We start from the raw sequence: 129,123 nt of genomic DNA on the forward strand, positions 1-129,123 counted from the left end.
CTACAAGTGTTTTCATTTTTTACTATGAGATACATTCTCTAAATTTCTATAAGGAATATAGAATATTGTAGTTCTGTTGGATGATAGGTGCAGAAGTGGTTGAAGTGCATTGTTCTCTTTTGTTAAATGTACAAATTCTTTGATATCTTTATGTGGAAATAATCCACATATTTGCCCTGTTTTTTGTCTGCTTAACAAGTAGCATCCCAGGTGTGGTATTCTGTGTATAATGTATGGTCCTGTATACAACAACTGCCATTTTTTGTTAAACTTTTTGTGTTTGGTAGAGTGTGGATGTCTGTGCAATAGCACCTCGTGTTCAATGTGAAGAGTAGTTGCAGACCTATTCTTTTAGCATACCATTTTTCCCTAGCTTGTGCCTTTGCTTCCAACATTATTAAGGCTTGTCTGATCTTTTCTTCTAACGATACCTCTTTTTCAGAAAATTTAGCAGGGGTTTAACCAAGTTATGTATTTTATACTTCTTGTACACTAATTCGATTGGTGTAAATTCTCTGGATGCACATAATGTATTCGATCCACTGAGTGTGCCTCTGTAGTGTATATGTTCTGATAAACCTGTTAAACTCACAAAAGACTCCTTCTATTCAGCTGGTTTCAGAATGAAGTTTGGTTACATAAATATGTTTCATGTTATGTGACTTGTCAAATTCTTTGCTCTTCGCATTTGTGAAGTTAGTTGCATTATCAGTCAGAACAACTTTTTGTTTACCACTTCTCAGAAAATACTCTGTCACTATTCGCCTGATTATACGCCCTGGAGTTAGAGTTTTAATGGCATACATTTGCAGATATTTAGAAAATATGTCATACAAGGCTATTACATATTTCACTTCTCCTTTTGCTGTCGGAAGAGGTCCTGTGGCATCGACTGATATGAGGTCAAGGGACTTTACTGGTATAACAGGATGTAATGCACTGAAGTGTGATCTGCTTAAGTGTTTGGTCTTTTGACTGATTACACACTTCTTGATCAGCTTTTGTATTCTACATATAATGTTAGGGAACTAGCAGTCTGACATTATTTTATGAGCACACTTGGTTACACCATAGTGATCTCATAACTTATAATAATATGTAATAAAATTTTCTACATGTGCTTCTTGTAAGGAAACGCACCAGTTAACAGACTGAGGCATTTGATGATGAAACAAAACTCAATTATGTAACTTATAATGTGCTCTCAAGTCTGAACTGTCACTTCTTGTTAGCTGTTGCCTTACTTTGTGCCATCAAGTATCTTCCTCTCAAAGCTGGCTCACATTTTCACATATTAGGACCTATATCGACCATCATACACGAGAAGAATCCTATGATTTGTCCATTACATTGTTCATTCACGTAAAGGTTACTGGATATATCAGATGGATACTCACTTTATCTGCTTACTGATTAATCACTCAAGAATTTATTTTCATTAAATCAGCTGAAATTACGTTATTGCCTCAGTAAAGATAACATTTGCCATTGCTTAAGTCAATTTTCACTCGATATTGCCTAATAAAATCCATTCTTAGGAAACAGGTGACTACTAGTTTTTCTATCAGTAGGACAGAACAAGTGATTGTGGTTCCAATGAAATTCATCAGAATATAGGTTTGTTACTTGATTTCTTCTGACTTATTTCCTATAGCTGTTAAAATATGTCAATTCTGCACAGGTAAAGTAGGTAGGTTTAGTTTCCTTTTTTATTTTATTGAACAAGGTGTACGAAACTAGATTCGTAGCTGCTTCTGTGTCTAGCATCATGTGTACATCTATTGTTAATATTTTGGCATTATCCATCACCTATACTTCATCATTTATTCCTTTTACGTCATTTGTGTGACCTCTACATAGGTTATTTCACAAATAGATTTCTTTGTCATACCTTAAGGAATAACATATTAACGTCATACCCCCACTCCCGTTTTCGGTCGGTCATTGGAGGGGGGAGGGTCTAGCCTGACAGAACGCTGTTTACTGTCTAGGGAGAAGGTTTCTGTCGCTCCCATCAGTCACTTCTACATTGTTTATAGCGTGATCTGAATTTTGCCATCTTCTATTCTGCACATAATTGAGGATAGCTTTTAGTTGATTTTGGTTTATACTGCCCCCATCATTCAGCAAATTTTTGCACGCATACTTCATTTCAGATTTGTGTGTTTGAACTGTTGTTAATACTTGAGCTTTCATGTGTGTTTTGTAAACTATCATGTGCCATTGCAAGTTCCTAAACTTGCTGTATTCTTTGAACTTGATCTTCACTCATACTAGAAAGTTTTTTGTCTAGTTTATTGTACATACTAGTAAATGTTGTATCTAATTTATTGGTTGCATCTGTCAACTGTGCGTTCAAGTTAGTATGCGAATTTTCGAAATCATTTAAAAGTGTCGTGCCTTTTTAATCTAGGGTACTGAGATTTTGATCTAAACTACACATTTGTGATTTTTGTACTCAACAGGATGTATACGACCTGGGACAACCGGGAGATCCGGAAAAAAACCGGGAATTTTTTCATACATGAGATAACCGGGAAAAATCCTGGAATTTTTCATTGTTTTAGTTTTCAGTTAATTTTTTGTGATTTTGACTGGTAAGAACCGATACTCTAACAAAGGATATTACTGTATCCCGCTATTGCACAATAATACTGCAGCAATAAAACCTGAACTAGGGAAAAAAACGAAAATAAAACTTAAATTGCGAAGGAAATGCGCCATATACAACAACAAAACACAGTGCCCATTCAAGCGTCTGCCAACAGCAAAATGTGTCAAAGGCTTTAGGGAGGCTATACACTGCTTCATAACAACAAATTACCTCCAATGAGAGTGACGTCACAACTGTTTACAATTAGGTTTGTTATAGCTGTTCGTTATAGCTGGACTCATGCACATGCGCAGTTGAGTCGCGGATGAGTAGTACCTTTTCCCGCTTCTGGCTACAGAAATGTGACTGTTGGCCATGTAAGCAGTCGCAGCATGATCTAGTTGCAACCGGGAAAAATTTTACTCCCGCGACCAACCTGCAAGATTCACGCATGCGCATCAGATCAGGCCTAGATCTATGGGGGAGAGAGGGGGGGGTGGCAATTCATATTCTCGAGGAAAAAGATCTTGAGTAATGGTCCCATTAAATCCGTCGCTGCCATATACCTAGCTTATAATGAATAATTGTGCATATAGGAGCCTGGTTTCCTACAGTTATGGATTTCACCTTTTGGCAGTTTTTACAGATGGCTAGTACTTTCAGTATGAGTTTCTCCAAGTTTTTAAAGTAGCAGACACTCCTCATTTCCACAAAACATTTTCGTTGACCGAAATGTGCGTAACTTAGGTGTGTGTACGATATAAGCTTATTTATTAACTCTTTGGTATGCACACCACCCACAGCGAATCATTAACGTTTGCCCTATAAAACAGAATCCCTTTTCTCAAAAGGCGGTGCTTTCTTATGCGGACCTGCATCCAATCCTTCCATTTTTATTTTATTTTGACTAAATTTGGATCCTTGTCCTGCTCATTCTGGATATTCCGCATCGTTCCAGTAACGAAGTTTTCAAATGCCACACCTTTGAGGTAGAACAATGTAAAGTGCTCTTGCTCTAATGCTTCAGCCGTCTCTTCTGTTATGCCAATAGGTGACCGGGACAGGATGCCAGCGATGACGTTTGTCGGACCAGGTACATAGACAGTTGAAAACTGGTATTCCTGAAGCACAGCTACGCATCTCGTTAGTCTTCCATGCGGAAGATTGCCGGAGAAGCTCTAGGGCCCTATGATCCGTATAGACTTTTGTTTTTCTACCGAACAGAAATTACCTGAACTTTTTAAATCCTCATACTATCGCGAGGGCCTCAAGTTCGGTAACGGAGTAATTCCTTTCACATTTTGATAGTGCCCTGCTACCAAAGGCGATTATTCTGTGTACTAATCTGCCATCTTGTTCAAGCTCCTGAAACACCATAACTCCCAGACCGGTCTTCGCGCTATCAGTGGCCATACAAAAATCTTGTGGTAAGTTAGGATGTGATAAAATAGGAGCATTGACGAGTGCCGCCTTCAGATTATTGAATTCGGGGTCTGCACACTCATCCCATACCCAGGGTGTTCCTTTCCCTGTTAATTGGCAGAGCCAGGGACTTGTTAATGTTTCCACATAGATAAACTTCTTATAGAAATTTATTATTCCTAGAAACCCTCTCAATTATTTTCTGGTTGTAGGAGTGGTAAACTTCGAAATTGCTGCCATCTTCTCTGGGTTGGGAGTAGTCCCTTCTCCTGTTATCACGTGTCCAAGAAAGCTGACCCTACTGCTCCCAAATCAAGACTTCCCAATGTTTGCGGTCACCCCATATCCTTTCAAACTGCTTAACACTTCCTCTAAGAGTTTGTTATGTCTCTTCCAGGTCTTTTTTGCTATCAGTATATCGTCTACACAACACGTGAGCTTCTCTTTCAACTCTTCACTCAGTATTTTGCTAAAACACCTGATAAATGCAGCTGAAGATATATTCAATCCAAAATGGAGCCTTTTGAATTGAAAACACCTACCGAAGGCAATAAAAGCCGTGTATTTTCGGCATTCACGATCGAGCTCTGTCTGCCAAAAGCTCGATCGCAAATGAAGTGAGGAAAACACCGAAAGCCAGTGAAATCTTTGAAACAGCTCCTCAAGCCTTTAGGGGCGATCCGTCTTTGGCACAATAATTGTATTTATTTGGCGTAAGTCTAACACCTGTCGAATACCACCATCATTTTTGTCTACAATGTGTAGTGGGCAATTATACTCAGATATCGCGGCCTCAATTACACCTTCGTCCTCCATTCTTCGTAGTTCACTTAGAACCCTTCCTCAGTATGACCATGGGATGGCATAAGGGGGTACCCGAAATGGTCTATGTTTCTTTACTTAAACTTTATATCGCTACCCCTTGATGCATCCAGTTTTGGGTACGAAGATATCTGCGTTATTTTTGAGTGCAAGCTCCAGCCCTTTTCTATCCTTATTATCTATGATATCCAGATTCTCGAGCTTTGCATCAACCCTACTGTTAATTTCATTAATATTTTCACGTTCTGACTTGAACTCTGCTCAATTCCCATTACTTTTTTTACACTCTTTCCTCTGAAGTGCATGTTGGCCCGTGAATTGTAGTTTTAAACAGCTCGCTGGAATTTGAGCTTTTATTGCCTTGTCATCAAATCTGATTTTTATTTTATTCTCTTTCCTTAACGTTAACTCCCCTCTTCCAAGATTGGTAATAGCTTTCTGCGCTGAAGGCAAATCTACACCGATTGTTATATCAGCTGTTAGTTTCGGTCTTATGAACAGATTTGCAGTCATATGGTGTCCTTGGCAATCAAAGACTAGACGCGTTAGTTGCGATATTCCCATACCCTTTCCAACTAACGCACCTCGTACCTTTGTTTTTTGTACTGTGAGCATAGGTGTATTAAATGAATCCTAGCGTTTAGCGAACAGCCTATCTGAAGTAGCTGAGTGTTCGCTTCCACTATTATAGCAGTACCCATAATTTCTCCACTTTTTACTTTAACCACCAGATAGATCTCCTGTTTGGGTAACGTTTCCTTTTAATCAAGTAAGATCTCCCTCATGTCCTCATATTCTGTAATATTTATATTATTACTTCCGAGACGGGTTACGGGCGCATTTTCTCTAGTGCCCGTCGTCTGGCCTAGTCATTGTTCATTTTCTATGTTATTTTGGATACTCTCGCAGGGTTAGGTGGTCTAATTTCAACTGACTGTTCCCGATTCCTGTTGCTATTCATTCCACCCCATCCTTGATCAGACTGTAGACGATTTTCTCTGTTGTCGCCCCATGTTGCTCCATTATTTTGTAGCTCAAATCTCCAGTCATTTTGTTGCCTATATTCTCTGCCATAGTTCCTCCATTGTCCATTATTCCCGCTACGATCTCTCTGGTCCATATATTTTCTCTATTGTCACCCCATGTTGCACCATTATTTTGTAGCTCAAATCTCCAGTCGTTTTGTTGCCTATATTCTCTGCCATAGTTCCTCCATTGTCCATTATTCCCGCTACGAACTCTCTGGTCCATATTTGGTGAGGCGGACGACTTAAATTGTTTTGTCAGTTGTGGCGTCTATTATTCCCTCCGTTGTTCTCCCTTCTTTCACCTTGCACGTCTCTCTGCCTACGTTTTTCTTGCACCTGCTGCTCGTTGAGAGCGAACTCTAACTCTCTTAGGATACCCTTAAATCCTTCTACATCACTTCCACATTGGCCGACGAGCGTTTGCTGTTAGGAAATTGGCAACTTCTTGCAACACAATCTTATGATCTCAGCCGACGTGCACGGGTCGTCCAAATACTGATTCTTCTTGGTCAATTTTTCGAAAAACTTAACCGGACTACAGAACCCTGAACTCTTTAAGTCTCTACTCATCACTATTTCCTGTTCGATCTTGTCCTGTGTCTCCTTGGACCAGTATTTGTTTAAAAATGCGTCACGAAACTCTTCGTATGACGTGCATGTTTTGGCAATGTTGCGCATGCATTCGGCCGTGCCGGCCGGAGTGGCCGTGCGGTTGGAGGCGCTACAACCTGGAACCGAGCGTGTGATGTCCTTAGGGTAGTTAGGTTTAATTAGTTCTAAGTTCCAGGTGACTGATGACCTCAGAAGTTAAGTCGCATAGTGCTCAGAGCCATTTGAACCATTTTGAACCATTCGGCCATTGTTCCCTCAATATGTGAACCTACGAAGTCCGGTTTGTACATCAGAGGCCAGTGAGGAGGTAATGATAAATGAAATTGTCCAATGAAAGTTTTCGGGTTTAAAACATTACCCTCGTCTTTGTAGTGCTGAAATTTTCGTGTAGAGAGAAAATGCTTGAAATCGCAAATTTCGTTACAGTTTCTTCCTGCTCGGCCTACCACATTCTCACTTGGCGCTAACGTTTCCGGTCTACCCTTACTTTGGGCATCCTCTCTTCAATTCCCTGTTATGTTTTCGTCAGTGGAAAATTTTTTCTTGTTGCCCATTATCAGGCCCTGTGTAGACGCAGGGGCCATATCTCTAGCGGTATTTCGTTGCTCTGCAGATACGCTTTCAGTCTGTAGTTGACGAGCAACTCTTACATTCGAGCACATTCTAACATCGTCTGGACTTGGACATGATCGTGAAGTGTTTGAAGTGGCTCTTTCGGTACCTGTTGTTTCCGAATCGCCTACTATTTCTTTTCTGAGAGGTGATTTTTGCCTTGGTTGCGACCTGACTTCTGAGATAATTGGTTAATTTCGCTTTCTATGTTCTGTTTAAATTGGGATAGCTCATCGGTCAATGTCGTATTTGGTGCAATTTCCGTCTTTTGCAGCTGCGTTATTTCTACCTGTTTCTCGTGACTCTGCAACTTTGTTAATGCACATCTACCTATCTTTGTCGCATTTTCCGTTTTCTCTATGTTTCAATAGCAAACGCTTCGCGCCCCTCGCTAGTAATCGCGCCACGCTCGCGGTTCTTCTGACCTCCGCAATTTCTCCTTCTGGTTTTGTTCGGAGCGTCACTACCTCATTTTTCACTTCCCTCGTCTCATGTTTCATTGACTAAATTTCGACAATAACGTTCTGAATTTTATTTCCCATTTATGAGCTGACCTTCTGCATTTCAGCACTATCGTTTTGAATTTTACTTCCCATTTCACTTACCATTGCTTTTCGGTATGTAAGGATGTCCAACACACCTGTGTTATCTAAATCTTCTCTCCTGTGGTGACTTCCCATTCCTCTACTCTTAGGCGATCTTCTCCCCTTTTCCTTCTCCATTTCTTGGTATTCAAAAAAGTCATCACCGCGAGCCCCTGATATGCTGCGTCGCGACGATGCCGCCGACGGCGATATACCACAATTCTTAGTTGCTCTGCATTCACTTGGACTCCCTACATCATAATCCCGTATCTTTACGAAAGCCTCAGTGTTTCTCTGCTCCTCATCTTCGCTATCAGATTGCGCATCATGGCCTTGACTGTGTCTCTCATCCTAACAAAATTCCTTTGGATCGGTATTCCCTTCACCAATGCCTTGTGCTGCCAACATAACTAACTCTTTCTCATCCCACAGGCTCTCTTGACTACCCCGTGTATCTTCCATTTCTATACTGTTACAAATCGTGCTCTGTTGTGCTACTAAGCGCTCTTTCGCCCTAGTTAACATGGACTGGTCCCTGATAGCAACTCATCTTAAGATACACTCAATTTACAAAACACCCACATTTATTGTCAACTGACATAGGTGGGAGAGGGAAAAAGGGGTTACTGTTCAGTCTGCGCTCCCGAGTAGCACAGAGCAGATGGCAGAAGAACAATTCACAGTGAAGGCATTTGACTGTTTTCTTCTATCTGAGCCAAGACTGGTACAGGCATTTACTAGAAATGCAGGTGGTGAGACTCAGTAGGGAACTCGTTGTGGAGACTCTTGGACGAACAGTGTTTTGAAATAGTTGTTTATTCCACACAGGACTAACTAATACACTGGAGGCTAGTTCTAGCGATAGAAAAGACATGAATAACACTGTCACAATAGAAGCCAGTGCAGAAGTCCCAGGAGTGCATGCTAACCAGAGTAGCAAACACTAGCAGCATCTTAAGTCAACAACTTAGTTGCAAAACAAAACATACTGAATGTGACATTGTTCACTGAGGCACTCCAAGAGAAAGAGAGAGAGAGAGAGAGAGAGAGAGAGAGAGAGAGAGAGAGCAGACTTACGCGGAGCTAGACCGAGGCTGGAGTCGACGGTCGCGGATTTGGCGTCCAGATCGTCTGACTGAGAAATTCGCCAAAATGCGAAATCTAGGGGTTTTAAAGAGTCGCGTGGGGGCACTGTTTTCCCACTTAAAGCCCCCCAACCAATCCCCTAGGTCTCTTGCAGGTGCCTACCAATCACGGTTTAGTTAGGTCCCCTCTAATGCTCCTAAGGCGGGGATGTTAATGCAGATGCATTAAGTCCGTATTTGGTATCAATATTGTTCACCTGAAAGCCAAACGTAACTGCTCTCCCAAATAAGGCTTGCAACATTATTGTTATACGTCATTTAGCCCCGCCCTCGGGCTCCCCGGAGTAGGGATTGCTAGGTCAACAGTTTTTGGCGTTTTCGCTCTCTTTCTAACCCTTGTGAGTCTACTGACGTTGCTGTTCTCAGGGCTGGTATCAAGCTGGCTTTACACGCTAGTATGTGCTTGTTGGTTGCAAAGTTCTGCGGTGACTACCTACTACAGCGTCTAGACGACACATGAAGTTACATGTTAATTCCTTGAAGAGTAACTAACGTCCTCGGACCGCGTCTGGGGGTGTCTGCATTTTCGCAAGGCTCTCCCGTTGCGGTTTACTTCATGTAACAATATCTATCCTAGTTTCGTCTGCCATCAACATCGTCTCTGTTTCCGCGCCTTGGAACGCCTGTCCTCCTTTCTCACAGCTTCAAGATAACGCTACGGTAGCAAGGAAAAATATATTACATTATTATGTAACGACACTTAAGATAAATATCTACAACAAAGAAGCTAAACTAATGGCAAACGTCGTGAACGAGCAGTGTCCTTACAATAGAAGCAAAATACACTGACCCATTACATAAAATAAATCAATAAATTGCACCCAGTGGGTTGAAGCGAAACGACTCTGAAAAGAAATATATTAAAATACACAAATATCATTTTTAATGTTATCTCGTGACTTTACCACTGCAAAATATACACTATCAATAACACCTACATTAAATGGTAATTTTTTTTGAAAATTTCCGGGGTTTCAAACCACTTTATGACTACTATCAGAAGACTCTAAGTAGGGTACTGGCAGGGTAAGCCATATCCATAATGCTACCGCCAGGCGGGTGTAAAATGAATGTGCGCAACGGAAAATAATAAACGCTAAAATGAAGATTTGGCTCTGTCTGACTACCACTGAAGCAGATCTTAGGATCTCTTAATTCTATAAATTACAACCTAAACATAAATGAATGATTAAGGCCACTAATACTACCAAATGATAAACATTGTTCCTGCTTATGTATTTATTGTAGATTAAAAAAAACCTTTATATTACAAAGCTTACACTTCCTAAGTAAAATTGCTAATCAATTGCCCAGCTCTGCCCCTTTTTATGACTGCGCAATCTAATATTAAGAACGCGAAATGATTGACATCATCTTTGTACCAAACACTAGAATACACTTCTTTCAGAGATGAACTCGGTGGTATGGAACCTCAGTGGAAATAAACTAACGTGATCATAGCTGTTTAGCTTTTATAGCCCTAATAAGTCGAAACAATTTGCGGTATCACCGTATGTACTGCGTCCGGTGTGTAGAAGTGATGGTTCTGGTACTCGTCTGTGATGATGGAAGAACTCCAGACACAAATAAACTCTTTCAAACTCTAGGATGGCAAGTGGCGGTGTTCTGACTAATTACTCTAATACTGTCTTCTCCTTTCTGTGTTATACAGACGAGAAACGTGAACTCCCAGCCGCAAGGACGAAGTTCAGATAACGTCTCAACGTAAGTATAGGCAGAGGAAGTTCTCTCAATTACTGAACACTGCTTACTCAACGACTTCCAACCCGAAGGTAAGGTCCAGAATCGTATAGGTTCGCAACAGAACACAGCCTAACTGTTCTAACTATAAAATCTCCTGAGAGCAAAGACAGCAAGTCTGTCTGCACCAAGAAAGCTGATATCGAGCGAGCGTCACACACGGGCGCTCACAACGGAAGGCCTCATCTCTCCACCGCTGGCCTCCCAGCGAGGCTCAGCTCCCCACCATCGTAATTCCGAAAAGGAATCATATTCCCTAAACCAAGGAATATTCTCCCTCTCTACAGATTCTTCCGAACGCCGACCAACCATATTTTAGTCTTTTGTCGTCAACGCGGAAAGTGTGCGAGGAAATACCTATGCTCACACAGTGGTACTCTTCTGAGTAAAAATCCTTGGAAATAACCCAGCCTGCGTGGTTTCTGAGGTGCCGCTTCTTCGTTCCTCTCACCTGCGTCCAAGATTTGCAAAGTTCGGAAGTATTATCCGGTTATCCTTCCGGCCCTACTACAACAGCGGCTGATAGTGGCTGGACCCCCTTTGTTGTGTCTTCGCGCTCAGGCGTCCAGACTGTCCGTCTCGGCACTTCCTGTGTGGAGTTGAACCACCACACCTGTGTGCGCCTTCCACTCAGGGCTTGAGTTCCTCCTGCCATTTCATTTCCACTGTCGTTCCAACTTCTGCTAGTATAGGCAATCATTCATTACACCATTCTGATGATAAAGACACTCCAGTACCTTTCATGCAATAAGCGTTAACAATTATTTACAAAGTGTACATGACAATGTCAGTCTCCTTCATATATTTATAAATACGATGTACAACCTATCATACGATACCTAATTGTGTTTGTAGATGATGGCAAAGTATGTGGATGGGTTCTTGTAAAGTGCGAAATTATATAACAATATGTGTTTTGGTGAAGAAGGAGTTTAATGGTGATATTAGCTGTAATCATGCAGCTGAGGACTGTGTCCATAGCCACCTGCACGATGTTTAGAAAGCAAGGATATTTGGTGAATGTATCAGGAAGATGAATGTGCTTCGTCAAATAATGAAGATGCAGCAGGATTGGCCAAAATTACTCTTCACAACTCATGCTGATAAACGCGTGTGCTCTAACTGTAGATCATTCGATAAAAGTCCAGTCAGTCTTCGAAGCGAAAGCGACAAGATGTTCACCCACTCCGGCACGAGTATACCAGTGCAGAATTGAAGAAATGCTGGTGATGACCAGGGATGAATTTAGTAAGTGTACTGCATGCTAGCACACAGCTGATGATGGTATCCATAACCTCCTACACAACGAGCAGAAAGAAAAAATAATGGATGAGTGTGTGCTGAATACTTTTCGACAAATAATGGCAATGCACTGCGATGGCGTGAAGCTACATTTCAGTACTCATGCAGCTAGAATCTTGTGCTGGAACTGCCTACCATTTTTGAAATTGCCTAACACCCCATATCAATTTCACCCTATTCCACAATGAAACATAGGTGTTCACCTTGAGGTTTGGAGACCAACTGGCCTAGTTCACAACACCATTCTCCTCCCATGATGTAATCCAAGCTGGCTGTCATAAAAAAAGGGCGGGAACCAATATGAACCCTGAATCATGTCATGTGATAGGCTTTGGTCAATAGGATGGCAGTATCTGGTGATGTCATTGGAGGGGATATAGGGCAGGCTCAGTGGCTCTGTGACCTCAGTCTCACTCAGTCAGCCAGCAGCAGTAGAAGAAGAAGAAGAAGAACCATGAAGCATCAGCAGCAGTCAAGATACAGCACAGCCCTGCAGAACACAAAGAAATGGAAAAGTAAGTATCCCATACCACATCATTCTCTGCAGTTAGCATTATTATTATTATTATTATTATTATTATTATTAGTTATTTATTTACATTGTTTGACACATGTAGGATCACAAAAGGCAAATTATGACCTGTTGCTGTTATGTTTCTTGTTCTTCCAGACTTCTTTCATCATCTCGCCATGCTTAGCTCGACATTCATCTGTCCACTGTCTTCCAGGTACTTTCTTCTAGGTACCCTGAGTTTGTCTTCTGATGAAATTTCCCAGCTGTAGATCTTATGTTTGAAGAGGTCTCGATGTCCGATGTCTGTTGGTGAGATTTTGGCATTTTCAGATCACTTTGGACCTGTTTTAACGTCAACTTTCATTGTTAATCTGTTGTCATTTAGTCTCACGATGTGTCCATAGAATTTCAGTTGTCGTTTGCGGAAATAGGTTTCAACGCTGGAATATTTTGTGTGTCTGTGTGTGATTGTAGACGGTATCCTTCGTCTGTGAGTTTTGGCCCAAGGATTTTTCAATTTACTTTTCTTGCAGCATTTTTAATATTTTCGAGATCTACTTTGTAATTGAGGTTTAGAGTCTCCCTGACGTAGAGTGTTTCAGGTATGATTAACAGTAGTGTAGTGTCGAAATTTTATGTCGATGTTTATGTATTTTTATTGTAGATGCGAGGAACTTTCCCATAAGCTTTCCACATTTTGAGGACCTATGTTTTTTGTGCTAATCTGTCTGTACTTGTAGGCTTAATAAATTCTCCTACATACTTGAAGTTTGTTAACCTTGTTTACTATGCCATATTTTGTGATTCAGTTTTTGGTTTTGATGTATTTTGTAGCCATGAATTCGGTTTTAGAAGAAATTTGCGGTCCAACTTTCTCGGCGCATTCTTTGAGGACTTTAGTCAGATGGATCGCTGTTTGTTCATCACCATAAAGGATAGTGAGGTCATCAGCGAAGGCTAGGCTTCTGACGTCGATGTTATCCTTTTCTTTTTCTAACCTGATGTGTCTCCAGATGTTTCGATTTTTCAGGTCTTGTTCCCATTATTTGAAGAATTTGTCTTAAATGATGCTCAAAACTAGTGGGGAGAGGCCATCGCCCTGCCAGACAGTCTTGTGGAAAAAGGCTGTGAGATTTCTCCATCGAAATTAACTTTGAAAGTTATCTCTGTTAGGGTTTGTTAGATGAGCCGTTGTGTTTTTGGATCCAGATTATTTTTTCATTTTTTTTAGTATATTAAACAGGGATTGTCGGTTGATGGAGCCATAAGCTTTCTTGAAGTCGACAAATGTGGAGATGATTGGGAGATTTCGTGTAGCTCGAATTTTCAGTCTAGACTTCAGGCTGAAAATTTATTCATTGCCTGATCTATGTGGTATAAACCCTGCTTGATATTCACCTGTTAGGGTTTCGAGCTGTTCTTGTGTGCATTGTAAGAAGCAAGTAGAGCGGAATTTGTTAGGAATGGAAAGGAGGGAAATTCCTCTGTAGTTAATCACATCAGATTTGTCTGCTTCTTTATGAAGTGGATGGAGGAGTGCATATTCCCAGTCGTCTGGGAATTCTTCACTTCGCCATATGTCCTGAATGATCGAGGTGGTTTCCTGTAATGGTCGTGTTTCGAGATAATTCAGTAATTCTACGGTCATTCCATCTACTCCTGATGTCTTTCTATTTTTCAGTTCTATTTATGATGTGGTGTCGGATATCTTCTTGTGTCGGTGGCTCGGCGTCGGGTTTCGTGTGACTTGGAAATGTGTGTGGGACGCGTTCGGATGATTCGGGGCAATTAAGATGTCCCAAAAGTAGTGTGCCTGTTCTTTGCAGTTTTCTTGGTGAGTGCGAGTTTCCCATTTCTTTTCTTGAAGGTCAAATTTTGTGGTGAGTAACCTTTAATTATGTTAACGAAAGCTCTATAGAAATTTGTGCTGTTGGCCTCAATTGATTTGAGCTGTTCGGTGATGTACTTACGTTTGGTTTTTCTGATGATTCTGTTTGTCTCTTTGCAGATACAAAGAAAGTGTCATAGGGTTTCTGGCGATTTGTTGCTGTTGTATTTTTGAAAGGCGATTCAGCAATTGATAATGGCTTGGTCGCAGTTGGAATCCCACCTTGGGTGGTTTGCTTTTTTCTGAAGTGAGATTAATTCTTTGGCTTTTCTGATTATTTTGCTACAGAACTCAGTCCAGTTGTTTGTCAGTTCTTGTTCCCATTCTTCTGTGATCTTTGTATCTTGAATTCTAGATGTGTCGAACCTTTGGATATGCGGTTTTTTATGTTTTACTCTCTTCAGAGACAATTTTACTTTAACTCGAGTGAGGTAGTGGTGTGAGTCTATGTTCACACCTCTTTGGATTTGAATGTTGTGGATAATTCTGTAGTGGTAGATCTGATATTCAGCAAGATGTTGGGTTGGGGATCGCCATGTATCCTTTTTGTGGGTGTTTTCTGAAGTGGGTGGACATAACTTTGAGGTTGAGATGTCAATCAGACATGTGCCAGCAGTATTTGTGTTTTACTGTGCAGAATTTTTGCCGATTATTTTTCGATAAGTTTTTTCTTTCCCTAGTTGGACGTTGAAGTCTCCCATTAGGATTTTCACTTCTTGTTGTTGAATTTTGCTCGCCATTTTTCGAGCTTGTTCCAAAATGTTGCGACGGTTTCGGGATTTTTCTTGTTTGAGATAGTGGTGGGCGCATGCCCGTTAATGGTCGTGTATATTTTATTGACATTCTGAATGCGCATGGTTATGAGTCGATTGTTGATGGATGTGATTTCTTTAACAGAGTTGATGATGGATTTGTGAAGAAGAAAGGCCAAAGATTGGTGCACCTTTCGCGACCTTCTGTTGTGTTTTGCTCTTGAAAATGCGGTAGTTTCCGTAGTCCATGGTTTCATGGCCGGTCAGTCGTGTTCTTGAAAAGTAAGTTTGAGAATTTTTTGTCGTTCGATTTCTTAAGTGATATTACGTAATTTTCCTGTCTGCATCAGTGTATTGATGTTTAGTGTTCCAATGAAAGTTTTCTGTTTGTGGGGAAGCTTAACAGATTTTATCTGCTGTTCAAAAAATGGTTCAAATGGCTCTGAGCACTATGGGACTCAACTGCTGTGGTCATCAGTCCCCTAGAACTTAGAACTACTTAAACCTAACTAACCTAAGGATTCGAACCTGCCACTGTAGCAGTCGCACGGTTCCGGACTGCGCGCCTAGAACCGCGAGACCACCGCGGCCGGCCTTATCTGCTGTTCTTGCCTGGACTCCCCAGACTCTGAAAGTCCAGTTTCTGTCTGTCGACAGGTGGATTGAGTACCACCTGGGGTAAACATGAATTTGCTTGCACAGTTCATGATTACTTGCTGATTTGGCGTGGTCAATACCAGGGCCAGATAGGACCAAAGTTTGTTAAGCCCTTTGGAACATAATAATAATTGTAATTATTATTATTATAATTATGTTCCAACCAATAATAATAATAATATTATTATTGATTGCTTTCCGTCTTGGTCCATATGTAACGCTTCCTCCTCCTCTTTGTTCAGAAATAGCCTTCGACAAGTCGAACCCTGCAGGGGCGAGCGCCAACACGTCGACCTCTGCCATATCCGCACCTGCAGCAAACTCAGCTGTCATCTTGTTGAAACCTGCACCGACGTCTGAACTTGCAGCAGCAACAACCTCCAGCATGTCAAAACTTGTAGCAACAAGGTGGGATCCTGTAGCGCATTTAGTCCACTTCTGGAGCAGGACAAGAAGCTCTTATTGTCTATCCCGCCCATCAATTTTGGCAATGTGGGCACCTGATCTGTTCCAAGCGTTTCAAACGCTGCTGGTGGTGCTACACAACAGTTAGACGGAGGATAGTACAGGTCACTGACATGTGATACATCCCAGCAGAACATAGCTGTGGTAGTGCAGGGACAGTGCAGATGCTGTGGATAAGAAGGTATCAAGTTTGCCCATCCTTTTCAGCTCTACTTACAATTTATCTCCCAGTGGAACCAAACATTTAAATGTTTGTAGAGAATGACATCATGACTCGGACTTGCATGAGAGAAAAGAAATTGAAAATGCATCAAAGGCTGTTAAAGTACCTATTTCTGAATTCAACTGTGATGAAATATGTTGTGCAGAGTGCTACATCAATCAGCCACCGACTACAGAGCATTATCCAGCCCTTACCCCCGCCCCAGACATTCAACATACTGGTGTGACACTATCTATTACAACGGTGCATGACGACTCTGCATTACACGTGAAATTGGGTGACAAGGGAGTTTATCCATTGCATTCCTAAGTTATGAACTTATGTTGTTGTTGTTGTTGTTGTTGTGGTCTTCAGTCCTGGGACTGGTTTGATGCAGCTCTCCATGCTACACTATCCTGTGGAAGCTTCTTCATCTCCCACTAGTGCATCCTACACCCTTCTGAATCTGTTTAGTGTATTCATCTCTTGGTCGCCCTCTACACCTTTTACCCTCCACGGTGCCCTTGAATGCTAAATTTATGAACCCTTGATGCCTCAGAACATATCCTACCAACCGGTCCCTTCTTCTTGTCAAGTTGTGCCACAAACTCCTCTTCTCCCCAATTCTATGCAATACCTCCTCATTAGTTATGTGATCTACCCATCTAATCTTCAGCATTCTTCTATAGCACCACATTTCGAAAGCTTCTATTCTCTTTTTGTCCAAACTATTTATCGTCCGCATTTCACTTCCATACATGGCTATACTCCATATAAATACTTTCAGAAACGACGTCCTGACACTTAAATCTATACTCGATATTAACAAATTTCTCTTCTTCAGAAACGCTTTCCTTGCCATTGCCAGTCTACATTTTATATCCTCTCTACTTCGACTATCATCAGTTATTTTGCTCCTCAAATAGCAAAACGCTTTTACTACTTTAAGTGTCTCATTTCCTAATCTAATTCCCTCAGCATCACCCAACTTAATTTGACTACATTCCATTATCCTCGTTTTGCTTTTGTTGATGTTCATCTTATATCCTCCTTTCAAGACACTGTCCATTCCGTTCAACTACTCTTTCAAGTCCTTTGCTGTCTCTTGACAGAATTACGATGTCATCGGCGAACCTCAAAGTTTTTATTTCTTCTCCATGGATTTTAATACCTACTCCGAATTTTTCTTTTGTTTCCTTTACTGCTTGCTCAATATACAGATTGAATAACATCAGGGAGAGGCTTCAACCCTGTCTCACTCCCTTCCCAACCGCTGCTTCCCTTTCATGCCCCTCGACTCTTACAACTGCCATCTGGTTTACGAACAAATTGTAAATGGCCATTCACTCCCAGTATTTTACCCCTGCCACCTTCAGAATTTGAAAGAGAGTATTCCAGTCTACAAATGCTAGAAACGTAGGTTGGCCTTTCCTTAACCTATCTGCTAAGATCAGTCATAGGATCAGTATTGCCTCACGTGTTCCAACATTTCTACGGAATCCAAACTGATCTTCCCCGAGGTCAGCTTCTACTAGTTTTTCCATTCGTCTGTTAAGAATTCGAGTTAGTATTTTGCAGCTGTAGCTTATTAAACTGATAGTTCGGTAATTTTCACATCTGTCAACACCTGCTTTCTTTGGGATTGGAATTATTATATTCTTCTTGAAGTCTGAGGGTATTTCATCTGTCTCATACATCTTGCTCACCAGATGGTAGAGTTTTGTCAGGACTGGCTCTCCCTAGGCCGTCAGTAGATCCAATGGAATGTTGTCTACTCCCGGGACTTTGTTTCGACTCAGGTCTTTCAGTGCTCTGTCAAACTCTTCACGCAGTATCGTATCTCCCATTTCATCTTCATCTACATCCTCTTCCATTTCCATAATATTGCCCTCAAATACATCGCCCTTGTATAGACCCTCTATATACTCCTTCCACCTTTCTGCTTTCCCTTCTTTGCTAAGAACTGGGTTTCCATCTGAGCTCTTGATATTCATACAAGTGGTTCTCTTTTCTCCAAAGGTCTCTCTAATTTTCCTGTAGGCAGTATCTACCTTACCCCTAGTGAGATAAGCCTCTACATCCTTACATTTGTCCTCTAGCCATGCCTGCTTAGCTATTTTGCACTTCCTGTCGATCTCATTTTTGGGATGTTTGTATTCCTTTTTGCCTGCTTCATTTACTGCATTTTTGTATTTTCTCCTTTCATCAATTAAATTCAATATTTCTTCTGTTACCAAAGGATTTCTACTAGCCCTCGTCTTTTTACCTACTTGATCCTCTGCTGCCTTCACTACTTCATCTCTCAGAGCTACCCATTCTTATTCTACTGTATTTCTTTCCCCCATTCCTGTGAATTGTTCCCTTATGCTCTCCCTGAAACTCCCTACAACCTCTGGTTTAGTCAGTTTATCCAGGTCCCATCTCCTTAAATTCCCACCTTTTTGCAGTTTCTTCAGTTTTAATCTATAGTTTATGAACTTATACACTGAGGATATTGCACCACACATTGCATTGGAGAGATTGAGCTGTTGGCTGCCGAGAATAGACTCCACATACAATGATGTAAACTTTCTACACATGCATAATGGTTATGTTAATGATTTGGAGCAGAACCTTTGTTTCTGCATGAATGCAGAGCCAAACAGGAAATAGATTAAATGTGTAAGTGAAAAAACCAGAGTGTTGTGAGGTAGCTAATGGTCTGAAGGAGATATGCAAGGAATTTATTGCCTATCAAAAAGCTTTATTTGAGAAAGACTGTACAGGTGCAAAAAAGAAGACAAGGAAAGAGTTAGATAATGTTTTTGAAATGCTGCATCCAATGTACAATATTTAAATAAATGATGTGGTTATGTAATCTCAACCTGTGTTTGTGTTTTATTTCATACCTCTGCCATTATAGCCCAAGTATTACACTCATTATATCATTATTTTCGATGCTGCATCTATAATCATGTAACAGCAGACAATTGGCTCAAACACCTTCTCACCAGTCATTGTCAAAATAAATTAGTAAATATATAGCTGAAATCTCTGTGTAGCCAACATACAAGGTGCATTCAAGTTCTAAGCCCTCCGATTTTTTTCTCCGGACTGGAAAGAGATAGAAACGTTGTTGTTTTAAAATGAGGCCGCGTTCATTGTCAATACGTCACAGAGATGGCAGCACCGTACGGCAGATGGAATTTTGGCCGCCGCGGCGAGAATGAGAACTATTTTAAATACTTAAAATGGCGACGTTTTCCTTATTTGAACAGCGAGCAATCATTCGGTTTTGAATTTGTGTGGTGTGAAACCAATTGAAATTCATCGATAGTTGAAGGAGACATGTGGTGATGAAGTTATGGATGTGTCGAAAGTTCGTTCGTGGGTGCGACAGTTTAATGAAGGCAGAACATCGTGTGACAACAAACCAAAACAACCTCGGGTTCGCACAAGCTGGTCTGACGACATGATCGAGAAAGTGGAGAGAATTGTTTTGGGGGGGGTCGCCGAATGACTGTTGAACAGATCGTCTCCAGAGTTGGCATTTTTGTGGGTTCTGTGCACACAATCCTGCATGACGACCTGAAAATGCGAAAAGTGCCATCCAGGCGGGTGCCACAAATGTGACGGACGACCACATGGCTGCCCGTGTGGCATGTTGCCAAACAATGTTGATGCGCAGCGACAGCATGAATGGGACTTTCTTTTCGTCGGTTGTGACAATGGATGAGATGTGGATGCCATTTTTCAATACAGAAACAAAGCGTCAGTTAGCTCAATGGAAGCACACAGATTCACGGCCAGTGCTGAAAAAATGATGGTGTCCATGTTCTGGGACAGCGAGGGCGTAATCCTTACCCATTGCGTTCCAAAGGGTACAACGGTAACAGGTACATCCTACGAAAATGTTTTGAAGAACAAATTCCTTCCTGCACTGCAACAAATACGTCCATGAAGGGCTGCGCGTGTGCTATTTCACCAAGACAACGCACCCACACATCGAGCTAATGTTACGCAACAGTTTCTTCGTGAAAACAACTTTGAAATGATTCGTCATGCTCCCTATTCACCTGACCTGGCTTCTAGTGACTTTTCGCTTTTTCCAACAATGAAAGACACTTTCCATAGCCGCACATTGACCAGCCATGCTGCTATTGCCTCAGCGATTTTCCAGTGGTCAAAACAGACTCCTAAAGAAGCCTTCGCCGCTGCCATGGAATCATGGTGTCAGCATTGTTAAAAATGTGTACGTCTGCAGGGCGATTACGTCGAGAAGTAACGCCAGTTTCTTCGATTTCGGGTGAGTAGTTAATTAGAAAAAAAATTGGAGGCCTTAGAACTTGAATGCACCTCATAGATCATTTGGTTAAGTGATGGAGCTGTAGTAGCTGCACATGCTATTACCATCCTTACAAATGTACCTTTCTGTATATACCGACTACTTGTCAGTATCTGACATCGTCAATATCATCGTGGGGTGGATGAAACATGCTCGCCACGAGGACTTCCTTGTTAGTGTCTGGTCCCGTGAAGATTCAAAAGAAGACCTGAAGAAGAAGAATGGAATACTCCTGCCTGCTGGAAGGTTTCCTGGGTGATTGCCACCCATTCTTGATCGAGTACTGCACTGAGGAGAGGCATCGATTTCAGTCGGTGAGGCCTGGCACGAAGTTGGCATTCCAAAACATCCCAAAGGTGTTCTATACGAATCTGTGCAGGCCAACTCATTACAGGGATGTTATAGTCATGTAACCACTGTGCCACAGGCCATGCGTTATGAACAGGTGCTCAGTTGTCTTGAAAGATGAAATCGCCATTTCCCAATTGCTCTTCAACAATGGGAAGCAATAAGGTGTTTAAAATATCAATGTAGGCCTGTGCTGTGATAGTGTCACGCAAAACAACAAGGGATGCAAAACATCTCCATGAAAAACATGACCACACCATAACACCAGCGCTTCCAAATTTTACTGTTGGCGCTACACTTACTGGCAGATGACATTCACCAGGCATTCGCCATACCCACACCCTGCCATCGGATCGCCACATTGTGCACCCTGATTCGTCACTTCACACAAAGTTTTTCCACTGTTCGATTGTCCAATGTTTACACTCCTGACACCATGTGATGCGTCGTTTGGCATTTACTGGTGTGATGTATTGCTTATGAACAGCAATTCGACCATGAAATCCAAGTTTTCTCACCTCCCGCCTAACAGTCATAGTACTTGCAATGGATCCTGATGCAGTTTGGAATTCCTGTGTGATGGTCTGGATAGATGTCTGCCTATTACGTATTACAGCTCTCTTCAACTGTCGGCAGTCTCTGTCAGTCAACAGACAAAATAAGTCTGTACGCTTTTGTGTTGTATGTGTCCCTCCACTTTTCCACTTCACTATCACACCGGAAACTGTGGACCTATGGATGTTTAGGAATGTGGAAGTCTCACGTACTGACATATGATACAAGTGACACCCAAAAACCTGACCACGTTCGAAGTCCTTGAGTTCCAGAGAGCACCTCATTCTGCTCTCTCACCATGTCTAATGACTACTGATGTGGAGTACATGGTAGTAGGTGGAAGAACAATGCACTTAATATGAAAAACATGTTTTTGGGGGTGTCCGGATACTTTTGATCACCTAGTGTATATATATATATATATATATATATATATATATATATATATATATATATATATATATATATATATATATATATTTTGTCTTTTCTTCACACATGTATGTGCGCACGTGTGTGTGTGTGTGTGTGTGTGTGTGTGTGTGTGTGTGTGTGTGTGTGTGTGTGTGTGTGTGTATACATGTGTGCATAGTACAGGTAAGTGAATAAAAATTTACATCACACATGCACATACTCACACACAAAATTACTTACACTGTGAAAAAGGGTCATACTGCTACATTGCAGACTCTCTCTCTCTCTCTCTCTCTCTCCCTTTCACTCAGAGCCCCCACCCCTTCTCTCTTTAGAAGTGGGTAGTGTGAGCACGGGAAAGTTTCAGTTCTGTCATCACAAATGACCCTCTTATCGTCATCAGGCGACAGGCCGATTTTAGAATGCAGCAGAGTGTATACCTCGCATCCTCTCTATGGAATACTAGTTTTCATACGATATGCTGCAACTGCGGTGCAGCACTGTGAACACTACTGTACAGGCACTGCAAATAGCCTTCGATAGAAAGGGCTCTCTATGTCATATGATGCACACCCTTAGCCCACCTCCGTGTGGCAACTTCCATTGTGAGAGACATATACATTTTTGACTGAAGACCTGCAAACCCCACAATCGGCAATCCATTCACCTCGTCTTTCATAACGTCGATAACCTTCTCGTTCTACGGAACAATACCATAAGGATTATCAGCCATGTATGAGGACCTGTCGATTTAATTACGGTGGTACTTCATTACTTCATATGGATCATAGTTCTCTACCCAGAAGATGAAGCTGTCTGTAACCATATAAAGTAATATAGGATCTGTGAAATGAGTTTTTGGAAACTCATAATTAAAGCAGTACATCTGAAGTTTCGATAGGTCTAGTATCCACATCCACACGTAAATAGGTTTCGTAAGCTCTCCAGCAGTCTCCGCCATCTCCACACCAACTAAGCTCTCATTTAATATGGTGACCTGCTTACAATTTTGTCTGGCAATGCATTTTCTTATGCCATAAAGTACATCCCATTCGGTTCTAATAAAATTTCCTGTTGTTCCCTCAGATTTCCTTTTTTTATATAAAATTGAAGTATACATTAATTTATAAAAATCTGTCTTAAAGTCACATGTCACAGAAGCTCTCTGTACCATATTCAAAAAAATATACTCCTTCAATCATGGAGACTTATTCTAACCAGCTCCATCACCAAGCTGAGGCACTGTTGGAAATTATGATAATGAATAATGTATCTTCGCTTATTCCCTAGCATTGTCGTCGTTTTGTGATGGAGCCTCCTTGAGGAACTAGCGCAAAATAGGCGTCTGCATCATGCGATCTAATAGGGTATGTGAGTTATGCCTCCACCATACATCCTACATCAGAATCAGCTGCTATACCCCCATTGTTTTTCCACCTAATCCCTTGCATTGGTCTTTGGGCACCCATCGAAACTCAACAATCGGCAGTGATTGCTGCATGGTGTGCCCATATAAGTTATTTACATCCAGGTACATTATGTCACTCGAATCAAGGGATGCGTTGAGCCTGTCACCCATCCATGGGTTATTTGGCTTGGCATGCCTATGGACACATTGGCAAAGTCCCTCACGAAGCCCTCATTCAAAGAAAAGAAGCTTGCCAGCATCGGTCAATAACGCTGCTGCTTACAGTATGTGTTTATAGAAGAGGGTGTGTGAGATCGTGGGGTCACCTTCACAGTGGGTCACAGGAGTGAGGAGGCATTCAGAGTTGGTGTACACTACAAATGGGCATGGGTCCTGATGGAGAGCATTTTTAAACTTTATGAATTTGTCTTCCTCAGTGGACATAATAAGACATACCAAGTCCTTGGAAGCACAATCTACTAGATGCTCTGCTGATAACATGACTGAGTAAAAGCTATTGAGGCACCTTGTGCAAATATGCTGTTCACCCTTAAATTTACTCATCTGGGAGGCGAGAAGATGGGACATGTTTTTGATCCAAACATAGTGATAATTATCACCTTCAGAGAAGAGTCGCATGTTTACATGCATCTCATGCTCATTGGCAAATTTTGAGAAATGGAGGGGGCCAACAACAATATGCTTGTCCTGCTCATCTGACTTGCTATTCTTCTCTGGGCCATAAACATGAACCAATACTCCAGTATTCTGCGCCTCAAATTTAGATAGGTCCTGGATCTTGATGGGGAACTTGATACCATCAATATTATAACACCCACACATATTATCACTTGCATGCTATATATTGGAATGCTCAGGATGATCTCTGTTATTGTAATTTCTCCCGTAAGCCAGGATCGACTATACACAACAAGCCTGATCCATTCTATTTTCGACGTTCATGCATCCCCTCTTATTACCTATAACCTTAGAGAGTTTGATATAGTTAGACCCTCCATTTACCAGATCATAGATGTAAGTATCGATTAAATTTCCTTCACTTCAAGTCTATGGTTACAATTTTTTGCCATCAGACTACCGGTTTTAGTCTGTAATAATCATCTTCAGATCTGTTTTATAGAATCAATTCTGAAACTGATAGTCTGATGAGAAAAATTTGTGACCATAGATGTGAAGTAAAGAAATTTATTCTATATTCGCGACCATGTCGCAGCTTGTGACGTATATGGATGTCTAGGTGTAGGTTCAGCTGTGCTTTAGCTGACCCTCTCACTTCCATCTCAGAAAACTGGGCCAATATAGCACTCAAGGTGAATTTACGAAACCAATTGGTGATTGACATTCTCCTCCTTTCCCCACCAGAAACAATGAAGACTTGTCTCTTCAATGCCAGTGGCTACTTTGGGGAGGGGGTGGGGGGGGGGGGTGAGTGCAATAGTTCGACGCAGAGTACCACACTGCCATTTAACGACAGGACACAGCAAAGATCATGGACTACTTTGAGGAGCTCAATTCCCATCAAAGGAAGGCACACCCTTAGAAACCCCATAGGGTCGCAGTACTCTCCTGTCGGTTTTTCGATTCTTGTGAACGAGATTCCGTCCTCAAAGGCGTCTGCAATCACCGAGTATTCTAACTGCAGAATGGTGTCACTGACCCGATGTCCTTCAATAAAAGGACGAGAGAGGAAATTGCTGTTACTCACAGGATCTTCTCTATAACTGATAATACTACTACTAGAGGGTGATGAAGTTCATCCTGTTGATGATGGAGTCGGCGATATGCACAGGGGTATGCGCCCAGGCACACATAACTTTCCTTGCAGGAGATGATCTGACAAGGCTGAGAGGGATGATGAGGAGGGTGCTACCACATCAGGCTAATGGGAACAGCTTGGCCGAAAAGACGGTTCCTGATGCTGCTGCTGCTGTTGTAGGGCTGACTGAGTAGCCTGAGGCGTGGTAGCTCCTTGCATGACCCAGAGACGCAGTGCTGGGGTGGCTACGGCGGCTGCGGCGGTGGCTGCGGTGGCGGTGGCTGCAGTTCCTCGCTCGGTGACTAGCGGCGCACTTGCTGGTGTATTGCGTGAATTCTACAGCAGATGCGGCCGCTGTAGAAGAGAGAAAGAAAAATGAACACAATTAAGTACAAGCTTCTAGACACTGTTTGCTGCTGCTGCTACAAGGAAAGAAGGAACACTGATTATTTTTAAGGAGAGCGAGTAATTACCTTTCACACTCTGCTTCCAAGGCGTGAGCATTTTATCGACATTGTCATGTATCTCTACCACCCCTTCAGGGAACTCATGGTCTAAAAGGGGCAGGTCACACTGCCTTTGCAGCTGTTCATTTGTGGCCATTTTCCTGACTCATTCAGATACTCATCTCGTCAGGATCGATATGGCGCCTCTGGTCCATTTCGTCTACAACAATACACACACACACACACAAACACACAGATTTGTTAGAGAAGAAGAAGGAAAAGAAGAAAAACTTTCTATACTACAGACACAAACAAACAAAATTAGAATCAGTTTTTGCTTTTTTTCCACTTACAGGACTGCTCTGCTGTCTTACTGGGTGCTGGAGACTGCTGATGCAGTTGGCGGATAGCCTCCAGCTCCCTGTCTAGGAGGTCTAGCCTCACTACAGTTGTTGCTGTAACAAGACAAAACAATTTTTTTTTTATTTGCCTTACATAGCTACTGTTACATACACATTTCTTTTTTTCTATTCTTAGGCGGCATTTGATGCTGTGTATTCACTACTGGAGTATGTTCCAAAGTGTGTTGCTGCTGCATTTTTCAGCCTCCAGCTAGTACTACACTTTCACCATGCAAGCTATAACAGGTACAAAAAATAAACCAACGATACAAAAAACAAATAACGCTATCACTACCATGAATTTTTTTTTTTAATACTCACATGGCAGCTCTAGTAGAAGACTTCCCGCAAGAGACTGAACCTCGACAGGGATAGTTAGCTGTGACCCAGTCTCCTCCTCCTCTTCCTCCCATCTACACTTCCAATCCAGGATAATATCCTGGAGTTGTACTGTAAAAGAAGGAAAAAGAATTGAATTACCGACGAGAATTTGTTAACACACTGAATGTTTTTCCGGATTTCAACACCATAACCACATATTTACAAAAACAAATTATTTACTTACGTGGCATTTCGTTTTCTTCTTCTTCTACAAGTCTACGTCGTTTGCCACTAATGTTGATGGTGTTCGATGTCACCGAATGCTTCATCTTCGCAACAAACAGACACACACATACAACTAAAAGAACTACCACTCTGGGGAACTGACGCTGGCAGAATGAGACCAGGAGTGGAGGGGACAGGATGTACATAGACATACTGATCTGGCAGGAACCAGTCAGGTAGAGCGGTTGATGGAAAGTCCTGAACAGCATTTTGAGGAACCAATAGGAGTGCAGTATTCCATCCCACCTACCAATGAATGCAGGTCTGAGCACACAGGAGAAGTTGGTGCTGGTCTGCCTGAGCACAGTTTTCGCTCACTCGTGGATCCGGCATGAAAACCCCACTTCTGGTTGGCACTTCACTCTTTGGTGACCTGCGGCCACTGATGGACATGATTCCATTTGCGGTTCCCGAGTTACGACCATGCATCGAGAAGCAAACTATTGCGATAGTGTATTTAACAATATTTTTTATATGCTGTAGGGCCATCTTCACAGTTTCCACAGGATGTATTTCCACCCATTCATTTTAGTTTCAATTCATAAACAATATTACCTAATGATTATTTTTTACTGTATTGTGCCATTATGTATTTCCATTCCACATGCACCTGGGAAGACGGTGCAGTGTTTCATGTGCAAGTGTATTTGAAACAAATTATTTAAAGCAATATTTCCCGATGTACTGAGGCCTTAAACACTTTACCTAATTTGTTTATGACCACAAATATTCCAGAGTAGTGGAGGAAGACTGAGAGGTTTCACAAGTGCGCCACGATCCTTTTATAGACTGTGTCCGAGTGTGGCCGTATACACTGCAAAATTGAAGCAAACTATTGTGCAGCAATCTTTCTGAAAGTGAATTTAGAGACATATTCAATTGGATTTAGCAATTCCTGAAGCAGCTCGTGCTCAAAGACAAGGGTATTTGCCACAAAAGTGTACGAAGTGTCTCAGGGACGATTTCACAAGTGTGTCGGGATCCTTTTTTAGAGTCTGTGTGCTAGTGTGGTGGTGGTATTCCTCGGAATAAAATGTGTTATTACATTTAAAATTGTTTAACTATTCTTGTGTCATATGCAAAGCTCTCTCACTCACTTTGTGCAGTGGTACATTTAGCTACTGTGACATCTTCAAGTTATGTATGTGACAGTATTCTGCACATTGCTTAAACACCTGATGCAATATCCCAAAGCAGTTCGTGTTCAACGACAAAGGGTATCCATGCACTGAGCGAGGGAAGGAGGAATGCTGTGGGTATTTCCAACGTGACAGAAAGTATGCGGCCACCCCTGCGGCTGCCATGTGGTGATGCCATGAGCCCAAAGCGTGGCCTCTGGGGCAGGGAGTGGACACACTGGAGCGAGCGTTTGTGCTTCGGAAGACTGACTGGACTTTTATCGAATGATCTACAGCTATGGGACACACATTTATCAGCATGAATTGCAAAGTGTAACTTATCCCGATCCTGCTGCATCTTCATTATTTGATGAAGCATATTCGTCTTCTTCATACATTCACCAAATATCATTGCTTTCCAAACACCGGGCAGGTGGCTATGGACACAGTCCTCAGCTGCACGATTTCAGCTAATATACCAGTTAAACACCTCCTTCTCCTGCACAGACATCTCATCCATTGAACACATAGTATGTCCATTAAACAATTACGTCCATCCTCCCAGTCAAGCACCGAGACACAAACTGGGTCCTTTTCCTGCCAATTTTCTCCAGACTGCCATCTTAGACTACATCTCGTGAGGGAAGAGGGGGAGGGCTGACAGCATCCTCTGGTGGTGCTGTTGTGAATTAGATCATTTGGACTCTGGACTTCAAAGGAAACACACTGGATGGAGCTACTGTCTACGACAACACAAACTGTTAAAAAAACAACTCATACAAAATAATGACTTACGCCCATCCTAATTGGCAGCACAGCACAGACTGAGCCCTTATCTCTCCAATTTCCAGATGGGGAGGGGAGGGAACGGGAAAGGAGCTTGTTTAAATAAACAATGCATAGAAAATAAAGATTTATGTCCATCGTATCCAGCAGTCCAGCTTAGTCTGAAGCCTTTTCCGCCACTTTACAGATTGGAGAGGGAAGGGGTTGGAGGGAGGGGAGGGTGTAAGGGACGGGGGTCTAGAGTTAGGATAGTGGAGGTAGACCAATTGACCTATTTTCGCGCCAAAATTGGAACTTCCCGCCATGACATCACTGTGATATTGTCATATCTATGGCCGCCATATTGGATTCGCCTTCTTGTCTAAATTTGGCAACAATGCAGAGTGGGATGGCACCCACTTTGCCATAACACTAACAGCCTGTTACAGAATCATATCAGATTAAAGCTGTCACTCACGAAGAGCCTACTAAAGAATCAAGTGAAACTCTACCAGGCAAACGAAACAATCAAGGTCTTCATCATGTAGAAGGAAAAACAACAAATGTCGAGATGTTAAGCAACCCAAAGATACCTGTAAGAACATTTGATCTTGACATTATTCAGTAGTAAAATTATATTGAGGAGGATAGCATTAAGGCCAATGAAATGGGCAGACGATGTAGACAATAAAATGTCTTCATAGCCTAACAATAAATGGTGCAGTCATGCCCTCAGGAATATTTTCACTCTTTAACATAAATAAGATATCCAATGTTACTAAGATACTTACTCTTAACAACTTCTTAATGGAGATGGAATATGATATAGTTTTAGTACAAGAAGTCACAAGCGAAGCAGTTAATCAAATTGTCGAGTTCACGGTAATTTCTAAGATCTACCCAGAGACTAAAAGTGGTACTGCCTTATAATACACCGTGACATTGAAATAAAGGAGGTAGAATTTTTACCGAGTGGGTGTGGAATCACTTGTTCCTCTGACGATGTAACTCTTGTGAATGTTTACACTCCATCTGATAGTGAAAACAAAAGCAATAGAAGCCGTTTCTTTGGTCAAGAAATTGCCAGTTACTTCATCGAAATAATATAAAATTGTCATCGGTGGCAATTTTTACATTGTTATTAATAATGATGATCAGACGCCTCATCCAGACAAGTGTAATAAACCTACATCACTGGTTAACATTTACCCTCTCAAAGACACTTACCGAATTTTGAACCCTAACAAAACCGAGTACACTTATTTTTATACTAATATTCACAGCAGACTTGATAGGATGTACATATTACCTTCAGTCCTAGCTCAGTTAATTGAAACTGAAATAAAACCGGTGATATTCTCGGATCATTGCGGCTACATCTGCCAAATTAAGTTCCCAAAAACACATTTTTCCCGTAAGAAAGGCATGAAAAGATGAACATCAGCCAGCAGGGAGACTGCCTGTTGATGCAAGAATCCGTCACATGACAAGAGTTACTCAAAAAGCGGTGCCACATTTAAAGCACTTTGGAATGTTGGCTCACGCAAGCTAAGCCTGCTCTTCGAAATTCATTAATCAACTACAATGCCAAGAAAGACCTTCGGCCCCGATCAACCTCATAATTCCATCAGAGTTGTCCACAAGATTTCGATAGGAAAATGACAGTTCAACAGAACTTCCTGCAAAGTTGAGACAAATTAAGGTAAAACTTGCATGAGACCTATGAAAGAAAACTCAAGGAACCCTTACAAGGGGTCAACCAGTGGCACCTCAAGCGTTAGGCGTCATCATGACAAATAACCCACAAGGAATGGAGGCTCTCAATTGGTTCAAATGGCTCTGAGCACTATGGGACTTAACTGCTGAGGTCATCAGTCCCCTGGAACTTAGAACTACTCAAATCTAACTAACCTAAGGACATCACACACATCCACGCCCTAGGCAGGATTCGAACCTGCGACTGTAGCGGTCACGCGGTTCCAGACTGTAGCGCCTAGAACCGCTCGGGCACCCAGGTCGGCCCCTCAATTGGCGCATGACGCTACATAAAATAAGGGCGATAGACAACTGTGTGCAGGTAGACCTCTAGCTGTTACAGGAAAGTTCAATTACACTGTCAACACACAAATACTTGCAAAGAGGTGATACTTAGCTCAGATTTTCCCGGTATCCAAAAAAATAGGGAGGGCTATACAACAAGCGATATATTGGTTTGTATGGAGGAGTGAAATCCTTAAGGCCTCTCTGCAGACCTGCGCCCTCAGCTTAAATGAGGGTGGACCAGGACTAACCGTCTTACACGCAAAACATGCAGCACTAATCGTCAGCAGAGCTACGTATGTAGTAGAAATGGGACCACACTCGCCAACTGCTGTAGGCTACTGTTTAACAAATAACACCTGACATCAGAGCTAACACCGACTAAAATTGTCAATACCACACACGAATTAAGCTTTGTCTGAAATTATTATCTCAGCTCAAACTACACTTCAAAAGAAATCTTGAAACAAAGCAAGTTTGTAACATGGCCAAAGGAATACCAATTCCTAATAAATGGGAGAAGCGATTAGCACAGCATAATTGGAAAATCGTATGACAAAATTTAGCGACGAAAATGATAACAGAAGATGCCAGATTCTACATCTACATCTACATCCGTACTCCGCAAGCCACCTGACGGTGTGTGGCGGAGGGTACCCTGAGTACCTCTATCGGTTCTCCCTTCTATTCCAGTCTCGTATTGTACGTGGAAAGAAGGATTGTCGGTATGCTTCTGTGTGGGCTCTAATCTCTCTGATTTTATCCTCATGGTCTCTTCGCGAGATATACGTAGGAGGGAGCAATATACTGCTTGACTCTTCGGTGAAGGTATGTTCTCGAAACTTCAACAAAAGCCCGTACCGAGCTACTGAGCGTCTCTCCTGCAGAGTCTTCCACTGGAGTTTATCTATCATCTCCGTAACGCTTTCGCAATTACTAAATGATCCTGTAACGAAGCGCGCTGCTCTCCGTTGGATCTTCTCTATCTCTTCTATCAACCCTACCTGGTGCGGATCCCACACTGCTGAGCAGTATTCAAGCATTGGGCGAACAAGCGTACTGTAACCTACTTCCTTTGTTGTCGGATTGCATTTCCTTAGGATTCTTCCAATGAATCTCAGTCTGGCATCTGCTTTACCGACGATCAACTTTATATGATCATTCCATTTTAAATCACTCCTAATGCGTACTCCCAGATAATTTATGGAATTAACTGCTTCCAGTTGCTGACCTGCTATTTTGTAGCTAAATGATAAGGGACCTATCTTTCTATGTATTCGCATCACATTACACTTCGCTACATTGAGATTCAATTGCCATTCCATGCACCATGCGTCAATTCGCTGCAGATCCTCCTGCATTTCAGTACAATTTTCCATTGTTGCAACCTCTCGATACACCACAGCATCATCTGCAAAAAGCCTCAGTGAACTTACGATGTCATCCACCAGGTCATTTATGTATATTGTGAATAGCAACGGTCCTATGACACTCCCCTGCGGCACACCTGAAATCACTCTTACTTCGGAAGACTTCTCTCCATTGAGAATGACGTGCTGCGTTCTGTTATCTAGGAACTCCTCAATCCAATCACACAATTGATCTGATAGTCCGTATGCTCTTACTTTGTTCATTAAACGACTATGGGGAACTGTGTCAAACGCCTTGCGGAAGTCAAGAAACACGGCATCTACCTGTGAACCCGTGTCTAAGGCCCTCTGAGTCTCGTGGACGAATAGCGCGAGCTGGGTTTCACACGATCGTCTTTTTCGAAACCCATGCTGATTCCTACAGAGTAGATTTCTAGTCTCCAGAAAAGACATTATACTCGAACATAATACGTGTTCCAAAATTCTACAACTGATCGACGTTAGAGATATAGGTCTATAGTTCTGCACATCTGTTCGACGTCCCTTCTTGAGAACGGGGATGACCTGTGCCCTTTTCCAATCCTTTGGAACGCTTCGCTCTTCTAGAGACCTACGGTACACCGCTGCAAGAAGGGGGGCAAGTTCCTTCGCGTACTCTGTGTAAAATCGAACTGGTATCCCATCAGGACCAGCGGCCTTTCCTCTTTTGAGCGATTTTAATTGTTTCTCTATCCCTCTGTCGTCTACTTCGATATCTACCATTTTGTCAACTGTGCGACAATCTAGAGAAGGAAGCACAGTGCAGTCTTCCTCTGTGAAACAGCTTTGGAAGAAGACATTTAGTAATTCGGCCTTTAGTCTGTCATCCTCTGTTTCAGTACCATTTTGGTCACAGAGTGTCTGGACATTTTGTTTTGATCCACCTACCGCTTTGACATAGGACCAAAATTTCTTAGGATTTTCTGCCAAGTCAGTACATAGAACGTTACTTTCGAATTCATTGAAAGCCTCTCGCATAGCCCTCCTCACACTACATTTCGCTTCGCGTAATTTTTGTTTGTCTGCAAGGCTTTGGCTATGTTTATGTTTGCTGTGAAGTTCCCTTTGCTTCCGCAGCAGTTTTCTAACTCGGTTGTTGTACCACGGTGGCTCTTTTCCATCTCTTACGATCTTGCTTGGCACATACTCATCTAACGCATATTGTACCATGGTTTTGAACTTTGTCCACTGATCCTCAACACTATCTGCACTTGAGACAAAACTTTTGTGTTGAGCCGTCACGTACTCTGTAATCTGCTTTTTGTCACTTTTGCTAAACAGAAAAATCTTCCTACCTTTTTTAATATTTCTATTTACGGCTGAAATCATCGACGCAGTAACCGCTTTATGATCGCTGATTCCCTGTTCTGCATTAACTGATTCAAATAGTTCGGGTCTGTTTGTCACCAGAAGGTCTAATATATTATCGCCACGAGTCGGTTTTCTGTTTAACTGCTCAAGGTAGTTTTCAGATAAAGCACTTAAAAATATTTCACTGGATTCTTTGTCCCTGCCACCCGTTATGAACGTTTGAGTCTCCCAGTCTATATCCGGCAAATTAAAATCTCCACCCAGAACTATAACATGGTGGGGAAATCTACTCGAAATATTTTCCAAATTATTCTTCAGGTGCTGAGCCACAACAGCTGCTGAGCCCGGGGGCCTATAGAGACATCCAATTACCATGTCTGAGCCTCCTTTAACCGTGACCTTCACCCAAATCATTTCACAATTCGAATCTCCGTCAATTTCCTTCGATACTATTGCACTTCTTATCAGAGTGATAAATCGGACAATAGCGCCCAACTCCAAACCTTATTCCATCCACCTAAAGCTGTCAGCTCTATGTGGAAATTGTAGTTTAGAGGGCAGCATCGAACATCGTTTTGAGTGCCCAAAATTTGTTGCGATATAGCACGCAGCAAGGAACATGATTCGACTGATCTATAGAATGACATAAGCAATACATAGGCTTCTAGAGTCGTGATACCCGAATGGAAACACTTTTCCAAAGCAAAGTGACACACAATAACACGAATCGTGGTGCACACAAATCATATAATTTTTTGACTTAAATCAATGGCACACTTCCAGTATCTGACTTACTTGTTGGATGAATACCAGGAAGTAATTCGCCATCATAAATACAGGATTAAATACGAAAATTTTCTCAAGATTCCAATATGTAAAGCGTTTGGTAATGTTTTCACATAAAAGTTTACATAAAAAAAGAGAAATGAAATGTGAATTCTGCAGAAGTGCCATTTGAGAAATAACTCAGTGGACATCTTCTTGCAGATTTCCATACTAAAAACCGAAATGTGAATGTGCTCTAGAGTACATAATTATTTTTAAAACGAGTTTGTATTTGTTATGTAATGTTATTATGAGAAACAGTTAAATAAGAAACATCTTAAAAATAAAAAAAAAATCGTTGCCATCTAACTCTTACTTGCGCTGGGCTGGAGCACTTCTGGCTACCAATTCGTCGGGGTCACCCACTGCCAGGCTGAAAATCCCTACTGTTCTTTCAGAATGCAGGCCGAAGACATGTGTGGCGTCGTTAGTAGCAATAAAACAGCAATAAAGATTATTCCATTAATAACTCAACATACAAGTCGTTGCCATGTCTTCGACGGCTGGAATCTACATAATACAAAGAGGAATCCACTGAATCCAAAACGTTCTCTCGAGTGCCAAGGACGCTGCATCAGCTCAGAGTGTAAGTTGAAGATACTCTTATGCGGCGGACTGCCACCTGCTGGTGACGTAGGCACATGGCGATGACGGCGACATGTGTGTTTGATTCACACTCCTCTTCAAAGAGTACTCAATTGTCATAGATCTTTGCCCACGTAGTCCTCTCAGATGGCGATGTCGAATGCCATGCTGAATACTGAACCTAGCCTGCCAGTACTATAGGCCACCAGATTCTGGAAGCTGGAGTTTTAGGGCAGCTTCTTCCCTTGACTGGGGCCATGTTGCTAGACCACAGGCTGCTGTGCTGAGTTCAGTACTGGATACTGGACTTCATTATCTGCAGGTAGGATCGCTAACCTTCTCGTAACACAGCAAATGTAAGACCAAATCTGGGATGTCACCAAACCATGACCAGACAATCCAGTGCAAACTACACGAAGGCCATCAATCTTGCTGACCGAGTGCTCTAAACTTGAGGGGGTGGAGCATTTATGTCGTCGAGGATAAGCTCCAATCTATGATCTCATAATGTCCAAATCAGTTATGCTCATCTTGGGTTGTTGCAGTCTTAAGTTCCACTACATTTGCTTAGCGAACTTGTTACAGTGTCTTTACTGCTTAGTCAAATTCCTGCTTGACGATGTTGCGTCCTACCAAGCATCCTTTACAAAACAATTATGAGAGGATGAAAGCCAGTTGGGTCTGTGTTCATCTAACCATTTTCTGCTAAGCCCACAGCCTCACACAACAGGGTGAGATTGCTATCTCCCTGATCGAGAAACGGTGTTGAATTTTTTGCGCTTCCCAGCTTGTGGCAGTTGATACTTCCACATGATTGAGTAATGCCGGCTGTTCGAACACAGAAAATTCTGCTGCCCCATTTCCTTTCTAATTATGTCATGTAACTGTTATACGCTGTGTCTCTCCTAAGAGTCATCAGGAACATTTTCTCTGGTGTTTCAACGCCCACTGTCGATGGAAAACGTAGGTACCTTTTCCGTTACAACGAAATATATTTTTAAAGAGAAGTTTTGTGTACCTTTTCATAAAGTGTTCCCAGTTTAGCCTACAGCGATACCTGTTCTGTCGATATGCATTGGTAGAGACAGTAAAACATGAAGAATGAACAGAAATTCAGCAGTGACTCAGCTTTGCTGGATGCTTCACACTGGCAGTCAGTGTGGGTCAGGACAGTTCTGTCAGTTCTGGAGTACCAGTTATTCTTCGAGTCTTACTGCTCCTGTTAATAAATATAGGCAGAACAAATATCGCACTAGACTGATCTGGGACGCTCTATTGAATGGGCACGTCAAATTCCGCTTTAAAATCATTTTGTCTTTAATGGGAACAAACTGATACTTTCTGTCGACACTGGGCATCACATGAAAGACATGCTGAACGCTAATAGCCAGCCGCGGTGGTCTCGCGGTTCTAGGCGCACAGTCCGGAACCGTGCGACTGCTACGGTCGCAGGTTCGAATCCTGCCTCGGGTATGGATGTGTGTGATGTCCTTAGGTTAATTAGGTTTAAGTAGTTCTAAGTTTTAGGGGACTGATGACCACAGCAGTTGATTCCCATAGTGCTCAGAGCTTTTTTTTTTTTTTTTTTTTTTTTTTTTGCTGAACGCTAATTGTTTGTGCTGACTCCAGCCACACAGAGCAAAAATCTAACTGGAAATATCAGCTGAAACACCACTAAAAATGCGCCTGACGAATCTTAGGAGAGATACTCCATACATATATCGTTTACTCACATGTTGCTTTAGTAATAATGAGCTGTTGTAGACATTCTGTGCTTCATCACTGCTTGTACTGTCACCATACTATTACAGTGTGTATGTTAATTGGTTTATTGAGGCTCTGTGACATCTTGGATTTTACTGACATTTAGACAAAACACAATGCGTATTATGAAGTAATGTTTTTGTTGCATTCTGTGATATCAGTGCTACTAATGATATTAATTAGTACATATACAATAAATATGTAGATGTTTAGGTGACTATGTTAATATTATTTTCATGTGTTTCTACGTCTAACTTCTTTGTAACATCACAAATGAGACACACAGGGTAGCCGTGCAGCCTAAGGCGCCTTGCCACTGTTCGCATGGCTCCCCCCGCTGGAGCTTCGAGTCCTACCTCAGACATGGGTGTGTGTGTTGTACTTATTGTCCCTAGCGTAAGTTAGATTAAGTAGTATGCAAGCATAGGGACTGATGACCTCAGCAGTTTAGTCCCATAGGAAATTACCACAAATTTCCAAAATCGCAAATAATTCTTGTTTTATTACAACACATCGTTCATCCACATGAAGCATCCAGGGACGAAATTTTTGAGAGTTCCATGGATGTAAGTGTATGGTTCTCAAAGCCTGTCCAAACACTTATACGAGCTTAATGAGCAATAGCATCAGCAAATTCAAGAAATAAATAAAACTGCAGTTCTGATCTCAACAGTGGGTGAGTTTTGCCATTTGCTGAGTGCAGCAAGCAGGTGAAGTCTGTCAGCAGAGCCACTGGCGTGAAGCTCAAGTGCATGACTCTATGAGTCAGTCGTGAGAATCTGTCTCTAAGATAATTCAACTGCCATTGATATAAATGTCTTATGAAATGGTGAGAAGTTTAATGAAACTAGTGGCCACATATCTTGATAAAATATATGGCAATGACATGTAGTATTTAGTGAAGTTTGGTTATGGTGGAAGAAGCTAGCAGTAATAAAAAATAGATATTTTCAAACAGAAATATTGTGTAAGACAATTAAATCAGTTTCCTAATTCATACCACATTTTGCTTTAGGGCAAGAGAGTTGGAAGAGATCTACGAAACAGCAAGCAGTTTCATTGTAACAGAAGTAATGTTATAAGTGTCTTAGTGTAGCTATATTTGCAGAGCACAGAATTACGGCTATAAGCGTATTAATAAGAGACATATCTGGTGTTAATCCTGCAGAGACTTCTTCAAGAAACCGAATTTTTGAAACTACTTCATAATACACACACACACACACACACACACACACACACACACACACACCATTGAGCATCCAAAAGTCATTATATAACATGGAACTGGCCACTAGATGTCACGAGAGACAGGTAAGCCAGTATAAAAGGAGATATGAAATAGTGTGTTAGCAGTAGAAGCAGTAAGCACAGAATGATTTGCTGAGGAGACCACAATGACTTCGAACATGGACAAACTATTGGATGTCACCAGCAGAACGAATCCACTGGGAGTATTTAAATTCTTCTAAAGATGCCTGCAGCTGAAAATGAGGGAAAACAACAGCTATTAATTTTCAAGAGGACGTGCTGCTCTACCATAGCGCTAAATGATGATGACATTCTTTTGGGTAAAAATATCCTGGAGGTAAAATTGTTGTCCACTCAGAGCTATAGGAGAGCTGCTCATGAGGATGTCATCAGGAAAAATAAAACTGACATTCCATGGACTGGAGTGTGAACTGTTAGATCACTTAATCTGGTAGGTAGGTTAGAAAATTTAAAGGGCAGAGGATAGGCTGAGGTAAAATGTAGTGGGACTTAGTGAAATTCTGTGGTAGGATGAACAGGACTCCTGTTCAATTAAGTGCAGAGTTATAAATTCAGCATCAATTAGGAATAACACATGAGTATATCTAATAGTGAATAAGAAAGTAGGAATGCGGCTAAGACACTATAAAAAACATAATGAGCACTTTACCATAGCCAAGGTAGACACGAAGCCAATACCATCACAGTAGGATAGGTGTATAGGCCAAGTAGCATAGAAGATGATGAACAGATTGAAAGTATATACAATGACAACACAAAAATAAATTATTCAGAAAAGTAAGGGAGAGGAAATGTAACTGTGATGGGTGTCTGGAATTAGACTATAGCAAGAAACAAGAAAGAAAAATAACAGGAGAATATAGACTGGTGGAAAATCATTAAAAGAGGAAGCCATCTAGTAGAATTAAGCATAGGGCGTAATTTAATCGATGTTGACAATTGCTTTAAGAAATATGAAAGAAGGTTGTATATGTGGGAAAGACCTGGAGACACAGGAGGGCTTCAGACTGATTACATAATAGTAAGACAGAAATTTCGGAATCATATTTTAAATTCTAAGTAATTTTCAGGGGAAGATGGGGGCTTTGACCACTGATTACTTACTAGTTATGAACCGTAGATTAAAACTGAAGGAACTGCAAAAAGACAGGAATTTAAAGTGAAGGGAACTAGATAAGTTGAAAGTACCAGGGTTTGTTAAAAGTTTCGAAGGAAGCATTAGGCAACATTTTATTGAAACTGAAGAAAGGATTAAAGTAGAAGACAAAGGGGCAGCTTTGAGTGTGAAATAGTGAAGGCAGCAGAGGATCACATAGGTAAAAAGGCAAGGCCTAGTAGAAGTCCTTGGATATCATAGGAATTTAACTGATGAAAGAAGAAAATATAAAAATCCAGCAAATGAATTGGCCAAATGGGAATACAAATGTCCAAAAAATGAGATTGACAGTAAGTGCAAAATGGCCAAGCTGGAATGACTAGAGGACAGATGTCAGGATGTAGAAGCATATTTCACTAGGGGAAAGATAGATACCATCTACAGGAAAATTAAAGTGGCCTTTCTAGAAAAGTGTAGTTTGAATATCAAGAGCTTAGACGGAAAAACAGTACCAAGCAAAGAAGGGAAAGCTGGAAGGTTGAAGGGGTGTATAGGTTCTGTACAACGGAGACGAACTTGCAGACAATAATATAGAAAGGAAGCAGGATGTAGATGAAGAAGACATGGGAGAAACGATACTGCAAGAACAGTTTGGCCGAGTAATGAGAGTCCTCATCTGAAACAAGTCCCGTGTCTTGGTCAACTTTCCCTGAGAATTACTGATATTCTTGGGAGAGCCAGCCACGTCAAAATTATTCCACCTGGTGTGAAATGTACTTGATACTGTGGAAATACATCAGAATTAAAGAACAATATAATAATTCCAACTCCAAAACAAAAAATCATGTGTGACAGGTTTGAATATCAGTGTACTATCAGTCTCATAAGCTATGTTTTCAAATACTGACACAAATTATTTACAGAAGAATGGAAAAGCTAGTAGAAGCTGACTTTCAGAGAATAATACTTTGGGTTGTGAAGAAATGCTCTGCTCTCCAAGTGGTGATCTGCATGGCAGCCATGCCACAGAAATGCAAGGCTGGCCGAGCTCCAGTTACAGCGAGCTCAATATGTGTTGAATCTGGCATTACCATTCGTCATTTAATAATCATTACAAAGAGATTTCATTTGTCAGTTGGTTGTTTACTCATTTGTTTCGAAGAAATGTATTTACAGCCAACATTCATGTCACCATATCCACCAACGCTGAACATAGTGTGTGGGTGCAATAGTAGATCCGGCTCATTGAATGACTGACATGTAAAGGCGATATTTACACGTTTCTGCTTCACTGATCTTATGAATTATCTTAGAAGAAAGGCAAGCCTATGATTACAGCATTTGTGAACTTAGAGAAAGCTCATGACAATGTGTGACTGGAATATACTCTTTGGACTCTAAAGGTAGTGGGGATAAAATACAGGAAGCAAAAGGTAAAATACAAATTTTACAGAAACCGGATGGCAGTTATAAGAGTTGAATGGCGTGACAGAGAAGCTGTGGTTGAAAATGGAGTGAGATATGTTTATAGCCTATCACTATTGTTACTCAGTCTGTAAAGTGAACAACAGGTAAAGGAAACGGAAGAAAAGTTTGGCCAAGAAATTAAAGATCAAGGAGAAGAAATAAAAACTTTGAGGTTTGCTGATGACATTGTAATTCCATCAGAAACAGTGAAGGACTTAGAAGAGCAACTGAACAGAATGGACAACACGATAAAAGGCGGATATAAGATAAACATCAACAAAAGCAAAACAGGATAACGGAATGAAGTCGAATTAAATCAAGTGATGCTGAGGGAATTATAAAATGAAATGCTAAAGGTAGTAGATGAATTTTCATATTTGAATAGTAAGGAACTGATAATAGGCGAAGTAGAGAGTTATAAAATGAGAATGAAAATGGCGAAATAAGCATTTCTGAAGAAGAGAAATTTACTTATTAGGAAGTCTTCTCTGAAAGTATTTGTGTGGAGTGTAGCATTGTGTACAAGGAAAAAGTGGTTAGGAAGCATTTCAGACAAGAAGAGAACAGAAGCTTTTGAAATGTGGTGCTACAGAAGAATGCTGAAGATTAGGTGGGTAAGTCTTGCAACTACTGAGGAGCCATTAAGCGGAATTAGGGAAATTTGTGGTATACATTAACTAAAAGAAGGGATCGGTTGGTAGGACACATTCTTAGACATTGAGGAATTCAGTTTAAAATGTATGTGTGGGGAGGGGGGTTAAATCTACAGAAGGAGACCATGAGATGAATACAGTAAATAGGGACAAATGGACATAGGTTGCAGTGGCTAGTCTGAGATGAAGAGTCCTGCATAGGATATTGTGGAGAGCTGTGCCCAACCAGTCTTCATAATGAAGATCACAACAACAACAAAGCCACCCATGTCGACTGTTGGTAGTGTGATTATGAAGTGGGCATGCAAATGAACAACCACAGCTAATCAAAGACCAAGCAGATCTCATGTAAAGAAATATCGAGCACCATAAGAGAGTGGTTGTAAAAAGTCTCATGAAATCAGTTCAGTTCTAAAGTGTCACTGATAGTCCAGCTGGCACGACTGTATGTAGGGAGATAAAAAGAATACGTGCAATGGTCGAGCGGCTTCTCGCAAGAAACACATTTCCGTAGTTAATGCTAAGTGATGCTTGTTGTGTAAAGAGTGACGCCACTGGGCAGTGGATGAGTGGAAACGACTGATTTGGAGTGATGAATCACACTGTACCCTGTATAGTGTAGTAAATGCTAAACTGCACTTGTGTAAAGAGTAACGCCACTGGGCACTGAATTACTTGAAATGATTATTTGGAGTGATGAATCACACAATAACCTGTGGCAATGCGAATGGCTGAAGAACGTTATCTGCCAAAATATGTAGTGCCATTGGTGAACTACGGAGGAGGCGGTGTTACGGCTTGGAAATGTTCCTCATTGTATTTTTATGAAATTCATAATGTGCTTAAGAAAATATTAAATGCGGAAGAGTACAGCGTTGTGTACTGTGTGCAGTAGAGGAACAGTTCAGAAATGTTTGTATTAGCATGACAATTTTTCCTGTCATAAAGTACAAACTTTGAGGAATAGTTGGTGGGCAATAACTTTCCAGAAATGCACAGGCTTATCTGAACTGAATCCAATGGAACTCTTTTGGGATGAATTTAATACGTCGATTTCGCTTCAGGCGCCAGTGTGCAACATCACTACCTTCTCTGGTTTCGGCTCTTTAGGAAGAATGCGCTATTATTCTTACACAAACCTTCAGACACCTTACTCAAAGTGTCCTCACAGAATCAATCCTTCATAACCGTTAAGGGCGGACACAACCTATATTAATGACCACTGAAAAGTTGAACTTTCTGTAAAGGCTATTTCCAACAGCTGTAACTCATTTTTTGAATGCCTGACATGCAGATATTGGTATTTGATTACATCTACCGGTTTCAGTATTAGACCATCAACATGGTATAAATGATCAGTCATTAACGACATGCTTTTGCATCTATTATTATGGTAGTCTACCTAATTCTTGTCCCATTTAAATTGCTAATCAAATGCAGAACCCAACTGGTTTTCTTTGCACAGATGATGGCTCGTCCAGTGGTAATCGGATTTGTATGTGCATTTAGGATTGCAGCAAGCATATATTAATGCTATCAATTTTCAGGTATCTCAGTGATATTCGTAACTTAACGTTAGCTGACATAACATCTGACAAATGTGTATCTTTGAACAGAGGAAGAAAAACAGACTAGAAGAATTTAAAAGTAAGTTTCATTCATTCGAAAGTGACTTTTGAAGATCATTTCGGTCTCTGACACTGTCTTTTATTTGAGTATTCAACGCCCAGAAATGAATTCTGTGTTGAATCTATTTTTATTTGCAGTATTTGGTGGATCTGTATTTTCTTCTTTAGACTTCCTTCAAACTTTTAAACAAAAATCTTCACAGCTACATGTAGTACCTGTCAAATTACTACCTTGCGTCTAAAAACATTAACTGACATCCGAAGTCGTCAGTGGAGGACACAAGTGCAAGTTTTAATTGCCTGTGGGAACACCGCTGTACGAGCTCTCAATAGATGTTGTTCCTATAAATGCCTCTTCCCCACCTTAGAATACTTCCTGTTCGCATTGCACTGTCGAGTTTTAACTTTTGAATGGTTTGTATTTTTAATTTTAGGTCGAGGAAATGAAGCTACAATAAGAGCACGTGTTGGTCCTAGCGTCTTCCGGATCAGCTATATCACGCATAGTGTATAGTGATCACAGTCTAAAATGTTTGGCTGTGATATTCATCTTCAATGATACCAACCAAGGAGGTTCGATGCGTATAAAATCAAAGATTTTTCTTTTCCACAGTATCTACTGCAGATAGACGGACTTGTGTTTGTTTATTTACATACACTACCGTGACAATTTTTCGTAACAGCTTTTGTGATTCGCATTGTTATGTGAACGGGAGTTATGAAAAATGAGAAGCAGTTGCGACGTGTTGTGAATTTTGTTAGTATTTTGTTGCATGAGAATAAATGTTTTTATGTATTTATAAGTTGAGGAGCGCCGGAACAAAAACCGATAAATCTGCATTTGCTGTTAATACAGAAAGTAACAAATAGTGATCTCTAAATGGCTCCACAAGCTATAAAAAGAAGTAACACATCCTAAAACACATTTTGTGGCAGCATGTATTTTTACTCCCAATCCCCCTCCCCCCCCCCCCTCCCTTCCCACTACAGCTCAAATACACCAATACAGCAAAAGTGGATATATCTGGTTTTGTTCCGGCGCTCCTCAGCCATGACTTTAAATGAAATACTTAGGTGAAAGTTAACATAATGTTATTTGGTGCCCACCTAAACAAGGGATCTTTGAACACTACAAATACACAGCTTATTTGCTACATATATTTTCGCTGCCGGCGTTTTTTTTAAAAAAATAACGAAGTACGTTACATTTAAATTGTGTTCTAGATTTTGTGTGTAGGTGCTGCGTGATAAGCTCCCCCCATGTCACAGATTAGTCTGTTACTATAACTTTTAGGTCAGAGCAGTATTTACACCCCACCCCCATAATCTTGGTTATGGTGACAGACTGATCTGTATGGCAGTACAAGGTTTAGGTTAGCTTGAGAGATGATAATTTGAATTGTGAATGTCTTAAGTTAGTGCCATATTTAAGCGCACTTTGCCGAATTTAATGGACTTTTTCTTATAAGAACTACAAATCCTAGATAAAAGCTACTATTATGCTCCAACTACATTTGTGTAGTTGTAACTTTCAACTTTTTGACTTCAAAATTATTGGTATCTTTCTTAAACCGTGTACAGTGTCATGTCCTATATCCTTGGGAAAGTGATTCACAGATAAATAAATACCAGAACAAGTCTACGAAGGCACATGTCATATTTGATGCACTCTGGTATATGAAACTGTGACTAGAACCCAGAACCTTGCTTGTCGTGCACTCTGCTCATACTGCCCTGAACTACATAGGTATGACTCAACATTTGCATTCACAGCACTAATTTGTGCAATGCCTTTCTCCAGTTATCAGGTCTTCACAGAGGTCTGCATGGATAACCCTGTTAGCAAGAACATTGTCGATGAAATATTAAGATTCCAAGTTAAAGATCCATGTCGACATAGGAGCGTAATTGGTTATGAATATTAGTTGGTTGTATATTTATACTCCAATTTTAAATTGTAAGCCTAAGAACTCATTTATGTAACGTGACTTCTGTTGTGTTTCCTTGGAGTCTTATGCAGTAGCATGTAAAATCTTATCTGTTTGTAGGCCGCATCACTTCAAATAAAACACTCGAGCTTTCAGTAACTGTCTCAGCCATCATTATGAGGAGTTAAAATCACTGACTGCCAGGACTGGCATGATATTCTCCTTGTTGTGTTGTCTGTATAGATTAAAGAAGGTCGTTGAAGGATGAAATATGCATTAGTGCTGAAGTAAATGCAAAATTAATATCGACTTTCGAAATTGTATTGAAAATATGCTTTGTTGCAAGGTGCTTTCTTAATTTTCTGTGTTGAAGGTCTGTTAGATTCTGTAGCTATAGAGTTTGTTTCTCTCCCTCCTCCCCCCCCCCCCCCCCCCCCCCCCAATGATTAACATCAAAAGTAAAATCAAATCTGTGTACTGGACTGGGATTTGTACCTTGGACCTTAGCCTTTAATGGGTTAGTGCTGCACCGACTGAGCTACCATGAGGTGGGCATGGGACCTAGTTTGGTGAAGCACATGCCCCTGAAAGGCAAAGGTCACACATTCAAGTCCACCACACAGTTTTAATCTGACATTGTGTTTTGTGTCATGGCACACTCTGATGCAGAGTGAAAATTCATTGTGAAAAGTAAATTTGTATGAAGTATCAAACAAAATGTGTGACCAGACTGAAGATTTCTTAGGTGGAAGATGCAGTACATTATCTTAGATGGAGAACCATTGACCAGAAGTAGACATAACTTCTGGCATGCCCCAGGGAAATGTCCCCGCTTTTTGTGTTGTGTATTAATGATGTGGCAGGCGGTATTAATAGTAATCTTGATCTTTTTGCCGGGGATGCAATTATCTGTAATCAGTACTAACAGAAAAAGTTGCACCAGCATTCAGAAAAATCTAGATAAGATAGTAGTGCAAAGATTGGCAACTTGCTTTAAATGTTCAGAATTGTAAAACTATTTGCTTCACAAAACAAAAAAGAAATTTTCTATCACTCAATATCAGTGTGTCACAGTTGAAGTCAGTCAACTGATACACATACCTGTTGGATGCTCTTCACTGATGTTTCAGGTCAAGTCTGAAACCTGAACACAATGAAGGATACAGAATGATGCAAAATGCCATAAAATGCAAGTATCTGGTATGCTAGTTCCTTTGTGTTCAGTAATATGAGCTCTCTGATTCTGTGGAAGAATCTCTGTAGATGTGACATGTGGTAGATTGAATCAGGCTTAAAGGTTTCTCAGATAGCAGAAGTGGTTAAGGTGACCATTCCTGATAATTGGGAAATCCAGGTTCGAGTTCCAGTCCAGCACATATTTTCATGCATCATAAACAGCTGTTGTCAGTGTATGCTCACAGTATGCAAATCTGTTTCATAATGTTTACCACAGCTGTAATTGTCAGTGACAGTGTCTGCTCTTTCAGAGAAACATGCATGTTTTGATGACATTGTATTGTGAAGATACAGACACTGTACAAACATACACTCTGTAACCATCAGTATCTCTCAGAAAGCAAATCACAAAGTTTCAAAATCCAGCATTAATGGAGGAACCTTGGTATATAATAAAACTTCTGCAGGGAGCACAAAGACAAGATTTTTTTATAATGATTACAGCACACACAAACACATATATGAAGTTTTTCTTCCACACTCCGTACAATGAATAAAACTGTAAGGAACCCTAATAGTGACACAATAGGAAGGACTATCTACCATACATTTCACAAGTGTTTTTGTTATGTTCCTTTTTTCCAGTGTACTGTAGATTTGTTCACCCATTCCTGATTTGGCAAGTGATAATGTTGCTGTATTTTGTGCAATGGAATTTATTTTGTTCTCCTCCATCAGGTATTGTCCATCATAGTGTTCATTGCTTGGGGTTATGTGATATCTACTGGTCATTATATGTCAAACCAAAATTTAAGAAAAAGTCAACTGATGTGTTAAATTTCTTATAATATTCGAAGTCATGGCATTTTCTGCTGATGCTGCTGCTTTCCAGGTGCAGGTAAATTATTAAAATTATTTTTCTATTTTCTGTAAATACTTATGATTAACTAATCATTTTAGTCTTAAATTTGCCCCCTTTGTTTAAAATATAGATAATAGTTACATCATTGTCATTATGTTCAAATAATAGTTATTTTATTGTATAATCTGCTTGTACTCCTGTATGGAAGAAGCTTGTCCACCAGTCAAAATATTAGGCTCTCATTTGGAAGGGTGGCAGTTCGTGTCGCCATCCAACCATCCAGATTTAAATTTTCAGTGGTTTCTCTAAGTTACCGAAAGTGAAGACTGCTATGGTTACTTCGAAAATGACTTGACCCAGTTACCCTTCTTGTCCAAACCAGGTTTGTTCTGTGTATCTAGTGTTGACGGATTGTTAAACACAGTACAATAGACTACTACAGGGATGGCGATGGGGGTAGGAGTAGGCCCTGCCTATGTGCATTAATTTTCATGGAGGAGCCATTAACAACACTGTGACATACAAAGAAGCTATTTGATAGTCTTTCTAAAACAGACATGATGTTCAACAATTGCTTCTAAACATAATGTTTTATCATTATGGTAGGCTGTACCTGCTGACAACTAATACTGTTTGATCATTACGGGAAGCTGTGCCTGCACACACAATACTAGTTGTCTGCAGTCTTCTGACTTTTGCTAGTGCAAGTGTATGAAGATAATCTGATGTTGGATCAGTATAAGGTGAGATAAGGAAAGATTATTTGATAAAAGTGCACTGACAGTGTACTGTGGCATTTCTGTTGAGTGCTGTTGTTGGTAACTGCAGGCATGGTGAATGATGGAGAGTCAACACGACTTGTGAGTCAGTTGTCAGAAGTCAATCGGCATCCTCATCTGTAATTTCCAATGGTTTATGAATGAAAGTAGCTGATATTTTGTCCCATTAAGTTACAATATAACTACAGGGTCAAAAATAAGAGCTAGAAGGTTATTGCATTGACCAACATATATTGTGCTGCACATTAGACTATGACGGCAATCATATTTTCGTGTGGATAATTTGTTGTCTTCATTAATTAACAACCAAATTGTCACCCTCCAACCTAACCTAGGCCTCGGAATTTGCTACTGGTCAATATGTCAGCTCATCATTACTTTGCATGACATCAGATTTTCTTTCTGGTCTCCATAATGAAAACAGATCAAATCGCACCTTCACCCAAAAGGAATCATTAGAATCAGTGACTCTCAATGATTACCATTTATTATCATCCCATCAGTTATGACCGATGGAAACAAATTGCCATCAGCAGCTCGTAATGGAGGAAGCCTGGGACACTAGCTGGTCCTTTTTAACTAAATGAAGAGCTACACATTGTCCAAGTAAGACAGTATGAACCAGACAGTAAATAGGGCTACAATGGTGTAATTTTTTGTATCATTAATTATGCTCAGACAATGACTAGTATGAATGTTTACCAAAAGGACATCTTAAAACTAATATAATACAAAAGGAACAGAATGTATGATACGGTACTTTTGAATTCTTATGTGGCTCCTATTGTCATTCTCATGTAATTTTTTGTTATAGATAATGAAGATATGTTGTAAAGAAATGATAGACCTCTTCATGTTATCTCTGACATAACTCCAATGCCGTCAAAATGCTTAAATACAGTTCTGTCTCTCCAGTAGTTACTATTTTATTCATGTAGTGCATGCTTCTGTATTACTTGCCCAAATGGGCACTTACTGAAGGCTGATAGTATTTAGCATGTCATTAAGTTTTATGTATAAAAAGTCACGTTGAAGACTTTTATCACTGAATAAAGTGGTACAATGATTAAGGCACTGGACTCAGATTTGGAGGATTGGGGTTTAAAATCCCATCTAACTATTTAAATTTTCCATTGTTTCTCTAAACCACTCATTTGTCGTCCAATTAAAACTTCTTGTCTGTGTCAAATGACATCTTTCTGTATAGTAATGTTGTATAAAGCATAATCTTTCTTCCAACCCTATCCTGAGTACATTTCTGACTGGCATAAAATTCTATGTGAATTGATATGCATAATTTTACTGAGGGCAAACTATATTTTCAATAGAAAAAAGGTTACACACCAGTAAGTTACTGAAGTGTAATAGTAAAATCAAACAATGGAAGATCCAGGATGCAATAATGTCAAAGATAGATTGCTACTCACGACACAGCAGAGTTGCTATGTCTCAGACAGGCGCAACAAAAAGACTGCTAAACAAATAAGCTTAAAGTCAAAAGGCCTTCTTCCAAATTAGACAACATACACACATGCACACTGATGCAAATGTAACTCACACACACGACCACTGTCTGGCTGCTGAGGCCAGTAATAGAATTATTCGCCCATCCCCTTCTGATCTCTCTCTCTCTCTCTCTCTCTCTCTCTCTCTCTCTCTCTCTCTCTCACACACACACACACACACACACACACACACAAGTGCAACTCACACATTTGACTGCAGTCTTGGGCAACTGAAACCACACTGCGAACAGCGGCACCAGTGCATGATGGGAGTGGCGACTGGGTAGGGGTGAGGAGGAGGCTGGAGCGGGGAGGGGGAGGAATACTATGGTGGGGATGGTCGACAGCGAAGTGCTGCAGGTTAGTCTGTGGGCAGGGAAGAGATGGGAAAGGGGGGGGGGGGAGGATTAGTGGAAAAGGAGAGAAATAAAACGACGGTGTGGGAATGACAGCTGTGTAGTGCTGGAATAGGAACAGGGAAGGGGCCGGATGGGTGAGGACAATGACTAATGAAGGTTGAGGCCAGGAGGGTTACTGGGATGTAGGATGTATTGCAAGGCACCCATTTGGCACCATCCTATGCCAACCTATTCATGAGCCATCTAGAGGAATTCCTCCTAAAAACCCAGAATTCTAAACCCCTCGCCTAGTTCAGATTCATCATTGTTATCTAGATTGAAGGTGAGGACACGCTATGCACATTCCTCCAAAACCTAAACAACTTCTCCCTCATTTGCTTCACCTGGTCCTACTCAATCCAACAAGCCACCGTCCTAGATGTTGACCTCCACCTCCAAGATGGCTACATCAATACCTCTGTCCATATCAAACCGCCATCAATACCTCCACTTCGACAGCTGCCACCTGTTCCATACCAAGAATTCGTTTCCGTACAGCCTAGCCACTCATTTCCGTCACATCTGCAGTGATGAGCAGCCCCTCTTGAAATATACCGAGGCTCTCACTGGAGTCTTAACTGATAGTAATTACCCTCCCAACCTTGTACAAAAACAAATCTTCCATGCCTTATCTTTCCAGCCTCCCACCACCTCCCAAAGCCCCACCACCCAGCCACAGAGGAGCATTCCCTTCATAATTCAGTAACACCCAGGACTGGAGAACTGAATTACATTCTCTGCCTGGGTTTTTATTACCTCTCGCCATGCCGTGAAATGAGAAATGTCCTGCCCACTATCCTTCCCACTCCTCCCACAGTGGTATTTCCCGTCCATCAAACTTACACAGTATACTTGTCTATCCATACACAACCCCTGCTACCAACACATTACCTCCTGGCTCATACCCCTGTAATAGTCCTAAATGCGACCTGTCCCATACATCATCCTACTACCACCTACTTCAGTCCGGCCTCTAACATCATTGGTCCTATCAAAGGCAGGACTACCCGTGAAACTAGTCATGTTATCTACAAGTAAAACTGCAATGACTGTGCTGCATTATGTGTAGGCATGACATCTGTTCTTCCGGACATGTCTGAAAGAACAGATGACATCTTCATATTGTATCTTTGGTTGTCAGTGATATAAGCTCCTCACCAAGGACATAAGTGATTATAAGACAAGAGGAACGAAAAATTATGAATTATTGTATAACACACAGAGTTCTCAAACTAGCAGCATGGGTTACTGGTGAAGCTGGAAGCTTGTTTAATATATTGCTCATCAGATTTTTTAAAAAATAAAGGGAGATAAGGCTTTTAAAAATTGTATGAAATTGAATCTTACCCACAAATTTATATTCTAGTTATACAATTACATTTTAAAATTTTTTAGACATGAAATATGTGTAATTTATTATTAATTGCTCTATTTATTTTGCCTAGATTCGAGCCCTCTTTCATATCTGGCCAGGAATTCTACATATTTCACATTGTGTTACATAACAGCACATATATTTAAAACAAGACTTACACTTAGTATGGCATACAATGCTTAGAAATCACTACAGCAACAATACTGGAAAGCGACAGTAGTCAAGTACATGAAGCAGAGCTTGTATTATTCACGAGAAGCAGAACAAGTTACACTTAGCGCATTAGCAGCAACGTACACAAGTGATGAAGTGAGTTAGAACATAAGAAGAATGTGACAGAAATACAGTTAATGAACAGATGGGGCAGGAAAGTGGTGTGACTGACAGAAACAAAAGTCAAAGAAGCATAAGTGGAAGAATATGTAAGAAATTGCTTCGTTCAGAAAAGCTGGTGTTGGTGGGAAGGATCCATATGGCACAGGCTGTGAAGCAGTCACTGAAATGAAGGACATTATGTCTGGCAGTGTGTTTAGCAACAGTCTGCTGGTAGCCTCTAATTTATTATCTAATGAATTAAGTACCTTCTCACTGTAAGTGTAAATAGCATTCTCTATATCAGAACCCTTAAGAAAGCCAAACCGTGACTTGGACAATATATTATTTGCTGTCAGATGCTTAAGGAGACACTTAACACAACCTTTTCAAATATTTTTGAGAAAGCTGCCATAAGAAAAAATTCGTCAGTAATTTGATGGTATCTCCTTATCCCCTTCTTGTTAAGAGGCTTAACTTTGGCGTATTGTAGCCAGTCTGGAAATGTTCTGCTGATAAGAGATTGATTACACAAATAACTTAAGAATTCAACTCACATGAGCATTCTTTGATTAGCTTCATTGATATATTATCATACCCACTAGAATACTTAGATTTTAAGGATGCTACTTCTTTGGGAGATGTGAGTGTCACTTCCATGTTACTGAAATTATTTTTAAAGACTGGTCTCAGATACTTCACTGCACTTTTCATCGAACCTGATAACCCCAACCTGTCAGTAATAGAAATGAAGTACTTGTTTATGAGGTTTGCAACAATACAAGCATTTTTACCAAAGTCTCATTTATTTTTAGAGCTATCTGTTCCTCTTCCTTTTTGGCCCAACTGTCTCTGTTTTCACTATATCCCATACAGTTTTTATTTTGTTGCCTAATGTAATTACCTTTTTCTCATAATAAAGTTGCTTCGATTTCTGGATTACTTGCTTCAGTATTTTGCAGTACTTTTTGTAATGCATTACAATGCTAACATCAGAGCTGTTCCTAGATAGCAGATAGAGTCTCCTTTTTGTTCCACATAATATCTTTATTCCTTGTGTAATCCATGGTTTATTTTTTGGCTTTTGTGTGATTTGAGTTACCTTTAGGGGAAAACAATTTTCAAAAGTAGAAATAACTGTCCGCAGCTAGTGGTCGTGCGGTAGCGTTCTCGCTTCCCTCGCCCGGGCTCGATTCCCAGCAGGGTCAGGGATTTTCTCTGCCTCGTGATGACTGGGTGCTGTATGATATCCTTAGGTTCGTTAGGTTTAAGTTGTTCTAAGTTCTAGGGGACTGATGACCATAGTTGTTAAGTCCCATAGTGCTCAGAGCCATTTTAGAAATAATTTTATTAAGGAATGTTTTGTATTTTCCATTTGAGTCAGAAGTGTTGTAAATGTCTATCCAGTTCATGTCTGTAAGTAATTTCCTGAATTTTTCAGTTTGTGACTAATTTATTACCCTTGTGTATTAAGATCTAACAGATTTTTTTTATCCTGACAAGTTTCAACATTTAACACAAGATGCTGCATTTGTTGTTGTTGTTGTTGTTGTTGTTGTGGTCTTCAGTCCTGAGACTGGTTTGATGCAGCTCTCCATGCTACTCTATCCTGTGCAAGATTCTTCATCTCCCAGTACCTACTGCAACCTACATCCTTCTGAATCTGCTTAGTGTATTCATCTCTTGGTCTCCCTCAAACATTTTTACCCTCCACGCTGCCCTCCAATACTAAATTGGTGATCCCTTGATGCCTCAGAACATGTCCTACGAACCGATCCCTTCTTCTGGTTAAGTTGTGCCACAAACTTCTCTTCTCCCCTATCCTATTCAATACTTCCTCATTAGTTATGTGATCTACCCATCTAATCTTCAGCATTCTTCTGTAACACCACATTTCAAAAGCTTCTATTCTCTTCTTGTCCAAACTACACTCCTGGAAAATGAAATAAGAACACCGTGAATTCATTGTCCCAGGAAGGGGAAAGTTTATTGACACATTCCTGGGGTCAGATACATCACATGATCACACTGACAGAACCACAGGCACATAGACACAGGCAACAGAGCATGCACAATGTCGGCACTAGTACAGTGTATATCCACCTTTCGCAGCAATGCAGGCTGCTATTCTCCCATGGAGACGATCGTAGAGATGCTGGATGTAGTCCTGTGGAACGGCTTGCCATGCCATTTCCACCTGGCGCCTCAGTTGTACCAGCGTTCGTGCTGGACGTGCAGACCACGTGAGACGACGCTTCATCCAGTCCCAAACATGCTCAATGGGGGACAGATCCGGAGATCTTGCTGGCCAGGGTAGTTGACTTACACCTTCTAGAGCACGTTGCGTGGCACGGGATACATGCGGACGTGCATTGTCCTGTTGGAGCAGCAAGTTCCCTTGCCGGTCTAGGAATGGTAGAACGATGGGTTCGATGACGGTTTGGATGTACCGTGCACTATTCAGTGTCCCCTCGACGATCACCAGAGGTGTACGGCCAGTGTAGGAGATCGCTCCCCACATCATGATGCCGGGTGTTGGCCCTGTGTGCCTCGGTCGTATGCAGTCCTGATTGTGGCGCTCACCTGCACGGCGCCAAACACGCATACGACCATCATTGGCACCAAGGCAGAAGCGACTCTTATCGCTGAAGACGACACGTCTCCATTCGTCCCTCCATTCACGCCTGTCGCGACACCACTGGAGGTGGGCTGCACGATGTTGGGGCGTGAGCGGAAGACTGCCTAACGGGGTGCGGGACCGTAGTCCAGCTTCATGGAGACGGTTGCGAATGGTACTCGCCGATACCCCAGGAGCAACAGTGTCCCTAAATTGCTGGGAAGTGGCGGTGCGGTCCCCTACGGCACTGCGTAGGATACTACGGTCTTGGCGAGCGTCGCTGCGGTCCGGTCCCAGGTCGACGGGCATGTGCACCTTCCGCCGACCACTGGCGACAACATCGATGTACTGTGGAGACCTCATGCCCCACGTGTTGAGCAATTCGGCGGTACGTCCACCCGGCCTCCCGCATGCCCACTATACGCCCTTGCTCAAAGTTCGTCAACTGCACATACGGTTCTCGTCCACGCTGTCGCGGCATGCTACCAGTGTTAAAGACTGCGATGGAGCTCCGTATGCTACGGCAAACTGGCTGACACTGACGGCGGCGGTGCACAAATGCTGCGCAGCTAGCGCCATTCGACAGCCAACACCGCGGTTCCTGGTGTGTCTGCTGTGCCGTGCTTGTGATCATTGCTTGTACAGCCCTCTCGCAGTGTCCGGAGCAAGTATGGTGGGTCTGACACCGGTGTCAATGTGTTCTTTTTTCCATTTCCAGGAGTGTATTTACCGTCCATGTTTCACTTCCATACGTGGCTACACTCCATACAAATACTTTCATAAATGACTTCCTGACACTTAAATCTATACTCGATGTTTCCTTGCCATTGCCAGTCTACATTTTATATCCTCTCTACTTCGACCATCATCAGTTATTTTGCTCCCCAAATAGCAAAACTCCTTTACTACTTTAAGTGTCTCATTTCCTAATCTAATTCCCTCAGCATCACCCGACTTAATTCGACTACATTCCATTATCCTCGTTTTGCTTTTGTTGATGTTCATCTTATATCCTCCTTTCAAGACACTGTCCATTCCATTCAACTGCTCTTCCAAGCCCTTTGCTGTCTCTGACAGAATTACAATGTCATCGGCGAACCTCAATTTTTTTTTATTTCTTCTCCCTGGATTTTTATACCTACTCCAAATTTTTATTTTGTTTCCTTTACTGCCTGCTAAATATACAGACTGAATAACATCGGGGAGAGGCTACAACCCTGTCTCACTCTCTTCCCAACCACTGCTTCCCTTTCATACCCCTCGACTCTTGTAACTGCCATCTGGTTTCTGTACAAATTGTAAATAGCCTTTCACTCCCTGTATTTTACCCCTGCCACCTTTAGAATTTGAAAGAGAGTATTCCAATCAACATTGTCGAAAGCTTTCTCTAAGTCTACAAATGCTAGAAATGTAGGTTTGCCTTTCCTTAATCTTTCTTCTAAGATAAGTCATATGGTCAGTATTGCCTCACGTGTTCCAGTATTTCTACGGAATCCAAACTGATCTTCCCCGAGGTCGGTTTCTACTAGTTTTTCCATTCGTCTGTAAAGAATTCGTGTTAGTATTTTGCAGCTGTGGCTTATTAAACTGACTGTTCGGTAATTTTCACATCTGTCAACACCTGCTTTCTTTGGGATTGGAATTATTATATTCTTCTTGACACCTAAGGGTATTTCGCCTGTTTCATGCATCTTGCTCACCAGATGGTAGAGTTTTGTCAGGAGTGGCTCTCCCAAGGCCGTCAGTAGTTCCAATGGAATGTTGTCCATTCAGGGGGCCTTGTTTCGACTCAGGTCTTTCAGTGCTCTGTCAAGCTCTTCACGCAGTATCGTATCTCCCATTTCATCTTCATCTACATCCTCTTCCATTTCCATAATATTGTCCTGAAGTACATCGCCCTTGTATAGACCCTCTATATACTACTTCCATCTTCCTGCTTTCCCTTCTTTGCTTAGAACTGGGTTTCCATCTGAGCTCTTGATGTTCATACATCATACATACAGGCAACTATTAAGGAGAAGATAAGTGTCAGGCAAACAAGCATAGGAACATGAAAATAAAATGAATTAAATAAAATTAAAATTAGAAAACTTCTTTATGCCTGTATACTTCAGGAGAGAAAAATCAAAAACAGAAACAGTTGATACTGAAAGTAATGACATTCTGGAAGTAAAACCAGTTAAGATTTATAAAGTCATATTACTGATAAAGGGAGTAAAGACATCTGCAAGCATTGTTTCAGTAAAAGTGATTGAAACTGGGGACTTGTAATGTACATGGAACTTGGAAAATTATTTACACAATGACTGTGGAGGACTGTGTATCTGAAACAATGCTGTAACTGTTCTGTTTCAAAGAACAAAAGCTATAGACACATCAACCTTCACTGTGTAATGTAAGAGATACTTGGTAGAATATACAGCCTGCAGAGATAAACATGTTGGATTTTAGTAAAGCAAAGGAAAAGTTCACATATATTTGTAATGCTATGAGCCAGCTTCACTTTATCAAGAATACATGGATTTTGAGGTAGTTTTTGAACCAGTTTCAACAAAATTTGTACTTTTCCAGAAAAAAACATTGATGTTCGTAGGCTGAGGAATGTCTGTATCTGAGCACAGCTTCCACTAGACTGCGTCAGGACAGTGGGAAATTCAGAACTGAAGAACAGTTGGACAAGTAAATTCCAGGTCGTTATACTTGTTTCAGCAGCACTGTGACACATTTCCAGATCTTAAGATGAAGGAGGTCATTTGTTACTGAATACACATCTGAATCTCGTTCATGCTGCAGATGACCAGTTTGCTTGTAATACAGATAAACTTCCAGCATCTAAGGAATGAAGAAGGGAGCAAGTTTGAAAGTAGATATAAAGATCTTCTACAATAATACAAAAGTAATATATAGTCCACACATTGAAAAGAAAATAGTACAAATCAATGATGAACTTACAGAACTGGTTGATGAATCTTTTTTTTCTGCTATTGAACATGACAAGATGGACAAGGAAAGAAATTAACAGAAGTGTGTTTTTGGTAATGAACCATTAAAAACTGAGGAAAATTCAACAAGCAATTTAGAGATGCATTCTGGCAATTGCTAGGAGAAACAGGAGTTCAAATGAATGTACCAGCAATTAAAGACATAATTATGACTGTCACGAAACTGGAATGTGGGTAGACAGGACATGTAACCTGGAAAATAGAAGGCAGATGTTTGTTGAGTTCCATGAAATAGGAGACTAGGAAGTGGGTGGATGGAATCATAAAATACACAAGAACAGGATGGATGTGTGCAGCTGAAGACTGTAATGCATGGAGAAGTCTAGAGAAAGAACTTCATTCAGCAGTGGATGCCATATGACTAGCCATGGTGATAATATTTTACAAAGAGATTGAAAATTGTGTATATGTGTGGGGCGGGGTAGGGTGGGCGGGGGTTTCACGCACACACACACACCATGAAACATCCTTCATGATTAAGACCAGCTAACTCCAATTATAAACATGAACAGCCAGCTGATGATGAACCTTCTGGTTCAAAACTGGCAATGGCACTATTTGGTTTTAATAACTAGCCTTACTAACAGTGAGTGGTTGTAGTCTTTTTTTCTTTTTTAAATTTATTTTTGTGAGAATTAAACTGTAAATAAACATTTGATTCTGATTCTGAACTATACAAACATTGATGTAATTGATTATGCTTAATACACTGATATATTTTCGTTTAGGAACGACTGAAAGCCTTATATCATCTTGTGCATGAGATTGAAGAAGAAAGAGTACGGAGTGAACATAACCTTAACAACATATCTAAAGCACATGACAAAATAAATCAAGAAGAAAAAGTTTCTCCATATTACCAGGTAAAAAGTGCTCTTTTTAATAATACCTGGGAACAGTTTTGTTCATGTACTTGTATTCAATTGCTGTTTATCGATGGTTACAATTCATGTCATAATTTGACCATTTGGAAATTTATTCCTTAAATGCTTGTTGTGCCCATCTTATTACGGGCTATCAGAGGGGAGACATGCATGCAATTGGTTTTTATGCAGCATTATCACCATTGTCAGATGTAGAAGTAACTTGCATGTGTGCCCCAGGAAAATGTGTTATGACCTTTACTGTTCATATTGTATATTAATGACCTTGCAGACAATATTAATAGTAACCTTAGACTTTTTGCTGATGATGCAGTTATCTATAATGAAGTACTGTCTAAAAGAAGCCCCATAAATGTTCAGTCAGATTCTGATAAGATTTCAAAATGGTGCAAAGATTGGCAACTCGCTTTAAATGTTCAGAAATGTAAAACTGTGCACTTCACAAAAAGAGAAAAAAAAGAAAGAAAGGGCAGTATCCTATGACCATAATATCAGTGAGTCACTATTGGAATCAGCCAATTCATACAAATACAATGTAACACTTTGTAGTAGTATGAAATTGAATGATCACATAGGCTCAGTTGTGGCTAAAGCATGTGCTAGACTTCGGTTTATTGGTGGAGTACTGGGGAAGTGCAGTCAGGAAGTAGATTGCTTACAAATCACTTGTGCAACTGGTCTAAAATATTGCTCAGATATATGGGACCCATACCAAATGGGACTAACGGGGGATATTGAACATATACAGAGAAGTTCAGCACAAATGGTCACAGGCTAGTTTGATCCATGGGAGAGAGTCACAGAGATGCTAAAGGAACTGAGCTGGAAGACTCTTGAAAATAGATGTAAACTATCCCGAGAAAGTCTGTTTCAAAGTTTCAAGAAGTGGCTTTAAATGATGACTCTAGAAATATATTGCAACCCCCTACAAATTGCTAACAATGCATATAAGATTAGAATTATTACTGCATGCACAGAGGCATTTAAACAGTCATTCTTACCATGCTCCATATGTGAATGAAATGGGAAGAAACCATAATAACCGGAACAATTGTTTGCAGAGAACAGACTTAAATGTAGATATAGATTATCTCCAGATAGTTTCGAACATCGGCCTTTAGGCTATATATATTTAAGGCATTCAGTTAGATTTAATCCAGAATCCCCCTTTTTTTAAAAGCATTTGAGCTTGCAAGGAGGCTGATAATGCTGAAGTTACATAATTTCAGTGTAGGGATAGCAAATCTAGCGATATTAGTTCAGCCCATACAGTGTAGGGCACGTGAAGCATTAAGGTATATAATTTTTCGTAGCAGTTGCAATTTCCCAAACTAATAAAACACTTACATCAATAGTTTGCAATGCAAGCTTATTTCAGTGAAATAAAAAGTAACTGCAGATCGACCTTGCCCCAGGTCGTGAATCACTAAGATTTCAAACATTTTGCACTTTGATTCAGAAGAGAAGAAACTGAAAATTATGTTCATTAACACAGAAAACAAACTGCAGAATAGACCATTTGCAATTCTGCACTTTCTTGTGTTTTTCACCTTGAGATCTATGCAAATAACATATATTAGCAAGAATGTTCATTGCTTTTGTAATGTGCATGTTTCATTTGTATCATTCGATTCTAAATATGATTTGTAAGCCTTCTGATGACCTCAGTCCAGTACCTTGTGGAATCAGAAATATGACCTGATTTCTGAATACCAAGCAACAACACACAATATATGTGCTAATCAAATCATCAGCTACCATGCACTAATAGAGCTGTTTAAATATCCTGAAAGTAGAAAAATTTTTGCTAGGAGACTGAAGGGCATTGGGGTATGTAGTCTGAGAGCTGCTATAAGGCAGCCTGTGACTGACTGTCAGAAGATTAATGGCATGTCTACCATGGAAGATTATGCCCAAATTTTCTTTTACTGGTTTAGCCTTTATTTAGACTTTTAATACCCTACCCATCCCATCCCCTCTAGTCTTGTATGATCACTCAGAGATGCAGGATACTGGTAATACTTAATATGTAGACAGGTTTTACTGATCATTTACCTCCCACCATGTATTCTGTATACTTGATCATAGATCATCTGCATTCGTTGATGGTAATGACAAACTCCACCCACATCTTTTCAATGGAGTTGAGGGCTAGTTACTTCAGCACAAAGGGAAGAAGTTTCATTCTTCGCTGATGTTGGAACCAGTTCTCGATAGCTCTGATGCTATGAATGAGATCCTGTAAATAAATAATCATGTGTTAAATTTGAAATATTATATTTCTGACAAATGCTGTGAAATTTTAATTTTGAGACTGTGAAAAAAAACTGGACCCTTGCAATGGCTGTGTCATCTAAGCAAGAGGTTTAAAAGCCGTACTCAGAAAAGTGTTTTCAGAATCCATGGTACTTCAGTGAGTGCAGCAGACAGAAAAGCACGGCCACAAGAGGGGGGTTGGGGATTGGGATCTGAGTATGGAGTGAATGAAGATGTAGTTTAAGATACTAAACATCTCACATTTTTAGGCTTTCGTTCAGGGCATATAGACCTCAGAAAAGAGACAAGATTAATTTAAAACAGCCTCAGGTTTTGTAATGGTGAGATATTCGACTGTGTTTGTTGTTAGTCTGGCCTGTTTGAGGTCTAGCATTCAATAAAAGCCATGCAAAGTGTTACTTTTTTGTTTTTGCTGATGTCAGAATTTTTGAACTTCTGTTAGATTTTGTTTCATGGCTACAAGTGATATTTTGCTTCACCTTTTCAGTTCAATAACTAGCCTTTACTTTTTTTCCCCCTCTCTTTCCACTCACAAAGATACAATAAATTTACAGATCTATTTTCAGGCGGAGATAGTCTGTGCAAACATCACACATGTTCAGTCACTCAATATGCGGCATTTACTGAAGGCAGCCATGGCCACTAGTGTTGCCTCTTTGCACCTTGTGTGAATGCCATCACTCATGACTTTTCGTTCTTTTGATGTATATGCATAAATAGAAGGTTAATAAACTGTAGCTGAAATAAGTCAATGCTGAGGCAATTAGCCTAGGGAATGAGATGCTGAAATGGTAGATGAGTTTTGCTATGTGGGCAGCCAAGTACATGATGGCTGCAGAAGAAAAGCGGTTATAAAAGGTTGACTGGCAATACCAACTATAGCTTAAGAGATAAACATACTAACATCATATATAAATTTGAGATTTTTATAATATTACTTGAAAATACAGCTCTTCGGTTGTACAGGTAAAAAATTTTCAACTTTTCCTAGGTTTCAACTGCTCTAAGGCAGCCTTCATCAGAAGTAAAAAACTTTTACAATACCTATAACAGAGTTTTGGAATAATATAAAAATTATTAAAATAAACATGTAATAAAATTACATCATAGCTAACTGCTACAGTACAGTAGACAAAGAAAGCATATGAAACTTCCTGGCAGATTAAAACTGTGTGCCCGACCGAGACTCGAACTCGGGACCTTTGCCTTTCGCCGTTTTAATCTGTCAGGAAGTTTCATATCAGCGCACACTCCGCTGCAGAGTGAAAATCTCATTCTGGAAACATCCCCCAGGCTGTGGCTAAGCCATGTCTCCGCATTATCCTTTCTTTCAGGAGTGCTAGTTCTGCAAGGTTTGCAGGAGAGCTTCTGCAAAGTTTGGAAGGTAGGAGACGAGATACTGGCAGAAGCAAAAGCTGTGAGACCGGGCGTGAGTCGTGCTTCGGTAGCTCAGATGGTAGAGCGCTTGCCCATGAAAGGCAAAGGTCCCGAGTTCGAGTCTCGGTCAGGCACACTGTTTTAATCTGCCACGAAGTTTCATATCGGCGCACACTACGCTGCAGAGTGAAAATCTCATTCTGGAAAGAAAGCATACTTACATAAAGTAAATAGTTATGAAATGGTTTAGAGCAACAGTGCTCACGTTAAAGATAAAAATATATTTGTTCATTATAAAATTTTCCTAGGAATGCACAACATGATTAAGACGCGCTGCTAAGTGTCGCGTGTGCGGCTCACTGTAAGCAGCATCAGACTGACAGGCGCGTGCGCCGCCGATGTTAGCAAGTCGGCACCTTGTATCACGCCATCTAGTATTGCATGCTTGTAATTTACAGTGACAACAGCTGTCAGAAGCATTGGAACAGGAGCGCACGTAATGTGCTGATTACATTGTGTCAGATAGTATGTAACAGATAAAAAGTTGAACAAAATATTATACTGTAAAACAGGGAGAGAGAGAACAATATTTAAGGCTACAGTACAGGAAGCATAATAGCAATATTCCGCAAGGGCTTTACACCATCAAAGAAATTTTTATCACGTAATTGTAATTGCTCATTGAGGATTAAATGGTCGTTACGGGAAAAATGTTTGAAAATTTCCAACTGTTCAAGAATATCAAGCTGAAGCCTTTCTTTTCCGTATGTAAGACACTAATATCATGAACATCCTTAGGTTTGTGTCCTGTGATAAGAAGGTGGTCAGCGAATGACGAATTATGTATATTCGTACCTTTTTTCCCCTAATAGATGCTCTTTATATCTAATCAAAAAAGCTCGTCCAGTCTGTCCTATATAATAAGCTGAGCAAGTGTCACAGGTTATTTTATAAACGCCTGTGTTTTGCAGAGGCGACCGTCTTGGTTTTAAATTATGGATAAGATTATTTTTGAGAGAGTTGTTGGTAGAGAAAACTCTGTTGCAGCCATATTTATTTTTAAGGAGACGTTTGCAATCTGTAGGTTATTGGCCCTACATACGATAAAGAGAAGTATTTCTTCAAATCGCTAGGCTCGTCAATAGTAGTCCCAAGCGTGGTAATTCTGTTATTGGTTTTCTGTCTGAAGACATCATCTACTATATTTGGTTCGTAACCATTATTAACTGCAATGGTTTTATTTAGATTCAATTCGGTTTTTCAAATTTCAGAGGACAAAGGGGTTGAGATTGCTCTATGAACAGCAGAGTGAAAAAATTCTTTTTCTGTGAGATCGTGGGTGTGTGGAACAGGCTGGCACAATTTGGTCAGAAAAAGAATCCTTACGAAAAATATTGAAAGAGATTTTCTCATTCACTATTGTCAAAGTTAAGTCTAATTAATTTAACTGACAGGAGCTGTTTTCAAGTTAACATGTGAAGGTGATTTTTTCATGTAGTTTGTTAAAGATCTCAAACAGGTGGTTAATGCCATCGTTCGTTCCATTATAGATGATTAAAATGTCATCGATGTACCTAGAATATGAAACAATTCCTAAGGTGGTAGTGAAAATATTTTGAAAAATGTCTCTTCTAGAGAGTTGATACAAATGTCTGCTAGGATGCCAGCTAAGGGATTGCCCATAGCAAGACCATCAGGTTGTTGGTACAGCTGTCCATTGAATTTGAAATAATTGTACTATGTTATGATTTGCCTTAGGTTAATGAAATCAGTGATCTGTTCATCAGAGAGTTCTTTTTTTGAACTAACGTAAGTTAGTCTCTATGATATCTAAAGTCTTTAGTACAGGCACATTGGTATAAAGGTTTTTAATATCAAATGAGAACATCTTTGTGTTTTTGTCGCAGTGTATGTCTTTTATTTTTGTTGATAAGGCTCTGACTGTTAGCTATAGAGTAATTATCGCGAAAAACATAAGACCGTTTTAATTTATCATTAAGGAATTTTGCTAGATCATGGTAAGCGCTGTTCATACTATTAGAAATAGGACGAATAGGGTGATTTATTTTGTGGACCTTAAACTGGGACCGATGCTTAGGCGGCTGGGGGTTCATGTTAATCAGCTGTTTTTTTCTGGAATGGCTTAAGTAAGGAATTTTCATCATTGGCCGCGGATCTAATTTCTTTTTGTAAAATTGGGGTAGGATCTACCTGTAGCTCAGAAATATTGTTTCCCTCAAAAAATTCTAAAGTTTTTGATACATATTCATCTTTTGTAGCAATAATAAGAGAATTACCTTTATCTGATTTTGTTATGAGAGCATCATTATCTCTAAGTTTAACATTAATAGAGTTGATTAATTTTTTGTCATAATTGACATTTTCAGGACGAACTACATTTCTACTAAGCAAATTACATACATCATGAGCAATTCTGGTCTCTTGCGATCTTTCGATTTTTACACTATCTAGACCAGTTTTAAGTTCAACAATGATATTTTCTATTACATGCTGGTCAGATAAGTTTGGTTTGACATTGTATTTTAAACCTTTTCTTAACAAAGAGATTTCATCTTTAGTAAAAATTATGTCAGTTTTATTTAAAATCCTGTTAAAAAAAACTTATGATCACTTTTTTTCAAAATTATCAGTGCACTGTGCCTTGTCTACAGGTAAAAGGCGAAGAAGTTTATCCAATTTTTTCTTATGTCTGTTATAAATGACTTGCCTATGCACTTCTATGCTCTCGTTAATATTACACCAAAAGTCATCAATTTGAAAGTTATGATGGTTACGAAACATTTTGGTAAGTTCTAAGTACAAATAGTATGCTTCTTCATTTAAAGCTTTGCTTTGCTTTAATTGAGCTGCTAACTGTCACAATCAAGCGATGAATCTTAACCCTTTGTCTAACGTGTATCCTGGCAAACCTGCAGGAGCTGCCATAATCGTCTGCTTCGTGAGCACCAAATTACATCAGCAACAAAAAAAAAGAGGAAGTGTCAATAAAGGTTCAAAGCAACTGTAAGTGTGACAAAACTAATTTTGTTCATTATCTTCATATCAAAGATGATAGGAAAACTTACAGAAGCAATGAACCAGTTGCTACTTATGATGCATATGGGAGTGAAAAAGTAAGAAAGTACACAACTGCACTTGCCTACGTCTTCTGATTTGTTTCTGCTTCAGTAGTTAGAGATTCAATATTTTCTTATTAATCCACAGTTTGGTTTCAATGTATTACTCTATAATCCATGACATCTCCACATTTTGGTGGTATTCCTAGTATCTTACTTGTGTATGGCACAAGACGAGATACAATTCGTTTGAGATGAACAGTGCATAGATCTTACTGTTTCTTTGGACAAGATCATTTTGCACTCGATTTGTGAAAATAAGCTTTCACCACAAGCCGAGCACAATAGGGGTACAATTCATTTGTATCTTTCAATACCTTTGTTATCTGCTGTCAGATTCACTTAGATGAGAGTCTGCTAGCACAACTCCACTGATGGCTGGCTGGAACAGGCTATGGATAGCAGTGAGGACAATGTGAGCCATCCAAGAAGTTCATCATATTGTTAGTGCAGTTAAGACGTCACCAAACTGCAGAGGATGTTTGGTACCTCTGTGCTTATTCTCTCTCTCTTGGGATTGGTGCTGAGAGATCCTGCTAAATTCTTCTAATATTCTCTTTTCATACTAGTGAAATAATTTTTAGTAGTCATTTGTTTGTATGAAAAAGAGATCAGAAATTTAATATTTCCACACTTAAATTGCAACTGGTTTTATATTTCATGTTGTGAAGCGTCAGCATTAGCTGTCACCAGAGAAATGTTAGAGAGCTGATTGTGGAAGTATCATGTTAGCTCCTTGGAGCACACTTGTCTCGTGATCTAAGGCAGGCGTAGTTGCTGGTTCAGATGTCGTTAGTCTAGCGAGGTGTATGACTTCAGTTTTCATTTTCTCTTTGCAAACTGCCAGAATTGAATTCAGTAACAAAATACTGAGAAAACCTTTGCATTACATCATCTGAATTATTACCCAATTTTTATTTTTCATCTTCAACAGTCTTCTGTAATGTAATAAACTTAGTTCATTACTAGTTTGTTATTATTATTATTTCTTTCCTATCTCAGACGTTATGTCTTGTGAAAAATGGAAAGTGACACAGACCTTGATCAAGCGTGACTTCCTTTTAACTGTACGGTATATGTTACATTGCATTTAGGAACTTTTGGGTAATTGAACATATATCAATAATTAGAGATTTTTGTGGTTGTATGTATACATTTGGATGTAGCTGCATTGCGCTGATGTACTGGTGGATATTGTGTGGTATGACTCCTGTAGTTGACAGTATAATTGGTATAATGTCAACTTATTATTATTATTATTACTATTATTCATTCACGTGCAAGAGCTTTCCTAATCCTATTTAGTACTGATACATATGACAGTGAATATGGAAGAATGGAATATTGTATGTTTTTCCATGCAAGGTGTTATAACTTCAAGTTGAATAAATATATTTCAAGGAAGAAGCAATACATGAAAGTCACAGATCAAGTAAACAGAGTAAGACGTGTGTACACTTTAACAGTCAAATCATAACTGAGTCCAAGTCTAGCGACCACTGGCTGGCTGGCCACTTAGGTGGCGCTGCTGCTGCATTGCTGGCAGACAGCACCGCATGTAGAGGACGCATGTAACTGCGCGGCGGCACTTTGAAAGATTGGCGAGTCACAACACTTTTCCCCCTCTGAATTTTTTGCACAGGCCTTGATGGAAGTGACCTGTAGATTACTGACGTCCATAGGTGTTGTTTGACTGTCCGTAAAGTCTCGAGGAGGAGGCTTTCCGTACAGACGGAAGTGTCCCCGATGATAAAGGGTCGAGATGACAGGAGACGTGGGGTCGAATCTGCGGGGTCCCCGTGCACCAATCTGCCCGTTGCGACAAGTCCGGTTGTTATAACAGGAGACATGGTTGCTGTGTCCGTGTCCGTAGGAGAAGGAGGCGAGTAGAGTTGTTCTGACAGATGATGGTCATCTGGTTCCTGCATGGGCACGTCTCCTGTTGGCGTCAGTTCTTGTGGTGGCACCGATATGATGGTGATAGTGAGAGGACTGCGTTGTGAGTAACGAGAGATTCCAGGATCCTGAGTGTCAGGTAGAGCCGAAGGTGGTGTAGCAGCATCCGGAACAGGCGTTGCCGGCATACGAGGCTGAAGCTGGTTCGAATGACGCACTGCAACACCTGCATCCATCTGGATTTCATACAGGCGTTCACCACGGTGTCGTAAGATGTGGCCATGACTCCATTTTGGCCGCCTGCCATACCCATACAAAGTCATCGGTGGTGAACCGGCCAAGCGAAGGCACCTGCGGCCATGAGGTGGAAGGTCGCAGAAAATGAAGTAGTGTGAGGGGCTGTCGGCCATGTAAGAGCTCAGTCGGACTGCGGTCGTCCATGGGGGTGACACGGGTAACAAGCCAGAAATTGGAGAAGCTCATCATCAGCAAAAGAAGTCAGGAGCTTCCTCATCTGAGCCTTAAATGTGCGGACCAGTCATTCAGCCTCACTGTTTGACTGTGGATGGAACAGAGGGGCAGTGACATGCATGACGCCGTGACGGGCACAAAAATCCGCAAAATCGGAAGAGGCAAACTGCGAACAATTATCAGTAACAAGAGTAGAGGGAAGGCCTTTCAAAGAGAAAATGCGAGCTAGAGCATTGGCGGTTGCCGCACTGGTAGGCGACATGCAACGGACAATTAAAGTAAAGTTAGAGCAGGCATCAATAATGAGAAGCCAATAAGTACCTAAAAAAGGTCCCCCAAAGTCAGCATGAATACGCTCCCAGGGCTTCTCAGGCGAAGGCCACGGTGACAAAGATGACTTTCGGGCGGTGACCTGTGATGCACAAGGGCCGCAGGCAGCGACCATGTGTGCGATTTCAGAGTTGATGCCAGGCCAGTACACATGACAGTACGCCAGAGATTTTGTGCGAGACACACCCCAGCGCCCTTGGTGAAGGAGGCGCAAGACCGAAACACGCAAAGACGCATGTACCACAACACGCGGCGACGCATTTTCGGTGGAAAGGAATATAACACCATCCCTAGCCATGAGGCGGTAACGCAAAGCGTAGTAGTTCCGCAATGGATCAGAAGTCTTAGCGGACAGACGATCTGGCCAACCCATCTGAATACAGTGTAAAACCCAGTAGAGGGTAGGGTCAGAACCCGTAGCAGCCGCCAGCCGGTCCCCAGTGATGGGGAACTCATCCACAGCCTGCTGCTCGGCATCATCCAGGTGGAAACACAAAAGTTCGTCCCTATCGAATGCCAGATCAGGACCCATGGGAAGGTGAGACAGTGCATCAGCATTCGCATGTTGAGCCGTCAGCTGGAAATGAATCTCATAATTGAAATGAGACAAGTAAAGAGCCCAACGCTGGAGGCGGTGTGGAGCCGTGTCGGGAAGTGACGTTGATGGATGAAACAAAGAAACAAGTGATTTGTGATCTGTAACAAGATGAAATTTGGATCCGTTGAGAAAAACACCAGACTTATGAAGAGCATATATAATGGCCAAAGCTTCTTTTTCAATTTGAGAATACTTTTGTTGGGGATCCTTGAGCGTTTTGGGGGCATAAGCAATTGGTTGTTCAGAACCATCAGAAAAACGGTGCGCAGGGACTGCACCGACCCCGTATTGAGAGGCGTCCGTGGCAAGAACAAGATGTTGTCCAGGTCGATAAGTAGCCAGGCACGGGGCCTGTTTCAGCATAGTCTTCAATTTCTGAAAGCCGCATAGCATGATGCGGATCAGTGAAAAGGCACGTTTTTATGCAACAGGCGATGCAATGGCTGGTTATTTTCCCCAAGAAGGCCTGCAGTTCCTTAACAGATATAGGGCAAGGAAGGGCATCGATCGCAGAGACAGTTTGCTGAAGCAGAGGAATACCATCCCGAGAGAGTTGAAACCCCAAGTACGTCATAGATGCCTGAAAAAATTTTGATTTCTGAAGATTACACTTAAGACCGGCAGTCTGTAAGACATGAAAAAGTGAGTGGAGATTTTGAAGATGTTCATCAGTGGTGGAGCCAGTGACAACAATGTCGTCGTGGTAATTTATACACCCAGGGACAGTGTGCAATAATTGTTCCAAGAATCGCTGAAAGAGAGTGGGGGTGCTGGCAACCTTGAATGGCAATCGTTGGTATTGATAGAGGCCGAAAGGCGTGTTAAGGGCCAGAAACTGCTGGGAAGCAGCATCGAGAGAAAGTTGATGATAAGCTTCTGACAGGTCAAGCTTAGAAAAATACTGGCCTCCAGCAACTTTAGTGAACAATTCTTCAGGTCGAGGCATAGGGTAAGTGTCGATAAAGCATTGAGTATTTACAGTGGCTTTGAAATCGCCACAGAGATGAATATCGCCATTTGGCTTAGCAACGACGACGACAGGAGAGGACCACTCAGTGGAAGTGACAGGAAACAAGACCCCTGAAGCAGTGAGACGAACCAGCTCCCGTTTGACCAGATCACGAAGGGACACAGGAATGGGCCAAGCCCGAAAAAACTTAGGCCGAGCAGTTGGTTTGAGTGTGATATGAGCTTCAAAGTCATTTGCATGGCCTAACCCAGGAGAAAAAAGGACGAAAATGTCGTTGACAAGGAATCCAATTGAGCATAAGGAACAGCATCAGAGAGGATATTGACAGAGTCATCTATGGGGAACCAAAAACGCGAAAAGGCATCGAAACCAAAAAGATTCTCCGCGTTACTATGATCGACCACAAATATGGAAACCGTGCGAACGATAGATTTGTAAGATACCTCAGCATCAAATTGTCCCAAGAGAGAAATCTTCTGTTTATTTAAGTTCGTAATTGCCTAGTGACAGGTGACATGATTGGAGAACCCAACTGAAGATACATCTGAGAATTGATGATAGTGGCAGCAGAACCAGTGTCCACCTGCATGCGAACATCTCGAGCAAGTATTTGGACAGTGAGGAATAACTTCCCTGAAAGGGAAGAAGTACAATTGATGGATAACACAGAATCAGAATCAGCGTCATGTTCATGAACATCATGTGTGGGGTCGGATTGGCAAACGGATGACACATGACACTTTTTTTGCATTTGTGACACACGGCCCAATGTTGTGGACAATGTTTTGCAAAACACCATGGACATGAAGGAAGTTGCCATGGGTTTTGCTGCAGTTTCTTAGAGGTTTCATTATGGTTAGGCCGAGGCTGCACTTGGGAGCGTACTGTGGCCACGTCGGCCGGTGGGGACACACCACATGCTTCGTTAACATCGCACAGAGGTTGTATGTCCCCGATGTCGCCCCGTACCTCTATTTGCGCACCAGCGGCGCGAGAAATTTCAAAAGACTGAGCAATGGATAAGACTTCATCTAGAGTCGGATTTGCCAACTGAAGGGCACATTGCCTAACTTCTTTGTCGGGCGCCGATCGGATAATAGCATCCCGTACCGTGGAATCGGCATAGGATTCTTTTTGAACTTCAGTTACAAATGGACACTTTCTACTGAGGCCATGAAGTTCAGCAGCCCAAGCACAATAGGATTGTCTCAGTTGTTTTTGACAACGATAAAAGGCAACACGAGAGGCTACCACATGCGTTTGCTTTTGAAAATAGATGGACAGAAGTGAGCACAAATTTAAGCAAAGGACAAAGATGCAGGATCTTTCAAAGGAGCCAATTGTGACAACAACCAATACATTTGAGGTGAAATCCATGAAAGGAACAGAGACTTACATGTTTCTTCCTCCGCAACATGAAATGCCAAGAAGTGCTGTCGAAGACGTTTTTCGTAATCAGACCAGTCTTCCGCTGTCTCGTCGTAAGGAGGAAAAGTAGGTAGAGACAATGATGAGAGACGCCTCGCATTTGATGCCACGACGAAATCACAAATCGCATTTGTGAGAAGCGTTTGCTGTTCTATGAGACCTTGCAGTAGTTGCTCTAAAGTAGCCATGGAAACATGTGGGTCAATGATGGAAAAGAAAAATCCCATCCTCGTCGCCAATTGTTATAACTTCAAGTTGAACAAACATATTTCAAGGAAAACGCAATACGTGAAAGTCACAGATCAAGTAAACAGAGTAATACATGTGTACACTTTAACAGTCAAATCATAACTGAGTCCAAGTCTAGCGGCCACTGACTGGCTGGCTGCATAGGTGGTGCTGCTGCTGCATGGCTGGCAGACAGCGCCACATGTAGAGGACATGCGTAACTGCGCGGCAGCACTTTGGAAGATCAGCGAGTCACAACACAGAGAACACACGTTTATATTTGTGACTGTTGTTCACAGCAATAGGAAATGCCCAGTAAGAAAAGGTAACATCAGCATGGTACAGATTTGTGATCATGACAGTGGTTAAGCCGTGGCTCAACTACAGGTTGCAGTGTTACAACTGTAAATGGAAAACCAAAAACAAATTTTTTGTTCTGCTGCTGTTTGAATGGGCTATGCCAATGGATAAATTTGGGTTTTTACATTGCCACAGCTATTTAAACTTCTACAGAAATTCGTGTTTCACACGAGACTTTTGATTTCAAATATGATTGGTAAGCCTTCTAGTAACCTTGTTCCAGCACCTCTTGGGAGCAGATGTGGTCTGCGTTATGAATACCAAGCAATAGTACACAAAAAAAGTCACTGGAAATATTCAGAAGAACCATCAGTGATACGGAATGACATGGCGTTGGATATTTTCATAATTTAGGGACCAAACAAGAGTGTAACATTATGAAAGCAATGGACAGACTATTTAGTATATATTATTTGTATAGATCACAAGGTGAAAAATGTATGAAGGTGCAGAGTTGGATATTGCTAATATGTGCAGTTTAGTTTCTGTGTTAATTGCACAAATACACCGTCATTTGGCCATTGCACATACTTCTGTATGGAGAACATAGTAATAAGCGCTGCTGGTTTAGAGAAACAACTGAAAGAGATCAAAACAAGTAAGTCACCAGGTCCTAATGGAATCTCAGTTCGGTTTTATGAAGAGTACTCTACAGCATTGGCTCCTTACTTAGCTCAAATTTGTTGTCAATCTCTCACCCAGCACAAAGTCCAAAGCAACTGGAAAAAAGCACACGTGACTCCTTTGTATAGAAAGGTTAAAAGAATGGACTCACAAAATTACAGACCCAATTCCTTAACATAGGTTTAGTGCAGAATTCTTGAGAATATTCTCAGTTTCAATATAATAGATTTCCTTGAATGGGAAAAGCTTCTATCCACAAATCAGCATGGTTTTAGAAAGCACTGCTCTTGTGGAGAAAGCACTGGTCTTGTGGAATTGAGGTTGCCCTTCTCTCACATTAGATCCTGTAAACCATTGATGAAGGGTGACAGGTGGAGTCTATATTCTCAGATTTCCATAAAACATTTGACGTAGTGCCACACTGCTGACTGTTAACAAAGGTACATGCATACGGAATAGGTTCCCAGATATGTGGCCGGTCGCTGTGGCCGAGCGGTTCTAGGTGCTTCAGTCGTGCCCCGTGCTGCTACTATGGTCGCAGGTTCAAATCCTGCTTTGGGCTTGGATGTGTGTGATGTTGTTAGGTTAGTTAGTTGTAAGTCTAGGGGACTGATGACCTCAGATGTTAAGTACCATAGTGATTAGAGCCATTTGAACTGGATATGTGAGTGGCTTGAAGACTTCCTAAGTAACAGAACCCACTATTTTGTCCTCGATGCCGAGTGTTCGTCAGAGATGAGGGCATCATTGGGAGTCCCCCAGGTAAGTGTGATAGGAACACTAGTTCTCTAAATACATAAACAATGTGGTGGCCAGGGTAGACAGTTATCTGTGGCTGTTTGTTGATGATGTTGTGGTGCATGGAAAGTATCATCATTGAGTGGCTGTAGGAAGATACAGTATGACTTAGATGAAATGTCTAATTGATGTGATGAATGGCAGCTAGCTCTAAATGTACAAAAATGTAAGTTAATGCAGATCAGTACAGAAAATAAACTCACAATGTTCAGATACATTATTAGGGGTGTGCTGCATGAACAGTCACATTGATTAAATATTTAGGTGTAACGTTGCAAAGCAATATGAAATTGATTGATCATGTAAGGACTGTAGAAGGGAAAGCGAATGGTTGGCTGCAGTCTGTTGGGAGAATTTTAGGAAAGTGTGATTCATCTGTAAATGAAACAGCATATAGGAAAATAGATGACCCATGGTTGAGTACTGTTCAAGTTTTTGGGATTCACACAAGGACAGATTAAAGAAGACATTGAAGCAATTCTTCAGAGGCAGGCTGCTAGATTTCCTAGCAATAGGTTCAAACAGCATGCAGAAATTATGGTGGTGTTTTGGGAAATGAAATGGAAATTACTGGAGGGAGGACAGTGTTCTTTTTGAGGAGCACTATTGAGAAAATTTTGAGCTGGCATTTGAGGCTGACTGCCGAATGATTCTACTGTTGCCAATGCACATTTTGTGTAAGGACCATGAAGATAAGATTAGAGAGATTAGGTCTTGTAAGAGGCATATAGACAGACATTTTTCCCTTGATCTATTTTGAGTGGATCAAAAGAGATGCCCTCCACTGTGCACCTCATGATGGCTTACAGAGTATGTATATAGATGTAGATGAAGACAGAGAAATTGTTTACAAAAAATTGCATGAAGAATCACATCCAGAAGGAAAATAAATAAGATATAAAGCATTAATAATAACATTAAGCAACATAGTGAGGTATTTTAATTCAATCATAAACTATAAAATTAATTTTGAATCATAGCAATGTTTTGCATCTTAGTGTAATACATCACTCATCATAATGAAAATGGGTAGTCTACCTCTATTGCTGTCAAGCGTGAAATGCAAATCGTAAACATTTTTTGTGGAGAATACTCAACAGCCATAAAGCATTGTTTACTGTCCAAAGCAACGAGCGGTATCTGGCACTTTTTTTGCAGCTGGTGAGGGATCACAGCACAGCCACTGCCAGTGCCAGCAAATTGGTTCTGGAGATCTCTTGTGCGGTGCCATTTGTAGGCAGATAGTCTGCTAAGAAATCTGTAATAAATATGTTGTTTGATGGAACTGTTACTACCAATATGCCACAAAGTGAAATTAAATATACGTGTGTTACCATTATACTTGTGACTGCAGCGTTCAGACAGAAGGTGCTATAAAATTTTGGCAACAAATGGTTTTGACTGCCAGGATTGAATTTGGATTACATGTAGTTTACCACCAGGCTGCGGGTGTGGACATTGCAGAACAGCTTGAACATAAAACAAGACTTCTTCCTGGAACTGTTGCAAACTAAAGTGTTGCCAGATTGTGAAGAAAGCTGGATTGGCAGCCATTAGGCTGGATGCCTTTCATTTGGTTTTAAAATGCAGGCTTTTCTGCCATTTGCTTATCCATTTCACAATAGCATCAGTACTAATGCAGAGTGAATGTTTCTTTCTGAGACATTTTATATTTGTTACCAATGGTTTTGCTTATAAATTTAAGTTTGAAAGTATATTTTTATATATTTCAGCAAAAATTGAAAGGCTTATACAAAGCAGCAGTATCTGATGCAGCTCAAGAAGAGGAACTTATAAGAAATGCCCTTAATAAAGTGAATGAAATTCGGGCAATTAGAAATGAAAGGAGAATTCAAGCAAGAAATGCTGGTAACAAGGAGACAATTCGTAGAGGGGCTCTCATGAAAATGTTGCAGAGTTCTGCTCAGACCTTACCACTTTGGGTGGGAAAATTAGGGGAAAAACCACCACCACTTTGTGGAGCAGTTCCAGCAGAACCTACATATATTGCAAAGGTTAGTGACATGCTGAGAAATATACATTATAACAAAAGTATTAAGTACTTATTTTTTAGACTAATCGCTATATCATACTTATAAAGTTGACTAAATTGTACCTGTTTACCTTTTTTAATTCACATGAAAATGGAAATTCCTTGTTGGGATTTACACAATGCAAGGAGTAAAGGTAGCAACTCACCATACAACTGAGACATTGATTGATCAGTAATTACATAAACAAGACTGAAACATTAGTAAGCTTTTAGATAATGTCCTCCTCTGGAGCTAACTAGTGCAGAACACTCATACACCTGTATGGCTACATTGTAGTCAGCAAGGACAGTGTAACCATGAAAGTGTATGTGTAATCTGCACTAGTTAGCTGTGAACAAGAACAGTGTTCGAAATCTTTACAATATTTTCAGTTTTGTTTGTGTGGCTACTCTCCACACCCTCATCCTCAGTATGTTTGAAAATTAAATAAACCAGTGTGCAGGGCATATCATTGCCCCGTGTTGATATTTAGTGTCAGTGCAATTATTAACAAAATATAATAATTTATTCACTCTCCAATTTTCTTTGTTTACTGATTTCTGTTTGGAAGGGAACTCTGATGAATTTACATCCTGCTCAGTGCGTCAACATAATGAAAAATTTACTTAGACATAAATTGTGCACTTGCTTTTCCCTTACCCATTCCCATCCTTTAGACAAACAGTGAAAATTATATTGCTTAGAGAATGTAGGAGCTGTCCAACATGCACACAGAAACAAACCATTAACATTAACTAATAAAAGGAGAAGTATAAAGATATTGATAGTAATTATTCCAGTTTACATAATCAGTACTTTTGTAAATTTCCCAGCATCTACATCTACATCTACATTTACACTCCGCAAGCCACCCAAAAGCACACTCAAATCTCTCTAATTTTACATTCATGATCTCCTTGGGAGGTATAAGTAGGGGGAAGCAATATATTCGATACCTCATCCAGAAACGCACCCTCTTGAAATCTGGACAGCAAGCTACACCGTGATGCAGAGTGCCTCTCTTGCACCCCCTTGCGGGTTTGGGGGTTAGAATAGGCCCGCGGTATTCCTGCCTGTCGTAAGAGGCGACTAAAAGGAGTTTCAAACTTTTCGGCCTTGTATGATGGTCCCCTGTTGGGTTTGACCTCCATCTCTCAAAATTTTCTGAAGAGCGAGCCGATTGGGGAAGGGCGCCTTACTTGGTGCATTGTGTCCATCTTGCGATCAGACCTTTCGCCAGCTTATACACCGTTGAACTGCAGTCCTGTCTGCTCTCCATCTCTTGGGCATGACTGTTTCTGCGTGCAGATTACACCTTGCACTGTGCAGTGCCTCTTTCTGCACCGACGGCGACCATGGACCACATGTTACCTAACATCCAGCACGGTAGCCAGTCCGTTGTGGTGGGGCCGCCATGTACCCTGTTGGTTGTAGCCCCCTGACAACACAGGGATCGCTCTACTGATGCCTGCGCCGTTAACTCCCCACGTATGCCAAGGAGTAGATGCCTATCCTCCTGGGGTATCGAGACTCCCGGCAACGGCCATCCTGCCAGGTGGCTCTTGCCGTGGCTGGGTGGCACCCGTGGGGAGGGTCCCTGGTCGGAGTAGGTGGCATCAGGGCGGATGACCCGCAATGAAGCGTGGTACATCGTCACTCACTGGTGGCCAGCGGCCAGCAGTCTCTAAGCGTTCTCGGGCTCAGTTTAACGCTCAGAATTACGATCCGAAAACGTTCCCCTCCCTGGCCACACCATGGGAGGAACGTAAGTCTCAGGATGGCAGTAGCAGTTATTCCCCCCCTCTTTCTTAGTTTGTACGAGGGCTGATGGGGAGTCTTTTCTCTCCACAAAGCCTGAGTTCTTCGTCGAGCATTTAGAGGACAAGTTTGGGGAGGTGGAGGGGCTTGTTAAAAGTGCGCTCTGGGTCAGTCCTGATACAAACGGCATCCTCTGCCCAGTCATGACGGTTACTCGCTTGTGACAAGTTGGGAGATGTTGCCGTTACGATCACACCCCATAAGAGTTTAAATATGCTCCAGGGAGTTATTTACCGTACCGATCTTCTTTTGCAGTCTGATGAAGAGCTGTGCGCCAATTTAGAGCGCCGAGGTGTACATTTCGTCCGGCGCGTTCATCGGGGTCCGAAGGAAAATCAGATTGCTACCGCTGCCTTCATCTTGGCCTTCGAAGTGGAAAGGTCAAGGTGATGGTCTACCGATGTGACGTTAAGCCGTATATCCCTCCCGCGATGCGGTGCTTTAAGTGCTGGAAGTTCGGCCATATGTCTTCTCGCTGCACTTCCAGCCTCACATGTCGAGATTGCGGACGCCCATCACATCCCAATACTCCATGTGCCCCGCCTCCCATCTGTGTCAACTGCGGGGAGCACCATTCACCTTGCTCGCCAGACTGCCGAATTTTCCAGAAAGAGCGTAAAATCATGGAATACAAGACCCTGACCGACTAACCTATACTGAGGCCAAAAGGAAATACGACCGACTCCATCCTGTGAGAATGACATCTTCCTACGCTGCTGCTACAACACCTGTGCTAGCCCCGTCTGTTTCTCCAATTGTGGCCGGATCGACGAGTAGTACAACTCCTCCTGCCCCCTCGCCAGTGGAGGCTCTACCCACCGGGTTGCTCCTGCGCCGTCTACCTCAGGAGCAACACCATCCCACCCATCGGGGACGTCCGTCCCCACTTCTAAGCCAGAGAAGTGTCCAACTTCTTCGGCTTCTCACGCTTGCAAGGGGTCCCTTGGGTCCCTCCCTTCCCAGGTTTCTGCCAGCGAGAAGGCTGACGACCAACAGTGGTGTAAGTGCCCGCAATCAGCTGGTCATAGGGCTTCACGATCCTCCTCCGTCCCGGAGACTGAATCGGTGAAGCCCTCCCAGCTGGTGCGACTCAAGGAACAGCGTGAGAAACCCAGGAAGAGCTGTCAGCCCAAGGAACTCGCGGTGGCAGCCATCCCACCGTAACCTTCCAGCTCTGCGCCCGAGGATGCGGTTGAGATTCTAGCGTCCGCTGAGGACCTCGATCTCTCCGGTCCATCAGACGCCATGGATACCACTATCACAGGTGCTAAATCGGAGGCAGCAGGTGACCCAGCGGCGTAATCTCCCTTCCCAGTCCCGTCACGCCTTTCTCAGCCATGGACAACACCATCCTCCAGTGGAACTGCAGCGGTTTCTTCCACCATCTAGCTGAGCTCTGCCAACTTATCAGCCTTCACCCTTTCCTCTGCATTGCTCTGCAGGAAACTTGGTTTCCGGCAATGCGAACCCCCGCCCTCCGTGGCTACTGGGGTTATTATAAGAACCGGGCAGCTTATGAAAGGGTGTCTGGTGGCGTCTGCATTTATGTCCTGAACTCTCTTCACAGCGAGTCTGTACTTCTCCAAACACCTTTAGAGGCTGTCGCTGTTCGGGTGTGGACGCCACAGGCTGTTACCGTCTGCAGTCTTTACCTTCCACCGGATGGTGATGTCGCGCAGCATGTCCTGGCTGCTCTGATAGCCCAATAGCCGCCACCTTTCTTGTTACTGGGTGACTTTAATGCCCATAACCATCTGTGGGGTGGGTCGGTTGCAACAGGTCGAGGCGCCATCGTTGAGCATTTATTGGCGCAGCTCGATCTCTCGATTTTAAATGATGGTGCCTTCACACACTACAGTGTGGCGCATGGCACACACTCCGCCATTGACCTTTCAATCTGTAGCCCTAGCCTCTTACCGTCTGTCCAATGGAGAGTGCATGACGACCTTTGTGGTAGTGACCACTTTCCAATCATTCTGTCACTACCACAGCGTCAGTCTTCTGGGCGCCCTAGCAGATGGGCTCTGAATAAGGCTGACTGGGACTTGTTCTCCTCCACTGCCGCTATTGAGCCTCTCTCTAATGATGACATTGATGCAGTGGTTCAATCGGTCACCACCGGCATCGTTACTGCCGCCGAATCTGCCATTCCCTGTTCTTCTGGGTCCCCTTGGCGGCGGACTGTGCCTTGGTGGTCACCTGAGATCGCTGAAGCGATTAAAGCTCGCCGGCGGGCACTCCAGCGTTACAAGCGACATCCCTCAATCGAACACCTTATCGCCTTCAAACGGCTGCGTGCGCGAGCCCGCCGCATTATCCGCCAACGCAAGCAGGAGTGCTGGGAGCGGTATGTGTCCACCATTGGCCTCCATGTCACTCCATCGCAGGTCTGGGCCAAGATTCGCCGGCTCTATGGCTATCGGACCCCTGTCAGCGTCCCTGCGCTCTCCCTGAATGGAGCAGTTTGTACTGACTTCGACGTCATTGCAAACCGCTTGGCAGAGCACTTTGCTGTGAATTCTGTTTCTGCCAACTACCCCTTGGGCTTCTGCTCGATTAAAGAGTGGATAGAACATCGGAGTCTTTCTTTTTGCACCCACCATCCTGAATTGTACAATGTTCCATTCAGTGAGTGGGAATTCTGCAGTGCCCTCCCCGCTTGTCCTGATACCGCTCCTGGCCCAGATAGCATCCACTCTCAGATGATGAAACACCTTTCAGTGGACTGCCAGCGACACCTCCTCGACCTTTACAACCGCATTTGGGTCGAGGGTGAGTTTCTGTCGCAATGGCGGGAAAGTCTTGTTGTCCCCATTCTGAAACCGGGGAAGAACCCTTTGGAGGTGGACAGCTACCATCCCATTAGCCTCACCAACGTTCTTTGCAAGTTGCTTGAACAGATGGTGAGCCGGCGCTTGAATTGGGTACTGGAGTCTCTGGGCCTTCTGGCTCCGTCTCAGGGTGGGTTCCGTAAAGGCAGCTCCGCCGCCGACAATCTGGTGAGCCTGGAGTCGGCCATCCGTACTGCCTTTGCCCGCCGCCAGCATCTGGTCGCTGTCTTTTTCGACATGCGGAAGGCGTATATATGACATGGTGTCATCGCATCCTTTCTACGCTTCATGGATGGGGCCTTCGAGGCCCTCTGCCGATCTATATCCGCAATTTTCTGTCGTATCGTACCTTCCGTGTGCACGTCGCGGCCTCATATAGTTCCTCCCAAGTCCAGGAGAACGGTGTGCCACAGGGTTCTGTTCTAAGTGTCTGTCTGTTTTTAATAGCCATTAACGGGCTCGCTGCGGCCGTGGGAAATTCTGTCTCCGCTTCCCTGTATGCTGACGACTTCTGCCTTTACTACAGCTCTATTGGCATTGCGGCTGCTGAACGCCAGCTACAGGGCGCAATCTGCAAGGCGCAGTCTTGGGCTGTAGTGCATGGTTTTCAGTTTTCAGCAGCCAAGACCTGCGTTATGCATTTCTGCCGGCGACGCACTGTTCACCCGGAGCCGCGGCTTTGTCTGGACGGCGAGCTTCTTACAGTAGTGGAGTCACATAGGTTTTTGGGGGTGGTTTTTGATGCCCGGTTGATTTGGCTGCCTCATATTCGGCAGCTTAAACAGGTGTGTTGACGGCATCTAAATGCTCTGCGATGCCCGAGTCACACCAGGTGGGGCGCCGACCGATCTACTCTCCTACGGCTTTACCAGGCATTAATCCAGTCCCGTCTGGACTATGGGAGTCTGGCTTATGGCTCAGCATCCCCATCTGCATTGCGGCTGCTGGACCCAATCCTCCACAGCAGGATACGCCTTGCCACTGGTGCCTTCCGGACCAGCCCTGTGGACAGCATACTTGTAGAAGAAGGTGTCCCTCCCCTGCGGTTACAACGCCAACAATTACTGGCTGCTTATTCTGCCCATGTTTTTAGCTTGCCCGGGCATCCAAATTATTGTGTCCTGTTCCCGCAGTCAGTCGTCCGTCTGCCAGAACGTCGGCCCCGGTCGGGTTGTCCGATCGCCGTACGCGTCAAACAGCTTCTCTGCGGGCTTGGGTGTTTCCCTGTACCACCTCCTTTCCGGGCCCCTCTGCATACACCCCCATGGTGTGTGCCTCGCCCTTGCCTTCGGCTCGACTTGGCACAGGGCCCGAAGGACTCAGTCCCTCTGGTGGCCTTCCGACGCCGCTTTTATTCCATCCTGGCCACGTATCAGGGCTCTGGCATTGTCTATACCGACGGTTCGATGATTGCTGGTCGTGTCGGTTATGCACTAACTCTAGGGGACCATTCTGAACAACTTTCGTTGCCGGCTGGCTGCAGTGTTTACACAGCTGAGCTGGTCGCCATCTTTCGTGCCCTAGAGTATATCCGCTCCTGCTCAGGTGAGTCTTTCGTTATCTGTAGCGATTCCCTGAGCGGTTTACGAGCTCTCGACCAGTGTTTCCCTCGTCCTCATCTGGTGATGGCTATCCAGGAGTCCCTGCATACTCTTGCCCGTTGCGGCAGATCTGTGGTCTTTGTTTGGACCCCGGGCCATGTTGGGATACCCGGAAATGAAACTGTTGACTGCCTGGTGAAAGAGGCCACTAGTGCACCATCTCTGGAGATTGGCCTCCCGGCGACTGATTTGCGGGCACTATTACGCCGCAAAGTTTTCGATTTATGGGACACTGATTGGTGCAACCTGCGCGTGCCAAACAAACTCCGCCGTATCAAGGAGACGACTACTGTGTGGCGGTCATCCATGCGAGCCAACCGCAGGGAATCAGTCGTCCTTTGTCGGCTCCACATTGGCCACAACCGACTCACGCACAGTTATTTACTGTGTCGTGAGGATCCCCCTCTTTGTCGTTGTGGGGCGTCCTTGATGGTGGTCCATATTCTGTTGGAGTGCGCCCTTTTAACTGTGCTCAGGCAGACTTTTGCACTGCCTGATACGCTCTGTGCACTTTTATCTGACGACTCTTCCATAGTGGACATAGTTCTGCGTTTTATTCGGGCAGGGGGATTTTATCGCTTAATGTAAGTGTGTGAGTTTTTGTGTTGATTCTGGCCTATGGTCTACAATTTGTCTGATTTTTTCATGTGTTTCTCGGTGGTTGGCTTTTCCCTTTTTGTTTGTATGGTCGGCCAACCACCGTCACACTCTGTGTGATTTTAGTTCATCTTGTCTGGTCTTTGTCTACATTTCTCTTGTTCTGTGTCATCTGTCTTATCGTCTGTTGATCCTTTTTTATTTTCTGTGGGTGTTTTTAGTATTTGGAAAAAGGGACCGATGACCGTAGCAGTCTGGTCCCTTTAACCCCCACAAACCAACCAGCCTCTCTTGCAGAGTCTGCCACTTGAGTTTGCTAAACATCTCCGTAATGTTATCATGCTTACCAAATAACTCTGTGACGAAACGCGCCGCTCTTCTTTGGATCTTCTCTATCTCCTCTGTCAACCCGACCTGTTACGGATCCCACACTGATGAGCGATACTCAAGCATAGGTCGAACGAGTGTTTTGTAAGCCACTTGCTTTGTTGATGGACTACATTTTCTAAGGACTCTCCCAATGAATCTCAACCTGGCACCTGCCTTACCAACAATTAATTTTATATGATCATTCCACTTCCATTTTGTATGTGGCAAGCTTGAAAGAAATCAGCAATTTGAAGATTTTTCAGTACATTATATTATTATCATGGACATCAGTGTGTGTATCCCTATTGCAGACTGTTCCAAGTTAGCTGCACAGGGCACAGGGTGCACGCGGGCTTTCACAGGTTCACTTGGTGAGCAGGCACTTATGTGGTAGCCTGCTTGCAAGGGTTCATTTCACTGCGCACGTGCACCCGCCATGTTATGTGCCTGGCACCTAGTTGCATCTTGTGCTTTTTAATGTACTTAGTGACGACAGTGAGCTCTAGAGCAGCCCGTTGCCATTTTCACGAAGTTGGGAAGGACAGTTTTTGTTTGCTGAGAAAGATGTGTTGCCTCAGTGCCTTGTGTGTCATAAAGTTTGAATACAATGAAAGATAATATTGTACAACGTCACTACATGTCTCTTTACATGAAGCAGTATGGTGAGCTGGATAGTATTGCAAGGAACCAAATCATTGTCACACTGAAGGACGAAGTTCAGCAACAGGTAAATGATGCAAAATAAATAAATATAACAAATGAATACATATTTCTTCTATGCACTCAGTATATGTGTGTGTTTATATATATTGAGTTAATTTATTACATACATTTATGCAGCTGTTTTATATTGCTGACACTGACAAAGATTCAACTTATGTGTGCAACTTCGTAGCTTGCTAGAAGTGCCACATCATTGCACCAACTGGAACACCATTCTCAATGGGTCCATTGGTGAAATCATGCCTGCTGTCTATCGAATGCTTAGTGCCAGCAGACAGTTCAAAATTTAAAGAATTTTACCTCTCCAAGCAAACAGTGTCTCATTGGATATGTCATATTGGTACGGATTTGGGAAATCAACTGAAGCAGAAGTTCCAGGTTTTTATAGCTTTTTGGTTAGCCCTCAACGAAACCACAGATGTCACAGACATTGCTCAGCTCACATTATTTGTGAGGAGTGTTACTTCGGAACTACAGATTTGTGAGGAGGTGCTAGAAGTGATACCATGGAGTACACAACCACAGGTCGTGACATATTTGAGGTTCTATGTGAGTGTGTAGAAAACATGCTTGCCATGGGACAGGTTCTGTCCCATGGCAACAGATGGTGCTCCACAAATAGTTGGGAGCAAGCGAGGCTTTGTGACCCTCGTGAAGGGAAAAATCAAGATGGAATTTTTGAAAGAAATATGAAGTGCACGCTGTTTTGTGCACCAGGAAGCCCTTTGGGCTGAAAGTGTAAAATGCACCGAGCTCTTGAAGGTCATGGTGAAGTGTGTAAATTTTGTAAGGCGCCACAGTCTCAACACTGCCAGTTCAAAGGCATTGTGCACAGCTTGGAAACAGCCTGTGGTAATATTCTCTATCACTGCACATACAGTGGCTTAGCAGTTACAAAGTTCTCAATGTATTTTTCGCAGTTTAGGAACAAATTGCATTGTTTATGGAAATGAATGGAGAAAGGCAAATATTACTGAGTGACGAGATGTGGGTAATGGACCTAGCCTTCCTAATGGATATTACAAGACGTTTAAACAGCTTAAATATGTCAATTGAAGGAGGATCTACTAATTGTTGATATGTGCAATAAAATTAATGCATTCATGGACACACTTCATGTATTTGAAAGGCAACTTGGTAGTGGAAACTTAACTTTGTTTTTATCCCTTCAATTGCCTGAAAAAATAAGTTTTGTTGATTATCAACAAATTATTGAACAACTTCATTGAAGTTTTAAGGCAAGGTTTCAGGACATGTGATGCCTACAAAAAGAGTTAAAACTGTTTAGCACTCCATTTTCAGTTGTACAAGATACTGTTGCTTCAGAAATGCAACTATAACTAATAGATTTGCAAAAAAGCACATTGCTCAAAGACAGATATTACAACACCACAAATTTATAAGATGGTATCACGATCTTTGTGCTGAGGATTTGCCCAAATTACACAGGAATGCGGCTGACATCATATATATTTTTGACTCAACATATGTTTGTGAACAACTATTTTGTATAATGAATAGAGTGAAAACTGCATAAAGGTCCCAGCTGCATGACCCAACACTTAAAGATTATTCTGTGTCTTGGGGCAGCTCGAGGGCTGACAGCCAATATTTCATTAATCGTGAATAAACAGAAATATGTTTCTCAAACTAAATAAAATGTTCATACATTCGGCTTGTATTAATGCTTTTTATTAATTTAATCAGTCACCCTGTATTGCCTTGTAGATGGTTTCCTCCCTAGCCAGTGTTTTGTGTACAGTGCTGTATTTAAGCTGCTTGCCCATCCCTTTCTACCTGTGACATTGTGTACACATACACAAGCTGTTTACTCATTCTTGCCTGGTGGTGCCCGGCTGCTCACAGCTGAACTCTCGAGCAGCCTTGCTTTAGTGTATGCTTGCCACATGGGTTATTGCTTTAAAGTCTGTTCTTAGTTTCATATTTTTTCCATTTGAAAAAATATGTGCCTGGTACATGTTTTCTTTTTCCATTGAAAATATTGTGTGCATTCTTCCTTTTACCTTTCATCTTTGCTGCTCACTTTGTTTAGTGTATACTTATACATTCCTCCTCTGACTTGTTGGCAACACTCACGATTGGTCTTTTGCCATTGCTTCTTTGGAATTCTAAAACTTTTGAGAGTCTTCATGTAAATTAACTACGTCAATTTCATGCAGTTTCAGTTCTATTGTTTGATAATTCCTTATCTGTATCTTAACAAAAAACAATCTCCCAGTTTACATAAAAAAGTCATCAGTGCTCCCTGCTTCTATCCACAACCCCAAGTAGTATATTCATGCATTTATTTGAACCTTCAAATGTTTTGTAAATGTCCTTAAACCATTTGTTCAAATCTTTATTTAAACTTCCAAATCTTGTTTCAATTCTTGTAGTGGGTTTCTGTATGAGCTCAACAAATACACATGTCACTGTCAGCATGTAATTTATGAAATCACCTACCCCATCAGTTCTGTAATGAGATTTTGATGGCATTGAACCACTGTCATGTAATACTTTTTAAGAGAGTAAACTGTCATTTGACTGTGTATTATTATAATTATCTTCCATACTGTCTAGATTTTGGCTTTAATGATGTAACAACTTTTAGCATTGTTCTTGATAATGGCATAAAAGCTGAAACCTGAATAGTACAAAAGGTAAATATAATAATACATGGTCAAATAGTAATTTACTCTTTTAAAAAGTTCAGTAATGTGTTGTAGCTAACACTGACTGCTATGTTGTGTTCAACCTTGCATCCAGTACCAATGCTGCTATCATCACAGTTAAGGACCCAGCTACTTCAAAGCTATTGCTAGCAGTCATTGCCTCTGTGAGATGTGAAGTCAATTACACCACACATTCACTTGCTGGAGATGCTATTAGTAATCCCAGTCTAGATACAAAATGAAAGCTCAGGCATTCCTCATTCTGTCAAGAAATCAAATAGTTGCCAACTGCTGCCAGTCTGCACACGAGGAGTCCTCGCCTAGGAATCTTAAAAGAATGGTGTGTCGGTGATGAATCAGTTGCTCTTCCCCCATTGCAGCTGACCACTTCTTTATTTTATTTATTTATTTTATTTGAGATACATATTCCATAGATCCAGTATGACATGGTTACGCATGGATGTGGAACAAGTCAAAGCAGATACAATATAGGTATCATACAACACAATATCTACTGGTATATTACACATGATAGATGAATGATTCAAAACTGGTACACTACAATAATATATTAGAGATAATAAACAATACAATACAAAAATACAATAGTGATAAAAAAACAATACAGATACAATGACAAAGTAAATAATCTGAATTACTACTCAAATTATTTATCTCTGCTGAATAATTCATCTAAAGAGTAGAAACATTTTTCCTGTAGGAATTCCTTTAGTCTTTTTTTGAATAGCGTTTTATTTTCTTTCAGACACTTTATATTACTCGGGAGTGTGTTAAAGATTTTTGTACTTTTTCTTCACCCCTTTTTGTACCAGAGACAGATTTTTCTATTCGCAGTGCATATCATCTTTCTGTCTTGTGTTATAATGATGGTATGCCTCATTTGTTTCATACAGGGTGGTGCACAAAATGTGTTACCGATTGTTTCTTACACAATTTACGACACACATTAGATATCCTGCTGGGATCTCTACAGCAGTACCAGCGGAGCTTGGAAAAACAAATGAGTTACGAAATGACGTATAATTCACGATACTGCCGCTAGGAGACCAGTAAGCAGTAATGGCTGACAATGGACAACTGACGACACAACAACGGTCGGCAATTTTTCATGAAATGACCAGCCTTGTTGTGACTCAGAGCCGTTTTCAACAACAGTTTAACACACGATGAGTCTCTTGCAAGAAGACCATCCACAGGTTGCACTATAAATTTGTACAGGAAGGACCAGTATTGGAAGTGAAGCAACCTCAACTTAAGCCTGTTTGTTCGCCGGAGAATATTGAAGCGGTATGAGTTGCTGTACAGAGAAGTTCCAGGAAATCGTGTAGAAAGGCAGCAGTGCAACTGGGAATATCCAGACACTCCGTTCAACACATTCTTAAAAGTGACCTCCATACGTACCCATACAAGATGACCTGTGCACAGAAGCTCACTGAAGAACACATGCAGCAGAGACTACTGTTTGCTCAGTGGGCGGAGGATAAGGAAGAAACTCTCAACAACGTTTGGTTTTCAGACGAGGCGCATTTTCATTTAGACGATGTGGTTTACAAACAAAATGTACGCTTTTGAGCCACTGAAAACCCGCAAGTGCTTCATGAACAACAACATTATGTTCCGAGGATTACAGCGCAGGCAGCAATTTCCAGTCACGGACTTATTGGACCCTTTTTCTTTGATGAAACTGTGAACAGCGAGCATTATTTGAGCATGCTTTGCAATAGCTTCATTCCACAGCTTCTTGCTACTGCCTTGCCCTTCAATATGCAGTGGTTGATGCAAGATGGAACAAGACCACTTACTGCTAACACTGTATAAGAGTTTTTACACAAGCATTTTGACATGCGGATAATTTCCCTCAGGTTGCCAGGTCGCTTCAATGATGGACAAAATTGGCCCCCCAATAGTCCAGACCTCAATCCATGTGACTTTTTTTTCTTTGGGAGTAACTAAAGGAAAAAATTTTCGCAAAATGTCCATGTGATTTAATGGAGCTCAGAAGACTTATTCTTCAAGCTTGCAGTGAAATTGCAGAAGACATGTGCCGTAGGGTAATACTAAATTCAGTATTCATTTGAAGGAAGTTAGGAAACGGAATGGTGGACATATTGAGCATGTGGTGAGTTAGAACAAATCTCCATGGACAATTCTTCGTTGTAGTATATGTTCCTTTCAGATTGTATTGACAATAAAGTTTATATTCAAAAACAAAATGGTAACACATTTCGTGTGCCACCTTGTGTATTCAGAGGCACTGAGAAGCGTGAAAGCCATGAGTGAGAGGAGATATTGTGTGTAGTGGTTAATATACGTAACTGTTTAAAAAGATTGTGACATGAGGTTCTTGGAGGCTTTTTCTGGCTTACAAAAAAGTTTTTTGAAAGTGGTGAGTTGCCCCAAAAGATTATTCCATAGCACATCAATGAATGAAAGTAGCCAAAATATGCAGACTTTGATATGTTGATGTCTCCAATTATGGAGATTATTCGGATGGCAAGTGCTGGTGAGCTAAGTTTTTTTAGTGTTTACCGTACGTGGAATTCCTAGTTGAGCCAGTTATCTATGTGAACACCTAGGAATTTTATGCACTGAATGCTCTGTAACTGTTGGCTCTCGTGTGCAATGTTATCTCTTCTGAGCTTATTTAACTGGATTGGAACTGCACGTAATTTGTTTTACTGAGGTTTATTGCTAGAGAATTTGCTGTGAACCAGTTCAGAGCATTTGCAAGTGCTTGGTTGCCATTTATCTCTACGTCGGTGGAGGTTTTGCTGGATGTCACTGTACTTGTGTCATCTGCAAACATTGTGATATTTATAGCATGGTTTGAGGACAGGAGTAGGTCATTAATATATATAATAAATAGGAGGGGACCAATGACTGACCCTTGTGGGACTCTATGTTGTACTGTTCCCCAGTCAGACTCTACCCCTCCTACTTGTAGATTGTTAACACCTAATACTATTTTTTGTTGCCTGTCTTCTAGATATGATCTGAGCCAGTTACCCATTTGTCCGGATTCCATATTGGGCTGCTGCTCCTAAAAGTATTCTGTGATCAACGCAGTCGAAAACCTTAGTCAGGTTACAGAATATGCCAACGGGTATTTTTTCTTGTCAAGGCATTCTAAAACGTTATTTGTAAGTGTGTAAATTGCTTCGGTTGTAGATATACCTGATCTGAAACCAAATTGTTGTTTACTAATTAGTGCAAATTTTTCAAGGTGATTGATAATCCTGACGTATATTAATCTTTCAGAGACTTTAGAAAATGCAGTTACAAGAGAGATAGGAGGATAGTTGGAAACATCTGTGGGATCACCTTTTTTTGTAGAGGGGCTTCACAGTAACATTCTTCATTCTGACAGGGAAGATACCTTGATTTAGAGAGACATTGAATATATGAGGTAGAACTTTAGAGAGTGGCTTTTAGCAGTTTGCTGGAAATATTGTCTACACCTGATGAATTTTTAGTTTTTAGAGAAACTATGTTTTTCTTACTTCTTGCACAGTTATGGTGGCCATACCTATCATGTCTACAAAGTAAGGGATAAGTTCTTTCAGAGTTTTTGTTTCCTTTTCTGAAGAGCCTTTGCATGCTGTTCTCTCAGCAATAGTTAAAAAGTGCTCATTAAAGATTTTAGCTACAGTATCTTGATTTTGAACTAGCTTATCTTCATTGTTAAGAGCAATATTTTTGGTCTTGTTGGGGTAATTTACACCAGTCTCATTTCATATCACTTCCCATATAGTTTTGATTTTATTGGTGGAGTTACTATTTTTTGAGCACAGATACAGTCTTATTGATTTCTGAATGACTGTGTTCAATATTTTACCCTATTTTTTTATAGTTATTTAAAAGGTTAGGGTCATCTGATTTTTTAAAAAAAAAAAAAAAAAAAAAGCAGTGCACATCTCACTCTCTCCTTTGCATGAAATCCTATTTCCAGTGGTAATCCAAGGCCTGTTGGATTTTTTAGTATCGGTTTTATATATACTTTTTGGGAAGATACTTTGAAATATTAGAGCCACTTCATTACTGAAAAGGTTGTATTCGGAATTGGCATTTTCTACATTATATACTGGACCCCAGTCTATGTTTTGGAGACATGATTTAAAGATCTCAATAGTTTCTTCAGTAGATTTCCTAGTAATTTTCCAGTTGGGACCACTATTAATCTGACAAATACTTGAATTGTTAATGGTGAGTCTTTGTCTGTCATGGTCAGAGAGACCATTCAGGTCTTGCCTGACAGCTATATCATCAGTCTTGGTTATGTCATTAAATACATTATCAATTAACAATTTTGCTCATGAAGTTATTCTGGTTTAAAAATTTACAACAGAAGCAAGATTATTTGAGGACATCTAGTTCTCAAGGTCTGTTCTGTCTCTGGAGTTCATTAGGAAATTTGCATTGAAGTCTCCAACAACTATGACATCTCTACTGAGTTTAAATATGTATTTAAGAGTGCATCTAACTTTTTAAAAAAATGCTAAACTTACCTGAAGGTGCCCTGTATAAAGCTACTACTGCTATTTAAGAATTATTTAAAGCCAGCTCTATGGCACACACTTCAAACTGTTGATCTATACAAAAATTCTGCATATTAATTATACTACATATGATGCTGTTTGTGGCATAGATTGCTACTCCACGTTTTTCTATGTACTTTTTTACATTAAGATGTTGCTAAGCAGTAATTATGTATAGCAAATTTTTCAATATCTGACATAACATGATGTCACTAAAGCACAGAACATGGGCACAATCTATACCTTGTGGCTCCTGGATGATAATTAAGAGTTCGTTAATTTTATTGCTCAGGCTACATATGTTTTGATGGTAAAGAGTCAGATTTTAATTTTCAGAACCACTTACACATTTATCCCTAAAAAAAGAAAATATCAGTTGACAGAGTGGGTTTGGAATTTTTCACTAGCCATTTATTCAAGTTGATCTGTTTCCACATAGTGGGAGACTGGTATGAATCATCTTTAACTGGTGTTTTCAGCAGCCATTTGTCCAAAGTCGTCTGTCTATGCCCATTCCTGCAGTCTTCTTATTGTGGAGCACTCATTCTTCGAATGTGTGTGTTTTTAGTATACGTTGCTCCTAGCATTTACGATGATTTCACAAATAATGGACTCTAAGTGACTCTTTCCATGCCAATTGAGGTGAAGGCCACGAGTGGTGTAAAGTTCTTGCTAATATTTTGCATGTTAACCATTTGTACATTTGCATGAGTTAAAAATTTCTGCATATTGACTGTCTGTATATGCTACTGCCCTGTTAACACACGAGAACTGAGGCAAGTCATACCTGTGTGAAATATCGAGAACAATGATGCTTGAGTCATTTAGGTGGTTTAGAGCAGATTTTAAGGCATTAACAGCATGCAAACCATCGTTGTGTGCAACGTCTTTTGCACCATCACAGATTACAATGAAGTCTTTCTTCACTGACTTTCGAGAAATATCGTTTAAAATTGAAAGCACTTGGTCAAAGCGAGTGCCAGGTTAGTAAAATCTGAAACATTTACTTCACTGTTTACACTTTTATTTCATGTGCAAGGCCATTAAGATTACTGTCAGCCATTAAATATACATTTATTCTTCTTGCTGCATTTGTTGTGTTAGTTAAATTAACTGCCATCTTGAATGTTGAATTTACCTTGCTTCTATTTACGAGTGATGGTTTTGTCTGGCGAGGTTCCACATTTTGCTTAATAACAGGCTTTTCTTTCAGATGGTGCCCGATTTGATCATTTGTAGATAGGCCTACCATGTTGAGAATGAGATTTTCACTCTGCAGCGGAGTGTGCACTGATATTAAACTTCCTGGCAGATTAAAACTGTGTTCCCGATCAAGACTCGAACTCGGGACCTTTGCCTTTCGCGGGCAAGTGCTCTACCATCTGAGCTACCGAAGCACGACTCACGCCCGGTACTCACAGCTTTACTTCTGCCAGTACCTCGTCTCCTACCTTCCAAACTTTACAGAAGCTCTCCTGCGAACCTGCAGAACTAGCACTCCTGAAAGAAAGGATATTGCGGAGACATGGCTTAGCCACAGCCTGGGGGATGTTTCCAGAATGAGATTATCACTCTGCAGCGGACTGTGCGCTGATATGAAACTTCCTGGCAGATTAAAACTGTGTGCCCGACCGAGACTCGAACTCGGGACCTTTGCCTTTCGTGGGCAAGTGCTCTACCATCTGAGCTACCGAAGCACGACTCACGCCCGGTACTCACAGCTTTACTTCTGCCAGTACCTCATCTCCTACCTTCCAAACTTTACAGAAGCTCCCCTGCGAACCTGCAGAACTAGCACTCCTAAAAGAAAGTATATTGCGGAGACATGGCTTAGCCATAGGCTGGAGGATGTTTCAAGAATGAGATTATCAGTCTGCAGCGGAGTGTGCGCTGATATGAAACTTCCTGGCAGATTAAAACTGTGTGTCCGACCGAGACTCGAACTCGGGACCTTTGCCTTTCGCGGGCAAGTGCTCTACCATCTGAGATACCGAAGCACGACTCACGCCCGGTACTCACAGCTTTACTTCTGCCAGTACCTCGTCTCCTACCTTCCAAACTTTACAGAATCTCTCCTGCGAACCTGCAGTACTAACACTCCTGAAAGAAAGGATATTGCGGAGACATGGCTTAGCCACAGCCTGGGGGATGTTTCCAGAATGAGATTATCAGTCTGCAGCGGAGTGTGCGCTGATATGAAACTTCCTGGCAGATTAAAACTGTGTGCCCGACCGAGACTCGAACTCGGGACCTTTGCCTTTCGCGGGCAAGTGCTCTACCATCTGAGCTACCGAAGCACGACTTACGCCCGGTACTCACAGCTTTACTTCTGCCAGTACCTCGTCTCCTACCTTCCAAACTTTACAGAAGCTCTCCTGCGAACCTGCAAAACTAGCACTCCTGAAAGAAAGGATATTGCGGAGACTGGCAGAAGTAAAGCTGTGAGTACCGGGCGTGAGTCGTGCTTCGGTAGCTCAGATGGTAGAGCACTTGCCCGCGAAAGGCAAAGGTCCCGAGTTCGAGTCTCGGTCGGGCACACAGTTTTAATCTGCCAGGAAGTTTCATTGCTATAGTGTAGGGTATTGTCAACAATATATTTTTTTAATATGATGGCTTGTGTGGAACTTAAAGAGCCCCCTGTTCAGGCCTGTCATTTCTGTGGGACTCACTGCTTTTTCATAAATAGTGTAACATTCCATGCATGAAACGTCACATTTATTAATACATGGTGTTTCAAAAATGACCGGTATATTTGAAACGACAATAAAAACTAAACGAGCAGCGATAGAAATACACCGTTTGTTGCAATATGCTTGGGACAACAGTACATTTTCAGGCGGACAAACTTTCGAAATTACAGTAGTTACAATTTTCAACAACAGATGGCGCTGCAAGTGATGTGAAAGATATAGAAGACAACGCAGTCTTTGGGTGCGCCATTCTGTACGTCGTCTTTCTGCAGTAAGCGTGCGCTGTTCACATCGTGCAAGTGTGCTGTGGACAACATGGTTTATTCCTTAGAACAGAGGATTTTTCTGGTGTTGGAATTCCACCGCCTAGAACACAGTGTTGCTGCAACAAGACGAAGTTTTCAACGGAGGTTTAATGTAACCAAAGGACCGAAAGCGATACAATAAAGGATCTGTTTGAAAAATTTCAACAGACTGGGAACGTGACGGATGGACGTGCTGGAAAGGTAGGGCGACCGCATACGGCAACCACAGAGGGCAACGCACAGCTAGTGCAGCAGGTGATCCAACAGCGGCCTCGGGTTTCTGTTCGCCGTGTTGCAGCTGCGGTCCAAATGACGCCAACGTCCATGTATCGTCTCATGCACCAGAGTTTACACCTATATCCATACGAAATTCAAACGCGGCAACCCCTCAGCGCCGCTACCATTGCTGCACGAGAAACATTCGCTAACGATATAGTGCACAGGATTGATGACGGCGATATGCCTGTGGGCAGCATTTGGTTTACTGATGAAGCTTATTTTTACCTGGACGGCTTCGTCAATAAACAGAACTGGCGCATATGGGGAACCGAAAAGCCCCATGTTGCAATCCCATCGTCCCTGCATCCTCAAAAAGTACTGGTCTGGGCCGCCATTTCTTCCAAAGGAATCATTGGCCCATTTTTCAGATCTGAAACGATTACTGCATCACGCTATCTGGACATTCTTCGTGAATTTGTGGCGGTACAAACTGCCTTAGACGACACTGCGAACACCTCGTGGTTTATGCAAGATGGTGCCCGGCCACATTGCACGGCCGACGTCTTTAATTTCCTGAATGAATATTTCGATGATCGTGTGATTGCTTTGGGCTATCCGAAACATACAGGAGGCGGCGTGGATTGGCCTCCCTATTCACCAGACATGAACCCCTGTGACTTCTTTCTGTGGGGACACTTGAAAGACCAGGTATACCGCCAGAATCCAGAAACAATTGAACAGCTGAAGCAGTACATCTCATCTGCATGTGAAGCCATTCCGCCAGACATGTTGTCAAAGGTTTCGGGTAATTTCATTCAGAGACTACGCCATATTATTGCTATGCATGGTGGATATGTGGAGAATATCGTACTATAGAGTTTCCCAGACCGCAGCGCCATCTATTGTTGACAATTGTAACTACTGTAATTTCGAAAGTTTGTCTGCCTGAAAATGTACTGTTGTCCCAAGCATATTGCAACAAACGGTGTATTTCTATCGCTGCTCGTTTAGTTTGTATTGCCGTTTCAAATATACCGGTCATTTTTGAAACACCCTGTATAATATCATAAGTTATATACCTTTGAACTTGTGTCACTAATTGACTTCTTTTTCGAGAGGAAACTGAAGTCAAATTAGGAGAAGAGGGAGAGATATTTAGTTGTGCAGTTGTCCAAGGAAGTAACTTCTAATCATATATGTATTACCATTTCAGGAGGCAGGTATTTTATAATGCCATTTAAACTCGGATATTATTACTTATATTATTAAATTAGGTTAGATTAGAAAATGAATTTTTTCTGTTAATTTTTGCACCATTTGTATCAAAAACACTTACAAAATAATATCTTTTTGTAATTCTAGCTGATGAAGATGTTTTTCCAAAAGATATTACACTCATCCCATATTTCATTAAATTACTTCGACAAAAAATGCATAGTTCACTATTTTCAGATGGGAGATATGGTGGCAGCTTTAGTTAAAGGTGCTGAGGAAGGGGACAATTGGATTCTGGCTGAGGTTGTGCAGTTCAACCAGGCAACAAATAAATATGAGGTGGATGACATAGATGAAGAACAGAAGGACAGGCATATTCTTAGTAGGAGGCGTGTTGTTCCTCTTCCTTTGATGAGAGCTAATCCAGAGACAGACCCCCATGCTCTGTTTCCTAAGGGAGCCACAGGTATGTTTCATAATCACACAGTGAAAACATTTACAATTCTCACTTCTTTGGAAAGTAACTTCAATTTAATATGAATGCGGTGTGTATGTTTATAATATTACTAATGTAAGTCATAAAATTGGGTTAAATGATCATGAAGTATACGTTATATACATAATGTGGGCAATGTAAAATGCAGAATACCTGGTGTCTTCAGTGTGGCATGTGAATGTGGCGAAAATCATGTAGGGCTGACAATGCACACCATAGCCAAGCTTTGCATCGAATGTAGCTGGCACATCATGTATGTAAATCTTGAAAAATTAGTGATAATTGTAGCCCTTACTGAAGGACGTAAGGGGCATAAGATCAACTTTGAAAATATGAGGATCCTCTGCCACATATTGAGTTACTATGATTTTGTAATAAAAGAAGCAGCAGAAATTTGCATTTGTAATTCTGTCAGAGACAGCAAAGGACTTGGAAGAGCAGTTGAACGGAATGGACAGTGTCTTGAAAGGAGGATATAAGATGAACATCAATAAAAGCAAAACGAGGATAATGAAATTAGTCGAATTAAGTCGGGTGATGCTGAGGGAATTAGATTAGGAAATGAGACGCTTAAAGTAGTAAACGAGTTTTGCTATTTGCGGAGCAAAATAACTGATTATGGTAGAAGTAGAGAGGATATCAAATGTAGACTGGCAATGGCAAGGATAGTGTTTCTGAAGAAGAGAAATTTGTTAACATCGAGTATAGATTTAAATGTCAGGAAGTCGTTCCTGAAAGTATTTGTATGGAGTGTAGCCATGTATGGAAGTGAAACGTGGACGATAAATAGTTTGGACAAGAAGAGAATAGAAGCTTTCAGAATGTGGTGCTACAGAACAATACTGAAGATTAGATGGGTAGATCACATAACTAATGAGGAGGTATTGAATGGAATTGGGGAGAAGAGGAGTTTGTGGCACAACTTGACAAGAAGGAGGGTCCGGTTGGTAGGACATGTACTGAGGCGTCAAGGGATCACTAATTTAACATTGGAGGGCAGTGTGGAGGGTAAAAATTGTAGAGGGAGACCAAGAGATGAATACACTAAGCAGACTCAGAAGGATGTAGGTTGCAGTAAGTACTGGGAGATGAAGAAGCTTGCACAGGATAGAGTAGCATGGAGAGCTGCATCAAACCAGTCACAGGACTGAAGACAACATCAACAACAACAACTATCTACAAATGAGGCATTGACACAGGAAGGATATGAAGTGCCAAAAATTGATTTTTTTTTCAGTTTTTTCCTGGATAAGCTAGTAACAGCCAAAGTGAACAGCACAGAGAAAGTTGTTAGTCCAATGGAAATTAGAACAGCTTAAAAACATTTCCGCTAGGTGGCTCCTGTAACAAGTACCAGGTTCAACGTGCAATGAAGGCAGTAAGTCCACTCTACACCTAACAAGTTCAACAGTTTAATGCTTGAAAATGACAGAAAATGTATTGTTGAAAATCATTGTGCCTCCAAAGTCATTTCCTTGTAAAATGGTAAGCTTAAATTCTGTTTTTGAGTCATCAGTTTTCTGACTCATTTGATGCGGCCCACCATGAATTCCTGTCTTGTACCAGCCTCTACATCTCGGAGTAGCACTTGCAACCTACGTCCTCAGTTATTTAATGGATGTATTCCAATCTCTGTCCTCCTCTACAATTTTTACCCTCTATAGCTCCCTCTAATACCATGGATGTTGTTCCCTGATGTCTTAATAGCTGTCCTGTCATCCTATCCCTTCTCCTTGTCAGTGTTTTCCACGTGTTCCTTTCCTCTCCGATTCTGCAGAGAACCTCCTCATTCTTTACCTTTCAGTCCACCTAATTTTCAACATTCTTCTGTAACACCACATCTCAAATGGTTTGATTATTTCTGTCCTGGTTTTCCCACCGTCCCTGTTTTACAACCATACAATACTGTGCTCCAAATCTACATTCTCAGAAATGTATTCCTCAAATTAAGGTCTGTGTGTGATATTGAAGACTTCTCTTGGCCAGGAATACCCTTTTTCACCAGTGCTAGTCTGTTTTTTATGTCATCTGTGCTCTGTCTGTCATGGGTTATTTTGCTGCCTCGGTAGCAGAACTCGTTAACTTCATCTACTTATATTATCACTTGTTGCTGTTATCATCAGTGTCCCAGAAGGAACTACTTCTACAACTTGACTGCTTGAACTGATAAATGTTTGAGTGTGTCTCCTCTTAAAATTAGCACCCTCAGCTGGATTCAAACTCCCAGAGAATATTTCCCAATGACTTAAATGAGGCAGCCATTCAGTCAGCTTTAAATGTAGAAATATATTATAATATTCAAAAGGCAATGAGTCATTAAAGGCTATCATAAGTCTGTAGAATGAGCAGACCCTGGGGAGAAGAGTGATTCTCAGTGAAGTAAAAAGGCAAGACTTATTATCAATGATGGACTTTCTCAGCGAAAAGTAACCTGCATTTTACAGAAAATTTTGTCACTAACTAAGAGAGTTTATTGTAGGAGTATTGATTGTGCTAAATTTTCTATTCCAATAATGAATAAACTACTAATTAACCTCGCATTCGGGAGGACGATGGTTCAATCCCGTCTCCAGCCATCCTGATTTAGGTTTTCCGTGATTTCCCTAAATCGCTTCAGGCAAATGCCGGGATGGTTCCTTTGAAAGGGCACGGCCGATTTCCTTCCGAATCCTTCCCTAACCCCAGTTTCTGCTCCGTCTCTAATGACCTCGTTGTCAATGGGGCGTTAAACACTAACCACCACCACTAATTAACCAGTCACACTGTGATTAATCCTCAAAATTCAGTTTTCAGTATATTGAGTGAGTGGATTTCTTCAGTTTGGAATAATTTTTTATAGAAAGTGTCAGTCATCACTAATCATTTTTTCATCTCCTGGAAAATTTCATTTTTGGTACTTACTATCTTTCCCATGTCAACACCTAAATTGGTTCAGAGGTACAGGTAACCATCTCAGTGGTAACTGGAGATAAGACTTGATAATAAGCATCTCCAAAAGTATATAACCAGTAAATGTAGTTCTTAAGCAGATAGAATTCCACCCCTCTAACATGTCTCACTGGGTGGAGATGAAACTTACTGCCTTACTGCCGATTTCCCGCATCTGCATGTGAATCCTGCCCACCAGGTGACATCGCTCCACCAGTAAAATGTAAAATTCCAAATGATGTATCACTCAACCAATAAAATTTGTAGTTCCAACTGATGCGTAATGCTCCCCAGTGTTGATGAGTAATTTTTTCAAAAGCTTAATTACTTTATATTATTTTTTTCACATTACTATTTCTTCATGGCCATGGATATTAAAAAGCTCGGACTTCTCCTTCAGATTCTGCAGTAGATACTTGAAATATAAAAGTCACCATAATATGCCGTTGCGTAAATAAGTCCAACATTTCTCCAATCAGTGTGACATGTATTCTTTCAATACAGTTTTCTTCATGATGAAGTATCTTTCTTTCTCTAGGAACACTGCAGTAATTACTTGACTCACAATCTCAACATAAATATCAGGTTGACGAACTAAAATACAACAGAACAATCAGTTTTTGACAGATCTCTCTGTACGTCATGTGATCACTGTGACCTCATAAGCATTGCCACTGCCTGTTCTTTACTTGGTGGCACACCATGCTTCTCCCAGCGAGGACATCTTGAAGCATAGAACAAATGCAATACCCAGCAGCTACCACAATTCATGGTAATATTGTAATTACCATCCCACCTTGAAGACACATTGTCCATCCTTATCTGCTCACATGCAAAAACAATGACAAAAACCTCCAAACAGTTTTTGATTCCAAAATATTTAAGTAATAACTTATTCCACCTTCTGTGATCATCATCCATTAGCTAATTAGGCATTGAGTAACACATCACTCTGCTGGAGTGATATGTTACATGACTATAAGGGAAGCAGCCATTGCTTCCAACCGTCAGTCATCTCCTAATGAAGATTGTGATTATCTGCAAAAACTTGAGATTTAACTCAGATTTGACCAGAATACTGGGAAGATTGGCACACATATTCTTGTCAGTTTGTCACATCAGCATTGCAAGTAAATGGTTTCATCAACGTGCCTCTTTCTGTGAGCTAACTGGTTGCTTCCCATTTGATTTGCATTGCCATATTTGTTAATGTGGTCAGATAAAATCGGCAGGTATTAAGGAAGTTTGACACAGTTTAGAGAAGAATGAGTATTTTTTAATTTTATTTTAGGCTGAGCCCATGTCACCAGCTACAATAATTGCACATAATGATACATACAGAACATTGGTTTGATTTAATTACAAAATATAAAACACAATTAAAAGAGAATTGAGGTCAACACAGTAGTCTGACTACACCGTTACAGTAAAAGCAATGAAATTTTTTAGCAACAGATGTACTCGTGGAACTAAGTGCTTCCCCAAGAGAAAAATATCTCTAAATTTATCAGATTTCATGAATATATGTACAGTGTCCACGCCTGTTCATTTGTGTGTGTTATTATTTTGGAGCCCCATAGTAAAGTTTCATTGTTCTGGTAGACTCAAACCAATGGGTAGAAGTTTCTTTTCTGACACTGAATAATTCAACTTGTTTTTGTTGAGACTATGACTAGCAAATGGAATCATTAGACTTACACATCTTTCCATATCCCATTCTCTTTGGAACAATTCATGTGTGAGAACATATTCTGATATATCGTTACCAATTTAAACTGTTCATTCATTTTAGAGTGATGGAAAATTTTAGCTTCTAGCACTGTTTGCTTTATTTTGTTTAATACCTCATCTGCACCATCACCACATATCCATTTAACCTATAGTTTTAGTAAGTTTAACATCCTAGGATCATTCGTGGCCTGACCTATTACAAATCTCCTGTAGAAACCAGCTAAACTTAAAAACGATAGTAGCTGTTTCACATTTTACGTTTGAGACAGTACTTGGTGGCTCTTATTCTTTCAGGGTAAAGATGTATTCTTGCAATTTCTAATTTTAATTTTTGTCTCAGGTAGTGCAGGTTAGAGAGTTTTATTGTTTTTCCATTTTCTTATAATAGACATAATGTTCAAAGTAGTAATTTACCTTCCTAAGGATTAGAAACAAGAAGTAAATGATCTGCATGTATTATTAAATCCTCAACTCTCTGCCCAGATATTTATCTCAAGCTTGAATAAAAACTGCTGCTGTAATATTTAATCCAGAAGCAATACCTTAAACTGTTATGACTTACTTTTTGAATAGAAAGGCTGTAAACAGTTTCGATTCTTGAGCTAATGGAACCTGCCACCATCCGTATGTTAGGTTCATTGAGGTAAAGAGTTAGATAATAACTTTCCAATAGGTACAGTTGTATCCCTTTCAGTCTGTGTCCTTATTCAGTTTTCTTGATTCTAAAACCAAATGAACTCTGACTGCTGGTTTCTTAATTACTGACAATTAATTATTATACACACTAAGACTGTGTTTCACACCATTATCAACCATCTTCTAAATTTCTTCCGTAACAGCAGTCCTAAGACTCATGCATATGGAATAAGGTTTACAGAAGAAAGGTTTATACCTCCTCCATCTCAGACTTACATATGTAATCTTTATTTACATCTGGTTTATCCGAAAAAACTTTCTTCTATTCTTATTTCATATTGCACTTTTTCTTCTCAAGTCAGATTATGTGGTTTCTGAGAATTTCAATTTGATACTTTTCTGTAATTCTTGCAAAAGCTTTTCTCGCACACTTGCTACTGTATTATCACCTATCACCTTATACTGCCAAATGAATATGCGATATTTGTTCTTCTGTAAACTACATTCAATTATTTTGAGGAACTACAGTGGCCTCTACACCACGAACTCCTCATACAAACCCTATCCTATCAAAATCTGATACCAGTTTCTTTTCCAGTAACCCATCTAAACATTACAGGATAATTGTGTTTAAATTAAATGTTAAAACATTGTTTGGGAAGAGAGTGTATGAGGTAATAGTGAAAGCTAATTGTGTTTCCTTGTTAATTGGTTTTCCGTTGTTGTTGTTGTTGTTGTTGTTGTTGTTGTTGTTGTTGTGGTCTTCAGTCCTGAGATTGGTTTGATGCAGCTCTCCACACTACTCTATCCTGTGCAAGCTTCTTCATCTCCCAGTACCTACTGCAGCCTACATCCTTCTGAATCTGCTTAGTGTATTCATCTCTTGGTCTCCCCCTACGATTTTTACCCTCTACGCTGCCCTCCAGTACTAAATTGGTGATCCCTTGATGTCTCAGAATATGTCCTACCAACCGATCCCTTCTTCTAGTCAAGTTGTGCCACAGACTCCTCTTCTCCTCAATCCTATTCAGTACCTCCTCATTAGTTATGTGATCTACCCATCTAATCTTCAGCATTCTTCTGTAGCACCACGTTTCGAAAGCTCCTATTCTCTTCTTGTCCAAACTATTTATCGTCCATGTTTCACTTCCATACATGGTTACACTCCATACAAATACTTCCAGAAACGACTTCCTGACACTTAAATCTATACTCGACGTTAACAAATTTCTCTTCTTCAGAAATGTTTTCCTTGCCATTGCCAGTCTAGGTTTTCCTTATTTATCATAATTCCAATTTACCATTTACCATTTACAATTCCAATTTACCATAATTCCAACAACATACATTCACATTATTGGTAGCACGCGACAACAAAACATTTCATAATCATGCTAGAAATTTCTGCAACAACGAAGATGTTTCACGTCCAGAATTGAAATTAATGTCTACTCTTCTTCCGCAAATTTCGCCTGCTGTAATAGATCTTAACCATTCCTTTTGAAGTTCCATCTTTCCTTGCTCAAATAATCACTCACAAGTAGATAGTGGATGTGTGAGTGCGCTACTACCTTTTTTTGTACAAGGGCCTACAAGTCCAATGAAATGTTCTGGAACCTAGCTCCTGCTTCAGAACAGGCATTATTTTCTGGCAACTTGTTCTGTAAAGGCCACTGTGTTGGTCTATTTACATATTCATTGGTTGTATTCTCTGAATTAAATGTTTAATTTCTTTTATTGAATTGGTTATTTATTATTATATTTTTTCTTAATTTTATAGTATTTGCCCTACGTCTTCAGATGATTCTGTTTCCTCCTTGGCTGTATCCCCTTCTAAATAACTGAAGATAAAAATCTACTTTTTTTCATATCTCCCCAACGCTTTGGTAGTGCTCTTGATGAAGTGTGGGATGGACATTCCCTCTGTGATTAAATTCCATACTTGAGTTTATCGCTGATTCTAAATGAAGTTCTTCTAATAATTCTATGGGAAGCCCACAACCTGTATTACTTTTTTTTTTAATTATATGAAGAATTTTATTTAGAGTTGGTGACAAATTTGAGTAAACAGTTCCCAAAATTTAAACATGGAGGGGTTGTCCATCTTACATATTTTTTTCAATATTATGAGAAGGAAAGTTGCTACTCACCATATAGCAGAGATGCCGAGTAGCAGAGGTAGGCACAGCAAAAAGACTCTCCCAATTAAATCTTTCAGCCATTAAGGCTTTTGTGAACAACACACACACACACACACACACACACAGATTAGGTTAGGTTAGGTTGTGTAGTGCTGGAATGGGAACAAGGAAGGGGCTGGATGGGTGAGGACAGTGACAGACGAACGTTGAGGCCAGGAGGGTTATGGGGATGTAGGATATATTGTAGGAATTCCGAAAAGCTGGTGCTTATGGGAAGGATCCAGATGGCACAGGCTGTGAAGCAGTCATTGAAATGAAGGATATCATGTTTGCAGCATGTTCAGTAGTAACAGGGTGGTCCACTTGTTTCTTGGCCACAGTTTCAGTGGCCACTCATACAGACAGTTGGTTGTCATGCCTACATAGAATGCAGCCGCGTGGTTGCAGCTTAGCTTGTAGATCACATGAACAGTTTCACAGGTAGCCCTGCCTTTGATGTGATAGATGATGATAGTGACCGGACTGGAGTATGTGGTGGTGGGAAGATGTATGGAATAGGGGTATGAGCCATGATTGGGAGCAGGGGTTGTGTAAGGATGGATAAGTATCTTGAGTAGGTTTGGTGGACGGCGGCATACCATTGTGAGAGGGGTGGAAAGGATAGTGGGCAGGACATTTCTCATTTCAGGGCATGACGAGAGGTAATTGAAACCCAGACAGAGAACTTAATTCACTTGCTTCAGTCTTGGGTTGTACTGAGTTATGAGGGGAATGCTCCTCTGTGGCTGGATGGTCGGACTGTGAGAGGTGGTGGGAGGAGGTGGTGAGAGATGAAAGATAAGGCATTGGAAATTTGTTTTTGTACACGTTTGGGAGGATAATTACGGTCAGTGAAGGCTCCAGTGAGACCCTCGGTATATTTCAAGAGGGACTGCTCACCACTGTACATTAAATCATCACAGGTGGCTATGCTGTATAGAAGTGACTTTTTTTATGGAACAGGTGGCACCTGTCGAAGTGGAGGTATTGCTGGTGGTTAGTAGATTTGATATAGATGGAGGTACTGATATAACCATATTTGAGGTGGAGGGCAACATCTAGGAAGGTAGCATGTTAGGTTGAGTAGGACCAGGTGAAGCAAATTGGGGAGAAGTTGTTTATGTTCTGGAGGAATATGATAGGGTGTCCTCACTTTCGATCAAGATAGCAAAGATGTCGTCAGTGAATCTGAACTACATGAGGGGTTTAGGATTCTGGGTTTTTTGGAAGAATTCCTCTAGATGGCCCATTGAATAGGTTGGCATAGAATGGTGCCATGCAGGTGCCCATAGCCTTACCCTGGATTTGTTTGTAGGCAATGCCTTCAAAGCAGAAGTAAATGTGGGTGAGGATATAGTTGGTCATGGTGACTAGGAAGGAGGTTGTTCATTTGGAATCCATCAGGCATTGGGAAAGGTAGTGTTCAATAGCAGTAAGGCTAAGGGCATTGAGAATGTTAGTGTACAGGGAGCTGGCACCAATTGTGACAAGCAGGCACCTTGTAGTAAAGGGACACGAACTGTGGAGAGTTGGTGGAGGAAATGGTTGGTATCTTTTACATAGGAGGGTAGCTTCCAGGTAATAGGTTGAATGTGTAAGTCTACAAGAGCAAAGAATGTCTTAATAGAGGTACAATAACTGGTCACAATGAGGTGTCCAGGGTGGTTAGATTTATGGACTTAAGGAAGCTTGTAGAAGGTAGGAATGCATGGAGTGGTAGGAGTGAGTAGAGAGGTGGTCTCTGGAGAAACTAAGGTGGGCCTAATGATTTGAGTAGTGACTGTAGATCCTGCTGGATTACTGGAATGGGGTCACTGTGGCAAGGTTTGTAGGTGGAAGTATCTGACAGCTGGCAGAGTCCTTCCGCCAGATAGTCCTTGTGGTTCAAAACAGTAGTGGTGGAACCTTTGTCCATAGGTAGGATTATAAGGCTGGATCAGTTTTTAGATGGTTGAGTGGCGTTCTTTCTATAGATGTGAGGTTAGTTTGCATGTTGAGGGATTTGGGGAATGATACTGAGGCAAGGTAAGAGGTTAAGAAATTCTGAAAAGTTAACAGGGGGTGGTTTAGGGGCAGTGTGGGTGGATCATGGTTGGCTGGAGGAGTGAAGTTAGGTAAGGTACAGTATTGGTCTTTGGTTGAGTCTGATGGTAGTATTGGTGGCAAAAATAAGTGTTTCCACTGTAGGGTCTGGGAGGAGAGAAGGTCTTTAACAAGTCCTGGCATGATTGAAATTGGTAGTGGGTAGGGGACGTGGGGGAGGTTTGGAGGTTTTTGTAGAGGTGGTGGACAGTGTTACTCCAAGGCGGGAGTAAGAAGTGAGCAGGCTGGAGAGCTTTTTGAGGTAACATAGTGCATGTTGCTCAAGTTGCTGCAGGGCAGGAGTTTCAGTGTGTGTTATGGGTTACAGGAATTTGCGATTGCAAAGCAGGAGAATTTTGCAAATGGAGAGAAATTACTGCAAGGAGGTTTGGGATTGTTTAATATGGTTTAGCAAGACTATGTTGGTGAGGGCTTAGGATTGGTGGAATCTGAACATGTGGAGGTCATCGTGGAAAAAAGGGTGGCAGCTAGAGGTAGGTAATTGGATGGTAAGGGGGGATTGCACGAGCCAAGCAACAATGCAGAAACAATATGTGGGACTGGGATCTGGCTAGGGATAAAGAAACTTTTCTGTATTGATGCAGATGGAAGGAGCAAGAATCCATGGTGGTGGGAAAAATGCAAAAAAAAAAAAAAAAAAAATGTAAATAAAGTAGAATTATGTACGAAAAATTTCTTAGATACACCCAAATAAGTGTGAAAATTCATGAAAAGGATGAAATGGATGAAAAAAGGGGGGAGGGGGGGGACCCGAAATCTGAGGGAGTTGATGATAGTGAAAGGCGAAAACTCACTAAAATTGGGTCTCAAGGATCAAACTAAAGAATAACTATATATATAATAGAAAGAAACATTCCACATGGGAAAAATATATTAAAAAAGATGCTGTGACTTACCAAACGGGACAACACAAACACGCATACAAATATCAAGCTTTCTCAATCCACGGCTGCTTCATCAGGAAAGAGGGAAAGATGAAAGGATGTGGGTTTTAAGGGAGAGGGTAAGGAATCATTCCAATCCCAGGAGCGGAAAGACTTCCCTTAGGGGAAAAAAAGGACAGGTGTACACTCGCACACACACACACACACACACACACACACACACACACACACACACAAACACATATCCATCCGCACATACACAGACACAAGCAGACATATATATAAGCAGCCATATGTAAAGGCATGTCTTACACGTTCAGAAATAAACTGTTGTCATTTGGACTGCATTCTGCAATTGAGGCACCACAAATCAGATATAATATTCAATTTCTTCTCCGACTATAACACATTTAAAATTGTGGATTGCTATGCCACATGTCTATGAAATAACTTGTGAGACTCCCGTTGAGTTAACAGCTTTTATATTCTCTTCACCAATAGATACATTAATCTGATTACATTAATACTTTCTTGATTCATTATCCAGAATATCAGTGAAAAACTAAGTTCATTTTACATTCCTTATAACAAGCTTCCATGTGTTAGAGGTGTACTCATTTCCAAGGCTATATGGCATGGAATATTTATTTCTGTGTCCAAGCCAGTATTCCCTCTCATGAAGTCACTGTGATCACTGTCCCCTGCTGCAGATGCACATTGTTCCTTGATTTATGAGGATGAATCAAAAAGTAAATTTTACTTCCAAGTTATGGCCATTTATTTAACCGCATATACCTTCACAACAGTGCTATGACAACATACTAAGTAAGTTCACTTTTCCACATAGTCCACAAGGGACTTCCCAGAACAGGTAACCATCTTATCGATTCTGGATGGATAGGAGTCACATCCAGTGCTATGTTATCACCTACATACAGCTGCTTTCACCTCTTCATCATTTTGGAACCGCCATCCTCCAAGATCCCCTTTCATCTTGTTGGAGACATAATAATGACATGTCGCTAGGTCTGGACTGTATGGAGGATGTTGCCATACCTTCCACTTGAATCACTGGAGCAGTCCTAATCTTTGACGAGACAAGTGTGGTGTTGCATTATCATGCAACAAAATCACACTGGTGCTCAATTTTACCCATCGCATTTCTCTAATTGTGTTATGCACAAGGTGCAATATGGAGCAGAGTTTATTGTCATGTCTTTTGGCATAAATCTCAAATGCACTGCACCTCCTAGTCAAAAAACCATCGCCATCACCTTTCCTCCTGAAGGTTGGACCTTAGTCCCACTTTCACTGTGGTGATGTGGTGTGCACCCATTCCATCAGTGTTCTCTTTGTTTTGGGGGGTGAAGTGATAGTCTCACATTTCATCCCTTGTGATGATTCACTGCAGAAACTTATTGCCCTCCACAGAATACCATTCCACAAATGCCAGTTGACAGCTAGAAATGTTGCCCCTTGTGAACATTGGTGAGCAGCAGTGGGACCCATCTGGCACACAGTTTTGGTATCCAACTTGCTGGTGAACAGTGTAGAACACACTGCCATATGAAGTGTTCAGCATGCTGGCAGTTTCTTGCAGTGTTATGCAACAATCCTGTCTGATGATCACATCCATGCCATCAACATTTGCAACATTACTGACATTGCAGGTCTGCCTTTGCAGTAGTTGTCAGTGAGATCCGTCTGCACTGTGGCAAATCATATACACCACTTTACAATACCTGGACGAGAGATTGTGTGCTCATCATATACAGCAGAGATTTCATGACGAATGTCCATGCAACTGAGCTGTTTAACCTACAGAAATCTGATTGTTGCATGCACCTTCAGTTTGGAATGAATATCCAGTTGACATGCCATTGAGCCTAGCCCACTTATGTCGGATGTGTCAGCAGTTACTTTGATGCTACTCATTGGCCATAGTCAGGACATACAACATGCTTTTGCGGCGAGTTTGTGTAACTTACAACATGCTTTTGCGGCGGGTTAGTGTAACTTACAACATGCTTTTGCGGCGGGTTAGTGTAACTTACTTTTTGATTCACACTTGTAACTCACCACATGCAAAATAAAGATAAAACCAAGAAACAATATCTGTGCATTTATACTTGACATGTTATTCTATGTTACTATTATCATACAGTATTATTAACTTTCAGTTACAATTATCATCTGTTTATCACATTTCATTTATATTACTATTTTAACTTGCTAGTTTCTCTTCTCCCTTCCATGTTTACCTCTCACTCCTTTGTATCCAAGTCTGGCAGAATGCTTATTGATGCAACTTTTTGACCACACTCTTTTGCCTTTTTCTTTTGGTTAGATACCCTTCCTTCGTTAGTAGTGCTGTTTGTTTATTTTTATGTGTTTCTACCTACCGTACTGGGAGTTGCACCTTTTGAATGTCAGTGCTGGCAGTCCATTTATTTCTTAGTGAATTTAATGAATTTAATATTACATTATCTCACTTTAGCATTTTATTTAAATGTTTAATCTGCTAATGTTATGGGGAGTGATATGATTCTTGTAATGATTTAAATAAATTAAGCCTGTCTCACAAAGGGATGTTACAGAGTGGTACTCTGCATATTTTTAGGATTTGAAGATCGGGGCCCAGTTATCAGTTTCCTAAAACAGTGCATTGCAGTTCACAAAAAAGTCGAAAAAATTCATTTAAAAACAAGAATATTTTTGAATGCTGTTAGGAATAAAACATTTGATGCTAATTGGCAAATTCAGTGGTTGCTCAGCACTTAGTGTAATCGGTTTGAAATCATAAAGTCACTGGAGCAGATGTTGCTAGCAGCATACTGTTTTTTTAAATTCCATATATTTGGTAACAAATGTAAATGTTAATTAATGAATAGAAAACCATAATTTTTAATAAAATTAATATATTTTTCAGAATAAAATTAAAAAGCAAAACACCAAATAGAGAACCAAATGCTTTTTCGTTTAACAAAGAGACATTTAACATTTCTGTATGAAATTTGTATTGACCCATTTCTGTTAAAAATTATGATTCAGTATTTGTTAGTTATTCCATAGAAATATTGGAACACGTGAGGCAATACTGACCCTACGACTGATCTTAGAAGATAGATTAAGCAAAGGCAAACCTACATTCCTAGCATTTGTAGACGTAGAAAAAGCTTTTGACAATGTTGACTGGAATACTCTCTTTCAAATTCTGAAGGTTGCAGGGGTAAAATACAGGGAGCAAAAGGCAATTTACAATTTGTACAGAAACCAGGTGGCAGTTATAAGAGTTTGAGGGGCATGAAAGGGAAGCAGTGGTTGGGAAGGGAGTATGACGGGGTTATAGCCTATCCCCAATGTTATTCAATCAGTATATTGAGCAAGCAGTAAAGGAAACAAAGAAAAATTCAGAGTAGGTATTAAAATCCATGGAGAAGAAATAAAAACTTTGAGGTTCGCCAGTGACATTGTAATTCTGTCAGAGACAGCAAAGGACTTGGAAGAGTAGTTGAACGGACTGGACAGTGTCTTGAAAGGAGGATATAAGATGAACCCAACAAAAGCAAAACGAGGATAATGGAATGTAGATTAGGAAACGAGACACTTAAAGTAGTAGATGATTTTTTATATTTGAGGAGCAAAATAACTGATGATGGTTGAAGTAGAGAGGTTATAAAATGTAGACTGGCAATGGCAAGGAAAGTGTTTCTGAAGAATAGAAATTTGTTAACATCGAGTATAGATTTAAGTGTCAGGAAGGCGTTCCTGAAAGTATTTGTACAGAGTGTAGCCGTTTGTGGAAGTGAAACATGGACGATAAATAGTTTGGACAAGAAGAGAATAGAAGCTTTCAAAGTGTGGTGCTAAAGAAGAATGCTTAAGATTAGATGGGTAGATCACAGAACTACTGAGGAGGTATTGAATAGAATTGGGGAGGAGTTTGTGGCACAAGTTGACAAGAAGAAGGGATCAGTTGGTAGGACATGTTCTGAGGCATCAATGGATCACCAGTTTAGTATTGGAGGGCAGTGTGGAGGGTAAACATCATAAAGGGAGACCAAGAGGTAAATACACCAAACAGATTCAGAAGGATTTAGGTTGCAGTAAGTACTGGGAGATGAAGCAGCTTGTACAGGATAGTGTAGCATGGAGACCTGCATCAGACTAGTCTCAGCACTGGAGACCACAACAACAACAACATTTGTTAGTTGACATTTCCATTTGTTAATAATTATGGAATTAAAAAAAAGAAAAATATATCTGCTTCTGTCAGGATTCAACCAGCAACTTTGTGATTACAATCCAATTACACTACTCCTCAAACTACTGGCAAAAATGTTTTATGTTTGAATAGGACTCAGAAATTTTCAAATCATCAAAGGTGAGTTTAAAAATTTTTTGAGGATTTTGTCATACTGCTGTAGGAAACTGATGTTCAGACACTGACCCCTGAATCCTGTAGATATGAAGAGAATTGGACAGAGCAGTCTTTAAGGTCCCCTCATCAGTATAAATGTGAAATTAAGTTAATTACATTGTGCAAAGTATTAATATATCTGTATTTTTGCAGTAATGGCATTATATCCCCAGACAACTTGCTTCTACAAAGCAGTTGTGAATCAGCTGCCAACTACTTCCACTGAAGAATATGAAGTTCTGTTTGAGGACTCATCTTATGCAGAAGGTTATTCACCACCTCTTACTGTGGCACAACGTTATGTTATATCCATAAAGGACAAGAAAAATAAAATTCAAACTTGACACACACATTGTTTATCATATTATTTATTCCTATTTCCTTGTCAGATTGAGAATATCTATGCTTGTGATTTGCATTATATGATCTGTGTATTTTTGAAATGAGATCACAGTATGACTGAACGTCAGGCATGTGGTACTATCTTACTGCATCACAAGTGAAAAGTAGAGATGAGTGTGATATGAAAACAGGAAGTAAAGTAGCATTTCGAAGTTTCAGGTTGGTTTAAGCCAGATGTATTTGTAAAATAAAATGCTAATGATCAATAATGCCAATTCAGTGGTGATTATGTTGATTTACTCTTAATGAGTAAAAGCTAAAATTGATTTTTTTTTTTTTTTTTCAAATGGTAACAAATTTACTTCAAAGAGTTTTGTGGGTGGCTTCTAAATTCCAATTCAATGGAGCAGTGAACCACTGTGTGTAAAAATGATTTTTTTTTCCCCCAAAAGGCTTTTCCTCATTGTCAGATTAAAAAATTTAACTGTCATACAAATATTTGTAACTTTCTTACACAAAATGCATGTGTTGAAATGATAATCTGTAAAAATTTGAAGGTAGCATTTCCAAGTTAATTCTGTTATCCTTATGCAGCAAGTATCCAAAACAAACAAGACCTGCTGTAATTTAAAAATACCTGCTCATTCTAATATGATGAAAATAGGTGGTGATACCTAGCGCTGTGACATCAAAGTATGCACAAACGTAATTTATACCTAGAAATAATTACTACGATTTAGTAAAATTAACAACAAATAATTCATCAGGCATTCAATGTACTTTATGTATCCAAAAATTGCTTTCAGTCAGAGAAATTGTCACAGTTGATTTATCAACTACTTTGACCTCATATAACCCAAAAATGTTGAATGACACTGTTTTGAAATTTTAATAGTGTTAAGCACAAAAAATTGCATACCTCATCCATTGGGCTAATACTAGTTTAAAAATACTACCAACAGTAAAATATGCTACAGACATAGGACATGATAGCTAGAAATATAAAGTTGCTTAAAACAAACTACTTATATTTGAATAATATCCCAGCAAAGGGAATACAATTTTTGAAAAACTTTGATTTTATGCAATCGGTGTATGTCCCTAAATTAGAACTACCAATTTCAGTCAAATAACTTTCCATCCTGCACTGAACCCATACCTTTGTGATGCCTGTTTGATGGTAGTACATGATGATATATCTGTGTCAAATGAATTGTACGATACCATTCAAAGTCTAATGATGTTTCTTTGTAATTGCAAAACTTATTTCCATTTAGAGAATTTTAGATATTGTTATGATGTTTGGCAACTGTTATTTGAAATTTCATCTATCATATTATATTGTGAAAATCCATTTCTTTCATTTCCATGTTGCTTGTGAAAACATTAATTATCATATGAAATTGCATTGCCTTCTATCATCAGTAAGTGCAGAAATTTGAGCATTTAACACTATTTAGATATCAAAACCACATTATAAAATTATACCTAAAATTATTTCATTGTATTATAATTATAAAATTGTTTATTTGTTGAATATTAATTTTTTGGTAAATGTGGAATTTATCTAACTTAAGTATTCACCTTTGACTCATTGCAACATTCAGTCAGGCTATCTTTGTTTACTGCCTGTTTGGTATGACTTTTAAGGAGTCTTCAGTGCGTGCTGAGAAAGGACAGAGGCACGGCTGTGACTTGCCCCTATGTAAGATGGAGAGTAATTATTGTCTGGTGAACAGAATTCTGTCACATGCATGTGAAGTCAAAACACAAATGCTTCAGAATGAGGTATTAGTGGAAGAAAAGGTGAGCCAAGCATTGTAACTCATAGTGAGAGGGCAGAAAAGAGAAAGAAAATGTATGACAGGAGATTAGAACGTATGTGTATCTTCAGAAGTACTCCTATACACCCTCCTCAAATCAACCAATCAGAAGAAATTAAACTGCAAATGACAACTGTTATATATAGGACCATACATGATATCTGACATTCCGCATCTTGGATGCTATCTTTTGGAACACCAAATTCAGGAAAAATGTATCTGTCAACCAAGAATAGCTCCAATGCTGATGATTTGGCTAAATACAAGGAATACTGTAAAATATTACAGTAATTCAGACATCTAAACAAATCACTATGACAAGAAGATAGCAATGTCAGGTAACAAAATAAAAACAATTTGGGATATAGTGAAAGAGGAGACTGGTAGAACCAGAAAGGAACAGGAGAAAATAGCACTAAGGGTAGATGACACATTAGTAACCGATGGCCATAGTTTGGCAAATCTGTTTAACAAGTACTTTATATCCGTTACTGATAGAATGGGATTGTCAGGCTCAGTAAATAATGCCCTTGAATATCTGAAACTAGCCTTTACAAATAGCTTCAGGTATTTCACCAAAAGAAATAACTTCCATAGTAAAATCTTTAAAAACAAAGCATTCTAGTGGTTACGATGAAATATCGACAAAGTTAATTAAAACATGTTCTTGTGAGTTTAGTACAATTCTAAGTTACTTGTGTAACCAGTCAATTATAACTGGGACATTCCCTGACTGGCTAAAATATGTGGATGTTAAGCCTCTATTCAAGAAAAGGGATAAAGAGATACCATCAAACTACAGACCGATTTCACTTTTGCCAGCATTTTTAAAAATTTTAGAAAAAAATATGTACAGGCAGCTGCTCAACCATCTGGCCACAAATAACATATTATCAAGAACACAGTTTGGATTTCTGAAGGGTTCTGATATCGAGAAGGCTATTTAGACCTACAGTGAAAATGTACTTAATTCATTAAATAACAAGTTACAAGCAGCAGGTATTTTCTATGATATGTCAAAGGCATACATACGATTGTGTGAACCATAACATCCGTTTAAATAAATTAGAATTCTGTGGTGTCACAGGCAGTGCTGCATAATGGTTCAAATCATACCCCGCTAACAGGAAACAAAGGGTGTCAGTGCAAGGGACTAGTGAATTAAGTCATCAGTCATCATCAGAATGAGAATAAATTACATATGGTGTCCCACAAGGATCCATCTTAGGGTCATTGCTTTTTCTTGTGTACATTGATGATCTCTCATCAGTTAGACTGCCAGAAGCAGAGTTCGTTTTGTTTGCAGATGACACGAGTATTGCAATAAATAGTATGTTAAGTGTAGTTCTAGAAAGATCTGCTAATGATATTTTCACAGATATTAATAAATGGTTTAAAGCCAACTCACTGACATTAAACTTCGAAAAGACTCACTATATGCAATTCAGAACCTTTAAGAGGTTTCCACCCAACATATGCATAAAGTATGAAGAAGAGCAGATAGAAGAGGTTGACAGTCTTAAATTCCTGGGATTACAGCTTGATAATAAATTCAGTTGGGAGGAGCATGCCACAGAACTGCAGAAATCCCTTAACAAATCTGTATTTGCAATTCGAATGTTAGCAGACATAGGCAACATAAAAATGAAAAAGATGGCATACTTTGCCTACTTTCATTCCATAATGTCATATGGTATAATATTTTGGGGGTAACTCTTCAAGTCAAACAGAAGTTTTCAGACTCCAAAAGCATGTAATACGTATTATTTGTGGAGTAAATTCATGGACATCCTGTAGAAACCTCTTCAAAGAACTGGGTATACTAACTACTGCCACTCAGTATATTTACTTCTTAATGAAATTTGTCCTAAATAATATATCTCTTTTTCCAACAAACAGCTCAGTTCATACATACAATACCAGGAACAAAAATGATCTGCACAAGGACTGAAAAGCACTTACTTAAGTTCAAAAAGGGTCTACTACTCTGGAACACTCATCTTCAATCATTTGCCAGCAAACATAAAAAATTTAGTTACAAATAAAGATCAGTTTAAAAGGAGCCTGAAAGACTTACTAGTGGCCAACTCCTTCTACTCCATTGACAAATTTTTTAATAGAAACAAATGATGTGTTGTATATATTCATACTATTAGTATGTGTTTTGCTAAAGGCGGACCGTATCCAAAAACATATATATTGTTAAAGCAAACACGGAAAAAAAGAGCTTCAATACCAAGATGATTATTAGTATTGTCATTTCAGCTTAAAATAAAATTTAAAAAAAAAAAAAAAACATGTTCCACATCCACGAGGATCTCCTCTGCATGGATCTATGGAACGAAAAACTAATCTAATCAGGAAAGGTGCAAGGGTTATATCCGCACAGGGGTCTAAAGAATTTTGTACACTGAAACCAACATGTAATGGGACATAGTATACTAATGCCAAATATGACAATTGACTGAAGGTGATAGATACTGATAAAACTGTACGAATGTAAATATTAATTTTAAGTTTAGATTAAAGAAAGATTAGATTGAGAAAATGGACTAAGAAGGGAAATGTGAACTATTATATACAAAAATCTGAACATGTACTATAATATGAGCTTGTGGTGACAACACTTTGACATTCTTTGCCACTAGCTAATTAAAACTATACTATTTACTATGTTCACTAATATATATAAGTAGCAACTCCAGTAACTCAAAACTCTAGAGCTAAACACAAAGATTAACATGGAGTGGAATTGGTAACAATTATGAGACATAACAATACACTGTGGTATTGTGAAGGATTTATGACATAATTCAACGAGCATGATTCTCAAAAGGTAAGTTATACCAGCATATTTTTACCAATGGCAAATCAAATGAGGCATGAAAGTTATTGTGCCAATGCCAGAGTTAATATGTGAGCTCACTAGTATGAGCTTCATCAGGGCGAGTCTAATTTTAGTACTTGTAGACAGTGTAAGATACAAGAATAACATTTCACATGAATGGGAAATAATGTGTTCTAAACTACTCTGCCAGTATTTTACTTAGGTATGAATAGTATGCTGTCTAACCTACAGGTAGTCATGCATTTAGATATTATGTATAGTGGTAAATTTTAAGTGAATGATGTGGGTGCTCGTCTCAATTAGTAAAGGAGAGTATTTATGAAGGTATGTGTAAATACAGTGATAGGAACCGTGAAGTGTAATTGCGTATGAGTGTGTGTGAAGAAGAACAATATGTGGAGTAGCTAGGCATGCATGAATATTCATTACTGTGGATGTAAAGGTAACGATAGCTGTAACATAAAAGCTGAAATTGTATGCTGTGTGTCTGTCCTGATACATGCAGTGAATCATGGAAGAATGACAAGAATCAAGCTTCACATTAGTTGACGGTGTATGTTTTCACAGACTCATGTAAAAACATTTAACAATATAAAGCAAAACTAACCTTTCACCTCTCCCCACTCAGGATGTGACGATTTGCATTTTACATTAATTTAATACAGAACCATTGGTAGTACCAATACTTGCATAAAATACATTTTTCAACCCTTTCACTACACTTGTACTAAATAGAATACTCGATGTTGCTCATCCATGAAGACAGTACATTAGTAGAATAGTCGCGCATTTATGTGTAAAACTATAGAAGATATGTGGATTACTAAAATTTGCCACACAGGAGAATGAGGTTAATCATGTAGATATTTATAGTTATAAGAATGGCTGATCAAAAAATGACCATAGGTAGATACATGATATATCACTATTTAAGAGGTAAAATGACAGTTGCAATGATGAATGTATATTTGCACAGTTATAGAAGGGATCAAAATTGGAGAGGAATGAACAATACCACCTATGCAAGTTGGAAATAACGTTTTGATGCAGTATAGTGCGAATACAATGTCGCCTTCTATTTCAAGTCATCTGTGTAAATATTGCAACTAGTAAGAAGTTATATATTAGGGTGCACTACATTGTTCATTATAATTTCTGTCCAATGAAACATTTCCATTGTAGATTGGCCATGTCTCTTCTATTTGTAGAATATGTAAGCCTGTATTATGCTGGGTCTTACCTTCTTTCCTGCAATTGAAAGACATCTTCTAAGTAGATAAAGTAGTACTCTCTCTTCTGTAGATACTGTTGATCTAGTAGCAGGTGCGTGGATTACAGATTTTTTTATTAAGATTTTCTGATAGCTAGTGTGGTGTTGATAACACGCAATGTTGCTCTTTGCCTATAAAATGAGAAACCATGAATTAGCATACAATCCTTTGAAAAAAATTATTCCACAGTATATACCGTGAATTAATAGGTGATGTGAAAATCCCAAATGTAATTTTTAAATAGGTAAGTTTTCAAATGTAAGAAATCGAACTTTAATATACCTTTATATGTAAATAGAAGTGTAAAGTATATATATAACTCGAACTTATATGACTGTTACCACAGCACTGACGAAGAGATAAATGAAACTTCAGTAAAGTGTAGTGTGTAGAAATGGGAAAATTATACAGTTCTACAGTGAATACCTGTACATAGTTTTCAATTAAAGTGATAAAGTTACTTGTGCAGTGGGGTGTTGGATTTGAAGTAGAATTTCAAGTATGAATGAAGGTAAACATGCCCCAAAGGAACAGCAATCAGTGCCACAAGATGGACTACATCGAACTAAATTACAATTACTTGCCAAAGTTGCTGGGCTAACATCATGGCTGTATATACAAGGCCATTGATGAACCGTTATAATATCCTGGAGATACAGGTACATCATGCAGGCACGGGGCTAAAACCAGTGTATGGCCTAACGTATTTGTGCCACCCAATGGTCTGAAGCTTGCCATGACAGACAAGAGTTGACTATCATTTGCTAATTAGACTTCAGCAAAGCTGTTGACACTATTGAAATCGACATTTTATTTCTCATGCTTAGCAGCCTAAATTTCTCGCCAAATGCTGTATAATGGATTCGGTCATACATGATGTCTCATTAGCAATGCGTTGTGTCTGGCACTGTCAAGTCATGATGGAGGCAAGTAGTATCAGGTGTCCCTTCTGGCTCATGCTATCATATATTCTTTTCATTGTATGTCAATGATGTGTCATCAGTTTTGTCCTATTGCAAATATCACATGGATGCTGATGACCTCCAGTTGTAGCTAAGTGCAAAACCAATAAATCTGAAGACATCTATCATGCATTTCATTACTGACCTATGCTCACTGTCAAAATGGGCACAGAATGTAAGGTTACAGCTCAGCCCATCCAAAACCCAAGTGGTACTGGTTGGTCATTCCAGACTCATTGGCCCAGGAAATTGGGAATTCCTATCATATTTAATCCTGTTGTTGTTGTCTTCAGTCCTGAGACTGGTTTGATGCAGCTCTCCATGCTACTCTATCCTGTGCAAGCTTCTTCATCTCCCAGCACCTACTGCAACCTACATCCTTCTGAATCTGCTTAGTGTACTCATCTCTTCGGCTCTTCGTCTCCCTCTACGATTTTTACCCTCCACGCTGCCCTCCAATACTAAATTAGTGATCCCTTGATGCCTCAGAACATGTCCCACCAACCGATCCCTTCTTCTGGTCAAGTTGTGCCACAAACTTCTCTTCTACCCAATCCTATTCAGTACTTCCTCATTAGTTATGTGATCTACCCATCTAATCTTCAGCATTCTTCTGTAGCACCACATTTCGAAAGCTTCTATTCTCTTCTTGTCCAATATATTTATCGTCCATGTTTCACTTCCATACATGGCTGCACTCCATACAAATACTTTCAGAAACGACTTCCTGACATTTAAATCTATACTCAATGTTAACAAATTTCTCTTCTTCAGAAACGCTTTCCTTGCCATTGCCAGTCTACATTTTATACCCTCTCTACTTCGACCATCATCAGTTATTTTACTCCCTAAATAGCAAAACTCCTTTACTACTTTAAGCGTCTCATTTCCTAATCTAATTCCCTCAGCATCACCCGATTTAATTTGACTACATTCCATTATCCTCATTTTGCTTTTGTTGATGTTCATCTTATATCCTCCTTCCAAGACACTGTCCATTCCGTTCAACTGCTCTTTCAAGTCCTTTGCTGTCTGTGACAGAATTACGATGTCATCGGCGAACCTCAAAGATTTTATTTCTTCTCCATGGATTTTAATACCTACTCCAAATTTTTCTTTTGTTTCCTTTACTGCTTGCTCAATATACAGATTGAATAACATCGGGGAGAGGCTGCAACCCTGTCTTACTCCCTTCCCAACCACTGCTTCCCTTTCATGCCCCTCGACTCTTATAACTGCCATCTGGTTTCTGTACAAATTGTAAACAGCCTTTCGCTCCCTGTATTTTACACCTGCCACCTTTAGAATTTGAAAGAGAGTAATCCAGTCAACATTGTCAAAAGCTTTCTCTGCGTCTACTAATGCTAGAAACGTAGGTTTGCCTTTCCTTAATCTTTCTTCTAAGATAAGTCGTAAGGTCAGTCTTTGCCTCACGTGTTCCAGTATTTCTACGGAATCCAAACTGATATTCCCCGAGGTCGGCTTCTACTAGTTTTTCCATTCGTCTGTAAAGAATTCGAGTTAGTATTTTGCAGCTGTGGCTTATTAAACTGATTCTTCGGTAATTTTCACATCTGTTAACACCTGCTTTCTTTGGGATTGGAATTATTATATTCTTCTTGAAGTCTGAGGGTATTTCGCCTGTTTCATACATCTTGCTCACCAGATGGTACAATTTTGTCAGGACTGGCTCTCCCAAGGCCGTCAGTAGTTCCAATGGAATGTTGTCTATTCCGGGGGCCTTGTTTCGACTCAGGTCTTTCAGTGCTCTGTCAAACTCTTCACGCAGTATCGTATCTCCCATTTCATCTTCATCTGCATCCTCTTCCATTTCCCTAATATTGTCCTGAAGTACATCGCCCTTGTATAGACCCTCTATATACTACTTCCACCTTTCTGCTTTCCCTTCTTTGCTTAGAACTGGGTTTCCATCTGAGCCCTTGATATCCATACAAGTGGTTCTCTTTTCTCCAAAGGTCTCTTTAATTTTCCTGTAGGCAGTATCTATCTTACCCCTAGTGAGATAAGTCTCTACATCCTTACATTTGTCCTCTAGCCATCCCTGCTTAGCCATTTTGCACTTCCTGTCGATCTCATTTTTGAGACGTTTGTATTCCTTTTTGCCTGCTTCATTTACTGCATTTTTATATTTTCTCCTTTCATCAATTAAATTCAATATTTCTTCTGTTACCCAAGGATTTCTACTAGCCCTCGTCTTTTTACCTACTTGATCCTCTGCTGCCTTCACTACTTCATCCCACAAAGCTACCCATTCTTCTTCTACTATATTTCTTTCCCCCATTTCTGTCAATTGTTCCCTTATGCTCTCCCTGAAATTCTGTACAACCTCTGGTTCTTTCAGTTTATCCAGGTCCTATCTCCTTAAATTCCCACCTTTTTAATCCTAAATGGGACAAATGTAAGCTTCTCTACCTCAGCAAAGACTCTAAAAGTAATTGTAGATGAAAATCTAAATGAGACTCAGCATATCACAGCATTATGCAAGAAAGCATGAGTGTGTCTCCATGCCCTACAAAAATACAAAAAGCTCTTCTCTCTTGGCCTGAAAAAGAAACTTAAACAAACACTTACAGTTCCAGATATTGATTACGGCATTGTTGTCCTGCAAGAACATTCTCAGAAAAGCTTGTGGTGCCTGGAATTAGTTGTGAACACCTGTGTTTGATATATCTGTTATGTTTAACTCTTTGATCATATTTCACGATCATATGCACAGCCAGCCTGGCTGTGTGTAGAGAAGTGCGGAGATCTCCATACACACTATCTCTTCTATTGTCTTATCAACACACAATGCCCCACATATCTCTCCTCAACCTTAATGCTCTTGTCTGAACAACATAGTAGAAACATTTAATGAAACTAAACTTCTAATTTTTGTTGTTTATAGGTCCCCTAACTCCGACTTCAGAGCATTTCTTCTTAAGCTAGAGAGGGTTCTTGATTCACTTTATAGACTGTATCAGAAATTAGTTATATGTGGTGAATTCAGTACTACCATTTTATCTGATAGTGGAAGAAAAAGGATGTTGGTTGATCACCTAAATTAATATGATCTGATGCAGATTGTGTTTTTTTTCCACCTAGGGAGCAGGGGAACTGTAGCACAGCCATAGACAATATTTTTAATCATTCTTCATTACTAAATGGGCATTGTGATAGTAAAAGTGTGAATGGCCTTTCAGACCATGATGCACAAATTTTAACACTTTTATACTCAAACAAATGTCACACATAATTACAAACTATGTAGGAAAGTTAATCCAACAGCGATTTAGAGTTTCTTAAGCCTCGTCAAGGAACAAGAGTGGCAGCATGTTTATAGTGCCAATAACATAGATGGCAAATGTAGTGCTTTCTTTAACACATTTCTCATACTCTTTGAGAGTTACTTTCCATTAGACATTCTGAACAGGGTACTAGCAGTAAAAAGCAGTCCGGGTGGCTGACTTGTGGGATACCAATATCATCTAGAACAAAGTGGGAATTATAACAAAATGTTAGAAGCTACAGTTGCCCATTACAAACAGTATTGTAAGATGCTTAAAAATGTTATTAGGAAGCCAAAGAGTGTGTGGTATGCAAATAGAATAGCTGATTTATAGGATAAAATTGAAACCATATGGTCAGTTGTGAAGGAAGTGTCTGGTCAGCAGCACAATGTCGATGATGTAAAGTCAGTTTGTGGTAAAAATATTTCTGCTACTGATAAATCAGACATATGTACAGTATTTAACAATCATTTTCCGAGCATTTCTGGTGAATTAAATAAAAATTTAGTTTCTACAGGGAATCGTATAACTCTCTTGGCAAATGCCTTTCTGAGATTGATGTCTGAAATACTCCTGTGTGATACATACAAGGGGGAAATTGAGTCGATAATTAAATCACTGAAGACTAAGGGCTCCCATGAATGTGATGGAGTCTCTAGCAGAATATTAAAGCGCTGCACTCCACATGTTAGCCCTGTACTTAGCCATATTTGTAATTTTTCCTATAGGACTGGTCAGTTTCATGAAGGATTAAAGTACTCAATAGTAAAGCCACATTATAAACTGGGAGAAAAGGATAATGTAGACAATTTTAGACCCATTTCTATGCCATCGGTTTTTGCTAAGGTTATTGAAAAGACTGTGTTTGTGAGGATAATTGATAGTTTTGTATCACATAATTTGCTATCAAATGTACAGTTCAGCTTTAGAAGTTGTTTAACAACTGAAAATGCTATATTCTCTTTTCTCTGAGGTACAGGATGGGTTAAACAACAGGTTTCGAATGCCAGGCATAATATTTTTTTAATTAATTTATTTATTTATTTATTTTTTATTTTTTTTTATTTTATTTTTATTTTTTTTTACTAAGATGTTTGAGTGTGTTGATCACAAAAAATTGCTCCAACAGTTGGGCCATTATGGATAGCTGACAATTGGTTCATGTATTATTTTAGCAACAGACAGCAAAAAGTCATTATTCACAGTGCTGAGATTGTCTGTGATGTGGGGTCTGAGTGGGGCATGATCAAGTTGGGGGTGCCCCAGTGATCCATGTTGGGGCCACTCCTGTTCCTTATTTATATAAATGATATGCCTTCTCTATTATGCGTAACTTTAAAATATTTCTGTTTGCCCATGATACTAGCTTGGAAGTAAAGGATGTTTTGTGTAACATTGGCTCGGTTTCAGATAGTGCAGTTCATGACATAATTACTTGGCACTGAGAAAATAAACTAACGCTAAATCACAGTAAGACTCAGTTTTTACAGTCTCTAACACACAATTCAACAAAACCCAACGTTTCAATTTCACAGGATGGACATATTATTAGTGAAACCGAACACTTCAAACTTCTAGGTGTTCAGATAGATAGTAAACTGTTGTGAAAGCCCATGTTCAAGATCTTGCTCAAAGACTTAATGCTGCCATTTTTACTATTTGAAAGGTATCTGAAGTGAGCGGTTGTTCTTCGGTTATGTCATGTGGTATTATATTCTGGGAATGCTCTTCCCATTCTAAAAGTATATTTTTGGCTCGGAAACAGGCAGTTTGGGCAATAAGTGGTGTAAGTTCGTAAACCTCTCCTTTCACTCAATTAATATTTGGCAGAAATCCAACCTGCATATGGATTGGACTTCCTTAACTCTTGTGAAGTATACTGCCACTTCCATTTTCAATAAGCTACCATAAGAATTCAAAAATCTTAGCAATAATCCACGCACTTCCAAATTGAAACTGAAGAGTTTCCTCATGCGTCACTCCTATTCTGTTGAGGAGTTCCTTGAAAAATTAAGCTGACTCATATGTTATCTTGATGTGTAAATAAAATAAATCAATTACCATTAGAGAAAAATCCTTTCTTTGTCCATTTAACACTCAGTCACTTTCTCAAAGTCCTTCCCAGTAGCAGGAATCTGATTTTGGAGTAACCTCCCTCATTGTATTAGAGAACAGAATAACATCTCCAGTTTCTGGAGACAGGTAATGACATATGTACTGAAGCAACAATAATGATTGCCATTGTCGTTGTACACACTCGTTACCCCTTTACATCCTTCTTTCCAACCCAATCTTCCTCATTTCCCAACATCCTTACCTGGTGCAGTCTCCTTAAATTTCCTTCCCAAGTACTCGCTATATCATAACATGTCTATTTTGTGCACCTATAAATTCTTATTATATCTGACAATCTCATAATCAGTATTATAATCACTATTATGGAATCGGTAGTAGTAGAAGTACTGCCAGTGTTAAATTTATCAAAGTGCAGCCAGGAACATTTATTCACTTTGCCCCAACAGACACTCAAATCATTTTATACTATTTGTCATATTAAAATTATTGTTATTTCTTAGGTAACTATGATGTTAAAAAAGTTACTGTATGTGGGAACCCCTGGTTTGATGTAACAGAGAGCCTGAAGGCCATCATCCGTTCAGGTGAAATGAGTGAAATAAACAACGTAAGAGAAAAAAATAAAAAATTGCACAAAATGCTTACCTAATGTTTTCATACTTTACCTCATTAATTATTCAGTCAACAGCAGAGAACTTGTTGACAAAATGACACTACATCAACAGCACAGCTTTTGAGAAACTCGTTCACTGGGTAGATATTATCATTGGGTAATTACATATCAACCGCATTATTTCACACAGCCACTCACTTTATTGAACAGTTTTCATTCATGATTTAGCTAATAGTCCATGATGTATATTGATGTTAATACTATCTTGTGAATACATATACTTGTTAGTTATTTTACAGTTAATTTCAGCTTAAGCCTGCACTAACATTATAATCTAAAGAACTCCTCAGCTTGTGTTGTTGATGACGGCATAAAGTTCAGACAGACATACAGCTATATAGAGATGTTGAATTTTGTAGTGGATGGCTACATATGCATTACATGGAACCTTTCCATAAGAACGAATGCATTTACACTTCATGAAAACTGTTGTAATATCACCACACTTCATGTCAGACATACGAATACACTTAGAACTGGACATGCACTTGAGCTGGTGGTGGTACCAATGGCAGTTGTGGCAGTAGTGTAAGTGCTCACAGATTATCAGCAGTCTGGTTGGGTGACATATCTCTAAAGTATTTGTGTCAGTCCCACTTCTACACTGACAGACAAAAAAATTGTGAGACTAAGATGGAGCTGTGTGACAAAAAAAAAGTTGGTAGCATGTTTCTACATCTGAAAGATTGCATATAGTTTTCTCTAAATACATGCTGTAACAGTCATGAGCATTAGTTACCTTTGAAGTTGACTGTGGTGAGTTACATTAGTCAAGAATGCCTTCAAGTTGACAAAGATGCCATTATCAGCAGCTTGCTGAATTTGAATGAGGTCATGTAATAGGACTACAAGAAGCTGGATGTTCCTTCTTCAATATTGCAGAAAGACTTGGCAGTAATGTAGCCACTGTACATGATAGCTGGCAGTGGTCGCTAGAATGAATGGTCACAAGAAGACAGGGCTACGGACAACCACATGACACTACCGAGAGGGAAGACCATCGTGTTCCGTATATGACTCTGGTGCGTCTTACTGCAGCTGCAAGCAGCAATTGGCACCATAGTGACACAATGAAATGCTACAAATTGGTTACTTCAAGGACAGCTCTGAACCAATCACCTTATAGTATGCACTCAACTGACCTGAAACCATCCCCATCTGTGACTTCAGTGGTGTGAAGCAAGAGCTTATTGGAAGCCAGGTTGGAGGTTTGTTGTGTTTTCATATGATATCTGGTTCTGCGCAAGTGCCAGTAATGGCCCTGAGTTGGTTAGGAGGAGGCCAGTTGAGGACCGGCAACCAATCTGTCTGTGTGCTAAACTTTCTGGACGTATACCTGGAGTTATGGTCTGGGGTGCGATTTCATAAGACAGCAGGAGCACTCTCATGGTTATCTCACACACCCTATTGTAAATTTGTATGTCAGTCTCACGAATTGACCTGTTGTGCTGCCATTAATAAAAAGCATTCCAGGGGGTGTATCTCAGGAAGGTAATGCTCACCCACGTACCACTGTTGTAGTCCAACACGCTCTAGAGAATGTTGACATGTTACTTTGGCCTGCTCAATCACCAGATTTGCATTCAATCGAGCACATGTGGGATATCAGTAGATGACAGTTCCAACATTATCTATAACAACCATTAACAGTCCCCGTACTGACAGACCAAGTGCAACAGGCACCGAACTCCAACCCACAAACTGAATTTGGCACCTATACAACACAGTGTGTACAAATTTGCCTTCTTGTGTTCAGCATTCTGGCAGTTACACCTGTTATTAATGTACAAGCATTTTACATTTGCAATGGCCTATCTCGCACCTACACTAACCTGTGATATAATGTTAATCTCTTAAATATGTTACCTAGACAAATGTGTTCCTGAACTTTCATTACTCTACATTAATTACTTTTGGTGATGTGATTTTTTTTTCATCAGTGAATTACAACATCACAGTCACTCTCAGGTGCTAAATGCACATTCACACAGGTTTAGATTTGCTAGCAGTCAAATTATATGTAGCAGTATTGTGCTGAGCTAGTAGTGCCGGTGGCAATGACATTGGTTTACACGTGGCAGTAGACAGAATGTTCATCTGTACATCTGGGACAAGACCTGATGGGCTGAGACATGGACTGCTTATAGAAAATGTGCAGTATTTTGCTGCTAAGTATGAAGATAATTAATTATGGTAATAATGGCTACCATTTTTATCTTCAGTTACACAAAATTCACCTATAGGACTAACTTTTTTTCGTGGAATTCACACACACTGTGATTATGTTAATGTTTACCACCATTTTGCATGCACACACTCTAATGTCAAAGTGCCTTACATAAATTATGATAATATCAGATACAGAGATTTCTAGTTTAAAAGATGACGTAAGGTAAACAGTAGTGTAAATGGTGTGCCGCCAGTACTGCAGGTGTCGCACAGGTACCGCACCAGTGTGATCTATTCAATCAGTTTCTATCTTCAACTTTGGTCTAACCATCTAAAGCAAAAAAATTTCCATGAAAGTTACACCACCCACATAAATGACTTGACCAAAGAATATTACTGATTTTAACTTAGCATAACATATATAAATGGCTAAGTATTATGTCTACTTGTTTTGTACATTAGCTTCCACTAACACAACAATGACTGTGTGTGTATACTTTTCATTTACCTTACAAAGTAATCATTGTTGTAGTTGTTGGGGCATATTGCATCATCCTGACTTATGATGGGGTTTGTCTAACCTGATTGCAATTGTGTGTGTCCTCAATATGTGTGAGGGGGAGTACATCCTACATTAAGATGATACTGCTGAAACTTACAAAGTGCTACTGCTGCACAGGCTTTAGAATTTTTCACAAGCTCAACTAGCTGTTACTGCTGGCACATAGGTTTGTACTTCAAGCAGTGATGTATATCAGCAGTTGAGTAGTGTGTCTCTGTTTCATATGTTAACATACATAAATTGACTGAAACAACAATGGAACAGGGATTTTCTATCCATTTATCCCACAGAGTTAATATCCATGGTGCTCTCTCTCTCTCTCTCTCTCTCTCTCTCTCTCTCTCTCTCTCTCTCTCTCTCTCTGTATGTATGTACTTGATCAGTTATAAGACTCTGCTGCTGCAAGCTTGACTGCTAGCACTTTATAAACCGCAACTGCATGTGCCGCACAGGGTGAGTCCATGGTGACATTACAAATTTTCAAGGATGATGCAGATGGATAAATGTATCAATTTGAGGTGAGGTTCCCTTGCAGGAAACGAATGAGTCGAAAGTTATAAGCATTCTGATACCTCTGACAATGGAATACATGTACCAGCTCTGTTCTTACTAAGATTGTAGCGAATGCGTTTTTCAGAGGTGGAAATATGTATCAAAATAAGAAAAATATCTTAGTAGGCAAGGCATCTAAAATGCAGACCTTAAGAGCCATGAGCACTTGTTGAATAGAGGAAATGAGTTTCATGCTAGTGAAGATGAATGATTGCTCATAGCCTCAGACATTTTTTGTTGTCTTGGTCCATACTGCCACCTCTGAAAGTTGCTTGCCCTACTTTCTTAACAGTACTGCTACATATACTCCAGTGCAGAGGTATCAGAATGGTGCTCGTTTATAACTTTCAACTCATTCGTTTCTGGTACAGCGACCCTATCTTCAAATTGATACATTTATCCTTCTCCAGCATCTCTGAAAGCTTATAACATCATCATGGAATAACTCTGTACATATGTACATTTACAGACACCGGCGCCTATAACTTTGACACTCTGTTGTGTTGTTGGATGTAAAATTTGATCTACTAAGTCCCTCTACAATCTCTAGAAGCATGTAACATGAATTGTGAAACACACTGTGCTCTCTCTCTCTCTCTCTCTCTCTCTCTCTCTCTCTCTCTCTCTGTGTGTGTGTGTGTGTGTGTGTGTGTGTGTGTGTGTGTGTGTGTGTTGGGGAGGGGGGGGGGGGGGGGAAGGGGGTTGTGGTACTATTGCTGCTGTTTTGATGGTCCAGGGTATAGTAGTTCATCTAGCTCTGTAATAGTGACAAAGCTCTAAGTAAAATGACATGCACACGTAGTAATAATAATAGCAATAATAATAATAGTAATAGCATTCAGAGATGGAGGAAATACTGACAGGTGTTTCTAGCACAGCTCACAACTGCTTCAGCTTCTTTTGTGGCAGGAGAGTGGACAGACATTTTAAAAAGAGTATACATTTCCAGCAAATACAACGTATTTTGTTGGCAAACTCAATCAGGTAATGCACCTCCTTATCATTCTGCTGCAATGTAATTATTTGTTGGACAATATTCCTCTTGTTTGCAGTCATATGTTCCTCCTCCATATTGTCTCAAACCTCTGCATGACAAACAATACCTCTATCTTAACATCTGCCTTGGAGGTTGTTGAGCATCTCTGTAATACTGTTATGCTGTCTAAACGACTCCATGATGACACGTGACACTCTTTGTTGGATCTTCACTATCTCATTTATTAGTTCTACCTGTTAACAATAGCAGTAACTTGTTAATGACCAAATGCAATTATGGTGATAGGTTCATTCCACCATATAAGTATGCAGTCAATTCATGTAACCCCTCACAGTCCTTCTGCATCAGCTACGTCTTTGGGGATCATACTAAACCATTAACTCTTGTACTCTGGGCTGCAATATCTCTCATCTTTCTGGAGAAATTTCTGATATTGCTGGAGCAGGTTATCAGCCACAGTTGTGGTAGAGATCACAATCTTATCATATTTGATCACCCAGTTCTTGAGCTATACTCGAGCTCGTGAGTTAACTCTATGAATTTAGCTGTCCGAGCCCCCCTTCATTTGAGGTCTGAACTTCATAGTGAAAGGATCATTAAGAGCCAGCAGAAGCAGCAGAACCCAGCCAGCACCCCCAAGGACGAGGCGAATAAGACTGGAATTAAGTATAAAAAAATAACATAATCATCACTAGACACCATATAGTGGAGATGCAGCAAGGACGAGGCGAATAAGACTGGAATTAAGTATAAAAAAATAACATAATCATCACTAGACACCATATAGTGGAGATGCAGAGACACCAACTCACACACATGATTACAGACCCCAGCTGCTGAGGACAGACTGTGAGCAGCACTACATGGTGGGAGAAGCAACCAGGTGGTGGGGTTTAGGAGGACCCTGGGGCAGGGAGGGGGAGGGGTAGCAAGGTAGTTGTGGGGGATGTTAAAGTGCTGCTTGTGGGAGTAAACATAGATGAGGTGGAGAGAGGGTAGGGCAGCTATGTGCAATTGGGTGGTTAGCGGAGATTAGGGGTGGGGGGGTGGGGGGGTGGGACAGAGGTCTGTGTAGTGCTATAATGGGAGCAGGGAAAGAGCTAGATGGGTAAGGACAATGACTACAGAAGCTTGAGGCCAGGAGGGTTATGGAAACATAGGGTGTATTAGAGGGAGTGTTCCCAGCTGCGCGATTCAGAAAAGATAGTGTTAGTGGGAAGGATTTAAATGGCACAGGGGTTAAAGCAGTCACTGAAATGAAGAATGCCGTGTTGTGTGGCATGCTGAGCAATGGGCTGATCCAGCTATTCCTTGGCCACAGGATTTTCCACTGTTTGATAGTTATTACTAATGTTTTTAACAAATGTATATTGGAATATGTACTCATAGTTTTTTATTCTTCCAGCAGCACAGTGCACCCCTGAACCTGTGATGGTAGAACTGTTGGATGAGGACACTTGCATCATACTGCTGCAGCAGCAGTGGCCCTCAGATGAGCTTCAGATTTATTAGATTTGATGTCTTTCAACTATACTCTATTGCTGCCACAGCAGCCCCCGTCATTCAACTATACAGTACCAGGCAGCTGTGGCAGTGCCAACAGTCACCATCATTGGACCTGCCACAGTACTACTGTTTGCTAGCACATACAAGGTGTTTGGAAATTCCCATTAGAAAATTCTAGGACTTAAAGAGGGCACTGAGTAGATAATATTCTGAATTAGAACTCGTGTCTGGAAACATACCATTTCCACCCTACAACCATTTGAAAACATGTTGGTAACATGACTACTTTCATAAGTTTATTAGGCATGACCCAGTACATTACTTGTTCTACAATTCCATTCTTTAATAACCAAAGAAACTTAATTAGTTTTCACAAACACTATTGTTTACAGTGCAGCCTCTTCCATTTTGTGTGTGTTGCATCTCCATAGACCACAACAGTCATACCTGCTGATGATGAAGTTACCCTTTCTCAAAGTCATCGCATAATTGTGGTGAAAGGACATGCAATTAATTGACACATTGTGTACAACAATCCTGATAAAGATGATGAACAGCTCTTCCATTATCATGAGCTTCACCATACGGAAGGCTCATGTCAGTGTATTCTACAAAGGTGTACCCAACCACGCTGCTCTAATATTCACAGTCATATGAATGAAGCTCAAAGCAGGTCAGAGAGTTAGCTTGGATGTCAAATGACATCAGACGATCTGATGTGAGCACCCGTTACCATAATTACCCTGTTGCACACCTACCTTGTAAATATGTTTTCAAACAGCTGTAGCACAGAAATGGTATGTTTCCGGACATGATTATCAATTCAGAATGTTGCCTCCTTAGTTCCTTCTACAAGTCCTAGAAGTCTGTAATGGGAATTCTCGAACACCCTGTAGAATGATCAGTGTGTGGATAAATGTGTAAATGTTGTTCTGGATCTGGATAATAGATCTGCATTATTATTGAAATTGAAAACGCACAGCATGTTGAATCTGAAGTTCAACATTCACGGTACAAACGGGAATATATGAGCAGCATGACGGGTTATATTAAGGATGAGGTGATGGACGTATATGATCCTTTACATACTCCCACTGACATTCCAATGCTAGACCGTAAAATTGTCATAGGAGAGATGTACA

General features: G+C 40.5%; 1 protein-coding gene across 3 annotated transcripts; it reads left to right on the top strand.

Annotated features, from left to right (window-relative positions):
- The first annotated feature begins 42,572 nt into the window (after positions 1-42,572).
- On the top strand, positions 42,573-109,260 carry LOC126354328 (SAGA-associated factor 29). Of its 3 annotated transcripts, none has more exons than XM_050003891.1 (6): positions 42,573-42,590; positions 46,414-46,573; positions 57,254-57,388; positions 73,637-73,918; positions 93,770-93,998; positions 109,064-109,260. In XM_050003891.1, the coding sequence occupies exons 2-6, from the start codon at positions 46,535-46,537 to the stop codon at positions 109,252-109,254; spliced, it is 876 nt and encodes a 291-aa protein (XP_049859848.1). In that variant the 5' UTR covers positions 42,573-42,590; positions 46,414-46,534; the 3' UTR covers positions 109,255-109,260. The 3 variants fall into 3 exon arrangements, with proteins under 3 accessions (XP_049859848.1, XP_049859847.1, XP_049859846.1); XM_050003889.1 differs by lacking the exon at positions 42,573-42,590 and adding an exon at positions 43,081-43,328; XM_050003890.1 differs by lacking the exons at positions 42,573-42,590; positions 46,414-46,573 and adding an exon at positions 43,072-43,328.
- Positions 109,261-129,123: the final 19,863 nt, after the last annotated feature.

This window comes from Schistocerca gregaria, chromosome 3, assembly GCF_023897955.1.
Source record: "Schistocerca gregaria isolate iqSchGreg1 chromosome 3, iqSchGreg1.2, whole genome shotgun sequence".
Classification (NCBI taxonomy): Eukaryota; Metazoa; Arthropoda; class Insecta; order Orthoptera; family Acrididae; genus Schistocerca; species Schistocerca gregaria.

Excerpts from the sequence above, each read along its gene's own strand:
- LOC126354328 (XM_050003891.1), top strand. The coding sequence starts at position 46,535 with ATGGCATTTTCTGCTGATGCTGCTGCTTTCCAGGTGCAG. Across the intron at positions 57,389-73,636 it reads AAGTTTCTCCATATTACCAG|CAAAAATTGAAAGGCTTATA; the intron begins GTAAAAAGTGCT and ends TATATATTTCAG. Across the intron at positions 73,919-93,769 it reads AACCTACATATATTGCAAAG|ATGGGAGATATGGTGGCAGC; the intron begins GTTAGTGACATG and ends CACTATTTTCAG.